Source organism: Phoenix dactylifera, chromosome 16 (genome assembly GCF_051530095.1).
Source record: "Phoenix dactylifera cultivar Ajwa chromosome 16, Ajwa_hap1_PhDact_Kaust_v1.1, whole genome shotgun sequence".
Classification (NCBI taxonomy): domain Eukaryota; kingdom Viridiplantae; phylum Streptophyta; class Magnoliopsida; order Arecales; family Arecaceae; genus Phoenix; species Phoenix dactylifera.
Genome location: NC_143205.1, coordinates 13,744,127 through 13,887,012, shown reverse-complemented (window position 1 = coordinate 13,887,012; position 142,886 = coordinate 13,744,127). Strand labels below are relative to the sequence as shown.

The 142,886-nt window shown below is 38.5% G+C and overlaps 9 protein-coding genes, 1 long non-coding RNA gene and 1 pseudogene across 62 annotated transcripts; 8 read left to right on the top strand and 3 right to left on the bottom strand.

The window, feature by feature from the left end:
- Nucleotides 1-4,180: 4,180 nt before the first annotated feature.
- Nucleotides 4,181-5,644, bottom strand: LOC149751131 (uncharacterized). The gene has a single exon (XM_089927679.1). It carries the CDS (start codon nucleotides 5,642-5,644, stop codon nucleotides 4,181-4,183), a length of 1,464 nt encoding a protein of 487 aa, XP_089783805.1.
- Nucleotides 5,645-8,460: 2,816 nt separating this feature from the next.
- Nucleotides 8,461-12,103, top strand: LOC103724149 (receptor kinase-like protein Xa21). Its single transcript, XM_039121618.3, has 2 exons — nucleotides 8,461-11,395; nucleotides 11,666-12,103. The coding sequence occupies exons 1-2, from the start codon at nucleotides 9,535-9,537 to the stop codon at nucleotides 12,037-12,039; spliced, it is 2,235 nt and encodes a 744-aa protein (XP_038977546.2). The 5' UTR covers nucleotides 8,461-9,534; the 3' UTR covers nucleotides 12,040-12,103.
- A 15,217-nt stretch (nucleotides 12,104-27,320) lies between these two features.
- Nucleotides 27,321-28,687, bottom strand: LOC120108070 (RING-H2 finger protein ATL79 pseudogene; annotated as a pseudogene).
- Nucleotides 28,688-29,963: 1,276 nt separating this feature from the next.
- On the top strand, nucleotides 29,964-42,494 carry LOC113461075 (uncharacterized). 20 transcript variants are annotated; one of them, XR_016398739.1, is made up of 7 exons: nucleotides 30,105-30,341; nucleotides 31,825-36,309; nucleotides 36,388-36,513; nucleotides 37,536-37,647; nucleotides 38,517-38,630; nucleotides 41,368-41,521; nucleotides 41,644-42,218. It is a non-coding gene; the product is annotated as an uncharacterized LOC113461075 (long non-coding RNA). The 20 variants fall into 20 exon arrangements; XR_016398735.1 differs by having other exon boundaries at nucleotides 37,897-38,630; XR_016398736.1 differs by adding an exon at nucleotides 42,354-42,491 and having other exon boundaries at nucleotides 36,388-38,630; nucleotides 41,644-41,668.
- Nucleotides 36,736-45,691, bottom strand: LOC103724160 (ABC transporter B family member 19-like). Its single transcript, XM_026800391.4, has 10 exons — nucleotides 45,193-45,691; nucleotides 45,022-45,076; nucleotides 42,648-42,823; nucleotides 42,274-42,474; nucleotides 41,790-42,049; nucleotides 41,380-41,693; nucleotides 40,810-41,033; nucleotides 39,672-40,024; nucleotides 38,925-39,361; nucleotides 36,736-38,198 (listed from the first exon to the last, which is right to left on the bottom strand). Exons 1-10 carry the CDS (start codon nucleotides 45,487-45,489, stop codon nucleotides 36,736-36,738), a joined length of 3,780 nt encoding a protein of 1,259 aa, XP_026656192.4. The 5' UTR covers nucleotides 45,490-45,691.
- A 5,186-nt stretch (nucleotides 45,692-50,877) lies between these two features.
- On the top strand, nucleotides 50,878-81,766 carry LOC103724153 (ARM repeat superfamily protein). Of its 5 annotated transcripts, none has more exons than XM_088712976.2 (28): nucleotides 50,878-51,088; nucleotides 51,195-51,287; nucleotides 56,348-56,523; nucleotides 57,035-57,308; nucleotides 57,378-57,445; nucleotides 57,526-57,595; nucleotides 57,703-58,052; nucleotides 59,940-60,019; nucleotides 60,122-60,173; nucleotides 60,560-60,713; nucleotides 63,673-63,760; nucleotides 64,070-64,172; nucleotides 64,246-64,333; nucleotides 66,057-66,148; nucleotides 67,783-67,977; nucleotides 70,123-70,374; nucleotides 71,350-71,445; nucleotides 71,560-71,654; nucleotides 71,765-71,828; nucleotides 71,922-72,009; nucleotides 72,088-72,161; nucleotides 78,033-78,118; nucleotides 78,208-78,301; nucleotides 78,572-78,645; nucleotides 79,418-79,524; nucleotides 80,431-80,549; nucleotides 80,646-80,723; nucleotides 81,132-81,766. In XM_088712976.2, exons 7-28 carry the CDS (start codon nucleotides 57,723-57,725, stop codon nucleotides 81,369-81,371), a joined length of 2,649 nt encoding a protein of 882 aa, XP_088569102.2. In that variant the 5' UTR covers nucleotides 50,878-51,088; nucleotides 51,195-51,287; nucleotides 56,348-56,523; nucleotides 57,035-57,308; nucleotides 57,378-57,445; nucleotides 57,526-57,595; nucleotides 57,703-57,722; the 3' UTR covers nucleotides 81,372-81,766. The 5 variants fall into 5 exon arrangements, with proteins under 5 accessions (XP_088569102.2, XP_088569101.2, XP_088569103.2 ...); XM_008815324.6 differs by having other exon boundaries at nucleotides 50,880-51,088; nucleotides 57,696-58,052; nucleotides 78,211-78,301; XM_026800392.4 differs by having other exon boundaries at nucleotides 50,880-51,088; nucleotides 57,696-58,052.
- A 6,297-nt stretch (nucleotides 81,767-88,063) lies between these two features.
- LOC103724152 (putative methyltransferase PMT17) lies at nucleotides 88,064-99,983 on the top strand. 23 transcript variants are annotated; one of them, XM_088712203.2, is made up of 9 exons: nucleotides 88,073-88,323; nucleotides 88,817-88,875; nucleotides 95,390-96,066; nucleotides 96,164-96,374; nucleotides 96,654-96,951; nucleotides 97,306-97,773; nucleotides 98,539-99,037; nucleotides 99,209-99,502; nucleotides 99,618-99,983. In XM_088712203.2, exons 3-7 carry the CDS (start codon nucleotides 95,395-95,397, stop codon nucleotides 98,762-98,764), a joined length of 1,875 nt encoding a protein of 624 aa, XP_088568329.1. In that variant the 5' UTR covers nucleotides 88,073-88,323; nucleotides 88,817-88,875; nucleotides 95,390-95,394; the 3' UTR covers nucleotides 98,765-99,037; nucleotides 99,209-99,502; nucleotides 99,618-99,983. The 23 variants fall into 23 exon arrangements, with proteins under 23 accessions (XP_038970738.1, XP_088568319.1, XP_088568318.1 ...); XM_088712199.2 differs by lacking the exon at nucleotides 99,209-99,502 and having other exon boundaries at nucleotides 88,069-88,323; nucleotides 88,814-88,875; XM_088712190.2 differs by lacking the exons at nucleotides 88,073-88,323; nucleotides 88,817-88,875 and adding an exon at nucleotides 93,836-94,094.
- A 5,025-nt stretch (nucleotides 99,984-105,008) lies between these two features.
- Nucleotides 105,009-114,935, top strand: LOC103721806 (uncharacterized). 6 transcript variants are annotated; one of them, XM_088712182.2, is made up of 14 exons: nucleotides 105,015-105,351; nucleotides 105,508-105,586; nucleotides 105,715-105,809; nucleotides 109,220-109,285; nucleotides 109,575-109,679; nucleotides 109,766-109,845; nucleotides 110,773-110,863; nucleotides 110,933-111,040; nucleotides 113,287-113,332; nucleotides 113,412-113,722; nucleotides 113,874-113,942; nucleotides 114,090-114,410; nucleotides 114,525-114,559; nucleotides 114,686-114,935. In XM_088712182.2, exons 1-10 carry the CDS (start codon nucleotides 105,127-105,129, stop codon nucleotides 113,459-113,461), a joined length of 945 nt encoding a protein of 314 aa, XP_088568308.2. In that variant the 5' UTR covers nucleotides 105,015-105,126; the 3' UTR covers nucleotides 113,462-113,722; nucleotides 113,874-113,942; nucleotides 114,090-114,410; nucleotides 114,525-114,559; nucleotides 114,686-114,935. The 6 variants fall into 6 exon arrangements, with proteins under 6 accessions (XP_038970736.3, XP_089784037.1, XP_089784036.1 ...); XM_089927909.1 differs by having other exon boundaries at nucleotides 113,287-113,373; nucleotides 113,638-113,722; XM_089927911.1 differs by lacking the exon at nucleotides 109,220-109,285 and having other exon boundaries at nucleotides 105,012-105,351.
- Nucleotides 114,936-119,473: 4,538 nt separating this feature from the next.
- Nucleotides 119,474-122,914, top strand: LOC103721805 (uncharacterized). The gene is made up of 3 exons (XM_089927912.1): nucleotides 119,474-119,745; nucleotides 119,870-120,417; nucleotides 120,498-122,914. Exons 1-3 carry the CDS (start codon nucleotides 119,622-119,624, stop codon nucleotides 120,651-120,653), a joined length of 828 nt encoding a protein of 275 aa, XP_089784038.1. The 5' UTR covers nucleotides 119,474-119,621; the 3' UTR covers nucleotides 120,654-122,914.
- Nucleotides 122,915-123,679: 765 nt separating this feature from the next.
- Nucleotides 123,680-135,203, top strand: LOC103721804 (ENHANCED DISEASE RESISTANCE-like protein (DUF1336)). 2 transcript variants are annotated; one of them, XM_088712185.2, is made up of 4 exons: nucleotides 123,749-123,953; nucleotides 131,170-131,287; nucleotides 132,389-133,368; nucleotides 134,865-135,203. In XM_088712185.2, coding segments are annotated over exons 3-4 (954 nt in total). In that variant the 5' UTR covers nucleotides 123,749-123,953; nucleotides 131,170-131,287; nucleotides 132,389-132,415; the 3' UTR covers nucleotides 134,866-135,203. The 2 variants fall into 2 exon arrangements, with proteins under 2 accessions (XP_008810369.2, XP_088568311.1); XM_008812147.6 differs by lacking the exon at nucleotides 131,170-131,287 and having other exon boundaries at nucleotides 123,680-123,953.
- Nucleotides 135,204-136,339: 1,136 nt separating this feature from the next.
- Nucleotides 136,340-141,977, top strand: LOC103721802 (MEF2BNB-like protein). 2 transcript variants are annotated; one of them, XM_088712186.2, is made up of 5 exons: nucleotides 136,340-136,680; nucleotides 136,813-136,925; nucleotides 138,116-138,285; nucleotides 141,100-141,383; nucleotides 141,829-141,977. In XM_088712186.2, the coding sequence occupies exons 1-5, from the start codon at nucleotides 136,644-136,646 to the stop codon at nucleotides 141,837-141,839; spliced, it is 615 nt and encodes a 204-aa protein (XP_088568312.2). In that variant the 5' UTR covers nucleotides 136,340-136,643; the 3' UTR covers nucleotides 141,840-141,977. The 2 variants fall into 2 exon arrangements, with proteins under 2 accessions (XP_088568312.2, XP_008810366.4); XM_008812144.6 differs by having other exon boundaries at nucleotides 141,100-141,575.
- Nucleotides 141,978-142,886: the final 909 nt, after the last annotated feature.

The window sequence follows — 142,886 nt, the reverse complement described above, 5'->3', positions numbered from 1 at the left end:
ATTATCAGGCAAAATAATCAAGCAATCCATAAACAAGAGACAATACAATTTATTATATAGAAAACCCTTCGATATGAAGGAAAAAAATTACGGAACCTAGTCCAGCTAAAATCTTCCACTATTTAGAATAATAGGATTACAATAGGTCTTCTCTAGACATCAATAAGATTTAATTTTGGCTTTCATAACAAGAATGAATTTTAGCAATAAATAATAAAATAGAGAATAAACCTCACCAAGTGTTAATATTTGAAATAATCAATAGAGAAAACTTTTCAAAGATCCATACCATTCAATCTGTAACTCTAATACCGAAAACAATATACTAAAATTTTAGCTAAATATAGATAAAATCAACTATCGGACCATCCGACAAAGTAGTATTTTTTTTTCTCTCTTCTTCTCCTCAATTTTCTTCTTGATTTTTTTTCATCGTTTCTACAGACCCGTTTCTCGGTTTTTGGTGATTACCGCACTCCCAAGCCAGGCCGTTTGAAACTACCATCTTTTTTTTATTATTATTTTTAAATGATGCGGGTCCCACGTGACAAGGGACCACACCAAACGCATATAGATTGTGAGAATGATCAATTCAGTGATAGGTGGTCTGTTGATTCAGTGTTAGAAATAAAATGCCACTATAAATATGTATTTGAGTGTTAGAAATAAATATGTAACTACAAAGGCATCATGATTTCATGGTATAAAATGTCCAAATGTTATCATGAAACGTTCCAAGTGCCTAGGTATATATTTGAGACATCAAAAAAAATTCAAAATTGAAAGAATTGATGCAATTCAACTACAGGACAAGACTGTGCATTGAAAATGGTGCTTGACCAGGCAAGGGTACTGCTTCTTCCTTTAGTTCTTTAATAATTCATGCCCAATTATTGTGCATACATGTGCTGCAATAACAGGTTTACAGGTAGGAGTGACCGCCCTGGTCACAATTTAGTGGGCCATATGTTTGAAATGGATCCTAGCATTCTTGAACTCTTTATTTTCCTCAGCAAATAGGAAAGATCATTTTCTACGTTTGCTTTGATGGAAGATTTCTTGGCTGAAACTTATTTTCAGATCTCTTGTTCTGATGCTCTTTATCTTTTAATCCACGAGCTATGCAGAGAACAAGGCACAAGCATGTATTAGATGAGAAAGTGTGATTAATGAAGGTTATTAGGCTTAATAAAAGTAATCAGGCTTCGCCTAAACTTTCTTAAGTTGTAGTTAAGCCCATAATCGGAAAAAAGGGGGTAGGAGTTATTTATCTTTTCTGCTACGAGGTCCTCGGTGTAAAGCATGCATATCTTAATCAAAAAGATTAACGTCCCTTCACCTCCCATGCAACAGAGATTTGCGCTCGTGTTGCCGCCTGCAAACGGTGGTCCAAGAATGTTCACGCGATGCGTCCAGGAAGAGAAGTACCAAGTCTTGTTTTTTTTTTTTTTTTTTTTTTTTTTTTTTTTTTTTTTTTTTTTTTTTTTTTTTTTCTTTGCTTAAAACGGGTTCTTCAAACAACGCGTGTCCGAATACACCCAAGAACATCAAAATACAAAATCTCGCGTAGCGCCGATGGCAGCTCCCGCTCTCCTGACCATAGGGCGTAACCCGAATGGTGTGCTACATATGTAGCTACCCAGTCAGCCGCCCCGTTGGCCTCCCTGTATACATGCTTAGCCTCAAAGGCCACAACATCCCTCACCATCAACCTAATATCCCGGATCAAAGGATGGTCAATGCTCTCCCGCCGAATCCACCCAATGACAGTGGATGAGTCGCCCTCCAAGATGATCGAGCTAGCCCGCAATACCCGCCGCGCATGGCAAAGGCCGGCCCAGGCAGCTCGCAACTCCGCCGCTGGCACTGATATGTCAAATAGCCGGCAACCGCCCGCTGCCAGTACCCTAGAATGAGGGTCACGTATGACAAAGCCGGCACCGCCTCGTGTACCACTGTCTAGTACTGAACCATCAAAATTGACCTTGAGGAAACTCGGGGGTGGGGGCTCCCAGGTGAAGAACACCGTCCGAAGAACTGCCGGAGCAGAGAAAGAACCCCAGGTGTCCCGAGCTATCAAGGTCGTATCTGAATGGCTGGTAGGTCTGGACTCCATCGCCAATACTCGAGCGGACTCCGCAACAAACCTCGGCGACATCCTACGCTCGCCAAAGGTGCGAGCGTTCCGTGCCAACCAAATCTGGTGGGCGGTGCAAATCGCTCGGGTAGCCTCCAGACATGTCCGGGGGCTAGCCAGCCACTGACGAATCATCTGTAGAAACAATCTCCTCTCCCGCCAGACCTCCTCTGGGATCCCCGACCACTGCCATGTCTGCCTCGCCCAAAAGCATGCAAATAGTGCATGGTCAACTGACTCATCCGCACCGCAGGCCCCACACTCCGCAGGGATCCCCAAACCGCGTCGGCTCAGCACAGCTCTCGTCGGAAGGCGGTCCCACATCACCTTCCATAGAAAAAGTGCTGCTCTCGGATGGAGCCTAGACCTCCAAATCCAGGCACCATCCCATCCACTCTCATGCTCGCACTGAATCACCCAGGCCAGATCACCCAGCCCAACACTAGCCCTGCATGAAGTGCTCCAAACCCTGACATCTGGGCCCTCGCATCCTGGTACTGGGAGAGAAAGGATCCTCTCTGCTAGGTGTGCTCCGAACAACTGATGGAGTCTGTCCACGTCCCACTCTGCCCTCCCTGGTACTAAGAGGTCGCACACCCGGAGCCCCACTGCTGCCTCGAAATCCACCGTCGTCGGCCAATATCTCAAGGGAATGGTATCTACCCACGGGTCATCAGTCACCACAATGGTCCGGCCGTCGCCCATCAGCCACCTGGTATGAGCTAACACGGTCGGCAGGTACCTCCCAATCTCACGCCACATGAAAGAAATGCGGCGACCACGCCGTGCCACCTCAGGGCTCCCCCGGCCATATCTAGCTGCCATCACCCGACTCCAAAGCCCATGTGGCTCCAACAAAAAACGAGCTGCATGCCGTGCAATGAGTGTCTCCCGCCGCTCCAGGAGGGACTGAACTCCCAAACCACCCTCACTGGTGGGCCGGCATACCCGCTCCCAGGCCACCAAATGTACCCCATGACCCCCACCATGGGACCCCCAGAGGAAGCTCCGAAGAAGACGTTCAATCTTCGACAGAGTCGTCTTAGGGACCACAGTGTTGGCCATGAGATATACCGGCATGGACCCGAGCACTGATCTGACAAGTGTCAGCCTCCCCATCATGGATAGAGATGATGCCCTCCATCCCTCCAGCCTACTCTCGACCCGCTGCACCAACCCCGAGCACTCCGCCACTCGTAGCCTCCGGCCTGTGATGGGAACTCCCAGGTAAACCAGAGTCCCCTCCTGCTCGGGCATCTGCAAAATACTCCTGATCTCCTGTCTGACTCTGCTCTCTGTGCTAGGGCTGAACTGGATGGCTGACTTCGTGAAATTTATTCTCTGACCGGATGCCGCACAGTAATCTGCCAACACTCTGCGAAGTACACGTGCCTCGGAAACCCGCGCCCTGGACAAGAGAAGACAATCGTCAGCAAAAAGTAGGTGAGAGACAGGTCCCGCCCCCGGTGCTGGAACGTAGGTCTCCAGCTCCCGGCTTGCACACGCCCTTTGGAGGGCACGGGACAGTATATCAGAGCAAATGATAAATAAGTAAGGGGATAAGGGACATCCCTGCCGCAGCCCCATAGTAGACTCAAAAAACACCGAAGGTGTGCCGTTGACCAAGATTGAGAACTTTGGCCCCTGGACACACCCTAAGACCCATCCAATCCATCGCCTATGGAAGCCATAAGCCTCCAATGCCCTCCGGAGAAAGCTCCATCTGATCCTGTCATAAGCCCTCTCCATATCCAGTTTGACTGCCATCAAACTACCCCGCTTCGATGCTTGCTGGAGATCCCACATCATCTCCTGAGCCAACAAAACATTGTGGGAAATGTTCCTTCCCGCAATGAAAGCCCCCTGCTCTTGGCTAATGATGCCCGGCAGTAGGGGCTTTATCCTGCCCACCATAATCCTCGCCACAACCTTGTACAAGGTTGTGCACAAACTGATGGGCCTAAAGTGACCCGGCTCTACTGCCTCTCGGCGCTTCGGAATGAGCGTAATGAAGGTGGCTTTCCAATCCTCGGGCATGGCTGCCTAAGTGAAGAAACACTGAACAGCCTCGATCACAGCTCCCCGAATGATACCCCAATATCTACGAAAGAAGAAAGGAGGAAAACCATCCGGGCCTGGAGCTTTGTCCGCTGCCAGCGCCCAGACTGCCTCCTGCACCTCCTCCGCCGACACCGGCCGAACCAGGGTCGTATTCTCATCATGTGCAATACCTACATCAACCCGTGGAAAGTGGTCATCAGCACCAGGGCCTACATCCTCAGTCCATCTGGCGCGGAAAAAGTCAAGTAGAACCTGTCCAACGGCAGGCTCACCCTCCACTCGGCGGCCAGACCCATCACGCAGTGAGTGGATCATACTCCGCTGACGCCGAATAACAGTCGTCCGATGAAAAAACCTGGTGTTGCGGTCACCCTCATTAACCCATTGGACTCGAGACTTCTGTCGCCAGAAAGTCTCATGCTGCCGTAGCAGTGAGTGGTGCGTCGCAAGAAGCCCCCGGAGATGAGTCATGTCATTCTCCGGGAGAGCACCCCGTAGGTCTTCACTCCTCTGTAGTGCCGTAATCTCCTCCTCCACCCCCTCCAATCTCCGGAAGATATCGCCCACTACCTCGCGATTCCAACGGCGAAGCCGCCGTTTGGTCAGCTCGAGTTTGCGTGAGACTCGCCGCATCGCATCCCCCCGCACCGGAACACGCCACGCATCACGAACTATGTCCCAGGACTGGGGGTACGAAAGCCAAATCTTCTCGAAGCGAAAAGGACTATGGTGACCCGATACCGATGAGGTCGAAATCAGCAAGGGGCAGTGATCTGATGCAATCCGGGGTAAGTGGCTAACTCGGCAGGTTGGGAAGCGAAGGATCCAGTCCGAGGAAGCAAAAGCCCTATCTAGCCGCTCCCAGACCCTAGCACCGCCAGGTTGATTGTTGCACCAGGTGAACCGCGGTCCCGAAAAACCTAAGTCCACCAAGCCATTTAGCTGCACAAAGTCGCGAAACTCCCTCCTGTCAATCCTATCAGTGAAAGGCGCACCACCCCTTTTTTTATCCGCACTTTGGATACAATTAAAATCACCAACCGCCACCGTTGGGATACCCTGGGCTAGCAGGTTGGTAATCTCTCGCCAGAGGGTTCTCCTGACCCTGTAATCCGTGCTCGCATACACACCACACAACACCCAAGGGTCCGCCTCAGGTTCCGATACAACCATCACTACCTGTTGAGAACAGTTGTGGAAGACATCAATCCTCGCCACCCCCCGTCTCCACAGGATCAAGAGGCCACCAGACAGCCCCTGGGACTCGACTGCGTAGGTCTCCCAGTCCCTCCCCAGGCGTCGCCTCAGTCGACCAAGCCCATCACCAGACAAACGTGTCTCGCAGAGATAACAAATCTCAGGGCAGTGGAGCTGTACTAGCCGTTTAAAGGAGGACATGAAGGCCGGCTTGGCCGCCCCCCTGCAATTCCAGGCTAGAATCCTCATGGATCAACAACTGCTCGATCGGCCTCAGGTACCTCCTCCCCCTGGGCCTCGGGAGCTATCTCAAGCTGACGGCCTAAATCCCCCAGCTGCTCAGCCTCACCAGATACCTCGCACATGACTGCCGCCCTGATGAGTCGCACGACAGCTGGGTGGACCCCCTCTGCCGTAGGTAAACCCGTAGGGCAGTCACCACAGGCATCTGCATCCGGGAGACCCTCATGTGGCACCTCTCCGAGCGGCACCCCTGTCGCCTCATCTCGTGGCGTCAGAGGCTCTACCAGACCTAACTCCAGTGGCATCCCTGGGCTAGCCACGTGCTGCTCGCCCAGAGCTTGGGACAGGGTGCCAAAACGGTAGACACCATCAGGCCCTCTCCCAGGGCCCTCAAGTGAGTACCAAGTCTTGTTTACCGGGGGAACAATTCAACAAAAAAAAAAATCTTCCACACGCTTGTTCCGGGTGCTGCAACTTGCCGGTCAGTACCAGCCAGCCTGATGTTGATACCGGAGGGTCAGTGTATACCATGATTGATCAGTCAGATAACGAGTCTTGAAGACCAGCTTCGATCGAGAGGCTGGTATCAGCTCTCGGAGATTACTCCACAGCAAGTCTAAAGATTTTAATGGCACAAGTGGAAACAGCGGTGCAACGCAGCTTTCTTTCTCGAAGCGATATGGACTTGAATATCTTGCGTCATCTCTTACGATTTTCAGGGCCCAAATAATTGAGCATGAAAAAGTAAATTACGCATCAGATTATCATATTTAATAAAAAATAGAGGAGAGATAATAAAATAAATAGTTGATCTCATATCTATTTTTAAAGGAGAAGGTAAAATACATACCACTCAGAGGTGGTATTTACTTTTCCACGTTGGATTACCGAATAAAGGTAATATGGAATATCATTTATTGATAGCAATGCCCTCACTTATATTATATTGATATTATATTAATTACATCAATATAATTAATATTAACTATATTAATATATTATAAATATATTAAAAATTTATAAATATTAATATATTTATTAATAAATAATTAGCAAATATTTATTAATTATCAATAATCTAATTTATGATTTATGAATAATTAATATATTCATGTATATACCAAAATATACTAAATTTTCTTTATAATAGAAAATATATTTTCTAATAAATGTATAATTAATTTAAAATATTTATCAACTCATGTAAATATATTTTAATATTTGAAATAGCAAATATTGATAATGTTTATGCATGTGGGCTATAAATGGCCTAAAAATTGACTGAGAAAAAATGTTATTACCTGAATTGTTTATTTAAAAGCATCGTTGGTAATTTGGCAATATTCTTATATAAAATTTACCCTCAACCAAACAAAGTAATCTTTTTGCAATACTATTTTTATAGTAATTTTTCTGCTAACCAAATATAGTGAAATTTATTTTTCTCTGTAATTATTTTTTTAGATAAATAATTTTCAAAAATCATTAGATTACTTTGTAATACAAGTCAACCTAATGTTGATATTGGAGGGCCAGTCTACCATGATTGATGAGTCGACAACAAGTCTTGAGGACCAGCTTCGATCTCTCATGGCTAGTACTAGCTCTTACAGATTATTCCACAGCAAGCTAAAAACTTTTCTACATTGCATTTAAGGCAAAAGTGGGAATAGTTGTGCATCACAGCTTTTTTCTTCAAGCGACATAGGACTAAAATATCTTGCACATCCTTTACGTTTCTTAGAGCCTGTTTGGTTGGGGGTAATCTGGTATAACAAAAAATAATTGTATGTCAAATTACCATATTTGGTACAAAATATGGATGAGAAAGATAGTAAGATAAATGGTGGGTCATATATCTATTTTTTAAAAGAGAATGTAAAATAAATACCACCAAGAGGTGGTATTTGCTTTTCCATATTAGATTACCAAACGGGGATAATCTGATAATGTCATTTCTTGATGAAACTACTCTCACTTATATTATATTAATATTATATTAATTTCATTAATATCATTAATATTAATTATTAATAAATAATTATTATTATTAAATAATTAATAGATATTTATTAATCATCAATAAATATACTTAGAATTTATTAATAATTAAATGTTTATTTACATACTAAAATATACTATAATTTATTTATAATAAGAAATATATTTTTAATATATGTATAATTAATTTAAAAATATTTATCAACTCATGTAAATATATTTTAATATTATAAATAAGCAATATTGATAATATTTATGTAAGTGGGCTATAAATGGTCAACAAATGGATTTAGAAAAAAAAATATTACTACTTGAGTTGTTTATTTAAAGGCATCATTAGAAATTTAGCAATATTCTTATATAAAACCAAATATAGTAATCTTTTCCCAATTATTTCTTAGAATATTATTTTTACTAACCAAATATGATAAAATTTATTTTCCTCCGTAATTATTTTTTTGATAAATAATTTTTAAAAATTGCCAGATTCTCCTGTAATATAAGTAAACCTGATGTTGATACCGTAGGGCCAGTCTAACATGATTGATAAGTCGATGACAAGTCCTGGTGACCAGCTTCGATCTCCCATCGATCGCTGGTGTCAGCTCTCGTAAATTATTCCCCAGCAAGTCTAAAGACTTTTCAACAGCTGCTCAATGCAGCTTCTTTCTCGAAGCGACGTGGGACTAAAATATCTGGTGTGGTCCCTTGCCCTTCCCAGTTGCTTTGCTAGAGGGCCGCCACCCAAGCCAAGTCCGTCCAAATAGAGACTCCTCCAGATTTTTTTTTTTTTTGGGTAAAACGGCAATTCCTCCAGATATTCACCGGCCCATAAATCCTACTATAAAGTTTGCATGCATTTAGAAGGTTTCATCCACAGCCTCCACCAAGCTATATTGTTCATTGTTTTCCTCTTGACATCCTAGGAGCGCCCATGGGATATCTCCCCAACTCACAGAGGGCATGCTCTTGGTGGTCTTCTCTCATGCGTGCAACTTTTCTGCTCTTGTGTCCTTTTGTGCTCTCATCTCCCCAGTCTCCTGCTATCACCACCAGCACTGCAACCTCCTTGGCGGGGAACAACAGCAAAAGCGTAAGCGACCACTCAGCTCTCATTTCATTCAAGTCCAATATATATCATGATCCATATGGGGCTCTGTCCTCCTGGGACAACAAGTCGCTTCATTTCTGCCAGTGGCAAGGCGTCACATGTGGTAGTCGGCACCCTGAGAGGGTAATTGCTCTGGATTTACCCTCCCATGGCCTGTCCGGCACCATATCACCATCCACAGCCAACCTCACCTTCCTCAGAAGACTGAATCTCCAAGAGAACAAACTCGACGGATCCATCCCACAAGATCTTGGCCATTTGCACCAGCTGCAACATCTCAACCTAAGCATGAATTCTTTACAAGGACAAATTCCATCCAGTCTTGGCAACTGCAGACATCTGAGTTGGATTCACTTAGGCGACAACCATCTCAACGGACAAGTGCCCCATGAGTTGGGATCACTTCCTCAGCTCATCGGCTTGATCCTCCGATCGAATAATCTTAAGGGAACTGTCCCAACATCTTTGGCCAACCTCTCCTCTTTGGTCTACCTCGACTTGTCGCACAACATGATTGCAGGCAGCATCCCACCTTGGCTGGGGAACCTGACCTCCATCACCATTTTTGTTCTTTCAAGGAACGCTCTGTCAGGGGGCATTCCATCTTCATTGTGCCGTCTAACCTCTCTTGCTAGCCTCGATGTATCACAAAACCAATTATCAGGCATGATTCCTCCCTGTCTCTACAATCTCTCAAGCATCCGTGTCTTGAGTGTGATATCCAACAGTCTCAGTGGGACCATCCCATCTGACATAGGTTCTTCCCCACTTAACAAATCTCGACATGGCCGTCAATCACTTCACCGGACATATCCCTTCTTCATTATCCAATGCTTCTGGACTGCTTGACATACAGTTCCAAGTGAACAATCTCCATGGAAAAATCCCTCGTAACCTTGGAACCTTACAGAACCTGTCACTCCTGTTCCTTTTCGGGAACCAACTAGTAGCCAAGGAGGCCGACGATTGGAGCTTCCTTGCTGCTCTAACCAACTGCAGCAAATTGAGAGCACTACATATCAGCAACAACAACCTCTCTGGTGTCTTACCCAGTTCCATTTCAAAACTCTCCACAGATATTATGATCCTTGTTTTTTCGCATAACCAGATATCTGGAAGCCTGCCTTCAAATATGGGGAACCTGAAAAACCTGATAGCACTTGCCATGGATTCAAACCTTCTCAGGGGTAATATCCCTGCATCTCTTGGAAATATTAATGCACTGCATAAGCTGGATATGTCTGACAATAATTTCTCCGACCAAATTCCACCTTCACTCGGAAACATCAGTCAATTGAATTGGCTCTCTCTGAAAGGAAACATATTAAGCGGAAGCATTCCAACCCACCTTGGAAACTGCAAGAACTTGCAGTATTTAGAACTCTCCTACAATCAGCTTACAGGCCCAATACCCATGGAGATTCTTAGCCTGTCTTCTCTATCCCAACTCCTAGACGTATCACACAACGCATTACAAGGGTTCTTACCTTCAGAAATTGGCAACATGATAAATGTCAATAGCCTCGATGTTTCTGAGAACAGATTGCATGGTGAAATCCCTGATAACATTGGCGAATGCGTGGTCCTCGTAAACCTTAATATGAGCGGTAATTTTTTTGATGGGGTAATCCCGAAATCACTGGCCAATCTAAAGGGCCTTCAATTTCTGGACCTCTCAAGCAACAACTTGTCCGGGTATGTACCAGAATATCTCCAAATATTTCACTCGCTCCAGTTTCTGAATCTCTCTTTCAACGACCTTGAAGGTGAGGTTCCGCTAGGTGGGGTCTTTGCAAATATGAGCGCATTTTCGCTTATTGGAAATCGAAAGATCTGTGGTGGAATTCATGAACTGCACCTGCCACCCTGCCCCTCTACCCAACCCCATGGGAAAAAACACAAAGCTGCTATCTTGTCAGTGATCATCTCAGTTGCCAGTGGAGTTCTAGGCTTAACTATGATTCTCTTCTTCATGGTACTTTATCGGACTCGAAAGACAAGAATGAGACGTCCGTCCATGGCTACCATGAGAATAGAACATGTTAGAGTCTCTTACGCCGAATTGGTCACAGCAACTGATGGGTTCTCTTCAGCAAATCTGATTGGTGTTGGGAGTTTCGGTTCTGTATATAAAGGGATCATGGATTGGGATGATATAAAGGTGGTTGCTGTAAAGATACTGAACCTTCAGCAGCAGGGGGCTTCAAGGAGTTTCATAGCTGAATGTGAGGCCATGAGAAGCATCCGACACCGGAACCTGGTCAAAATCATAACTGCATGCTCTAGTGTTGATTTTAGAGGTAATGATTTCAAAGCATTGGTTCTTGAATTTATGGAGAATGGAAGCCTGGAACGATGGCTGCATCCGGAAGTGAATGAGCAATGCCCGATGAGGAATTTGAATTTAGAACAGAGAGTAAGCATAGCCATTGATGTGGCTTCTGCACTGGATTACCTTCATCATCACAGCCCGGTGCCAATCGTGCATTGTGATCTCAAGCCGAGCAACATTCTTCTGGACGGTGACATGACTGCCCGTGTGAGCGACTTCGGGCTAGCGAAGTTTCTCTTTGAATCTACTAACTCATTCTCCATATCTACTAGCTTGGCGGCGATAAAAGGATCGGTTGGATACATCGCTCCAGGTGAGACTTCATGTTCAAATTTTTCTACTTCTCATTTTCTTCCTACGTAGGCTAATATAGACTAATAATGAGCAGCTAAAGACAGATGGGCCAATCTGGCTCATTCATTATAGTACAACATATTTCTACCTTCTGATTTGAATTTATGCTTCTAATATAATCTTTCGGTGGCATAGAGAAATGATCTACTTCTTTGTTTTGTTTGTGGAGCGATTTATCTTGAATGTTTAACTATGTTTTTGTCGTTGTCTTTGTGCAAACATTTATCAGAGTACGGTCTGGGAAGCCAAGTATCGACCCGAGGAGATGTGTACAGCTATGGAATACTTCTCTTGGAGATATTTACTGGAAAGAGACCCACTGATGCAACCTTCAATGAAAGCCTAGATCTTCATCGATTTGTGGAGATGGCTTTTCCTACTCAAATTATGAACATCGTAGATCCGCAGTTGATACGAGAGGACTACGAAATTATCAATGGCATACAACAGAGGTGCGCTAAACAACACAGGATACAAGAGTGCTTAATTTCAGTGATGAGCATTGGTCTTCAATGTTCCAACAAACTACCCAAAGAACGAATGCATACGAGAGAAATTGTAAAAAAAATGACTGCGGCGAGAGAGATACTTGGTGGCGTCTAAAGTCATAGAGAATGATCCACAAATATTAGTAAGATATTATGAAGGCTTACGCAAACATACGTTATATGGCTGCTGTTACTTCCCTAAGCCACTTGTCGTTGCTGTCGCATTCTGTGCTCATCCCCTTGGACCTGTTTTCATTTTCCGGTTTGTCTTTTGTCTTTGCCTGCTATTGTTTGAGGGGGGCCTCTTTGGATGCTCTACTATCACTAGGCCAAGAGATATCGGGATAAAATGATCCATAGATTTGAAATGAGCCTTGTCATAATTGAACCAAGTCTTGTGTTTTCCTTGACATATCGGAGAGGTCACTTTCTACCTTCATCTTGCTTGCGATTTGTATATTTCTACCTCTTATTAATTATGATGCTTTTTATCTTTTAATCCTTCGACTAGGTGGATAAAAAGAAACATGTGGGTATAAAATGTGCTGTGATTAATGAAAGTGATTACAGTTAATCAAAGTGATTAGTTTTGTCTAATCTTTCTCAATAATATAAAGTGTGCTAACTGTGTACAAAATGAATATAAGTATGTATAAAATAAGGCATTCGTATAATGAAATATGAGAGACTGAAAGATGAGATTAAGTATGACTACATTATTAAGTCAAGTCCAACCCATAATCAAAAATAAAAGAAAGAAAGAAAGAAAGAAAGAAAGAAAGAAAGAAAGAAAAGAAAAGAAAAGATTGTTGGAGTTACCCTCATGTAAGGTGTTCTGAATGCCGGCCCGGTGGTATTGGCATGCTGCATCCCTGCTGAACTGTGACGCAATTATGTTTGTCATCGTTGTAAAACCGCATGATCCTATGTAGGAGGGCTTTCCAATGCCCAGGACATCAAGAACAAGCAGCCGGAGAACACTTGCAGGAAAATTTATGCAGGAGAGAATAGAAAAACTTTATTAAATAATAAAAGCATCGCAACTTGCTTTTAAAGCATACTTCTCTCTTTAAAGACAATTAACCCTAAGAGGCAGTAATCGATGGCAACCATGGTGCAAACGGTGGGCCGAGATTTATGATTCGGATGCCATATGCATGATATTATGGTTCCTTATGGATATGAGGGTAGCCTAAGAAGGCTTGGTTTATGGAGTCATACATCCAATGTAATTCGTTCGGACGGTTATCAGCCAGTTAGCTGATCATTTCAGATTTCCATCCGATCCTAGGAGATATGATGAGGATCATTAGTATCCTACAGTCTTTATAGATTATCGATGTTTACAGGCCGGGAAGACAAACAGTGGAACAAAATGAATGACCTTCTATATTGCTAGATATTCAAATTCAGTTAGTTGGGATATGACCTATACAGTATCTACCTAGTTGCGTGATATATTGATAGCAAACACTCAGAGCCGGCCCAATCCTTGGCACCTAAGGCACCAGGGCAAAAAAGGCCTCACAGCCCCACCAACCATGGAGGTAATTGACCCAACGCTAGGATTCCCAGAAACAAGTAATTGATGCTCGCGGCTTCCTTACAAGAACGCCCCACCAAATAGACATTAATCCAGCACCTCATGTCACTATTTAATTTAGAAGGGCACAAATTAAACTACTTGACAGTAATTGATGTCTCAGTTTGTCTTTTCCCTCTCAAGCACAAATTCCAATTTCCAAAAAAGGTCTAAATAAAATATATAACTACTTCACTGCCTACCACCAACTTGCCTCTGGCCCAAGCCAGCCAAATTTAGAAGGGCAGGTGGGTTGAGTCAGACCGAGTCATATATGATCTCAACCTAATTTAATTTTTTGTTTAGATTTTAATATTGGGCTCAGACTCAACCCAATAAAAAATTGGATCAGATTGAATTGGGTCCACGGCTACAATTTTTGACCCAATAGATTATTCGGATCGGATCGGATCCATGCATAACTCGGTCCCAACCCAGGCCCACTCGACTTTCAAAAATTTTGCATGCTTGTTTCAGCTGCGTGGAGTATCAACTAGCGAGTACGATCACCAGCATAAAACTATCAAATTGCAGCTGGCAGCTGTGAGAGGTAACGCAATATAACCTTTTATTTTTTGCCTTCTGGTCTTTTTTTTTTCTTATAGTTTCCACCAAGCCTTCCTATCTAACTTTATAGCCTTCTCTTCAAATGTCTCCAACTTCTTTTTTTTAAATTTTTTGCGTCTCATCCTTTTTCTTCTTTTCTTCCTCTTTTTGGTTTTGGTGGGCCTGTGTTTCTGTTGGGTTTCCCAGTGCCCTAGGGCGCAGCGGAAGATACGGGATTATAAAATTTTCTTATAAAACCCATTATATGAAATCCTAATAAGCCAAGATCGCCTTAATAGTATAACCAAATAATGTAGAAAATATAATCTTGGTATAGAAGAATACCTATCACGCTATATCCAATATGTCTGAAGACGTCCTAAGGTGCCCAAATGTTCACCCTCCGATGTTGATCCACACAGGAATGGGTTCAAGACTCTAGCTCCACCAAAACTTGATTCTAATTGTTCAATCCTTCCAAAGGATTTAATTGGCTAATTTTCCTTCACTTCCTTCTTCCTTTCTACCTCTAAAACATTCACTAGCCTTTTTGTCCTAAAGAAGACCCTCTTGTCTTGGGTTAGGACAAAAGAGAGAGGCTTGTAAGAAAGAAGGGATAAGGGAGAGAGAAGGAGAAGCTTTTTCTTGGATGATCTTTAGAACCCCAAGGCACCTCCTTATTTATAAGAGATGGAGGGATGCATCATAAAGGGATGCATCCCATCCACACACCTCATCATGATGAGGCATGTGCCAAGAGAGGCATCCCATCATGATGGGGTGCTAAGGAGAAGGGTATATCAACTTCTTTCTCATGTCTCCCTCTTAAATCCTGATGATCCAAGGGCCCAAATGCAGGAAACCAAAGCCAATGGTCCAGATCTAGGCACCATCTAATGGTCCAGATCAAGGCATCATCATCCAGGGTGCCATCCAATGGTCCAGAAGCAAGATGCCATCACCGATGGTCCAGATTCAGGCGCTGAGCAACGGTCCAGATCTTCCATCCAGAGAGCCATCCAGTGGTCCAGATTCAGGCGCTGACCAATGGTCCAGATCCTTCATCCAGAAATCCATCCAATGGTCCAGATGAAGGCGCCAACCAGTGGACCAGATCCTTCATCCAGGAAACCATCCAATGGTCCAGATGAAGGCGCCAACCAGTGGACCAGATCCTTCATCCAGGGAGTGATCCAATGGTCCAGAAGTGAAGGCCCTATCAAACCCAATCCAATTGGGTTTAACCAACTTAAAGAAAACATTAAACCTAATCAAATCAGGTCTAATTAAAGCCAAATGGGTTCCAACTCTTGGCTAACCCATATTAGGTCATGATCTAATCATATTAGATCAACCTAACCTAAGAATCAGATTCGAATTTAATTTGAATCAGGAGCTAGGGTTTGCAACACGTGCTAGCATGTTCATCTTGCAAACATGATCTAATCCAATTAGACCCTTGATCAATTCTCTTGTGTGTGACCCATTGGGTTCCTTATCTTAGCCAGCAGTAGGTGCAGGTGCAAGTTGACCTAACCTGATTAGAATACCTCTAATCCAATTTAGGTTCAATTTAGTGCTAAACCTGACTTAGCAATCAGAACCTTTCTGATGCTTTGATCTAATCAAACTCTTTGATCCGATCAACCCACAAGACATGATTGATGTCGAGCAACGTATCATGTCTACCCGGAAGATGAGGAATGTATTGGACAAATCCAAACATACCCTTCAGTGGCAAGTTACTGTGCAATTCAATCCCTCAGTCATACTACATCCTGAATAAGTGCATGAGTATGGATCAATATCAAACTCAATCACTTATTCATGTCTCTCTCAATCTTTTATATGATAATTCAAACAATGAAACATTAGAAACTCTTTCTAATATTCATTTTGCTTTGATCAAAGGCTTCTTGAATCATCATAAGATTAGAGTAAGTAGGATGTTACCTTCTCTTACTAGAAGTGACTGATTCCTTGTTGACCTACTCACAACCTTTGTACAAAATTCACCATATCCAGAATACCCCGTACACAACGCAATATCGTGAATGAGGGTAAACGAAAACATAGCTTCAAGTGCACAAGGTACCATGGTGATCTCAGGTCTAAGGATCACTTGCACAACTCCCACTATGAGAACCATCTTTTGATAATTAAGTAAGAATCCATAAGATGTTCTCATGGCTAGTCATTTCAGTGAACTCATTCCTCTAATGAGCACCCACATCTTTGTATTAGTGTCTCACACAAGTGATTGTGAGATCAATCACCCTCTATATTGAGCATACATAAGATATGCCAGTCTTTCCGGTAATATTGATCCCCGACTCAATATACCAATTTGACTGGGAATATTCTAAATTAGGATTTTAGGATTTTAGGTCTCACTGATATGATCTCATCATAACCCTAAAACCAATGTCCTAATTTATGGGGTTCATCATCCAATAATAAAATAGATAAGCAGCAAATGATGAAACACAATGCCTTTATTGATATATATCGAGTGTCAAAGTACATGATTTGGAGGATTACAAAGAGAAACCTATCAAATGATTGGCTTATAGGGCATCTACTCTTTCAGTTTCCATCCTTCAGAAGAAGTAGAAATGCCACCATGTGGGTTTATACTACACCCAGAATCTCAAATGTCTCAAATCCCAATATTTAAATCTAGTGTATAGCAGTTCTTGCGATCATCAAAATGCAAGGTCCATAAAATTTTTAAAGATTTTTTATTAATCAAAACGAAGTTCAATCATTCTAGTTTTGCATCACAAAGAGCACCTCACCTCTCTAGTCTCGGTAGATAAACATGATCAGAAAATACTGTATACAATGGCTTATCAAACAATGTAATACGTACCCACACGTCCTCCCTTCATGCTCCAGCATTTGCAGTACATTAGCGAATTATGGTTACGAAGAAATGGCAAGAAGGCAGTGTATTTACCATGCTTTTCCCGTCCAAAGGAACAGGACATGTATTTACTATCAAACTGCCACCCATGCTTTTCCGAGTTCGAGTCGGATCAAGTCGGATCGTAGGATTAGAAACTTAAAATTTTTCTGAAAATCAAACGGATCGGATCGGGTCGGGTCTAAATATAGTAAATCCAGATCCGATCCGGAAAATGAAATGGGTCCAATCTTAAAACTCGACCCAACCCCACAGATTTTTTAACATGGGTCAGCTCGGATCTAAGCAGGTTTGGTCGGATCAAATCATGGGTCAACCCGACCCATTTGCAGTCATAAGAGCCCAAACTATTGCAGCTCATGTTGTACTCTCTGAGACTTCGGTTGCTATTATTCTTCTGTCTCAAACGCTTCTAGAAGGATTCCGGTGGTTCATGGTGCAAAAATTTAAACTAAACGACTTCAAACTAAAACTTAAATTCTAGTAGAACAAGGAGTCACGACGAATATTTTCAACAACAGTCATAAGAGCCCAAACTATTGCAGCTCATGTTGTACTCTCTGAGACTTCGGTTGCTATTATTCTTCTGTCTCAAACGCTTCTAGAAGGATTCCGGTGGTTCATGGTGCAAAAATTTAAACTAAACGACTTCAAACTAAAACTTAAATTCTAGTAGAACAAGGAGTCACGACGAATATTTTCAACAACAGTGAGGGTAACTTCTATCCCCTCCATGCAACATAGACCGCACTCGTGTTGCACTGCCAATACTTCTTTTGCATTGCTCTCGTGAAACAAGACTGAAAATGAAAGCCGCAACCCACTTATGCTCAGGAAAATATGAAACGTACAGCCCACCCATGCTTAATGAAGAGGCCACAATTTCCAACTCCCAGGAACCGACGAAGCTCCATACATGCAGTTGATGTCAGAAGACATTATGATGAGAGATTTCTTTCTAATTCAAATGACTGTAAATTGGTAGTCACCCTCCTACTCAAGTTGTTGGTGTTAAACCAAATTTAGTAATGATCAGTTCAGCCAAACTATATGGTATCCTACAAGGCATCCTATGGGGCATGGTTAAAGAGTCAACATATCAATAGTCTAAGTCAAATATCATGGCAAGTAAAGAGTTACAGGAGTTGAGTCATTTATTTGATGAAGTGAATATTTATGAATGCCTCGAGTTTCTACATAGTCATTCATATCGCTAGAGTTTTTATATGCGATGGGGGGCAAAATGGATCATCCTGCTCACAACATAGAACCAACCAATTTTAGCCAAATAGATATCAGCACCGAGCAGGTCAGACCTCGGTCCCGCTGAGCACCAGTTTGACCCTGGACCTTACAAAAGGCCGAGCCGACCTCGGCCAGACATCTCCGCTCAGGGCGCCCTGCAGGATTGACCAAGAGCCGAAGAGGCCCCGTCGACCACAGATATCTACAATGATCCCCTCGAGCCGTACATTACAGCCTCACAATGCCATGCTTTGCTTGCTGGCCACTCTACGACATGACGACCAAGGGCCATACCCTGTTAACGCCTGAACGCCATACCGTGCACAGGAACAGCTCAAAACCTGTGCCCCAAGCAAGCCGTGGCCTGCCACCTGGGCACCTCTGCGGGACTATAAATAGCCCCATCAGGTAACGCCTAAAGACTTTTTGGGCTGAGCCACCTACGATCCATTCTAACTTAATCATCGGAGGGCTCTCACCGGAATTCCACCGATGAGACTTTGTGCAGGTCCACCGGCACGCAGATGGCGGTTTTCCCACTCCATCCCGACCGGTAGCTTCCTCGACTCCTCAGGCGTGGTCACCCTCGGGCCGAATTTGAACCACAATAATATGTTCCAATATATTTATGTGAAAGGTACGTCTAGAGTCATTATGTAACTATATAAAGCCATATCGCATGGAGTAGATTGCAATTACTTATCATCATTTTCTCTAGAGTATTATATACTAAAACAAGTCAATAGTGTAGAGTATTGTATACTAGTATTATATACTAGAGTATTATATTGCATTACTTGAGTCAAGCTATGTGGCATCCTACAAGGCATCCTACCTGGCATGGTTAAAGAGTCCAGAAGTCAATAGTCTAAGCCAAGTTTAATGCGAAGTAAAGAGTCACACACTACAGAAAAAGTGGTCTTGTCCGGCGTTTTTTACATCCTTTACCGATACTTATAAGCATCGGTAAAGGTCCGCCTGATGCTATCCAAAGCATTGCCGAAGCATCGGTGATACCTGAGTGAAAAATTTTTTTTCCGACGCTTTTGAAAAGCATCGTAAAATGTCAGTTTTTAGCAATACTTAAAAGCGTCACTAAAAGGCTCACAGCCGACACTTATAAGCGTTGGCTTTAGCCTTCAATTTTTTTTAAAAAAGTTAAAAGTAAAAAGCCAACGATTTAGCCTTCAATGCATATGGATGTGATTATGGCCACAAAAAATGCAGCAAGCGCACAGCAAGAAGCTATAATCTAGCCAATCACAAGCACTACATGAAAAATGATGCCTTGCAACAAGAGGAAAAAAGCGACAGAATACACCAAAAGCTACTTGCTCGATCACTTAAGAACAGAACGAAATAGAAGAAGATCGCTTGATCAGAAGAAAAGAACAAGAAAAAGCTTAACTTGGCAAAATCATGGAATCACAAAAGCACAAAACAAACTCCAAACATGCATATGAAGAGGAAAAGAAAAGAAACTGCACTCCATCAAGGACCAGAAATGTGGACAGCGACAGAAGAAAACAAAAAAAAAACGAAAAAGAAAGAAGAAATTTTACAAAGATTTCATGAAAGAAGAGCCAATACAAATAGAATCCATCAAGTGGGAATCAGTAACAATCTAAAGGAACCATAAAACAACAACCTTTCAATCATCAATCAGAATGATAGTTTAGGAGAAATATATATATCCATCAAAGATGAACCTAGGAACAGTCGATTGATGAGGATGAGAGAGAGGGGAACCAGGGCATGGCGCTCGCCGGCCGGGAAGGAGAGCTTCTGATGGTTCATGGCCTGGGTGTAGAACTGAGAGAGCGAGTTGGCCGTGCTGCAGAAGGTGGAGTAGAGCGTCCGATCCACCTTGTCGAGGTGCATCGCATCCGATTTCCGCTTCCTTGCCATAGATTCGATTTCGAGGAGAAGAAATAGAAACGATCGCGAACGATCGGTAATGGAGGAGGAAGAATTATAGAAGAAGAGCTCCTCTCTCTCCTCTCTAAATCCCTAAGCCGCTTCAGAAATGAGAAAGGAAGTGCCTATAATTTTTAAAGCCCGAAAGCACCTGCAATCACCAAGAAAGGAAAGGGATCGACAAACCCCCCCAAAAAAATCAACAGAAAATACTAGCCCTCGCCAAGAGCAGAAAATTCAAGAAACGAAGAAGAAGAAAGGCACCGAAAGAGGGTGAGGTCGATGGCGGCGGAAAAGCAGAACGGAGTACGCCGATTAGGGCTCGGGAAGCGAGATGGGAAGCCGGTGGATTGATGTCGGCGTCGGACGCTTTTGAATAAGAGATTGATGAAGGAGAGGAGAGGAGAGATTTTTAAGGCAGCTAGGGCATCGATCGAGAGGGGGGCGAGGGGTTGGGAAGCGATTTGGCCTCCAATGACGCTTATAAGTGCCGTCTTAGGTCCAGCTTACGGCGACGCTTTTTAAACATCGTCGATTCTGAAGATTTACCGACGCTTTTTAGAAGCGTCGGTAAAGTTTGGCGCTGAACCAAAATTTTCCGACGCTTCCCCCTAACGTCGGAAAAAAAGCGTCGGAAAATCTCGTTTTTTCTCTTGCAACGTGTGTTGAGTCATTTAATGAAGTGGATATTATTGAATGTCTTAAGTTTCTAAATAGTCATATCTCTAGAGTTTTTATATGTTATGGTAGATTTATGTAAAAAATATGTCAAGAGTCATTATGGAACTATACAAGAGCATGACAACCGCCACATACTCACAAGGATTTGCCTTATAAGCATTCAAAGCATTCCACCTATCAATGAATTCAACATAATCTAGAAACTATATAATTTATAAACATGCAATAGTGATTAAGAAAACAACTAAACTATATATATATATATATATATATATATATATATATATATATATATATATATATATATATATATATATATATATATATATATATATATATATATATTCATACACTTCACCATCATAGGATTGGCAATTGTCCTGGGAGTTATAGTTAGCTTTATTGCAATAAATATCTCAAACATGATTAGATGAAATACTTTTATGATACAAAAAAGGTTGAGAAAATTGGAGGACTTATTTTGGCTGTATATTTGGGCTATTTTGTCTTCTAAAGGCTTATTTAGATGTTCCTGCAACCGGACCTATTGACCTGCCTAGTCTGCATCTTGTAAGGGCCAACAAAGTTCTAATCTAAATCCTAGTCTATGGGCTTATTAATCTGTAGAAGAAAGAAAAAGAGCCATGGAGATCTCTTTTTTCTCTCTCTCTCTTCCATAGAATCCAAGCTGGGCGCATTTGGTTGATATGGACGATGCTTAAATGAACTTCCTAGTCCATGAATCTAGCAGAAATTTAGCCTAAATCCTGCTAAATTATCCAAATAGACCCTAAATCTGTATGTAGATATACATAATTTGGAATTATTGATTGTTCTATCGTCTAGATGCTTAGGTCAATGACAACCTCTAGTGTTGCTATAAGATGATACGTTTGTAGGTATATGTCTTAGTTACAAATGTTTTGACTTTCCTGTAATTAATTATATATGTATTTGTTATGTATTAGTTTTTTGAGGGAAACTTTTATATGCATTTGCAAACATGGGCTTCTGAGATACAAATTTAAACAGTGGGGAAGCACAATTTTTCCAACTAAATATTGTGTTTTATCAAAGATGCATTCCTCTTCAAAAAGAAAGAGAAAAAAAAACGTTCATTATATGCCTCTGAGAAATATTTCCACTGTGTTCTGTTTCCTTGCATTATTTTCCCAATCTCTTATATGTTTTTGCCGTACCAATACTACCCGTCCAATGCAAATGGACAGCTAGGATGGCTCCTCATGAGTTTGACCAGCAACCCCTTATTTGACAAGTTTTCAATGTCAAGGAAAAGAAAATAAATTCTAATTTAAATTTAAGCCAACAATAATTAATTAGCACCATAATTACTAATTAAATGTACTTAATATGGTACTTCATTGGTCTTTACAAATATCCATGGAGAGGGAGGGAGGGCGAAAGTCTCTCCACCACGTACATGGTAAAAGCTAGTGGAATCATTACTACGGTAGCCAAAAGTCATCACGGGGATATGAATAGAATGCAAAGCTCCCCTAAAGACAAATTACAAAGAAACAAAGAAAGAACATAACGGTCCTTATGTTCTTCAGAGAAAAAGAAAAAAAAAAGAAAAAAAATTAAAATTGTAGCTACTGAAACATAGCTCTTACATCCAATTCCATCGCCCAAAATCATATGCTGATTAAAATTCTAATAGAGATAAGTGAAGCTACCATCACTGCAACTTCTTTGAGAGCTAGAGAACTGAGAAGAAGAGATCATCTCTAGCAAATCCATATCTCTCTTGACATCGTCGGCAAGCACCTCTGAGGTATCACTCTCAGCCACACTAAGAGAAGTTAAAGGGGGACCATTTAGAAGGTAGGAAAGGTAAGTGTCTGCATGTAGAGAACTGCCACCACTCATAGGAGTATCATGCGAGCCAGTAGGAGGAGGACTAGCTTTTTCATATAAGAAGTTAGGCGCTGGTGGAGTAGCCAAGAATGTATGACCATCCATACCCATGAACTCATCATCATCTCCATCCATGCCCATGAACTCGAGTGATTCAAGCATACGAGGCTCTTGGATATCCTTGACATGAAGTCCGTTCTCCAGTACACTCTCGCTAGCTGGTTGTTGGCTACAGGAAGTGTCAATATAATTTTGCATGGCTAGCATTTCACCTGCCATATTTCTAGTAGTTGATGCAGAGAAATTGCAAGCAAACATAGGTTCTGATGGATTTGGGAATGTGATTTTGAGTTGGTTTGGTGGGGTTGTGGAAGGTGTGGTCATTGTGGTGCTAGTCTCCTTGGAGGTGTTGCTTCTGATGTATTCAAGTAGAATGGAAGGCTGAGATGTTTCCGCCTGACTTGCCTTTTTCTTGGTCTTTCTTTTTGAGTTCTGCCTTCTCTTGGTGGCATTCCAATGATTTTTAATGGAGTTCTCGGTTCTACCAGGGATTTGCTTGGCAATCTCTGCCCATCGGTTTCCAACCTTCTTGTGCGCTTCCACTAGTAGCCTCTCTTCCTCTTCACTCCACGGATTCTTCTGAAGAGAGATCAGTTGTGTGTCAAATGAATGAACATAGAGGAAGAGAACAAGTTAAATACAGTATATGAAGTCCAGGTAGCACTTCTGAAGGAATGATAACGCATGCAACGCAGGAGAAAGAATGTAAAACTTAATGAAAAGCAAAGAAGAAGAAGAAATGAAAAGTGCCCATGCATAAAGAAATCATTCAAAGCACTGGAAGAATGATGTTTCATGAATAAAAACAAACACTATAAAATCAAGATTAAAAAAGAAAAGTTAGAAGCAAGATGAAAAGAATAACACCTTAATATCAGGGCGTAGATGATTATGCCATCTTTCTCGACACTGCTTCCCAATCCTACCGACCAACTTCTTTGCAATCTGAGACCATTTTCCAACACCATGTTGTTCCACTAATCTAATCAGCAAACTGCAATAGAAGAGAAACTAGTTTCAAAAGCCAATAACCTAGACAAAATCAAAGTCCTTTTCTTTAAGTCCTCTTATCAACATGCCCAACTAACATAAATACTAAGTCATCACACCTCTCTCTTCTTACCTGTCCTCCTCTGCTGTCCACTGCCCTTTCACCAACTTAATATCCGCAGCATAAGATCTTGAAGAACTCGAGATGCTCGTCCTTCTTTTCGCTTCTGTACACTTAAGTCCTTCCTCTACCTCCTCATCATTGCCACCAACAAAACCTTCACAAAATCCGGACTCATCTAATAGAACACCTGTTGGAAAAACACCGGTTGGAAGAACACCTATTGCACCAAGGGGATCCCCGCAATGCGCATTTGCATCGCTTGATAACACCACCTTGTTTGCTTCCCTCGGTGTTGGTTTCTTTGAAACATGCAGCTCCCTTTCACCGAACAAAAACCTTTCCAATGGCGTTAATGGCCAGAGATAATATGGAGCCTTCTCTGAAATCTCATCGCTTATTTTATCCACTACTTCCGCCATGAGGACCTAAAGAGATAAAGAGAGAGTCAGGTGAGCGCGAGGGAAAGAAACGGTGAGGAGAGAAGGAAAGACGAGAATAGAAGAGGAGAGAGAGGACATCACACGTAGAACGTATATTAAGGCATATTAAATGTAATATCCGGGCCCAGGGTCCGGGGCGTGACATTAAACACTCATCTTGCAACGTTAGCTGATTCATAGCGCCCATTAATAGCCTAATGCTGTCCATGAGAGTGTTTATAAGGAAAATCATAAAAACGCGAAGAACAGTAAACTTGTCTCCCTCTCCTGGCCTCTCCCTCTCTCGATTTAGAATACCAACGGACTATAGACTTTTGTATTTCTGATCCTAGAATGTGTTTCCCGCGGCAATTTGTAAGAGCCATTTAATAGGGCAGGCGTAAGGAGTTGCTAGATTATAGCTATATTTGTTACTTGTTATTTCCCCAGTTTTCTGGTAGAACTGATGGGACGGAGTTGATAATTCCACGTGACAAGCGAAATAAGAGCCCACTGATCATAAGGGGCTTTATAATTTTCCTGAACTGACGAAAAGTGATGCACGCATTGGGTCAGCCTGAGCTGGGTGAGTCAGGTGACCCTCCAAGTGAAGGTCTAGAAGGGTTGGTCAACCCAAAACTAGCCCGGTCCCGACTCACATTCTAGGTTTGATCTGGCCAACATAAATCTTTACTTGGACTGGGCAGGTGATTAAAAAGATCAGGCCATTCTATATCGGGCTCAGGCTGGGTTCGAAATTGACTGATCCCATCAAGCTTAAATATATAGGACAAGGCTATCAACCCTATGTAGTACCTTTATTTCTAGAATAAACTCCCAATTAAAACCTAGGTCAAAATGCATGGACTTGTGATTAACTACGATGCAGCCTGATCCAATCTAACCTGTCCTAACCTGATGCAACTCATATGGTACTTCAGATCAAAAAATATATGCCAGGTTTTTTTTGGATTTAGGTTGATCAGGCTCATTCTTATCTCAGATGATTAGAGATAGGATATATATTCTATGCGCTAAGGTCCTATTCCAAGCTATCTATCTTAATTTTAGGTCAAATAGGCGGGCCTCTCTAAGTCATCAGGCTTAGGGTTCGAGTGAGCCAAAGTTTATCAATTTTGTAACTCCCGAAGGATGCTCACAGCAAGCCACCAAGGTGGTAGCATGGTTGGAATGGGGCTAAGATTCCACCAGAGTAGCTCAGGTTCAAAATGCGCGAGCGTCCATTAAATGTGAGGACCGGATGTCCCGCGCTTGGTCTGCTCGGTGGAGTCGTCATCTAGTCTGCCAGTACTGAGGTGGAGCTGGGGTGACATACTCACACATGGGGCAACTCATGGATCGGGGAGAATATGAATAAAGGATAGCCATCATGTCTATCTACATCGAACATTCTCTAATAGAAGGGGGGCCAGTGGGAGCTGCTACGCGGGCGGGGTTTCACCTCTCCCCCCTCCTATTCTTTAGCAAAAAAAAAAAAATGAAGATGCTCACAACATTAGGCCCAAGAAACAATGGCATTTAGGCCTAAGCCTGTCTTGACCCGAACCAACCAGCACAGATTTTGAACCCAAGCTCAAAAAATTGAGACCTGGATGGGTTTATTAAGGTGGTTGGGTTGGGTTTAATAGCAGTCTTTGGGTCTCGAATGGGCCTGCATTGATCCTTGACCTAACCCAACCTGTCATATTTCCACCCCTAAACATGGATCAACTAATAGACTATAGGTGTTGCCCAACGTTTGAATAAAAGGGAAAAAATTAAGAAATGCACCTATCTTCTTAATCCAAAATGCTCCAACTTTTTTATATAATATCAACCAAATTAGCCTAGAAAAAATCATCTTGGCTAAAATATCTATATATATTTTAAAATATTTAGACCAAATCAATGGTTTGGGATTGCAAAATATATAGCTTATACTATGTTTAGTTTCCTAACCATATTGCTATTATTAATTTTTTTACTGGCTTAATACATCAACATGAGAGTTTCAAAATAGATGATCTTTAGTTTCCAAATATTTTATACAATTTAGATAAATGATACTGATTTTTAGTTTGAGAGATCCTTTATTGATTTTGATTAGAAAGTACTTAGAACCAAATACTCTTATAAGCATTTTAGTCTAATAATTTTAACATAATTAACATAGTAATTTAAAAAATATTTCAATTCTTCCATTATGCACATGTATTATATATGTTTTAGTACACAATTAGGTTTTGGTACAGACAATGTATGGTTCTAGAGAAAGGAACCTCTATTTTTTTTCCCAACCCCCTGCCAAAAAAAAAATCTCTGATCTATGTCTTTAGAGACCCCCCTAAAAAAAATTCTTTGACTCGTACTCTCATACGGTCATTCTAGCTTATATCGTGGCTTTCTAGTTTCTACATGGGTTTGTAAGTGCCTTACAGATGCGGCTTCTGAGAGGGCTCACTTCTCAGTGAGTGAGATTTATTCCCCTACAAGAGACCAAAAAAAAAACTCATAGACTTTAGGTATTACATATCCCAATACTCATTTGCAAGGTGCACCCAATTGCTCATTGACCAAGTTTCTCACCAAATTTCTTAAATCCAAACTCTCCAAAATTTTCAAAATATGTGCATGGTATTCCTAAACCATAAAAAGCAAAGTTGGTATTTTAGCACATAATTAACAACCCTTCCTATCCACTATATTTGTGTAAACTTTGAATGCTTGTTTGCTGCTGCTTTCGGACCGAGTTGCTCCCCTATTTTTTTAATCCAAAATGCTTCAACTTTTTTCAGTAAATCGGATAAATTAGACCAACCAAGTGTAAATACATTCATGAGAGCAGGCAAACATATTTCAATGGATCAAAAAGATTTATCGTAGATTTGTTATTAAATGCTCCAAATTTTTGAAGCCCATGTATTATTAAATTATTCAAATCTTCCCAAAGTATGCTCATTATCCATTAAAAGCGAATTAAGTTGGCATTTTAACGCATAATTAACAACCAATGCACGCACGCCAGAACTGAAAAAAATTGTACAATACACGAATACCAAAGCTGGGCTTCCAACATGAAACAGAACTTAAAAAATAAAAAATAAAAATTGTACAGTACATCATGCCAATACAGCCAGACCTTAAGATTCGCACTACAACCTCAGTACCGTCAGATTTGCTGATACTTCTCCTAAGATCCTCAATCTGCGGTAACTTGTCCGGTACAAAACGCGCACATATATCACATGACCTAACCTGCTCCGCCTTCTTCCATCGCTGGGCTCTTCCTCTCGGGTCCCACTGCCACGTGGCAGCTGGAGCGGCATGTCGGACAGGTGCTCCGTGCGGCCAGCCACCGCTCGATGCAGCGGACATGGAACCCGTGGTTACACGGCGCCAAGACCCTCAGTCCGTCCCCCTCGACGAACTCGGCGAGGCAGATGGCGCACTCCGCCTCCGCCCTGGCCAGCCTCGTGCCCGCCGAGAACACCAGCGTCGTCCCCTCCGCCTCCGCTGCGGGAGGCCGCGCCACCTGCTTCTCGGGGTCCGCCGGCGAAGGGCGGCGGCGGGCGGCGGCGCAGAAGAGGAAGCGGATGGCGGCGGCGAGGGTGGCGGCGAGGAAGAGGGCAACGAAGAGAGCGGCGAGGATGATGAGCATGCTGGTCCCGAAATCGCCCGCACCGGAGTAGGGGCCCCACTTGTTGGACGGGGGTGCGGCGGCCGCGGCGGAGGGCGGCGGCGGAGGGGAGGAGAGGGACGCCTCGTGGTAAGGGGCCGCCATGGCTGCTCTATTGTTGTTAATTTTGAGAGAAATATAGAGGGAAAGAGAGAGAGAGGAATTGAGCACATCGAATTGAATTGGGGTGAGAGGTGGAGTTGAGTACATAGAATTGAATTGGGGGGAGAATGATGGGATTTGCAAATACGTGGGCGATGGTGCGGCTGGAAAGTGGAAAGGCGTCACTTTTCCGGTAGGGACTTCTTTGCTTTGCAGTTATCTGTTGGGGCAAGAACTGCAGATGTTAGGTGCTGGTGTGGGCATAAAAGGTTTCTATGCGGGAAACATATCCACATCCACTGCCGCTTATCCTTTGCGTGCTGGATCGTATCCCTCCATGTGACCAAGGCAGAAAGGCAGGAGAAACAAAAGAAAACGCAGTCTTCTAAAAGATCCAACTTTGACGACAGTGTCTTCAACGAAGGTACGAAAGATAGTGCCGGGTTTGCGATTCATGACCAGAGAATTATGCTGGTGGCAAAGGTGAAAGATGCTTGGGAGGTGAAAGATTCAACGAAGGAGAGTCTCATCTCTAAAATATTACCTTCTCTTTGGTAGAGATGAAAGATGCTTGGGAGGGTTTGATGTATGCAGCCATCGTGCTTCAAGCTCCTAACATAATTTTAGAAGGAGATTCTTCATAAGTAAAATTTTTTAAAGTATTGGTAACCAAAAATAAAAAATAATTTTAGTATGATAAAATAATAATAAAAAATATTGCATAGTATTAAATAGTAAAATATAGTACAATATAATATTATATATTATTATATCTTAAAATATAATTATTCTATATAATATTATAGCATAACAATATAACATAATATAATATGATACAATATGATATGATACGATATAATAATGTATTATTAATAGTACAATATTACTATAATGTAATATAATGTGATATAATATTATTATAATTATGACATATAATATAGTATTATATAATAATATTGTAATGTAATATAACAATATAATATAATGGATTAGAATCTATTCTAATAATATATTATATTTTATTATAGTATAATATAAATTACTATTAAATATTATTATATTAGATTGCATTATTGTAATATTATATTATATTATATTATATATTATAATAATATAACATTATTATAATATAATCATATAATGGAATATAGTATAATGTAATATAATATCTCGTTATATTATTAATAGTATATTATAATAATATTATAAATTATCGTAATATAACTATTATTATAATAATATAATATTATGATTGTGTTAAAATGTTATATTATGCTTATATTATAATTATTTATTACTGCAATAATATAATATATTATTATATTATAATATAATAATTACTAATTTATTATTATATTATATTTATAGTATAATAGTATATTCTGATATGATATAATATAGGATGTAATTATGAGATTTATTGGTGGGCGTTTTGGTCATCAGAAAATTTTATTAAAACCAAAACAGCTTTCCTACATTGGTGAGAAAGCACTTTTGGAAAGAAGCTCCAAAATAGAGCTTTTTCCAAATAGTCATTTTCAGTTTTCTAACAAAGCCAAAACAACTTTTCAATTTTTTACCAAACATCACCATACTATCCAAAAGTACTTTGGACCAAAAGTGCTTTCTAACCTACCAAAAATTTTGCCAAATAGGGCCTAGATGGTCTCTATTTTGGTTAATCCATTTGGATTCATCTTCTAACCTAATCAGCACTGCTTCAGCTTTGCGATATTTTTCGTATGGATGCTAGCGATTCTTACCCAAAAAAAAATTAAGAGTTTTAAATCTATAATTTTTTTTCTAAGGTAACGCTAAACATGTGCTGGGCATGTGAGTCCACGTTCGAAGGGCTATGAATATCAATAGAGCTGTGAGAAACTGCAGTAGAAAAAAGAAAAGAATTATGTGGGAAATTAAACAGAGAAAAAACCATCTGCACTGTCAGGGAAAAGGAGCAAAGTTGTGTGGGGAAGCCGAAGTATAGACATATGAAAGAATAGTATTTATATGCATGCATGGGTTTATGTCATTAAATCAAACTCCGAACCCCTATTCAAATCGGGCGAAAGGATAAACTTTATTTTCCAGACGTGGCTTCCACAAACAACTATTTCAGATTGTCCAAACCTGTTACCCGACCGAAGCGCCAAGATTTGGGCATGGGTCTACAAGCCTATTAAAATCCCAACCGCGATCAAAAAGCTCTCCTTTATTTTTTCAGGCGACGCCTCTCCTCGCCCCCACTCGCCTCCTTTTTCCTGCAATCAGGTATGCATACTGGTGACGCCCCCGTCATAATTTTATTTTTTTTAAATAAAATGTTCAGGAAGGGAGAAGTTACTTTACGTTAATTCTTGTGATTTTCAATCCTGCCATGATGATGAAACTTATTGTGCCACGACGGTTCTTTTGTTGTTGTAACTAGCAATTGATATATTGGATTTAGGGCTTGAAGATTTGCCGTTTTGAGAGAAAAATCATGCATGTATCTTAGTGTTAGATGAAATTTGTTTGATAGAATTATGCTTCCTTTTTCTTTCTTTCTTTCTTTTTTTCCCCATTTTTTCCCAATCCCACGTCGATCCATTACGTGAATATGATAGAGTTGCACTGTTGTTATTTGGTAGAGAACACTTGATTTTTTTTTTCTTTTTTGATTGTAAAGGAGGGATTGAATTACCCACCATTTATTTGAAAAAAATGGAGGAATACAGGAGAGACACCTAGCCAGGTGCTAGGTCAAGGAAACATTACATGATTGAAGTCTACTAATCACAACGTAAAGTTCCCATTACTACAAACTAAGACATTTCCGGGGTCTCACCAAGGCTGAAACCTTTTGCAAAACAGCGACCAGCAAGGATTGTCTCGCCCGAAAAATTCTCCCATTCCTTTCAATCCAGATCGCCAACATAAAGCGATAACAACTTGATTACAGCCTGCCCTGATCTCCTTCTTTGCATAAGTTATATGCTTAGTCGGTGCAACCTTCCATGGACATAAATGATAATAAGAAAGAGCTTTCTATAGGGAAAGAAAGCTTTGATCAAGAAAATTTTAATGGGAAAGTAACCCCTGCTGTTGCTCATCTGTGATGCATGTTAAGTCAATGCATGCAATGCTTTTCTTAAGGAATAAAAATAAGCTGGCCAGAAAAAAAGGGATCATGTTATGCTTCCAAGCGTAGCAATGACATGTACCTATCCCCTTTTTCTTCTTCCTCACTATTTCTTTGCATGAAGCCCCATTCTGGGGTTTGAAATATCTTTTAAAGAACAGTATGCTGATTGCTTTGTGTCAATCCCTCTCCCTTGTTAAGAATTTGTCCTCGAGTTCTCTCTTAGGCCATCTTAGCTTAAATGGTATTTGTACAAATGTGCAATATTTGGAAGTCTTTAAACTTTTTTGCAAATTAATAATAGAGCAATAGGTTTATATAGGCATCCCGAAACGCTAATAATGCAAACTCTAGACTAATCAGGAAATTAAAAAAGAAAAACTACAAAATAAGATAAATGAAGTCCATATAAAATAAAGGGTAAAAAAAATAACCCTCTGCATTTTGCATGAATTTGCAAATATCCTCTGTATGTCCAATTGCTGTAATATCCGCACTCCATTTTCCAGATTGTCACAATGTTACCTAGCGACCTCCCAATTGGGGCCAGAGCTTGCCTCTGATGCTTATGTTGCAAGTTATTTGGGGTATTTGTCTGATGTGGTTCTTTTCTTGTATTTTGTTTTAATGGAGATGGAAGCTGACGTGGATGAACTATGGCGGAAAAAATACTTGCCACCAAGAGAGCTGCACATGTCGATCCCCTTCAGTCGAAGGACGTCCTTCCGTTCCCTTCTCAACTTCACTCTAGCATTTTCACCATCCCTTTTGATCAAATTTGTCCCTACAGTATATGATTGGTATGAGATTTGCTTTGGAGAGGTAGAAATAGAGGTTTCGATCCAATCTCCAAACCCGATTTGCTTCAAAGATTATTCCAATTCATCAGGGATAGCAAGCATTCGAATTATTAAAATTCTAACGATAGGCCACAATAATCCGACCTTTTCTTGATGTTTGATTTGTATTTTACATGCATTTCCATGAATCACAGCAAAATACTATTCTTCATGATTTATGTTAGTGATTTTTCCAAATTATGGTTTCTAAAATTGGGATTTTTTTATCCTCATGTTTCTACTATGTTCACGGCGCTCCATGAGTTATGTATGTGTTGATTTTACTTATTTTGCATGCAATTTGATTGCCATTGCCAAGTGTTTATTGCATTAAAGGAGTTGTAGAATGTTGAATTAGCAAGCACTGTGGGCACTGTGGGTTCTGCGGGCGCTGTTAATTCATATAATATTGATTTAATGTTTTGCCCACACACAAAAACAATTGTTTATCCCATTCCTTGGCATATGATTCACAAGGGCTGTTTGATTGCCTCTCCGTAATGCTACTTATGTCCAAACCATCTCAAATAGTTCTACATATCTATCAGAACTATTTTACAGCGGATTCAATCACCTGGCTAAAACCAACACAAATCTAATCAGGTCTTCTTGTCCTAAATCTCTTTTATAGGGGATGCAATCACCTAGCTCTCCATTTATTAGAACATTTGTCTTGCAGTTTGAAGGCATGATCAAATCCAAGTCACCCATCTTTCACTCAATTTGTTAGAAGGTCTAGCAAATAGTCCAACTCACCATATTGAATCTTTCTCAAACTCCAACATGAACACAAAGGTCTCAACCCTTAAAAGCATTAAGAGCTGATCTTTCTCAAGATCAACATCATCTTTAAAAACATGCCGGTTTCCCAGAAAAACCAGTAGAGAGAAACTGTCAGGGCCAGGGTCCTTCTGCCCTAGCAACCCCATTATGGCATCTTTAACCTTCCCTCTAACATATGTAATTGTTGAGGTGAGACAAGAAGCTCATGAGAGTTTTTTTCTGGAATTCTTGTTGAACTATTTTTCTAGCACTTGATTTTTATTGCACCAATATCTTCTAACTTCTCTTGTTATTTTGCAAGGTTTGAAAGAGGCTTTTGATAGTATGATTCCTGCAGCAGAACAGAGAATATGCATGCGGCATGTGTATACCAACTTCAGGGATAAGAGGTGTCACGCCTCGAACCCCGCACTCGGGTCCGGTACTCGACCAACCGCATGAGCCCTAGAGCAATATCCTAAAGATCATACAAGGCCTAAGACGAACAAAAATCCGATAATTCCATAATTAATTAATTAATTCAAATAGATAAATCCAACATATTCAAATAATCAAATTGCTTCGATTACAAGAGCATTCAATGTTCATCGGTATCAACATAAACTAACTAACTAGCTGATGACTCTGTCACTCGCTCTCTGCACCCATTCCATCCATGTCTATACATCCTGTAGCTCTGAAAAAGAGAGAAAAGAGGTGGTGAGCTTTACAGCCCAGTAAGAATTTTCACACATCCACACCAACTCAATAATAATAAAAGCTTGAAAATGTTGCATACATTATAAAATCGCAAATCGATTAGCAATAATACTCGAATGCAAAGCAAGTAATGATATCCAACTTGCCATCTACAGTTGCTCTGGCTTTCTTCCTGTGACTAAATTTGGAAATCAGAATGGAAACCCAGAACTCAAATTGGTCACCAGTGTATTAATGCAGAATAAAAATTCCTGAAGTGCGAACATAATATATTATTTAGCATTTTAAATCTAAAGATGGACTGCACTAACTAGTGTTGTGTCCTTGCTTTTGCAAGTGCATAGCATAACAGACTCAGCAATGAAAGGTGAGCAGTGAAACTGAGACCATATTCCATGAATCCTGAAGTTAGATGTTCAAATCTTCTTGTCTTTATTTTTTATCTTTATTAATTTTTGTTATAAAATTTTGACATTATTCTTCCACATGTGGCATCTTTAGTAACCAAATTCGTTATGAAGTCTTCAGAGCTAAAACTAGAATGGATCTGGTGGACTACATATTGTAATTGTTTATTTCACTTCAGAGTGTTTTGGATGCAACTTGCTTTTCGGATGATGTTATGCACTCATTCCACAATCCACCATCATTTGCCCATCAAAGCTGTATTAGTGACTTTAGTATTAAGACCCTTCTAACCTCTGTTTTGCATTATCTATCCCAGCACTCCCTTCAACTGACATTTCCTTCTATTTTTGATCAGTTCTACTTACCGCCAATTTAGTTAAAAGAAAGAGAGCCATTTATTGGTTGAAACAGCAGATAAACCTGAACCATGAAACAGAGTAAACCTTCTCAACTATAGCAATCTGCCTTCCAAAGTACTAAATTCAATACGTTGCATCAGTAAGAGAAAACCTGTTTCATCAAGACAACTTCGACAAACATGTCTGCTCCTTAAATTGGTAAATTATGTGGTGATTACTTCCAATAATTCTTCAGATACAAAAGGGTGTCTCCAAAGGACCAAATCAATATAGAACTAAGTAATGATAAGGACTGGTGCCCCAGCTCTTTCATTCCTTTCTCAACTGATATTCTTTCTTGAGTTTGAGGCTTTGAATTAAATAAAAATGCCTATACCTTTAGATAAACAATTTCCGGTTTGTTAAGCTTGAATAGTTGTTTATTGAGTGCTACTAAGTAAGCCATCACTTCTTAAGTGATTTCTTCATGTTGATTGTAACCCTTGGCTGCCTTAAAGCATGCTTTTAATGATAAGAGTCAATTTAGTGCTTGTAAACCCACTTACATATGTTACTGCTTTTATTAGGTGATGCTCAAAATAGCATCATTTGATATCAGCACTTCACGTGAAAGTTTGTTGCTATTTTCTTGCTGTATTTTAAATATATATTTAAATAAAAAACTAAATAGAGTCATTATTTTGCTGTTACAAGAGCCAATAAGAACCATCACAGAAAGAATTAAGTGATTCAATGAAATGGTTGGTTATGCATTCTCACTGTTATTCTCAACAAAAAATGTAATTCATAAAGTAGGCTTCCAAAACTTCTTTCTTTGCTTTGTAACTGCTTGTTACAACATTGTAACCACAGATATTGCATTTTGGTCATAGCATTTGATGGTCATAATGTTTCACTGTGATCATGCTTCTAACTTATCTGTAGACTTCATCCACCATAAATTTGGACATGTTGGTTAAGAAATTTGTAGCAGGTAGCAGTACGTGACTAGCAAGCAGATGATTAGTTGAAAAGCCAACATGCAAACAAGTACTTGAGTTATGAGGCAAGCACATTAAGTTCTTCTGGCTACTTTTGAACCAACAAGTAACCTTTTATGATATTTGGTTGACAGGTAATAGTTTTGCTTCTACTGCAAACAAAAGTTTAGGAAACATCAAGAGTTAACTATGCAGAAGAGCGAAGTCATTTGCATACCATTGTCATATTTCATTATTTTGGACTTCAAATGATTACAGATAATTAACATATTCCCATGGATATATAGGTTCGAGATTATACCTAACTCTTTAAAAAAGAGAATATGCATCAATAGTAGAACTCTTGGTGTTATAAATCTGATAATATGGTGAACCATTTTTTTTCTAACTAATGAGGTTATGTTACAATTTTATGTAAGAAAAAGCTACTTAAAGACTAATTTAAATTGAAATTAAATAAGATCAACAGTGATGGCAGCCCTTGGTTTAAGATAATGTGACACAAAGCCATTATTTAGCATATATTGCTGATGGTGAAAGGCAAGTTCTGTCAATTGTTTTAGGTAAATTCTGAAGTAGAGCATGAATTGTACGTGTTACTATCCCGACTAAATATATTTCTATGCATCTCTGCATGGTACAAGGGTGGTTGGGTGTACTCATATAAGTACTTGCAGAGAAGCAAGAGCTCAGTTTAAGAATTTTTTTTATTCTTTTGTGCACTTGGACTCATATTTTACTAGAAGACATGCCTTTCAGTCATGATCGAACTTTCCTTCCAGTAGCTTGTTTTACCCATGATGAATATTCTTACTGAGGCACTTGGCTAAAGAGAATTCATGAGCATTTGTCACCAACTTAAGATAGCAGTTTCATTAATTGTTCTTTCTATGTTATTTAGGCGGTTCTTGTATTGTTGCTTCTCAAAATTTACATTATGGTGTTGATGCTTACAGAGAACAGCAGCTTTAGTACGATCTCTTAGTCAGAAATGATTGGCAGAAGCTGATAAAAAGAGGGGTAAACACACTGAATGAGCCCCGGTATCAGGTCCTATGGATATATAGTATTCCCACATCAATCCTAGTTTATCCTGTAAACGATCTAAAATATGTTCTATGGTTTTAGTTGTGCTATGTTGATCCTGGGGTTGCCCATGGAGAAGAGATGGAGCAGCTCAAGACTGTGGATAGCATATTAATTAAGTTCTACAAGAAAGATTTCAGAGAAGATGAATCTAGGAATCCATCTAAGGTAATTATCATATGAAGATGAGCACTATATCAATTACTATTTTCTTGGCTCATGATTCTGTTATGTAATTTCATAGTCATTATGTTGAAAGTTGAAACTATGTCACATATCTCTTTCTTTATTGTAGTGCCCATCTAGGAATGTACCAAATACATGCGATATCCCTATCATGTATACTGAAAACCACTCGATGAACTTCAAACTGACTATTTTGCAACTCAATTAACCTTCCATCTGGTTTTGCAGCTGGAACATCTTTAAATAAATGCCATGAGTTGCTGCAATTAATGTTGCATGCTTTCCCATCTCAACCACCTTACCCTTGTCCATTACCACGATCACATCTGAAGTAATCACTGTAGAAAGCCTATGAGCAACTGTAATTTGAGTGGTTCTGAACAATGGCCCACTTTTTGATCCTAAGGCACTTATGACTTTTCTTTCAGATTGTCCATCCAGTGCACTGGTAGCTTCATCTAGCAGCAATACTGCAGGCCTCTTCAGTAGAGTTCGTGCAATTGCTATTCGCTGCTTTTGTCCGCCAGAAAGCTGGCAACCCTTTTCGCCGACGACAGTGTCATATCCATCTGGCAAGCTGCTTATGAATTCATGAATGTTTGCCTCAATTGCAGCCTCAATTATTTCAGTTTCTGAAGCACCCTCATTTCCATAGCAGATGTTGTCTCTGATTGAGGAACTAAAAAGTAGTGGCTCTTGCTGCACCAACCCTATTTGCTTTCTTAACCATCGTAGATTGTATTCTCTTATTTCCTTCCTATCAATTAAAATCCTTCCTTTATGAGGATCATAGAACCTCAGCAGAAGGGCCAAAACAGAGGACTTTCCTGCACCACTAGGCCCAACAAGGGCCACCTTCTGTCCAGATTCAATAATTAAGCTGAAATTATCTAGTATAACAACTTCTGGCCTTGATGGATATTTGAAACTAATCTCTTCAAATTCTATTCTGCCTAAAATTCTTTCTGGGCTCTTGATTTCTGGTGAATCTGGTACAATTTCAGTTTCCCTATCAAGGATCTGGAATGCAGGTGTTAGTATGCTGATGGCAGAGATGACTGTGGGTATCAAAGTCCATAGCTCAGTGATTGAAGGGACCGTGAGTGAAAAAATCTGGTATGATCTTATTCCATTCACAAAAGTCGCTTGTCTCTTATCAACCAACACTGTAGTATACCACAAGGCAACAGCATGTGCAATATTCCACAAGCAAAGTGATACCCCTTGAATCAATCCATACTTAATACTCTCTATCCTGCTGATCCGCATCGGTTCTCTTAACGAGAGCTTGGCTTTCTTGAGTATCTGCTCTTCATGTACAAAGGAGGCCACAGTTCTGATGTTGCTTGCTGATTCTGATGTAAGGGCAACAAGTTCTCGGTGAGAAACAGCGAAGTCACCTGAGAATCCTTTGGCTGATTTGGCTTGAATAAGACCACCAATGAAATGGCAAGGCATGACGGCCCAAGCTACCAGACCCATTCGCCAGTCAACAATCATACTTACAATGGTTGCTATTAGAATTGAAGAGATGCATTGGACAATAACAGACATTCGATCAGATATAATGGTCTTGATCATGGATGTGTCACCAACAACGTGTGAAGTGAGGAAGCCCACACTATTCTCAGGTTTTTCAAACCATGCTATCTCGTTGCGAAGAACAGCTGCATAATTAACAGGAAATATTTTAAACTGCACTTGCACAAGGAGTGAACAAACCATTTCAATTGCCTAGAAAGGCATTACATATTCTAAAAAAAATGAACTTTAAGCATGTATGCATCATCTGTAAGCTTCTTTTGTGTGGAATCCTTTTAAAATTATGCTATCAAGGAGTTGATATTATCACAACAGTCTGCGAGATATTTATTGGTATGCTTGACTGGAGCTTAGTTATTGCTTTTGGAAAGAATTACTATTTCTTATGTTTCTTATGTGAATTTGAGCATGACGATTTGAAAAATAAAATCTTATGATGCCAGGTCTAACACTGTATCTGTACCTTTGCTGGGCATGAGTTTATAGATCAAAATTCTCTGAGAGCATATAGTGCCTTATTGGGGAAAAAGCTAAGGATGTTGTAGAGATGTTTCCAGGTGAATGACATATTTTTCCGCCTTAAATTATGTTAAGTTTTAGTTGCTAGATCTGTAATTGTCTTTTAATGATGCTCAGCCCTATGGTGATTTGCAATTTTAGCCAGTTGCCAAAAGATGCATTTTGAAACACTTGTGGAAACTTTGGAAGTGAGGCTTTGATAATCAAACAACAAGTTGATGTGGTTTTCTAAAATCAAATTGCAATTTAATTGGAATACTTAAACAGAGTTTTGTGATATGGGTGTACGGTGACTGTAGCATAGGCAGCATGGTAAAGGTGAGATAAAGTACCTGAAAACAGAGTCTCCCTGAGGTTTCTCATGGCTGTTTCCCCAACCACACCATATAAAAAATGTTGCAAAGTGTGAGTAATTAATGTGAGAAGTCCAACAAGACAAAATATTACCGAATACCACCCTACTTTCCTCCTGGCATCTGGCTTGTAGTATGCTACTCCAATTGTCATGATGAAATATCCAAACATTGGCTTAGAAATACCAGAGACTGCTGCTGCAAAAGAACCTGCAACAGTCTTTGCAAGCTCAAGCTTGTTCAATCCAAACCAGATTCTGAAGAAGGGAACTGCTTTTCCTTTGATTTTTTGTATTTCTGGCTCTGGAGGATCACTCAACTGATCTTGTTGTTCTTTAGGTGCTTCAAGGAGTTCAGAATCTTGTGTATGACTATTCTGAAGAGTCTCTGGTGCTTCTTCTATATGATCTATATCCCTGGTTTAAACAATTAAAAGAAAATCATAATGCTGCCTATGTACATTTGTGTCAATGCTTTTATTTAAATTCAAATTCTTTTATTTCTTTAACTTCCTGAATCTATTACCTTGTCCCAGGGAAAATTATCAAGGCCAGGTCTAGTTTGTTTATCCAACCACGTTAAAAAATATTTCTGCATGCAACATGTCTTTTATTGCCTAAATCTTTTCAGCTTCGATGACAAAAAAGTAAAGTAAATTTTACTTGTTCTTGTGATGTTAACCCAGACAGGTTTTCTCCTTATTTATCTATTTATGATACCACCTACCTCGATCCATTGTCTCCGGTGTCTGTCTTCAGATTCTGCATGCCAAATAAGTTGCAATAGAACTTGCTGCCTTCTAGCAATTCTTGGTGGGTTCCGGTGTGTGTCGCTTTTCCATTCTCAACCACAACTATGATATCTGAGTTGATGACTGTTGACATTCTGTGCGCTATCAAAATCACAGTTCTTCCTTGCATAGCTCTCTCAAGGGCATCTTGAACCAGCTTTTCAGACTCTGAATCAAGTGCACTTGTGGCCTCATCAAGCAGAAGAATTGGAGGATCTTTGAGAATAGCTCTTGCTATAGCTATTCTCTGTTTTTGCCCACCTGATAATTGTACTCCTCTCTCACCAACCTGAACTCATCAAATCAAACATTAGTTGCCTAGAAATATAAATAAGATGAATAGCAAGGAAAGCTAGTTGTGTGCATGCCGCTAAATAGTTGTTTGCCATGTCAAAGATTATGTGATTCAACTAGGCGGATGAGGGAATTTTTATGGAGGATTAGTGCAGGATGCATATTTTCTTTGTGAGGGACCTACTGTTGATATTTGCTTCCTCTCCAACTTCGTTAAATAATAAATAGACTTAGGGCATGGCATAGGCCATCTGTAGTATATTCATGTTTAGCTGTCTTATCTCCTTTGCCCTATCAACAGTTTCGGAGGATTTCTACTTTCCGAGTTTCTGTAAGGACAATAATCACTACCAAGTAAAATGAAGGATCAATTTGCCCATATTGAACTCTGCTTCTCTCCATTATCCTGATCCAGTGGTCTCAACCAAAGACCCCCTCCTTAGTCCTTGTTGGAGCTTTCTGCGGCTCATGCTACATAAAATTAGACCATCTCCAACCATTTTCCTCAATTTTTAAAGATACTTGCTCTAGAGGAATCACCACGCTACTAGTAAAATGCATACTATCAACCATATGTTGCCATGCTTAACTCTGTATATCTATCCACTTTGTGAATTTTAATTGTCAAAATTTGTTATCATGACTTTCACTCGTAATTTGATACTGAAGTTACAGTGTACATGGAAGTAATTTTCAGGTGTCAATCAGTTTTCTTCATTTCAAATCCTGATATTGCTCAGAAGAGCTTAGCCTTCTTCATGGCAGTGTCTAGAATCTTACCTCTGTTGAGTATTTATCTGGAAGTTGGGATATGAATGAGTGTGCATTTGCTGTTGATGCGGCTCTCTCAATCTGTTCATCAGTTGCATCCAGGTTTCCGATTCTCAGATTATCTTCGATGGTGCCCGAAAAGAGTGATGGCTCTTGTGGAACTGCTGCTATGTTCCTCCTAAGGAATTTCAGATCCAGATCCTTGATGTTGTGACCATCTATGAGAATCTCACCTGCAACCATAGCTGACTGTTTTAGTTCTTGCAGAAGACATACAATCCCCATAGCATATATCAAAATTGTCCACTTAAAATGAGTGCATTCATTTTTTATTCACAGAGTTTATACTCTTTGTACCAAGTCATTTACATGTATACATGTTTTTATGTCTCTGTTTTACTTGTTGCACATTCAATCAAGGGTGCACTTATATTCCTTTTATAAAGAATATGGATTTCTTTGTGAGTATAAAGAACACGGCTTATCTCTTAACTTAGGAATAAGGCCTCTGTCCATGGAAACTATGCTTGCCTTATCTCTGAAGTACTGAATTTAAAGATTATGTAGGTTGCAGCAAACCTTTGATTGGATCATAGAACCGTTGAATTAAGGAAATCACAGTGCTTTTCCCACATCCGCTGGTACCCACTAAAGCGACCACTCTGCCTGCTGGTATGGACAGTGAAAAGCCTTGAAGGATAAGCTTATCCTCGCGCGACGGGTAAGAAAAATGCACCCCTTGTATGTCTATTTCTCCAACAATCTTCTCTAGTGTTTTTCCTTTATTTTCATAACTTATGCCTGGCTTCCTCTCAATCACCTTGAAAACTTCATGTCCTGCAGCTTTTGCCCGATTAAAGATCTCAAGGTCAGGTGCAGCATAAGTGATTGATCTGCATTTCAATAAGAAAACCAAAGCTCTTAGTTTTTGGAAACTACATAGTCATGATTATGTCAAAGATGGAAAAATAATCTTTTAGAATATTTACATTGCTCCAAAGAGAATGCTCATTACAGCTGCTAGTGTCTCTCCTCCATTAGCTTTTTTTGCGGTTACTGCTACTGCTCCCACCCAAACAACCAAGGCCCATGAGCCGAATGTTACTGCTTGGAATGATCCCAGTCCCAGTCCTTTTATTAGTGCTTCTTTCTTGCTCAAGATGTGTTGCTTCTCCATGCACTGAGTGAAGGACTTTATTGCTTCCATCTCCCCAACAAAGGAAAAGACAGTTTTGATATGGGATACAGTCTGCAGATAAATACACAGTGCATTGTATTAGAAAAGTTCATGATTGTTGCAAAACTGATTTTACCTATCATCTTTTCTCTGTGATCTAAAACATATGCTATCATTTTTTTTCCATCATGTAGGCTTTGAATTTCTTTTGAGAAAAATAAATAAGTTTCGGATCTCTTTCCTCTCCTTTAAAAGCATCTTTTATGTTCAAAATTAGGTTGTAGCCAAAGTACTACCTGCTCTACAACTGAAGTTGCTTCAGACAAGTATGTCATTCTTAGTGCTGAGATAGTATTCATCTTGTTGGTATATGTAGCTCCAATGATCAGAATAAGTGGCAGCACCAACAGAGTGAGCAGGGCAACTTGCCAGCAGCATGCAAAGGCAATGATGACACCAACAAAGAAAGTGGAGAAGCTTGAAACGAAATGGCCCAACTGCAAAAAGATCTATCAATTAATAACCAGTCTTTATTATGTAAAAGAGATGATCAAGTGTTGGTGAGAGTTCCCCATATTTGCATTGCTTTGTTACTGTCTTTGGAGGCCAATGCAACATATTTCTAGCGATATGTTTCTGGTAATAAATCGGTCTAAGGTATGCATACTACCTTCTCGCCAATTGCATCTTGTATGATACTCATGTGGTTTGTCATTCCGGTGATTATCTTCGCGGTTGTTAAATCAGTGTCGAAAGCTCCAATATCTTGATTGAGAACTGCTTTTAGAAACTCCAATCTGAAGCGTGCCATTTGTCTTTCGCTAGCGTACATGAAACATGAGATTTCTGCGATCCATATGTTACGAATTAAAAAAAGAACATCTTGATATGGTAACATAAAAGATGCAAGTGAGACGGTTACGTGTTGCTGGTATTTTGTTTGGCATGGTTGGAATAACCGAGGTAAACTAGGCACCTGCTATATATTCGTAAAGACCTAGGCACCTGCTATATATTCATAAAGATGGATGGTTATTTTTGTATTAGTGCGCACAACACCTGAGCCTAAACTGAAACTACCACAAGCCTCTGGTAACAACCTAAGACCTCACCCAAAATGGCTAGCTGGAAGATATTATTTGGTTTTCTTGATCTTATATAAGTATTCAAGATCTACCCAACAAATAACAAATGTGGAACTAAACACACGCCCGCATGAGTATAATCACAAACACCACGATCAACCCTCGGTCAGTCCCAATGGATCTGTGTTGCAGTGTCCCCTAGTTCACATGGATTATGGGCCGGGTCCGCTCTGATACCATTTGTAACAACCTAGGTCCTCATCCAAAATAGCTAGTTGGAAGATATTATTTGGATTCCTTGATTCTATATAAGTACCCAAGATCTACCTAGCAAATAATCGATGTAGGACTAAATACATACCCGCACTGGTCCTCACACCTTCCAAGTTTGAATAACTCGTTTAAACCAAAGTGGACATGAGACAAGTTGTGGGTAGGGGTGGCAAAATATGACCCGGCCCGTGTTCGACCCGCCATAAACAGGTTTGAGTTTGGCCGAAACAGATTCGGATCATAAACAGATTGACCCGTTCGGATCATAATTGGGTCGGATACATATTTTAGATGTCTGACCCATTTAACCCGTTTATTAATTAGGTCGGATACATATTTTAGATGTCTGACCCATTTAACCCGTTTAACCCGCTTAATATATAGGTCGGGTTGGATCAGATAACCGTTTAAACAGGTCGGGTCAGGATGGATTGGGCTAAATAGGTTAAACAGGTCGGGTTGGATTGGGCAAACAAATTAAACAGGTCGGGTCAGGATGGGTTAGCTAAACAGGTTAAATAGGTCGGGTCGGGTTGGGCAAATAAGTTATATGTTTATTAAACAGATTAAACAAGTTGAGTCGGGTTATCTATTTATTAAACATGACAGGTTCAGATTGTAATTCCTGACCTGTTTAATAAACAGGTCGAGTTCAGGTTTATGATTTTCTGATCCGACCTGCATCTGACCCGATCCGTTTATGTCCGACCCGACCCGATTGCCACCCCTAGTTGTAGGGACTGAGGTTGCAATAGTGGCCTTTCAGCTGTGATATATAGGTGTCGTTTTGAGCCAGTTAACTAACAAAACACTAGATATTGAGCTGCATGAACACATGGCATACAAAACAAACAGTTACTCTATGACTAAAAATGTTGTGAATTATTCTATCTATAATTTTGGTTACATGAAAATAGCAACTACTTTGCAACCAAGGAGGACCTTCAGGATTAAAATTTGTTGACCAGAAATCTTGCTGTTGGCTTTTAATTTTGGAAGTACCGAAAGATCAATCATCAAATGGCGGTGAAACTAGCGCTGGAATCCAATTTGCCAAATGCTATGTTCAGCTGTATTTGATGCCCTGCTTTAATTGTAACTCATAGCAAGCTCAAGCCCTTTGACCTGTATGGGAACTCTCGCTCTGTATATCAAGCTATTTTAAACTGAAATATATTGTTGACCCTTTCTCTATTTGCTTAAGCTTTTAGAATCTAATAGTAAATTAACATACTATGAGGGCTCTGGTTTGCTAGAAATCATGAGTTCAAGTACTTACCACAAGTTTACAACAGATTGTGAATTCAAATTTTTCCTCCATGTTAGTTACTTATTTATGTGTTGTTGGCCGCACATGAAGGTGAGGGGAGGTTTCACCAAAAAAAAAAGGTGAGGGGAGGTCAAGTTTGATATATTGTTGACCTTCTTCCTTACATCTTAAACTTTTAGCGTCAATTGGTTGGTTTCTCTCTCTCTCTCTCTCTCTCTCTCTCTCTCTCTCTCTCTCTCTTCTCCCCTATATTTACAGTTTAAGTGTAAATTTGCCGTGTGCATGATAAACATTTCTGCTAAGAAGAGTGATCCTTTATTAATCATATGCTCATTTACCCTCTACATAATCTTAATTCACCAAAAATATTATTTGAAAGATAGAACAACATAAAGACGAGGAAACAGTTTATTCACCTAGAATTCCAGCCGGAAATGTAGCAATGGCCATATACCACACAAATGGAACCACCTGCAACCACACCAAACAATTATTATAGGAGCATATCCAAAAGCAAAAAGAAAGTTACAAAACCATTAAAATTCACTATTCCAATTGCAGTACCTTGATCTAAGATATACAGTTACCTTATCGAGCGCTCTAACCATGGCATCCTCATCGTTTATGTTGTTACCGAACGCCTCGAGAGCTTTTCCAAGTAAGAGATACCCGATGGGCACCGCCATGCCATGCACTACAGACCCACAGGTTCCCAACGCCATTAACAACCAATCGATGGCATCAGCATAGCTAAGAAGCCTACGAAATGGCAACGGCTTCGTCTTAGATTTTGGCGATGACGAGGAAGCAGTCTTTCCAGTATTGGTCACATCTTCGGCCTCGGTTTCAGGCTTGACCGGGGGTTTGCGATGAAACGGAGGCATAATGGTGGTGGTGGTGGTGGTGGTGGTAGCGGCGGACTGGGCCGGTTGCAGATGGAGTTGGATGGGGACGTAAGGAGGGGGTGGTGGGGTTTATATGGGGTTTATGAGACCGAGATAGGTGTGGGAATATGTGAGGGAATATGCTGGTGAGGTTGTTTGCATGGGACGTGGGAAGTCGCCCTCGCCTTTGGAAGCAACTGAAAAACTTGGTCTGAAGTGCAGGCTTCTGCCGGGAATTATTAATTCAAGCTATGAGCTGTAAGTGAATGCCCTTAGGGATAATATGAAGCATAACGCTCTTTTGATGACCTCATGCCTTCTATAATTTATTTACGTGGTGTGGTTCAGTATGATTCACAGTATCATTTCAAAAGAAGAAGAGTGCAATTTTTCTTTGTGGTCCATGCAAATGATTGAAGGAAAGTTCTCTCCGTGTCTTGAGAGAGAGAGAGAGAGAGAGAGAGAGATGACACCAATAGCCAGTTAATGCGGCCTCAGATTTTTCAGCTAAGATGGTGAAGCTGGATTGTGGGCGTCCAAACGATCTTAGTTAAGCCGACAGGCAGGCGATGACCTCGTCGTGCATGTATGCTCATAGCTGACACTGAAGGCAAAGTGCTGCAGAGCATTGTAGTCCCCATGACATTATAGATTTTCTTTATTTCTTTCTCTTTTTGCTTGAGCAAAATTATTGATTATAACTTTCAGTCAATCTCAAGTTATTGTGTTGATGAATTCTTCTAAAACACTAGGACAACTAAGAACCTTATATTATATTTTCTCTACCATTAATATAGTGCGAATGTCGGGAGAAGTGGCTCCTTGCTCAAGCCACAACTACAATTTTATAAAAAATTATCATTATGAAAAATCTCTTGTTTACACCATATCCTAATATCCGAAGATCACCGTATATGTGGCAGCTCAGAAGTCGGATTAGATAGGACCCCAAAGTCTTGAACCAAAACTTAAAACTAGTGTGGTTACCCATATAGTTGGTTAAAGGAATATCTGATCTAATAGACCAAGCTGACCAAGTACTGCACAAAGAGAGTTGACCAAATCGGTCTAAGAATATTTCTAAATGCAAAAGACCATATTAGAGATGAATATACAAAAAATGATCAAGAGTAGATTCATACAAGATAGGCTGAATGGAGATGCAGCAACAAGATTTGGATCAATTGAGCACAACCATTGGTGGTACAGAATCTGACTATTCTAACGAATGTGAATTGGAAGACAGCTGGTATCAATTGCTGAAACTCCCAGAAATAGAAGCTGGACATGGACCATCATCATTAGAGTTGATAATTATTATGTTTCCTAGTATAAATAAGTAGAATCATAATCTAAGAGGGACGTTCAACACATTAATCAATCCTATTTTATCTTTAATCTGAACGAGTGTGATAGTAACAAAAATACCTGAGAGTATGAAGATAAGATTTGCTTATGTTAATACACGGCAAAAAGAAGTTAGACTCAAGCCCACCCCCCATGCACAATGATCGAGCGCGACGCACCCAGTTAACACGTTTTTGGATCAAATCTGCCAATTTTGGCTTGGACCACCATTGGGCTCGTGCGTGCGTGGGCTACTTATTTTCTTTGCTTCACCAGGTTAAAAGGTTAAGACTATATAAAGACCTTTTGAGTTTCATCTATTTCCAATGTAGGACTAAAGAAAGTACACAACAAAAGACAAAAAACAAAGAAAGGGTAGACTTGAAATTTTGAAATACTTCAACACCTATAACCTCCATGGAGCTCGCAACCTGAAAAAAATGGAATACATAATTCAGTCCGAGAAGTGATTTTTCTTATTCCAATATTTCTTCATCTCTTATGATCTTAAGTTCCTAAGATGAAGGATATTCTTCCTTTCCACTATTATCTCATTCCCAACGGCAACCTCAAATGGAAAAAGTCCAAAAATATTTCATACCTAAATCCAAATAGCCCCAACATGCTAAGATTAGATTATCTTGTGTTACTACCAAAACATTCTTCTCCAACCATATGCCCCAACAAACACTAGCAACTACTATATCCAAGGCCTCTTCCTCACTTTCTTTTGGCCTGAGCACGTCTACGCGCAATCTATGAAGCTCCATAACATTTCTTGGATAACATCTAAATCTTAGTAAGTGGCCAAAGTGTCTTCCACTTTTGTCCCTAATAGGTTAATACTCAATTTGAAGCTTTCATCGTGTTCAACCACTGAAAGCATCATAAATATTTTTTGACTGTCATATGTACTCAATTCTAGCCCTAAACAATGAGGTGCTTTATCAACTTTTTAAGATCTAATCTTGAATATTATTATTTAAAACTAGACAAGACAAGTTAACTTGCTTCGCTTTATACTCCAATATCCGGACCCTAAATATATAAATTTGAATTTTCAAAAACATTGTGGTCATAGAATACTAAATGCAGTGGATAGTGTGTTTGTTTCCCCAAGAGCCTTTTTCACCACCTAGGTATTGGTATGCTAAAAAGTTTGTTTGACAAGTCTAACAGCTCGGAGTGTGATAGATTCCAGCCGAAAAGAGGATAATCGAAAGAAGAATTATGAGAGTAGCATAGTCCAAATGCCTTGATCTTTAAGAATTTTTGCTATGGTCACACTGCCGTTCGGAAGATGAATAGGGTTAGATTAGGGGTAACCAAGATTATGGTAGAAGAAAACTACGTTACAGCAACTCCTACGATAGAATTCTACTAATGATCTAAGTACAAGATAAGGTAAAGGTAAGGCAAAGATAATTAAGATGAAACCGGATTGATTGATGTATCAAAGGTCTCTATTTTAACATTATAATACGATATTCATAGGTGACTTTCATTAACTATCTTAGCACTTATCCTTGCCATTATGTGTCATATGGGTCACTGTTGTCTAGAGTGGTAGGTAATACTACCACTCAACTCATGTCTTAAGTAGAGTTAAGATAAGTGCCATTAATTTGTTTTGCCACTTGTCCTTGTTAGTATGCCACATGGTCTACTATTTTCATGCGTGATAGATAGTGCCATCACAATTTCATAGTTTGACTACTACTCCTTTCGCGTTATGGATATGGAAACCACCATTCTCAGACTTCGCTCCACTAAAATCCTCATCATAGCTAGGCTGATAGCTCTTGTTCCATTCGATCTATACCATAGTTACTCAGCCTACATCCTTAATTTAATGTTTCAGCCTGTATCTTTGATCTATACAACCCACTTAAAAACTTACTACTGGATTTATTCTAGAGGGCCTTCTAAGACTTACTATTTGATTTGCTTTTGGAACACTTTAGCTTGGATGTAGTGTAAATAGGATCATAGGATGGTCAGATAGAAAAAAAAGCTCTTTTTCTTCACTTATCCATTTAACTCATCCAACATTGATGGAGAGACCATTTTAAACTACTCCATCATATAAGGAGTAGTTTATTCCAACATAGAGTAGGTTATGTTATTAAAAAAATAGATGGAAAGAAAAAAGAGCTTATTGGTTGAGGCGTGATTTTACTGTCCTTAAGAATAGATCACACCCCTCGGAGAATGAATCTCGGTATAGCAGGTAATGACGGCCTATCCTCGCAAATGCAGTGACAATATCGAACAACCCAGAACCACTCAGGAACACAGAAAATAGAGAGAGTATAAAGAGGAGGAAGATTTCCTCCCTATGCGCGATGATCGAGCGCAACGCACCCGGTTAACACGTTTTCGGATTGGATCCACCAATTTTGCCTTGGACCTCCATTGGGCTCGTGCACGTATGGGCTACTTATTTTCTTTACTTCACCAAGTTAAAAAGGTTGAAGACTACATAAAGCCCTTTTGAGTTTTATCTCTTTCCAATGTGGGACTAAAGAAAATACACTAGACAAAAGACAAAAAACAAAAAAGGGCAGACTTGAAATTTTGAAATCCAATAAATTAGAAATAATTAATCTATTATTATTGAATTAACTTATTCTATAAATATAGGCTTAGGTGGTTCCAGGCTACACACACATACCGAAAGGCAAATTTTGTTACTTGCTAACTGAGGTTCTAAAATTCAAACCAGCGATGAGCAGGTTGGAGATTTCCCCTCTAATGTAATATTGAGAGCTCAAGCCCATATGGTCAGAAAACTTTCTTTGTTTTTAGGATTGAGTTTGCCCTCAATTGCTAAGAACTTCTCACTCTATACAAAACAGTGCATGCTTAGATCTCTTGCATTGTCGCAAAGTTGTACACGAACTAATCTCAAGATTTTAATGTCTCTATATGCCCAAAAATTGTAATGTATGTTTTCTACTCACAAATCACACCTAATCTTTCATACCATCCTATGTTTTGATTATCAAATGCATCGTACCGTGAGATAGTTTAGTTGTTTCTATGATGTTTGGAAATCATATATGAGCCCTTTAGAGAAAAAGTCTTTGTTCAAAGCACCATCCAACCTTTTTGGGGTTCACAATGTTGTTTCTATCGTCACACCTTTCACCTCAACTCTCTTGATAGCACTTGTGTTGTTTTTACCAATACTAATTATTTGTTGGGATTACTATTACTCTTTGATAATTTTTTTCCTAATTCGGCCAAAAATTTCCCAAATATCCCAAAATTTTCTTTGTCCTATACCGATAATTTTGGAAGAGAAAGCTAAAAACTTGGTAAATTATTCTAGGTTTGAATTTTCAATCAAGTACATAAAAATTCTTCATCTTTTATTAGGCTAATTTTACTCACTTCATTAGGCCGTCAGGTCATTATTTTCTTAAGGGCTCGTTTGGTTCGCGGGAAAAGGAGGAAAAGTGTGGTCAACGGAAAAGTAATGAGATGCCTCTTGTTTGATTGAAGTTTTCAAAGGAGAGAGAAGGAAAAATTGTATTCCCATAGGAATATGATTCCCACATTTCATGCGAAAGTCTTTTCCATGAGAAACATGGGAAAATTACTTTCCCATGAGGCGGAAATCACTCCATTTTTACTTTTTCTCAAAAAGTCCCTTCAGCATTAAAGAAGCATTAAAAACCTAATTTTTATTAAGGGCATAATAGAAATTATACATAACTTTCCTATAAAAGTGGATGAGCAACCAAACATAAGTACTTTGAAAATTTGTCACTTTCCCGTGATCAACCAAACATGCCAAAAATACTTTCCTAGGCATCCTCTTCTTAGGAATTTGTTTTTCAGGAATCATATTCCTAAAAGGAAAAATGCTTCCCGCGAACCAAACGAGCCCTAATAGTCACACTCGGTGATCTTGTACAAGTTTCTTTGCTGCTGAAAAATAAAAACCTAAACACATACATGTCGTTCCGCCCGGTGGGCCGGGCCGGGCCCTCCGCCCAGCCCGACTAAAGCAACACCCATGTTAAAACCGCCACCAATGTCCCCAGCCCCTGGAAACCCGAGCGTTCCGGCGATGGCCTCGTCCTCGTCCGGCGTCCGTTCATGGCGGACGGCGTTCCTCACTCTCAGAGACGAAACCCTAACCTCGCCCCCTCCCCACACCCTCTTCGCTCTCCTCCGCGACCTCGTCCTCTCCCTGCCCTCCGATTCCTTGGTCGCCGCCGCCTCCGATCTGCCCCCTCACGAGGTACCAGAAATCCCTAATTTCTTATCCGGATTTGGTTTCCGTTCTTCTCTTCTGGTAGTTTTTGTGGTGGTTTTCCTCTAAAGGAGGTGTCTTTGGATGGTTTCAGGTCACTTCGGATGTGATGCTTCTGGCCGAATTGGCCTCGGCTGTTTCGGAGTGCCAAGGTGCCGCTGATACCTTGGTTCGTGTTTGTCATTTGGTAATCTTCGTACTTCTTATCTTCTTATGTTCAGCATTGTGCGTGTCTGTGTTTCTTTTTCCTTTCCTTGTTTTTAATTTGAAGATTTGAGTTCTTAATACTGAAATTAGTGCTGCTTTGGATGTAAATATATGTTTGTGCATGAATGGGGCGCACTATAAAGGACTATAATGGGTTCTTTCTAGTGTCATGCGTTTCCAATTCAGGTTTGTAGTGCGAAAAAGGAGGAAACCAACTATGAGAGTCTGGAAGTGTGAAATATGTTTAGATGGTTTGATGTAAAGCCTACCTTTTGAAATATTAGAGGCAAAAAGTGAGAAATATGAGTAAGAGAAGGTGGTTCTTGATGTTGAAGAGGAGTAAACTGGGTAGATGAAGATGAGCAGCCAAAGTGGAGTCTTGTAAAGAGTAGGATCTAGCCAGGAAGAATATGAAATATATTCAGGAAGACAAGGGCCTCTTGGGCTCCGGTTCAAGAAAGATGAGTTCTGATGCTATAGATAAGGTTAAACAGGAAATCTTAGTTAAGCATTGTTGAAATGGGATGGTCTTTATGTATGTTGTAATTGCGGTCATATGGTTATGAACTGTTGATCTGGAGGAGTTTTTCAAGTGCATGGTTTCGTTTTGCTTTGAGAGGTCTCAATGATTCTAACATCAGAAAGAGTTCAATGGAGACAGATGGCTACAAAATTGAATGATTATATCTTAAGTGCATTGACCTTCAGTAATATTATAGTACATCTAAAAGGCTTTGTCATTGAGCATGTAGTGCTGATGTACTGCTTTTAATGCTGGACCTGGCTTTGCCTTCAAGGAGGTGGTGGTGCTACCCTCCATTGTTGGAAGTAAACTGGTTTTTTCTTGTCCAAGGTTTCCTTTTGAAGACTTGATATCTTTAGGCTCTTGTAAGGTGGATTGACATATCTGAGAGGAGGATTGGCATAAGCATAGAGCAGCTACAAGAACAAAAGATTAGCATATGAAGTTGGAATTCTAGTAAAGAAACTACCAATTTTGGATGCCTTTTGCAAGAAGTTGGGAATGTTGTGTTTTGAGGAACCTCTGATGTTGTGTTTTGAGGGACTGGAGGTCTCCTTTTAATTTGCATATAGTTGTAACTCTTGCTGCAAGATTTGCACAAAAAAGTACTTGAGAAGCAAGCATGAGTGATGAGGAAGACAATCAAGTCACTTGAATAGTCTTTATTAGTTGCCTCACATGGATTAGTTGGATTCACGATTGGCCTGATTGGGGGTGTGATCACATGTCATATGTCATTGGTTTTAAATGGAGGTGTTGATGGATTATTGTTAAAAGGGCTTGGAAGAAAGGGGTACTTGATTGCTAGTTGTAGTTTATAACATTGGTTAAATTATAGGTAACAAAATTATTCAGGATGGTTTTTTGTTGATAAAAAGATGGACATGCTAATTTGGATGATAAGAATTCGGCCATTAGGTTATATGGAACAATTAGTAAGGTTAAACTTCAAAGGTTATGTTGCATAAAGATACATGGGGATGCTTAGGACTAACTGTAAGGCTCAGGTTTCAATTAGTACACCATTATCTATTTGAATTCTGAAAGGTGCTAAGTTGAGGACGGTTGGGTGATGTAATAGGTCCAACAAGGTAATGAATATTATTATTATTTTTTTAATAACAATTTACCTAAGATGCCATTTTTGTGTGAATGTCCATTTTTCATGTTCCCTTATGCATTTGGTCTCTGTATGTGTTGGAGGAGATTATTTGTCCCTTATGCATCTCCACACACATATCTTGATTTGAGGGGTAGTGTGATTGTGAGCATTAACTCTTGGAAATGTCGGCGGGGTGTATAATGCCATGTACATGTTCTGCTTTTGCATGAAAGCTTGGGACACCTACAGCTTTAACTTGTGTCTTGAAAAACAAAATTTTTTTTTTGAGAGATTTTGACCATCTCCTTAGACTGATTTGGTTGGACCGACCTCTGCATGCAACAACGGTGCTCGCAACAATCCCCATCTCCAAGAACACCGCCACTATCTTTGCCACCTTGTTTTCCACATTCTATACACCATCATCCACTCCTTGCTACTCTTCATGTCCTTTCCCGCCCCATCATATCAATCATCACTATTTTTCATATAAAATGCCCCTTATCCATCACACCATTCACCTCTCCTCGTCTTCTGTTACCCACCCGCTCCCCGCTTGGTGCGGCCTCAACCCGTCCATTGGTCTTCTTGGTCTCTCTTAGGTGGATTGGCAGGGAGGTGGATGATGGCATAAAGAAGAGGAAGAAGGAAGAGATTTGCAGTAAGGAGGAGAGAGGTGGAGACACTACTGGGGTGGGAGGATATAGTGGAAGAGGAGAATGGGGGAGGATTGGATACATAGCTCGCCCAACCGGATTGGTTGGTTAAGGAGAGTTTCTGAGAAAGGAGGTAAAGGAGGTTGGATCTCTTTGAAAATTTTTTCCTTCCTTTTCCTCATTTTCTAGGACACTTATAGTATTTGTAGGTATCCTGAGCTTTCCTTTGGAAGCTGGGTAGAATAAAACACTAGGGATGGGATCAATGAAATTTTTCTTTCTATACATGGTGGCATATGCCTTGCTGACATCTCCGTAAGGCAATGCTCACATTGCTGCTCATCTCAGGATATGGGCAAGGTGACAATGTGATTCTAGGCGAAGGGGCAAAATGATCTCCTTGACGTGTGTGGTGATCAAACGCTTAGGGACAAGCAAAAAATGGCCATTTATGCAAAATGGCATTTTTAGGTATATGTAAAATACCTATTATTATTTTTGATGCTCATGTTGTCACTCATCTTGTGATACGTACTTGGAGATGGTGTGATATTAAACAAAGGGCCAAAATGGTCTCTCAATGTGCTGCAGTCCGAATGCATGGGGGAAAAAATGGAAAGTGCGATTCATGCAAAATGACATCATCAGCATCATCGTCGTCATCATCATGTTTATCTTCATGAAAAAATAGTTTACCAGTTAAAAGATGTTTGAACTTTAACTATATGTTCCTTTAGAAGTTCGAAAATGTTAGAGAAAGATAAATGAGATCTAACCTTGATCCATGCTTGAGGTGCAAACATTACAATTTTAGTTAGTAAGTTTACATATTTATTTGGTCTTACCTACTTTGCCGGCTAAGAGAAGGTTATTAATGTTTCTAATAAATTTGATCTAGTTTTTTTACTATGATATTAAGCATGCCAATGTTGGCTACTATGACAGTGGGCAAGCCCATGTAGGTTAGGTGTTAGTGCACCCAATCTAGGGTGTTTCACCCAAATCTAGAGAGAGGTGGGGGGAGATATGGGGATTTCATCCTATTGGTGGCTGGAGGGTGGACATAGTGGAGTAGCCCATGGGGACGAAGGGTGATGAGGGCGACCAATGATGGTGGAGGTGTGCTCGATAATGTTGGTGTCAAGGCCAAGGCAGTCGACGACAATCGACAGGGGTGTATAAGAGGGGGAGGGAGGGGGATTGGGGATTTTAGTAGCTTACTGGTGGCTGGCAAAGAAGATGGGGGCGGTGGACATGGTAGAGGGGCATGTGGAAATCGAGAGCGTCGAGGTTGATTAGTGATGGTGGAGGTGTGCTTGGCGAGGTTGGCTTCAAGGCTGAGGCGATCGAGAGTGATAAGTGGGGGTTGATAAGAGAGAGACGGAGAGACAAGGAGATAAGAAAGTTGGGATGAAGATTGAGGTTGGGATGGAGGATGGGTCTTAGGGGTTGGTTTGGCTCGGATGAGCCGAGTTAGTACGTCCAAAACCGGGCAGAATCAATTGGTTTGGCCTGATTCAATCATGTGCACCCTTGCCTTGTTTGGAAAGCCCAAATCATCCCAATTTTGGGCTGGTTCGGTACGGTATACCCTAAATTGCCTGGTTTAGGGACAGTTCGACAATCCTTTCTTCATGCATTTGAATGAAAAGTGGCTCATGAATTTGGGGAACAATTGTGAATGATTGTTCCTATGGCACTCTAATGAGTTGTTAGATGAGATAAATCATACAATTGTACAAGTCAAACATCCAAAGTTGTGCAGGATTTGTTGATTAAATCTACCTTCTCCTCAAGATTTAAAAATCAAAAGCTGAGCTGTCTTTCGACCTCGGCAATAGCTCCAAATGAATCCGAAACTTCTAAGGGGTAGCTTTTGTAATAGTATTCAAATCAAAACATAGTCTATCTTTACTTTCTTTTTTTAGCAATATCAAAACGTAGTTTTCTCTAAAAAATATCAAAACATAAATCACAACATAAAATCTCAAGGACCACTGTTTAGTAAGAAAATTGATCTATATACATATCTTTTCTATTTTCTCCCTAAAATCCCACCTTCACTTAATAACCTCTGAGATTGAATGTATTTTTTCTTTGTCATAGTTATCGTTTTCCTAGTAACTATATATGTAGCCCATGGCTGGTATCCTGTAATGATATTCAACAATTGCTATTAATGTGCAATATATAATATGTATGATCCCCTTTTGTGATTTATTATCACTGCTCCTATAGGCATTATCCTGTTTTCTCAAGTGTTTGGTATATTTATTTATTAATTTATTCATATGCATTTATATGTTTTTTATATTAGAATGATGGAGACTCTGCTAACCATTTCATAGAAATGATGGAAGGGTTATGCATGTCAAACACTTGGGAAGGCACTTCCCAAACTTTGAGTAATAACTTCCTTCCAACTGAAAGAGTGATGCAACCACTGGGCTATTGTGCTGTCTGTTGTTCTGACATTGTTTATTGTGATATACTGCTGCTTTTTGCGATAAGTTCTCTTTTAACTTTTTCTGTTGCAAACTCTGGTTGGCCCAAAATCTTCTGTTACTTACTTTCTTTATTGCATGTTTCTGCCTTCTGATGTTCATTCTTCAATTTTTTCCTGCTCAAGTTTTGTTCTTTATTATCAAGAAAAGATAGATGGTTCATTGTTCATACACTGAATCTTTTCAATGTTTTCAGGGAGTTACTTTTTATATTACCTGCTAACTGTATTCCATTTCTGTTGGTATTATCTGCAGATACATGATGTTAGCTGCAGAATCCTCCGGGAGATTGATTCTGCGTCCTGTACTGTTATGCTGAGCTTTCTTCAAAAGACTGTGGAATGCTCACTAGGCATCTCTAGTACTCAGAGCATCATTTTGGAGAGCACTGCTAGAATGAAAGCCGTAACAGAGATTTTAGATGTTCTCAGGTAGCTAATTTTCATGATTTCGTGAATAGGTATTGGCCTTTTCATGTTTGGTGAGTGCTGCCTCGACAAATGCCTTAATTTCTGTAGGGAGTTGTAAACAATCACGACTTTTTCTAGCATATGATATATCTGATTTTGTTAGCTGAAGTGTGCAAAGCTTGGAGAACAAGGTTATTGATGCTACAGACAAAAATCCTTCTACCATGCTTCGAATAAAAATCTTCATGAAAGAAACTTCTGGAAGTCTAAGTTCTTTCTGTTAAGTTGTATGAGAAACTGCTAATGTTCAAACTTTAATTAGAATTACTGCAGCTGGGATTGATAAGAAAACACTGATTAAAACAGTTATGTGCTAATACTTCGAATTGTCACTGTATGGCATGCATAGCTTTTGCACTAGGAGTATACCTGCTAAATCATCTATTGAATGCATTAATTCTAGGTATGGATGGTATTCACATTTTTTTTCCTGAAATTACATGTGAATGACCCATTATCATTTTTTTTTCAGGTTTACTGTGAAGGCATGTGGAAGAAATAATTCATTATCACAAAGCACACAGTTAATCAGACTCCTTCTCAGTGTCATTGCATGCTTGCATTTTGAGCTAAATAATCTATTTCATTCAAATGGAACCAATACTCCTGCTGCCAATTCTGGAATTGGAGATTCAAAATGGAATGGCTTATGGGATATGCAAACCATTGCATTTTCCATGATAGGAGATGCTTTATCTCGAACAGGATCTTCCATGGAGGCGAATTTATGGCAGTCCGTGGTTGAAGTGAGTATATTTCTCTGTTTAAATTTGGTATCTATGTTAATCATTTTCTCACTTTTTTCCTCTAACCAGGTTTTAAGAAAACTGATGGATTTCTTGGCATCAAAGAACTTGATTGTTGAAAACAATGCCATGTCCAGGTACTTGTTTTTCGATTTTTTATGCTAATGTTCTTATAATAACTGTCAACCAGAAAGAGTTTTATTGTGTCGTTTTGCAGGTTTTACACCACTCTTTTTAATTGTCTGCATTTGGTTCTTTCAGAGCCAAAAGGTTCCCTTTCAGAGCATGTATGTCTATAGCTTCAGCTATATGAATTGACTTTAGAATCATACTTAAAATTTTGCTTTCTGAATATCTGATAATCAACATTCTTTATGAACATGGAAGGTGGCAGGTTTTGTGGCAACACTGCAGATGTTTTTTATGTATGGTCTTCCTAGTAGGTCTTCTTTGCCGCCTGCAACCACTGGTTCAAAGGACAAATCATTTAGTTCTCCAGATATGAAGTCTGGACAATTGGATTGCAGACAAAGTGAACATGGTCGTTATAGACCCCCTCACCTACGCAAAAGGGAGGGGACTAAGATTAATTTAGTGGATGCTCAAAGTTCTTCAGTTAGTGAGCCTTCAAAATACGGATTTGCATCATCTGATTCAGATCATAGTGATAGCGATGGGCTTGTGAAGGACGGTGACCGTTATCGAACCTCCAAAGTTAGATTAGCTGCAATTATTTGTATCCAGGTAATTGTCTTGTTGACATCTTGTCATCTTAATTTTCTGCCATTCTTAACTATATATCAGTAATATGATCTAGTGTTATTTTATAAGTGTGATTATGACTTATACTTAAGGACTTTAAAGCTGTTCATGTGCTCTTAGTTGCTATTTCTTTACCTAAAGGACATATGTAACAGGAAATTTAGCTATATTTTTGCTGTTTTAGTTGCTCAACATCAAGGCCAGTTAGCACCTCTATGAAACTTAGACCTTAGACCGAACTCTTTTGGTGTCTGGTTCATGGATCAAAGTTTCAACTGCAATTCGGCTTATTGACCCGTTATGCCATAAATCAATAAAATAAATAAATTACCATGTCGGCGAACTTATATGAGGAGGCTGTGCAAATGGACATCATGTCATTCTTTTTTGAATGTAATGATTATCATTCTTATCTGTTTTTTCCCCTTTTATTTGATGTTGTACAGGGGTGTAAAATATAACGATCATATGAGAGAGTCCAACTATTTTACAGGATATACATACCTAACAAAATCTTGCATTTGGTATCTTTTCTTTTTTGTCCATGTAAGTGTAAAATGTATCAGCACACACATTCAGAGAGCAAGAATGCCTCACTTTGAATGGGCTATATGTCCTCACAACCTTCATACAGATGCAATGATGTAAGAATTCTATCAGTGATGTGCTATAGGCATATGCATCTGCTTAAAATAATTTCTTGTATACACACACCAAACACAAAAAAAAATATGTACACATACTGTAGATATCCTAGCTTCCAACAAATGCAAATTTGATATTTGGAATAAGCTCTTATGGCCCTTGGCATGACCTGTTCATAACTTCACATTCAGCACTCTTTATTCTTACTTTTTCTGAATCGTAAGTATCAATGATCATGTTTTTAAAACATCATTGAGTAATGTTTTAGTGCCAGCTATCCTTTATTTATATTGCTTCGCTCCTCTACACCATTTTTTTCCCCTTCTTCACTTTTGCAACCATAGGTGCTAGCTAATTGAGGTAGGCTACAGTACACCAGAGCATAGTGGACTAGGTGCTGTTGCAGTGACACCTGAGGAGGTACAGGAGAGGCAAGCTGCAGGCACAACCTATGAGTTTTTTTTCCTTTCCAATCAAGATTTATAAGATATCCTAAACTTCTACATGTGTTCTGGGAATTTGATGCCCTAATTTCTTTGGTATCCTAATATTTGCTTCGTTTCAAAATTTGTCCATCTGAGTGTCATTAAAGAAGTGTATAATCTTAAACCAAGTTTTGTTATATGTTTAATGACAGAGAGGGGCATAAACTAGTTGATGACTGCTTTCTGACTTCTATCTCTGAGACAACCTTTACTGACTAAAATATTTCTTGAAGTTGTTAGCATTTCTTGCATTACATCAAAGTAATCTCAGTGAAATTTCTTGTTCTAAAATTACACGGTGGCTCATAATACATAATGAAGGTAAAAGTTCTTTGATTCACAAAATCTTTCAGCATATTGGAGATAATGAGTTCTAAATGTCTGTGAGTTAATTTATTCGCAAATAAGTCATGCTTGTGGGAATTGATGATGTAATTTTACTTATGGGTTCACTGGTTTTAGGTTTTAAGCAGATGCAGTCGTTTGTTTTAATATGAAGACCAGTTTGAAGGCTGTGAAATATCTAATGAATTGTACACCATTTGTGCTTAAATCTTTAGTATTGCCTACCTCATGTTGCACAAAAAAAGTCAGTAATGCAATTTAGATTTCATTGATCAAATGCTATCTATATCAACAATTAGCAAGCTTTGTGAGTTTACTTGTGGAAATTTTATATACAGTAATTATTGTGGAGAATGGTTGTGATTAACTTGTTTAACTGATTGCATCTGTGAAGGATCTGTGTCACGCTGATCCAAAGTGGCTCACTTCTCTCTGGACGCTACTTTTGCCTGAAAATGATGTACTACAGCAAAGGTAACTTTTGATTGTATCTCTGATATTGCTAGCTTTTTTTCCTGTGGCTTTTCATTTTAGTGACCATCTCCTAAATCGTAAGGTATTTGTTACTTCAAACAGGAAGTATCAAGCTACTCTCATGACATGCTTGATCTTTGATCCTGTAATAAAGGTAAGTTTTCTAGAATTTGAGTGCTTGTGGTTTCAATTATCCTTGATTTTGCTTTCTAGTGCTTCACATCTTCAACAGCTAAACCATGTTGTAGTTTGCATTTTTGTCCTGCAATATCAACAATTTGCTGGAAGCCAAGCCCAATTTTCTTTCTTAAGAATTCCATTTTGCAATAGCACAATAAATGCCTCCGTTTGGAGGCCTGCATCAGTTACCTTCTTTTGCTGATCTTGCCACTATATGTATGGTACATGAGCTGCCTAATATCACAAGACTTGGTGTTCATCATGCTTGTAATGCATTGATAATTCAATTCTCATCTTCTAATGTTTGGATTTTTTATCTTTATTCTGCATTTTTTGCTAACATATCTTCCTTCTATGCAGATACGGATAGAATCAGCGACAACAATAGCTGCTATGCTGGATAAACATTCATCAATATTGTTGCAAGTAGCAGAATATAGAGATTCTTCTAAATGTGGATCTTTTACTACACTATCTAGCTCCCTCGGTCAAAAGTTAATGCAATTACATACAGGTACTACATACTGACCTTTTGCTTTTTCCTGGATTAAGGAAATCTTTGAAATATTTTTCTGGATTATTTGTGGAAGTTTTTTCAAAGGAGAGCTAAGATGAGCTCGGGATTTTTAATATTCTCGAAACACTAAAGTGCTAGGTAGCTTCCAGTGTGGTAGCATTATAGTGGTTTCACGTGCAAATTAATACACACACACACATACATATAACCATGTATGTATAAAACCATAGCAATCAAGCATTATCTCTGGGGATGCCTTGAAAAGTCCTTATTCTCCAATCATACCAATTAAGACTTTGGCATTATTGCATCGTTTTTCAGATACTTCCATCCCAAATCCGTCCTATGCTAACTGTTGTCCTTTCCCTTCCTCAAACTTTATATATACATTCAAGCACCTTTCCTTGTCAAAGAGACCTCATGTAATTTGTTGCGCATGCGTGTGTAGTATACCAAATTGGTTCTCCATCAGTTCATCCTCGATGTAATTTTTACACTGCCTCAAATATGTCATCCCTTAGATGATCATTCTTATACCATGCATCCATCTCAACATTCTTATTTGTGCTTTGTTTATTTTGTTTGTTGGCCAAATATTACAAAGATTACGGCACTGGAGGCCTTATTACGATTTTAAAATGTCTTCCTTAACCTGCAGGGGAATGCATCGGTCGAAAAAGACCTAGAAGCACCTCTGCATTTCTTTTACCCAATTCCTATTAGATGTTTCCTCATTGATCTCTTTGTTAAGTTCCTTGATAACAACACAAATTACAATGTGATTTATCTTACATATCAATATTGACTTGGATTTCATTTTCATTTCCATTTTAATTAAAACTGTGTTCCATATTTTCTGTTTCACTCTACTAAGTTTATGCCCATGTATTTTAAGGCTTTCCTTTGTACCTTTACCTTAGCATTAAATTGTCTTCTTCTTGTGGACTGGTGCAGAATAATTGGTAGATAGTATGCACAATAGTGCGACTTCTAGGTGATAGGCAGTAAGTTCATTTATAACCAATGCGAAGTGATATGGGTTTAGTGCTGGTCCTTGGTTTAAGGACATGCATAACTGTAAATTTATGTCTCGTAAGACCTACTTCATGTCCTTGTCAATGGTCTGGTTACTCTGGTATGCATGTCCTTAACCTTTCAATGTGCCATTTTCTTCACACCTTCTGTCCTGATATATCATATGCTTTCTTAATATCTTTCCAGCTACCTAAGAAGACAGTCTCCATTGTGTACCTTATATACAATGATAAAACCAAATTAGTTATTGGGGATTGTCATCACTTTTCTTTTTTTTTTTAAACACCCTCCCCATAATCAACGTGTTTAAGTCATGACAGCTGGTGCAGTTTTATATGTTCCTTTTTTTCTTTTGGATGCGTATCATCTAACTCTCCTCAAGTCAGTAAACATTTTTTGCTCGTACATATCACTGTTTATGCAATCAACAAAATCAGCGTGCTTTCTCCCATTGTTTCCCAGATATAAGTGGTATTTCATTCTGTTCTACTGTTGTACTTTTGCATAGTCGTGGAGCTTTATTTGTCAATTAATTAAAAGAGAGACCAGCCAAATCCCTTTTTATGCTTTTCCAACACAACTTCTCTAGTAGAATTCTTATTTCTGGAAATAGTTTTTCAATCTTTCTTCAATCGCCCTGTCTTCCACCAAAATTCTATCATGACTTTTATTGGATCTAAATCTCGGATTTCCTCTCTTTGTCCTTGTTCAATTATTAATTTCATATATTTCTTCTTTTGTGTACCTAATATATTATATTGATTATCATTAGCTGTACACAAAGCCTTCCTAACTTGTTTCTTTTTTGTATCTTAGTTTTTTCATACTTTTAAATTCTTCCAATATGTCCCATTGCTTAAGTTAAGCCTTATTTCCATAACTGCCGCTTGTTCCTTGCCAAGCCACAACCAACTATTTTTATATGTTGCCTGCTAGCCTCTGACTACACTGCTGTAGCAATTTTTTTTCTGAATACAATAGTCAGACTGTAATCCTACAGCCTACCTGGTTGAATTCTCAAGTAACAATTTCTATTGTTTAACATTATATCTTTAAAGGATGTATAAGTTTTTCCACCATCTATTTTTAAGCATTTAGCTTTTCCATTTCTTTTCTTCATGCACCTAAGTATGCATCTAGAACCTACTATTCTATGTTGTGTAAGTTATGTTTTTTTTTTTCAATTTTTTGGTTTTTCTAATAGTTCCAGAAATGTTGTACAGTTAAAACTTTTTGCTTTATAATCCTGCCGCATATTCTAGTAGACATTTGATTAAAGTTGAATTCAGTGGCTCAGCCTACAGCCACAAGGTTCATGAGCATTTCTATAGTCTGCAGTCAACATAGTCAAAATTCACAGCACCATTTCTTTTAAAATCTTAATGAAATTTTGTTTCCTTTCTTTGGCAAAATTATATTTTATTTGAAGCATAGCTCTCCCAACCTGAGAGAGCAACTAGAGGCTGGTCATTCCAACCAGCAGAAGGTAGATGTTGTGTGGTTAGGCTTCCTCTTGGTATTGGCTTACAGTCTTTGCATGTCTCTCTCTTTCTTCTTCATAGGAAAAAAACAGTTCAAAACTTCAAATGATGAAATATAATTTGCTCTCATAATGCAAACCTCAGCTTCATATCCCATTCCAACATGTTTAACTTTTCCTTAGCAGATGTGCTCCTGGAGTTGTTTATCATTTTACACACACATATCCCCCCCCTTTTCTCTCACCCCAACCCGCCAAAAAAACAAACACACACACACACAACAAAAACTCTTTAACTAATTTAGAATATTGAATTTCATTCTTTAATATAAAATAATTAATGAGCATAGCTGTTCAGCACTGAGTTCTTTATTCCAGCTACAACATCTTTATTTAATTATGCATGCTCCACCACTTGACTTATTCATCTTTATATTGCAGGTTTATTGTGCTTAATGCAGCGTGAAACTCATAGTGGATTGCTTGCTTCACTGTTTAAAGCCCTCATGCTCCTGATATCTGCTACACCGTATGATTCAAACTCTGTATTTGATTTTCAAAATACATGCTCTTCCATTGTAATCACTAATTGTAATATACTCACACTGAATATTTCATATGATACGATGGAACTGTGGTAGCCCCCTTTTTCCCAGTCAGCAGCGTTTATGCTGACAAAGACACAAATTTCTTATACCCTTTGACATTTCTTGAGATCTTCTACCTTCTTCTTTTCTAAGACCTGCTTTTGTTTTTTTGCTGTTAAAATCTAAACTGTCAGTGCTGTTATTTATGGACTTTATTTTCCTTCTCTTTACTGGTTATGTTTAACAAACAGGTATTCTCGAATGCCTGGAGAGCTGTTGCCAACAGTTATTGCATCTCTGCGTGCTAGGATAATGGAGAACCTTGCATTAAAAAATGAAAATATTGGTCTTCTGGTTAGTTATGTTTGATTTTTCTGTCAGAAAATTCTCTATTATGTCACTTACGTATCTCATGCCTTTTTGGCAGCTTAGCGATCTTAGTTGCTTGGGTACAGCACTTTCTAAATCACCTCCTTCATTACATGTCTTAAAATTGCTTGAAGAAGGTGCTTCAGGTTAGCTTACCTTTTGAAATCATTACTGATGAAAATTCTCCATTGCAAAATTATTTTGGTGTTACTGCTGGATAACATTTGGTGCAATTAGACTGTTTAATATCTTTGTCACCAATATATGTTGTAATACTAGCTTTGTAGGCTTGTGATAATTTTAATTGCGTATGTAAGATTTTGCTATCCAATATGTGCCTATGCCATTTGCCTGGTTGTTTTTGCTGGGAGGAAGCTTAATAAAACCTCGACATTACAGTATTTTGTGACAAGTTTTTTGCAGGAACTTCTTCTGTTACATATCCGAAAATTAGATCTCTTTAATGGCCACTTCAGTTACAACGAATATAATATTTTGCTTCTCCAAGTTGCATTTATTTCCTGGATATACTTCTTTTTCCCTTTGAGCAGACTTTTCCCAAGTACATATCCTTCTTCAATAAGGTTTGTTCATAAAGGATTTAGGTGCTGGTGTGTACTTGTGAACCATTTTGTGTCAAGGTAGACATTTTACAAGGGATATTTGCCTCTTGATTTGCATAATTGACCCATTTATGGCTACAAGCCCTAGGACAACCATGCAACTGCCATAACCTGGTATGTTATGCTGCTGTATCATGTCAGTCAGTCCATGACCAGCGCAGGTTCAGCATGCGGTATTTTGGTTATTGTACTCCAAAACACATCAAACGAAAAAAGGGAGTGGGAACAGGAGTGCAGGATCAAGACTCTAGGCATGGTGCTAATGTGCTATTAATTTAGAGCTGCTCACAATTCAGATGGCTAGAGGAACAGGAATGGAAGTGCTTGTTTTGAACAGGCTAGGTACCATACCCTAGATATCACTATGAATTTAAGGGTTATCATTAGAAACTACAGTTTGAAGTTGCATACTTGCATCTGACTTGTTATTGTGGTGATGATGGAAACTGTTGAAATTGACAAACTGGTGGAGTAAGAATTATGGTATTGTTTGTTTCAAGTCTGGTATTGTCAGTTTCTAAAAGGTTCCAAAGGTTCCAAAATGAAAAATGAATTAGAAATGGTTCCCTCTTATATCTAGTCTGATGATTATTCTAACTTTTGTTTGCTTTGGTAGAGCTATTGTAGTTTGTTTACTTAAACGTTTGAAAGTTGCTTTAGTCATAGCCAAAATGACTTAACATGGGAATCTTAGTCATCTGTGGCAGCCTGTTTGCATGTACATATAATATTACTTGTGCAGTTGTCCTAATACAAGCCAATTCGAATACATATTGGTGGACTTCATAATTATACTGAGCATTTGGAATATGGTTTTTGTTACATAGAAGAGCTGAACTGTATGCTCTTTTGGCAACTTCACTGCAACAGCTCCTTTGTCTTTGTATATTTTAGGTATTTTCCATTTTCCAATTTGTTTTTGATAGTGGCTCTTCACTTGAAACATTAAAATTGATTATGCGCTATTTTTATATATTTGAATTTTAACATGATTTCCCGATGTATTTTAGTTATGTATAAATTTCCAATATTCTTGGCAGAGAAAATTCCAGAAGTATCAATTCTTTTTTAAACATGTTCCTGTAATGGTGAAAAGATATAAGCTCTTGATTGCAAAAGGGAAAAGAATTTAAATGAGGAAAATTTAGGATTTCTTACTCTTATTGGGTGCGTTGGTAGGAGTAGGAGAAAAATTATTATGACTTGTAATGAGTAACAGTGGAACCTGATTCTAGTCTTCATTCAGGTCATACTCAACGAGAATCAAGTGTACCTTTGCTTTTATTGCAATTATCGGAGAGGGGGAGGCATCCAGCAATAAGATTTGAGGCTTTCCAGGTATAATATTGTTGTTAATTATGCTCAAGGGTTCTATACAATTTGATTTAAACATAACTAGTAAAAGATGCTTATGATATGCCGTACCGGCCCGAACCAAGCAGTACGGTACCGTACCGGTTTGATACTCAGTACGGATGGCGTACCAACACTCGGTACATCCAAAAATTTTCATACCGTACTATACCGATACTATGCTAGTATGGCACCGGTACAGGATCCGATACCGAGACGGTGAACCTTGCCTGAGATGCATGGTGAATACAATTGTGCTTCTGTACATGAAGTAAAACTAGAAACAACTTTGTATGCTGGTAATTATTTCAAGACATATTTGTAGTAAGGATTACTTAAAAAAAATAATTAGCATTCTACATCTCTTTAAGCATTATGTTTCGTAAAATATTATGTGTGGGATGGCAACTCTATTTAAATGTTTTAGCCACCACTTTTGTTCTACTGCTACGATGCATCTTACACCTTAATTCAACATAGTGGTAATTTATTGGACAACTTTGGTAGACTCATTTTTATTTTTGTGATTTCATATGTTCTAAATCCTCATACTAAAGCTACAATTGAGACACAATCAGAAGTCCTTCAGGATTTCAGTGAGAGTGGGTTGGGTTAAAAACCAAGTGGCAAGTTTGTTATAAGTTCAACACCATTTCCTTTTCATTTAATCTTTTGTTCATAGATTCATTGTAATTGAATGAAATTCTTTGACATAGCCTATCATACCACATCAATGAAACAAACACAAACTTCTTGAATGATGAGAATTGATATTGATGATATAATTCTTAATGGTGTTGAAACTGGATCGTGATCCCAAGAAAAGGAAAGGGGCAAAGAATCATGTGAGGATCTAAAAATCATTAATCTATATCTTGAAGGAGTAAGATTTTGTCCAAACTAAAAAAAGCAAGGTTTTCAAAATAGGTGGTGTTTACTAACTGAGAAGCCAAGGTTTGCCGAACTGGTACTGGAAGGCATACCAGCTGGCAACCGGTTCGATACGGTTCGAGTCCATACCGTATCATTTCGGGGTGTACGAACACAAGGAGAGCCAAAGAGGGAGAAAAGGAGAGAGGAAGAGAGAGGAAGGGGGAGGGTGAGGGAAACCCTAACTCGAGCGCGCGCGAGAGAGAGAGGGCTTACCAGAATGTGGGCGGCAGGGGGCAGACCATTGTGGGCGGTCGGGGGGGGGGAGGGAATGAATCACGAGCAGGCTGTAGGTGGTTTAATAGCCGGAGAGGAGGGGTTAAGCGAATTGGCCCTATCTCGTTTTAATAGCCTGATCGTGCCGGTCACTGACCAGTCCAATTCAATACACCCCAAACTAGCCGGTTCGGTTAGTTTGGCAAAATGTGAGAAACAGATATAGAGATCTAATTATTATAGATTTCTAATTCTATCCCAGTTATGATAGAACTAACATTGATGTCTCCAAAATTACCCTTCTTATATGAGGATGCTACACATTCTAAATTAATGCGGAATATCATGTTAGGACATGTATATTAATAATTCTGCAAAGGGCATTGCATTTCATGTATGGTTTCCTCAACTTCTAGTGAAGTAAGCTTGCATTGACACTTGGTATACATATTATCCTTTTGTTGTGGTTGCAGGCCCTGAGAGCAATATCTCACAATTACCCCAACATAGTCAACAGATTCTGGGAACAAATTTCAGCTACTGTTTATGAATTGCTGCAAATACAAATTCTTGATGATTCTAGCTCTGAAGTTGTTGGTTCGTGTACGGGCGAAATTGGCAAAACCTTAGGGTCAACCATGGAGAGATGCATTATGGCTGGTATCAAGGTATATTGTTTGCTCCAGCTGTGTAGGGTTAATATCTTGCACCTTAATACATAGTATAATATCCTAAGAGTTCGTTTGTTTCGCGACCGGAATTAAAATCGAAATCGGAATGGATTATAATGGAAATTGGAATAGCCATATTCACCAACGTGTTTGGTTCATAACTGGAATCGGAATTGGAATTAGAATGAGATTTGAATACTGGGGGAGAGTCGGGATTGGTGCATTTCCCATTCTCCTTTGGAATCGGAATGGGAATGGGACTCCTCCCCGCACCAAACATGCCCTAAATTCACTGTTGCATCTTACGTCATATCTTTTCTACAAACCATCTATTTTCCTATCAAGCCATTTGGAAACTTTGTGTATATGATCATTAGATATTACATATGGCAGAAATGGGAACTATATGGCTTATATAATAAATTGTAAAAGAAATCATTGGTAATTACATAACCAATGAAATGGTGTACTAATATATCTGGTTTTTTATAAGGTTGCAAATTATTAAGGGTTATGTATCCCAGCCACCGAGTACAGTAGTTCATCTTGCCATCTTGGGAACATATACCACACTTCCAACATATTTATACTCATGAGGATAGGTGTTCTCGAATGTCAAAATATTCTTTTGCATAAGGCTTGTGTATTTATAATTGTTATAATTATTTTTCTTTTTTTTTTGAGGGAATGGGAGGCCAAGCAATCCAGAAAATTAATCAGTATAATAATTTTCAGTGAGTGTTGACAATTCATTGTGGATGCCAATTTCTAATACGCAGACCTTTTTTAAGTGCTCATATGCACACTTGCATGGACACTCAGAAGTCCTGTTTGTTGAGTTTGTCGGGCGAAAAAATCTTAAATTCTGAAATGCTGCTAATAGTTTGTTTCAAGAATCAAAGTGGTACCTATACTTGTATTGTTGTACCTTACTGGTGTGTTGTGGATGGGTATGATACTGTACTGCAACACGGTATTGCCTTGGAATTCCAGCACTAGAAAAATGAACTGTGTGACATGTATTGTTATCGTACTGTACCGAGGGGTGAGCCAGTATGGTACTGTACATCCAATACAGACCAATATGTATCAATTGGCATTGCATCTCTCCCTACTATACATGCGTCAAGTCTGCAAACTCCGGTATACCTTGCTCCTGTTACACTTAGTTATGGTGGATCGCATGTATCTTCACATTTTCCCCAATTTTCCTCTTTCTCCTTGCTGTATGCATATGCTGTAATCCAGTTACTTGTCTTGACTTCCATCATGTTTCCTTCAGAGCATTGAATCTGTATATACATAGTATAAAGTCAAAGCAAAACAAAATTTTCCTCTGGATTACAGCATCTGTGGCCTTAATATCACATAAATTTAGATTAGCAAAAAAACAACCATTTGTCATTATCTTTAAACTCATTTTCAGACATGAACTTTTAGTATTCTCCTTCGGCTAATTTGAATCATCTTGTGCATTTCTTTCTGAGTAAACAAAGCTTAGCTTAGCATACCCTGGACTATTGCAATCAGGTTCTGTCCATATTTCTTCTTAATGTATAGCCATGTAATTCTCACTTGCTATTTACTAGCATATAAAAAAATATTGTCATTTCTATCTGTAGTTTTTATCATGAATTTTGAGCTATTTGTGTTAGCTATATCTAAATATAGTTGTGCAATTTTTGATAAATGAAATTAATAGATGAATGTGTTAAACGGATGATATATGATGATAGATTTTTATGGATTAGGTAAAAGATATTTTGACTTGTTCAAAACATGCTATTCTTAAGTAAGATGCCAGAAACTTCTTTTAAATTGAATCTATTATGTTTTTGCCTATGTCTACAAAATACATGTATCGCAGTGTACCACATCCACTCTTGACATACACTGGCACTGAAGGATATGCAAGTTCCTTAAACTATTTCTGACTGACGTGCTACAGTGCATTTTTATGTAATAGTTTTCACAGTGCATGCTAGTTTATTCTAAATCAAAGAAATCCACAAACTATCTAATGTTTGAATCATGTGCACTAGCTATAGTTATTCTCTGGCAACATAATCTGGAAGGGATGGGTTACTATAATACAAGTTAAGCTAATCAAATCCTATGATATGAAACTGACTTGTGATTTAGGTTTTGGATGAGTGTCTTCGTGCAGCATCTGGATTTAAAGGAGCAGTTGACCTTCTAGAATGCAGACTACAAGACATCCAACAGATATCTGATTCTTCTAGAAGGAAGAGGATTTCGTCTGCCCCTTCATACGAACTTGATGGTCTAGGGGCATCAAGCAATTATACAGCAGATTGTCAGTCTGGGTGTGAGCAGTGGAATGGGATGATTGAGAAGCATCTACCTAAGTGTTTGCCACATGCTTCTCCTATGGTATGTTATAATGTTGCTGACTCATCTTTTTTATTTTTTTTAATTCATCTTTCAAGACATCATATTCTTTAGTTACCACTTCTGTGTTTAGGTTCGAGTCCAACTAAACTAAGTAGCACTCCTATTTGTGGAATGGGCGTCAACCTTCCTTTTACATTCTTGAGCTTGCCCTCATGTCTCTTTGTTGTGCTTGGAGATTATTAGGAATATACTTGAAAGGGCATGGGACAAATTCAATCTTTGTAATATGATGTTCAGTTCTTATTACATAGTGAAGATTATATTCAGATGAGAATGAGTAATACATATAACTCAGTGCAGGCCTATCCTTGTTTTTCGTTCGTGTACTCAAAATACCTGCTAATCTCCACATTGTGTACTGCTGTTGACTGGTACAAATATCTGGAAATATTTACAGTTGTTGGCTGTATGCTGCTTATCTGCTAGTGCCACCGGATATCATGCACCATTAAACCATACCCATGTATGAATTTCTGCTTATGATGGTTTCTGATTTTTTTGATTTATGAATCTAAGCTGCTATACAACTGCTAGCACGATTTTCATGATGGTAGAGAGTGGGGACTAGGGACTCAGAATGACTTGACGAAGTAAGTATTTGTAATTCTGCTAAGTGTTGGGTGCATCTTGAGGAAGTGTTCAAAATAAAATTCAGCAAGTGAGACATTAATCAGGAAAAAGCAGAATATATCTGTGGATGCACATAAGTCAGCTGAATCCAGATTATGTCCAGATTATGGAATTTAATTTAATTATGTAAGAAGCAAATTTATTATTCATCATTTAGTCATTTAAAAATAGTGAAGATGTACGTTAAGTCCAGAGATGAATTGCAACTTAATTTGCACATGGATTTTAAAAAAAAATTCCTCTTAAATCTGACCTCAAATAGTTGTGACATGGCTTGGTGGTTATGGTTATGTTTTTCTTAAAGTTGTGCTTTTATTACTTCAGGTGAGGGCAGCATCAGTTACATGCTTTGCAGGAATGACTTCTGCCGTTTTCTTCTCTCTCACCGAGGACAAACAAGAATTTGTTATTTCTTCAGCTGTATGTTCAGCCAACTTTGTGGCTTAGGTCTAGTGATAGTTGCAATGAGCTGTTTCTTAACAGAAGTTAGACAACAAGAATGTGTCTAAATAGCCAATTATATATCCTGCGTAGGTTACTGCAGCAGTCAAAGATGCAGCTCCATCTGTCAGATCAGCTGCTTGCAGGTCCATTGGTGTAATTGCATGTTTCTCACAAATTGTTTCTCGGTACTTTTTTCAGCTTGTTTTAGATTTTGAGAACACATAAGTCTAAATCTATTAATCAATCTACGGATTCATTTGTGAACAATAATAATCAGAAGAGTTCCTTTTTTCAGCTCAAGGGTGCTTAATGAGATTATTCGTGCTGCTGAGTTCAACACACATGACCCCTTAGCCTCGGTATCTGCACCCTCCCTTAACACTGTTGCTTTTCTATTATTCTTAGATATTAACTTATAGACTTTTTTCATTTTTTTTCGATACTTCATTCAGGTTCGTATTACGGCCTCCTGGGCTTTAGCAAATATATGTGATTCTCTTCGCCACAAAGCAACCGAACTGCGCTTGGAGAACTCAGCAGGTAGTTTTAGCAAGCACTGAACTGGTTTTGCTAGTTTTTATAGTTCAAACTCATATGTCCTTGAATTCTCAATTGCAGGTGAAATTACTGATTCTAAGTGCATATCTCTTTTAGTGGAGAGTGCTTTGCAGTTAACCAAGGATGGTGATAAGGTGAGGAGATTAACATACAACTGTCTCATCTAATGATAAACATGCGCTTACTTGGTCATTGCAATATATAACTAAACAATATAAGGATTCATAAAATGAGAAAACAATGAATGTATAACTACTTTAACTACTAGCCGTTAAAGCCCAGTAGCTGAACTCTTCTATTGAGGTTTCTGTACTTGCTTCAGATTTCAGAATCTTGCCTCCTCTCTTGTTCCTGCATTCACTTCCTTATGCTTTTTGCCCCATCTTCAGGAAAAGATATTTCATCTCTACAGTTTACCAAAATTAAAGATGATGAATAATGCATACTAAGCTCAGGTTCTGTATAACTACTTTCATCTTATATTTCTGCATCGGTATCCATAGCTTGAGAAAAAAATCCACTCAAATGTTTCAACTACTTTCACAAGAAGTTCAAATAAACCTCACCATCCAACAATTTCAGTTTAGATGTTTCACCCCAGAAACTTTTGATGGTGTTTAAGCTTATTTGCAGTCAAATTCTTCTTATCTTTTATTGGTTGTGGCTCTCTCATTATGCAAGGACAAATAGGTTTTCAAATAACCATCATCTTGCATCCCAATCATCTATCATCTTGTTAAGGAACAAAGGTCCACTATGTAATATGATGCTCCACACCATTTCATTGGGACCATTGTAAAGAACATAATGAGAAAAGTTTGTCATAAGACTATTTGTATTTTGTACTATGCTATCAGTCATGGCTTGAGGAGGTTTGCCATCTTCAAGTAAGGTTCATACATCAAATGATGTTGTGATAGTTTCTGATATTCTCCCTAGCTTTCTTTGTCGCTCTGGTGAGAACCATTTCTTGTGAGACAATCTTTACATGTCACATTAGAAATAATGGATGTCTTACTTCTACCACCAAAAATGCCCTGAATATAGCCACCAATGATTGGAGGACCATTGGTAAGCACCTTGGTTTGAGTATTGAAGGTGTGATCTTAATATACTGTAATTTTAGTACAATCTAGTAGTTTCAACAAAATTTCAAGTACTATCAGTGCAATCTTGTATCTCAAGTGCAGTGTTGCTTGATTCCTTTCTTTTGTCTGTGCCCTAGTTTTATTAGGTGGTTCGAGATAGACAACCTTGGAACTCTATACCATGGTAGTCGAACTACTTAGGCGACTCAAAGCAAAAGACATTACTTAAGTGCCGATACACCTAGCTTAATTTAGAAGGACCTTACTTCTTCATTTTGGGTTCGTACTATATTTAATAATGTAATATTTTGACAAGCATCATGTCATTTGTTGTGAACATATTGTATAGATGGTTAACTATAAGAAACACTTCTTAAAATGTACTAAAGTTTGTAAAATCTATTGGGAATATAACATATGCCATTTTGTTAGCTCGTAGAGATTGTTTGGCTTCTTTGGTGGTCAAACGAGCTGGAGATTGGAACATAGATTCAAGATTTCAAATTTAAAAAGTCTGGAATGCTTATAACGTGATATGCATTTGAATGGACCTCAAAAGAAAGTTGTATTGCATTATACACACATGCACACATATATTCTGAATTTATGGTATTTAAATATATTTTTTATTTAAAAATTATTAAAAATATATAAATAACTAATAAATATAAAAAATTAGTACCATGTAATAGATAAATTAGATATATATTTTTGAAGTAGAAAATATTATCTTAATCGTAACGAAATTTTACTATTTTTAAATAATTGATAAATTGACGTACTTAATAAATCTGTAGAAATAGAACCATCAAGAAAAAATGAGCCAGAGTGCAACATTAGTCGGGATCATGGGCAAATGCTCTCAGGTCGGCACCATTAGAAGTGAAACTGGTGCAACACATAGTTCAAGGAAGGAGGGGTAATCAGGTAGAAGCAGCATTTAGCTAGTGGTTATCTCGACATATCTATGTACTGAACATATCCATAGGAGTTTCAACAACTGATGAGAAGCACTTCGCCGATTTCATAGCAGTGAAGGATAGGGCTGCCAAGAAGAAGGCAGAGGTGGGTCGCCGAACAGCAGAGCCCTCTTTCTATCACTTCAGGGAGTTAGAGGAGACGTCCGCTCTAGATGACGAGGAGGTACAGATCCAGGCTACTATTCAGGCAACCCTGCATGATCAGTGGTAGCAGGATGAGGTGGCTAAGCATAAGGCTCGATTTGGACCCTTATACTATGAATCGGGTTTCGGTTCTATGAGCAGCAGGGCAAATCAAGAGTTCAGAAGGACCTACTCAGTTAAGGAGGCCGTCAGTAGAGGCGGTGGTCGTATTGCATCTATACTGAAGACTTTTGGTAGCAAAAAGAAGTTCTTCAGGATGATTCCATCAGAAGGCACCATCCATAATTTAGATCCACATGCCTTTTCAGTAAGAATTCGAAGCAGCAAAGGCTTGACATAATGCTAAAGAAGGATAAGAAGAATATGCGGCGAGCTATTGGATTCTGGTTCCATTTCGGCTATATTCCAACGAATGCGACAAACGATACATACTATAGGTCTGTCTCTTCTGTCTTTTCCTCCATACAGGTTGTTGGCCTCAGTATAGATCCTTCAGGACCAAAAGACATCTACGGTGAGCTTCTTAACAATGATAAGGAGCTTCTTGCCTCATACAAGAGCAAGTGGCCCACATATGGACTAACAGTGATGTGTGATGGTTATTACCATGTCTATCAGGTAAAGCATCATCAACTTGACATATTGTGATATAAAAAAATTTTCTATAAATTGGTTGATGCTTCCAATCAAGTGTACGACGCCATGTACACCCTCAGATTAATAGAGGAGGTGATTGATCAGATAGGAAAGAAGAATGTAGTGCAGGTGATCACTAATAATGGGCCACAATATAAAGTCGCCGAAGAGATCTTGGAGCAGCGGCCCTATATTATCTGGACTCCATGTGCTGCACATTGTATCGACCTCATATTGATAGATATTGCGAAAATTTGTAGGGTGCAGCAGATAGTGGAGACAACCCAAACTATCACCTAATATATTTATAATCATATATAGGTCTTATCACTGATGAGGTATGTAATGGAAGATCTTGAGACCAGGTGTGACATGGTTGGCTACCAACTACATTGCACTTGATAACCTTCTTAAGAGAAAAGCAATCCTATGTCAGATGTTTATCACCCCCAGGTGGGAAGAAAGTAGATTTGCAAGGACCAACATTGAAGGGAGCATTGTTGAGGACTTGGTGACAAGGCAGACATTTTAGTAGTGGGCCGAGAAAATAGTGAAGGCTATCAAGCCATTGTATAAAGTGCTTCGGACCGTGGACAATGAGAGATATATCCCCAGATGGGTTTGTATCATATGATGGATAGGACAAATTCAGATCAGGAAGGCAGATTTGACGTATACCCAGGAGTATATCGATATCATTGAGCAGTGGTGAGACTACCAAATAAGTAGGAACTTACATGTAGCAGATAAGTAAGAATATTGAAAATTAGATTGTTCCTGTATTTGTACAATTTTACTAAAACAATTACGAACTCTATCTGCAGCATACTACACAAACTTGAGGTTTTAATACATTGTATTTGGAATCGATATGGATGACAAACTTCTGGCCGCTCTGCATAATATGATTTATAAGATAGTCTGATCTAGAAGTCGCGGCGCAATGTCTAAAAGAGGTAAGTTAACTCAAGTGGCATGTGTAGTTAATTGACATCGTCAGTTATTAACATATTATAATACGGTTTTTTTTATAAACCAAAATATTTAGAAGGCACTGACAGCTTTGGAGTCTCGGCAATTATCGTAAGTAAGAAAAGTATAAATCCATATATATTATACATCAATAATAATTATTATTTGGCGTTGAATAGTTACTAATATGATATTATCTTATATGTAGTATTCTTCATATTTTTACAGATAAATGGTAGATTCATTTTGGTCCGCGAGAAATCTTAAGCAGCTAACTATTTAGATCCTCTCCCAAGAGAGAAAGTGGAGATAAAGTACATAGATTCGATCTATAATGCTTTTGATGACAATGAGGATGATCTTATGATCAGATGGCTTATGGGCCAGCAACAGAAGTCGGAGCTTGATGAGCGAGGATCATCTCCATGACCGGCCAATTTTGTAGCTAGTAAGGCTAAGATCGATGCAGGACAATGGGCAGATCACAATGTTTCACGCATCCTTCCTGCAGATTAACCACAGCCATAGAGATTACTGGGGAGCCGGTCATCACATGACTCTTTATCCGAGACATCCTCTCAGAGATATGATCGAGAGCTACTTAGACGGGGCCACCACACTATTCGATCAAGAGAGCAACATCCATCCTTCCAGCATAGCCAGGCAGAGAGGGGCACGAAGGATAAGTAGATAGCTGCTCAGCGCACCAAAAAAGAAAAAGAACATGTAGCCCCGTTAGAGAGTGCGGAGGAGTTAGTTTACTCAGATTCAGATATCAGAAACAACAATGACAGTTCTGGTGGTTATGGATCTACTGGCCAGAAAGGGAGTGGAGGACATGAGACCACCATTTATGAGATAGTCGCAGGGTGGTCTTCAATTCACCGATAAGTGTTAGTTTATGCATGCTACACAGAATAGGGATCACGGTGCACGATTTGGTAAAGTCTGCGAGGTTACAACTGCATATAGGAGACCGGATCCTGGAGGTCATTTAAAAGAACACGATATAGTTGCAGATTATCTCGCACGTGGAGAAGGATCCATAAATATATCGGATTCCGAGTCGTATACTGGATCCTATTATCCACAACCATAGATAGCCTATGAGCTATATGGATATGGATATGGTGCGTCCGAGGCATTGTCTTCCGGTGGCTACTATCCTACACAGCTCGAAGCATCTTATGAGTCGGCTTTTGCTGCCGGCATATTTAGATAAGTCTCTACAATTGTATTATCAGCTATAGGACATCTCTCAGAGCCAAAGCTTCAGCGAGAGATCCGAGAGTGCTTATAACCTGGAGCGCGTTTCTTATGGGATGAACATGCAGGACTGCAACGTCGCTTGGTTAGAGGGGTGGGCTGATATGCCTCTTGACTATGCTAATGATCCAGATATCCACGAAAGGCATCGCCACTCAACGAAATTTTAGAGATCAGTATATGTTGTACTTTAAATATATGTAATTGATTGTATTATTTTATATTTTCTATCTTGTTAGTTGATTTTAGGATATTTCATGTTGCTTCTTGTAGCATGTAATATCTCACTAATTATTTTATGTTTTGTATTACTTTAAAACAATAAGATGCATTATTTAGGTATACTGAGATCATAGAAGCATCAAAAAATATCAATTTATACTTAACATCATTGAAAAAATTGAAAAAAAAAATTGATTACCAATTAATCAAACTTGAATAGCTCCAGATAAAAAAAATAGGCATGTCGGTTCCGAACCGGTACACCCAAGCATATCATGTTTTGGTACGATATCGAACTGGTATCGTACCGACCTGCCCGCTGGCTGGTACGGCTCCGGGTACCGGTTCAGCGAACGTTGCTATATGTACTTATTGTTATTGCTTTGACAAATCTTACCTTCTTTGCTGTTGGGGTGTTATACCAACTGGAACAATCATAATCCACTGTAGGAAGGCTATAGAATTCAACCTTCCCTATTAATCCTCTACTGCCAAAAGAATTATCTGAGTTACATCTTCAGCTGTTTAATACTATCCATTCCTTTATTTGTGAAATGATCTAGGTTATTTGTGAATTCCTCGTTTTATCAGGATGAGGACGAGTATTCCATTTTTTGCATGTCCAACAGTTATTACCTCTTCTTTAGAATAAATTTTTAATTAAATTGTAGTTTCTAAAGGTTTACTTTTTTATTAGATTAAATCTAATGCTGTGAGGGCCCTTGGAAATCTTGCAAGATTCATCAGATTTACTCATCATTCTATAACAAACGATAGGCCAAGGTATGGCTTTTTGGAACTCCACTAGGCTCACTGAACTTTCACCAAGCAATGTCTGTAAAACCTGAAATAGCCTTTCTTTTATTGGCCAGCAGCGTGTCATATTCAGCCTTGTCTGGTGATTCCCAGTGGCTTGAGAGAATGGTGCAAGCATTTGTTTCATGTGTGACTACTGGAAATGTAAAGGTACATCGTCCCTGTGTTTATATTCTGACATCAAACAATTCAGAAATTATTTTAGTAAACTTGCAATGCTAGAAGAACTAGCAGTCTTTATATGGGACATATCCTATTAATTATAGATTTTATGGATTATTGATGGTGACAGTTGAGCATCGTATGATTCTTTGGCAAAGTGTAACTATTTGGTTTTGCTACTTAGCTAATTTACTTGGAAAGATTCATTAATATTGCTACTTGTTGTGGATCACCTTGAACTTTTGGGCTTGTGTCCAGGTCCAGTGGAATGTTTGCCATGCTTTGAGCAACTTATTTATGAACGACACATTGAAGCTGCATGATGCGTCTTGGTAAGGAGCCATTTTTCATATGCAATTTTGTTATTAGGCTAGTTTAATAGACAATAGCAATGTGTCCATGTCTTAAATATTCGACTGAAATATTATGATGCTTTTACTTACCACTCTTGTCTGAATTTATGCTCAAAATGCCTGGAAAATAATAATCATGTGCTTTAAAGATCATTTAGAATGCATCAAGCAGCCTACAGGTTTAATGGCTTGACACCCTGTATTGATATTATTTATTGGTTAGAACCATACAAACCTGTTGTGTTTTGGTTCATAGTTCATACGTTTTTTGTTGTGTAAATCAAAATCATGTTGTCGATCGATAATTTATTTGCTATATAATTCATTTTAAAACAACAGCACCATTGGCATTTCTCATTTTGTGTTCAGTTGATGCCTTAAATTGGGGAGTAGCATATCTCATAGACATCCATGCACACAGTTTTCTTTACGGATTAACTTAATATTGAACCTCATTAGTCACAATTTTTGCTCTTTGTACACCAGTAGACTACTAGAATTGCTGTATTCAATATTATAGCTTGATTGCCCTTTCTAACCCCCAACTGACCCCTCGCCCCACCATAACTATGGCTTACCTTTTTTTCTTTTCTTTTTAATCTTTTCCATTGTTATTCTTGTTTATTCATATGATCTATTTCTGACTCGTCAATTTTCATTGATTATGTAAGACTTGCTTGGCCTTACTTTCATGTTGATGGTTTGATGGAAGGAGTTTGTTTCAAAGATTATCTTGTGTGGCATCTGACAGGGCACCTGCTGTTTATAGCATTCTTCTATTGCTCCTTCGTGACTCTACCAATTTTAAGATCAGAATACATGCTGCTGTTGCATTAGCTGTTCCAGCAACAAGGCTTGGTTAGTGATGATCTCTCTCTCTCTCTCTCTCTCTCTCTCTCTCTCTCTCTCTCTCTCTCTCTCTTTATATATATATATATATATATATATCCCCTCCCACCCGCGCGCGCGCGCATACACCAACCAACCCTCCATATTGCACTCTCGGTATAACTTTGTGCTACTGTTACGTTCTGTTTTCAATTGCCATTTAAAACTAGACTTAAAAGATCATCAAAATGTATTTCTCGTGTTGTTATTACATATTCGCTTGTGCAATATGGAGTCTATAAGTTAAACGGCACGCAGCATATTATGTTCTACTTATCAGTTTGGAGTGTTATAAAAATTTCATATGCTTAATTGATCCATTCTATTATTATATTTCATTCTTATTGAAAATTATTGGTTTTTCCAAAGAGATTGTGCTTCAATGATGCTCGTTAGAAACCTCATAACAAGTAGCTGCCGACTATCAATTTTTTGGTCTCTATTATTGTCAAATAGTGCTTCTCCCAGGTTTTGACAAGACATGATACAATGCTAGCAAATTTCACATCATTCCAGCATAATTTTAAGAATACTTGTGGCAATAACTCTAACATGACTAATATTTTTCAACAGATTGGCATGAATAATCAACATTATTTTTACATGGAATCAGTCCAAAATAAAATTGATTTTCTGCATAGTATTATGACATATGATCCTCAGTCAAACAATTTACTTGTGCGTGAAGTCCTTGTAACTCTAGAATTAACAAAAAGAATTGTCAACATGGCATCCCTTGTTACTTTGCTTCCTCATATTTGTTCAATATACAATAGCTTTTCTTAGGCCATCATTCTGTCCATCTACGTGGCTGCTGCTTCAGTGACTAGAGATTTCGATCCTAATAGATATTCGTGTTTCTTTTGTACAATGCAGATTATGGGAGCTCATTTCCCGATGTCGTTCAAGGTCTAGAACACATACTCGAATCATTAGGCTCAGACCACTCCTCAATGCCGTCAAGTTTTAGATATAAGGACAATCTTGAAAAGCAGGTCAGAATAATGGAAGACCAAATAAGTCCTGCACCTCCAAGTAAACTGTATTCTCAATTGTGCTAGCTGGATTAACCTTTTTTTCTTTTTTCCCAGCTTACATCGACCACTTTGCATGTGCTTGGTTTTGTTTCATCTGCAGATGACCAAGCTCTAAAAGACTTTCTCACAAAGGTATGGATGACTCTTGTTGGAAATGTATTTGAGGTTCTTTTACTTCTTATGTTGTGCATATATCTATTTATTTTAAATCTTTGGGTCGAAGTTTGTCACATTTCTGAAAACCATACTTTTAATCTGGGACAAAAATTACTTGGATTTTTTAAAATTGTCTCAGTTATAACCAAGTAACTGTAAGAATGCTATTCTATCAGTTTAATTTATCATCAATTTCTTGGAGGAGAAGATAAAAAACTCCTTTGTTATGAAGTGCTCGAGTGTTATTAACCAGTCTGGAACCATGATCTCCAGAAACTTTTTCTGTTCACTCTCGTTTTTATTTTGTAATCTAGCAGATTGCCTCGACGTGTATTCATTCTCTAGTGATGTTGCACTAATTCCATGATATTGTGCTTGTTCTAGAAAGCCCCTTTCCTAGAGGAGTGGTTCAAGAAGTTGTGCTTAGCATTAAAGGAGGCTGATGATCAGCCCTCGGCAAGCGAGACTGCATCTAGTGAAAACCATGGGGATGGTTCAACATTGTACGTTCCAAATAAAGCAGCGCTATCCAGAGCAATGAAGTCCTTGCTTGATGTCTACAAACACAGCAATCATCAAACAGTTGCTCAAAGATTTGAGAAATTGGCAAATGGTTTAACATAATCTCTTGGTCATCCTTTTTTCTCCCTGCTAGAAAGGACGGCATCCATTATGGAGACATATTAGTTGACTGGGATGCAATCGAATCAAAGCCCAGCAGGTTTTCGCAACTCGCAAATTACAGATAGCACATCCAAAGAGATTCACTGCCGGGAAACCGATCAAAATTTGTTGACCTAATTTCATGGTCCATCAGCCAGGATTTTGGACACCTTATCAGATGCTTGTGCATTTCTGTGCCTCCAAAAACCATCTGTGGGCTGGAACGGAACTTTGCATGATATTGTGTGGAAAGGTTATGGTGTCAATCTATGTAATGCTCAACTGCTTTGTGGTTTACAATGATTGTATATTCTGCCTTCTTTAACTGTATATTGAAAAGCAATTATATTTTATTCCCCAGGCGTTTTACAATGGCCATTAAGATGCTGTGCAGTTGATGAAGCTTGGGTATTGGCTCGGTATATTGTTCATTTGTTTGTGAAACGTGTGGATGAAATCCATCTAAGAAATAATCTTTTAAGATATTCTGAGATCCGCCAAAAATCCTACTTCATTTGGGTGTGTGCAACCGAGGGCGGTCTTTTCTTTCCCCCACCCAACAATAAGAAAAAGAAGGAAAGAGAGATGGCAAAAAAGGGGGAAAAGCTCTCCCACCAAATCCACCCAAAATTTTGCACCCCATCCCAGAGGAAGAAAATGTGTGTGAGAGGGTTGATGGCCTTGCTTTTGGCATACGCTTGATCATTTCTAGCTTTGGAACACTCCATCTTTGGTGCCACCTGACCACTTCCAAGGAACTTTAACTAAATAATTTAAGAGTGCCCCACTCTCTCTCTCTCTCTCTCTCCCCATCTGCGTGAGTGTCTCCTAGCGCGAGTTTTTTCTTTTTCTTTTTCTTTTCCTTTTTTTTTTTTTTTTTTTTTTTTTGGTTACAACGGCTACTTACACATAAACATAATGAGTGTAGACATAGCCGATAAAATTAAAAAAAAAAAATAGTGCAAGAAAGAAGAGACACGTGGTTCTTCCAAATAAAATCTTTCGGAGTGATGAGCCACATAGGATGCCATCCAGATCGCAGCACTGTTCGTCTCTCTGTAGACATGTGTAGTCCGATAGAAAGCGCACGCATCTAAAATATTGCAAATGTCGTGGAGCAGCTGCATTCCATCGATAGCATGCTTTCGACCCTAAATCCACTCGATCATCATGGCTGAATCCCCCTCGAGGAAAATACGGTCTGCATCTAGAACACCTCGCATAGGTGAGCTTGGCACCAATGACGGACTGATCAAAGATCCGCCGACCTCCGGCCGCCACTAATCTAGCCTTCTAATCTCTTATAACAAATTCCGCACCTTTGCTACTCCCTTCCTCACCAGCTTGTCGTCGAAATTCATCTTAAGAAAGTCAGGAGGTGGGGGCTCCCAGAAGACGAGCACAATCCTGGACGCTACAAGAGCAGAATGGAAACCTTATATTTTTCTAACTATTTCAAAGGACAACGATGCAGTAATGCCAATAACTTGCACATGAGGCTTTACCGCCAAATAACTTGCCTGTGGAGTAGTCTCTTTCTTTCTTTTATTTTTCCGGATCCACTGTATATTCTTTTCCTCGTCTCCATAAAGTGTTGGTGGAATAACCATCTTTCCACCAAAAATATTCTATTATCCGTCCATACCTCACCTCCCATTTTTGACTTCTGGGTAGCTTACAAAATAACCATCGCCAGACTGGTCTTCTTTTTAGGAAAACGTTTGATCATGGACACGCCGCAAAAAGCCCCTTTTTTAAGACCAAAAAAAAAAAAAACAAATAGCATCACATTCGATCTTTTGATAGCTCTAAAGTTGGTAATGCCACATAAAATATAGAGCAAAATCATGGGAAAAGGGTAGTTAAGATGGCTAGGTGCTTATCTACTTTCATGACTTTTGATGATTCTAGAGTTGTCCCACCCTACTATTAGATGTAAAGCATCAGCGGACCCCAAAAAAAAACCAGCAACCGAGTAGAATAGACGCTATAAAAATAATAGTGCCAAGATATTTCCTAATGACTTCAAAATGATGATGGATTCACTGAGGACAAAATAGTGGTGCAACTGAGTAGAATAGACGCTATAAAAACAACAGTGCGAAGATATTCCTGATGGCCTAGAGATGGTGCCAGGAGCAGGAGCCACATATTTGTTGATCTTTTCTAATATAGCTTTCATGCACTACTTCCTGCGATGAAGCCCCTCCAAAATTATATCCATGGCAGTTGCATCAAGTATAAGTTCAATTATTTTCTTGGAGAAATACAAATGTTGTTCAATTCGCATGCTAAACATGCTAGATTCTATAGACAGTTCATATGCTAGAAGAACTTTAATACTGCTAATTAGTTGTGTTTCTTTTGTCCATGAATGAAATCGGCTGGCCCACCCGACTTCTAGCTAACCTGTCCCCAAAAGTAGAATCTTGAATCATGAGATGGTTCCAAATCATATCTGGCCAGATTGAATCCAGCTAACTCAATAGGATCCAGCTGGATAGACCAAATCCGACAAAAAAATCTTGCTTGAGAGTGACAAGCTATCCACCATGATCTGAGTGACCCTTAGTGAAATATTGAGAAGAGGTCGCATCTGAGTCGAGCCGGACTTGCACGCAGACTCAACTACCTCATTTGGCCCCAAAGATGGATCCAAGAATGGATAGAGACAGGATGGTTCATCTCTAGTGGAATAAAAGTGAATAAATGTGGAATAAATGTGGAATAAAAGTGAATTCCATGGCTTACATGCTGCCTCCTGTGATCTATGGCCTGAGACCGAGCAGAAACGGCGTATTGGGTGCGAGACTTTCAGCATCCCAACCAGCGACATCCATCCTGCGGTTCAGAAATTCTTACTCTCTCTCTCTCTCTCTCCACAAACGCATGTGGCGTTTTGCTTGGTCCATTCACTGGCATATTGTACACAAGCATTGAAAGCTGGCCATTAGCCAGAGCAATTGAAAGTTGCCAGCTGTGCTTTTTTTTTTAAAGATTTATATGTCACTCAATATTTTTATTTTATATTGTAAAGTTTATTATATAGTATCAATTGATTTTTTTAATAATTTACATGAAGCTTAGATTAGCGGAGATCATGAGTTTGGACGATAAAAATATTTAACTAGTTATCTCCCATATACATTGTCCATCTATTCTCTACTAGTATATTTTTAGAATCAATTGCTCAGTTAATGCATACAAAATATAATTTTATTTACTATAAAAAGTTTACATGATATATAATTAATAATTAAATGTGTATCTTTCGCGCAAAAAAGAAAGAGTCTTTTTCATGCAAAATCACACTTCGATCATCCACAATATGACTTTCAAGGTGCTTCATTCATAAGCTAGTTCAGATCCCAAAATGAGTAGTGGATGATCCAACGATAAATTTGTGCTAAAAAAATTGAATCCTTTCTTCGTACAAAAGATACAATCTCCATCCCTGCATTATAGCTCGGCAACTATTAACTCTACAAGATTGACACTCTTGTAGAGTAGTTTCATTTGTGGGGCATCGCTCAAGTAAAAATGACTCCAAAATATTACATCAAGCATAATTAAATGCTCTTAGAAGAGAACTTTATAAAGTAGTCCACGTAAAGTCTTTTGCCCCCGGCTCTTTCGGCTGTAAACAGACAAACCTTTTTTGATACAAACACTTAATATATATAATTATAAAAGAGAGCAAAGAAAAGCAAAGATTCTGCTCCTCATGCGCTCACCCTTTAAAAAAAATAATTTAAAACATATTTCTTTTGATCAATGTGATCACAACCATATAACAAATAACCATTCTTCTTGAATAAACCATGACCATGTCACGTACAAAAACTAGTCACTCTTAATAGAAATGAATATCTATTTATGCACTGCAAATTTAATACCATCCACTTAATTAATGAGGTAGAGGAGGATAATATATTTGACTACATGGGGACTCACACCCCATCCAAAAATAGCCATACCCATCCCATCTTCTATGTATTTAAAATTATGTACATCCCTTCCACTGCCACTTGGGATGGTGGCAAACAGAATCTACTGTACCGGTATCAGACACTGTACAGGTTGCCCAGTGACACAAGTCGATACGAAGCTATGTCATATTATGCCAAGCCTATACCGACATAGGAGATTATGGGAGAAAAAAAAAGAGAGAAAAATAGCGAAGAAGAGAGGAAGGCCGGCGGAGGATGGCGAAGACTAATAGAGGGCCGGTGAAGGCCGATGCTGGTGCGGGGTGGTGGAGGCTGTAGCCAAACCTCTGTTTTAAATGAAAGAAGGGTTCAACCGTAAAAAAATTTGTAAGTGAGGCGGAAATAGTACCGCCAAGTTTGGTCGCAAGCATAGGAAAACCACCGGGTACTCCTGCTCGGTGCTCGTTGTGCAAATTATATGAAACGGGGCATAGGCATAGACTATGGAGGCATTGGCTATTTGGCTATACCTCCGTCGCCAAAAGTTGGAGGAAGACAATAAATTTATATTTGTATACTGATTAGAGAATAGATAACATAAAAATATTCAACTAACCAACCAGGTAACGCTCAAGAAGGCATGAACACTATTACTCAGTAACAAAGTTATACAACCAGATTAAAATTATTTCATAAAAATAGTGAAATAACCTTAAACATCTCTCCGGTCTCTATTTTCTCCAACCACTTTTATCACTGAATAGTATTTTTTACTATTTCTTTATTTCCATGTCCTCTCTTTAAATGAGATGGTACGAACTAGGTAGTGAGTACCGACAAAATAATAAATAACTTTGTACTCTATTTAGCTGGCCAAGAGTACCATTGCACAAAGTTATGAGAAGCACAAAGTTATGAGAAGGTGGATAACCATCCAACATTCTTACACAATATAAAAAGAGCAGCAGCTGGGCTCCACCATCATTTAAGGGATTGGAGTCCTATCTCCAAGAGTTTCAATTGTAATATTAAAAATAAAACTAATCTTTTTTGATTTACACAATCCTAAGTATCCATCTAGGCATCTCTCTTTTTTTTTTTAACAATTCCAAAGTAAAATATCCTGGCCTCATCCCCTGCATGCAATAGTTATAAACACCATGGAGTAAACAAGGGTTTGTCGCCACCGAGGTGGTAGCTCAGTGGATCTAGACGTTGTCTTCTAACTGTATGGTTCTAAGTTCGTCAATTAAAATACGGTAACACTACTTGAACATGGGGTCTAGAAGCATTTATTGGTTCGTTTGTAGCTTTAGTGGTGCCAAGTGTGACGTACTCACTTTTGAGTAGAGAGGATATGAATAAAACTTGTCTGTTCGTATCAAACATTTTTCTGACAAAGCGGGCGCCCAGTTGCTACGGTGGAACTAATCTGTTGTCTACGTCGGCCATTATCGAGGAGGGTGTGGTTTCCTCCTAAAAGCCAAAAGGAGACAAAGGCTGAGATGGGTGAGTTTTTTTTATCTTTTTTTTTAAAAAAAACGAAGACGGGCAACCTGAAACGGAAGTTATGGTCCCAAAATGTTAACTCCCTGTACATCAGCGTTTCAAATAGGAATCCTTGACATGCATGGGATCTAAGACATTAAACCTTCTTAAAATATTCTTATTAAATAAATAACACCAGACGTGGAGCACCTCAGCGGCGTCAACTTAAATAAAACCTCCAACATGACGAGCTACGAATGAGACCACCTAATCAGCCACACTATTCACCTCTCTGTAGACATGTATAGTTTCCGAAAGTCCACCTGCAGTTAAGAGCTTGCGAATATCACATAGGAATGGACTAAATTTATCACTAGAGCCTGAATCTCGAATCCACTCAGCATTCATCTTGCATATGTGGCTCCTTCCATATTGCGCTAAGCTTAACGGCAATAATAAATATGTTAAATATTTTCTGTCCATCCGCCGCTATCAACCTCGCGCCTCTGGTGCCCGTGCCTCTGATGTTCCGTTGCACCATGGTGCCACGGAACACTCTAGAGCACTCTAGAACGAATTCAAATTCAAAAACCGATGATGCCAACTCAGCCGCATTGGATGGATGAATTAAATTCGCATTCTCACTACGTTTTCCCAAAAAAAAAAAAATTAGAACTTTTTAGAAAATAAATAATAGTTAGAATGCATTAAGGATTCGTTACGTTCACGAAAGAAAGAGAGGGAAAATGGGTCAACTAAAAAAATATTTTATATTTAGTTAGAGTTTTTTAAATAAAAATAATTTTATAAAAAAAGATAAATTCATATAGAATATAGAAAGTCTAATTTCTAAAGACTAAAAATTAGTTTTTTTAAAATTAAAATAATATTTTTTAAGAATATAATAGATATTTTATATAATTTTTTTCAAAAAATAAATGCTCAACTACTGAAATGTGCTTCTAATTTTTAAAAACTACTTTTTCAAATATCACATATGCAAGCAACAGTTTTTTAAAAAAATATATTTTAATAAAAAAAATTTCCCTCCTAGATAAAAAGAGTTTGGAATCCATGCTTCCGGTCACCATTGTTTTCGGAAACAGCCCAGCCGGTTTGATCGGTTTAACCGCACCCAGTTCAAAGAATCTTTTAAAAATGGTCAAACTTTGGTCAAAGAACCGATCCAGTCCGATCTATCTATATATATATATATATATATTAAGGGGAGTGCCCGTTCTGCTTCCGCGTCATCGTCTCCGGCCAGGCCCTTGGCGGCCACAAGTGCTCCCACAACGCTTCTTCCGCCGCCGCCGCCACCATCGCCATCTCCTCGCCGGTGCCGCTCCCTCCGCCGAGTTCATTGCAAACTATCCATTAAACTAAGACTATTTACTCTTTTCCATCTTCATCTACAATCCCCCCATTCGATCACTCTGAACCAGAGAGCAAGCTGATCAAGTGCGGAATGTTGGGAGCCAACTCAAGCTTTCGAGGTAAGACCTATGAAACAAACTAAAGCCAACTAAATAATATCAAAACAAAGTTTAATGTCCAACATTGAACCTAGGAATAATGGTGATTTACTGATTTCTTTGTATCTATCTATTGCTCCTCTTTTTGTGTGTGTGTGTGTGTATTGGAGAATTTGTTCTTGCTTTTAAGCTATAGCTGCTTACTGTAACAGCTTAACAGTAGCTTGAATTAATGAAAATTGAGAATCTTCATTTTAATTTAATTATTCCTTCTCCATTTGCCTTTATTATTGCTAATATTTGATGCCAGTAGCCGCTTTTTCGGCTGCTTTTCGTGACTGTTTCCTCTCCTCCTGTAGGCTGCAGTCCTTGGTATCCATAATCCATATGTACACGCTTCTAAAAAAAATAATCCTTATAAAGAATTATTTATTAAAATTTATTGTAGTTTGATCAAATTAAAATATATAGATGTCGGAGCCTTGATGGGTGTAACATTTCACTTCTTCAGCAGGTTGGTGAGCTCTTCGTTGCTGCTGCTCTCATCTTCAAGGCTCGCCCTGGCACCACCAGGTCTTGTTCGTTTCTTCCACCTTTCCCTTCACTTACACCTCTCTTGTTCGTTTTCCTCTCCATGCTTGGCTTTGGGACCCTACCGTCCCTCCATGCTTCCACGCTTCGCGTCCGATGCCTCTTCGTTTTTTAAGGGGGCATCGTATATTCGTATATCTGCGGTTAGATCTTTCTTAGTGGCTAAGAGACAAAAGTTCCCATTTATTGTTGGAGATTTAATTTATAAAGGTTTTTACATTTTAAAAATAAAATCAACCTCATCTTCTATTTGTTAGTTGTTTCTAAATTTTTATTTTTTATTTTTAATCCCACGTCGGATACAAAACATCACACAGCTTCGGAACATTCTAGTATAATAAAACACTATCCGGTTCCTCACACACTGGTGTTCTCTCTTCCAAGAGAATTCTTCTTCCAAGGTAAATACTATATCTTTCTTCATTTCTATTTTTTGTTTTTTTAGATATTTAAAGGAGTCATTCAAATTAAACCTTCCAGCGGTCATATTTGTTAAAAAGAATCACGCTTCAATCCATGCGAACATTCAACCAATTGATTTTTAAAAGTTTTATTTCAGTCTATTATTTTAAAGCACAACAGCAATTTTTAGGTGTTAAATTTCAACACTTATAACTAGAGAAATAATATTATGCTGATTTATCTTGCCAGAAATTGGATGAGTGAGAATTACTAACTGAATGAGCGATATATATTTTCTTATTTTTTAGAATTTTTAAATAAAATTATAGTTATGACATCATAATAATGTTTGCTGACATCACCAATTGGACTGGCCGATCAAATCGGTCCGCCTGGTCAATCTGGGAACCGATAGGATGTCGGTTTACCATCCAGTTTGGTTTTAAAAATATAGGCAACAATCCAAACTTCGATGTCGAGTCAACAACTTTTCTTGAGAACTTATATTAAACAGTTAGAACTTTAATAAATAGAGAATGATCATCAGCATATATACATATACGCATACATACATACGTACTTATGTACATACACACACACACACATATATATATATATATATATATATATATATATATATATATATATATATATATATATATATATATATATATATATATATATATGCACACGTGTTAAAATAGAGGGGGGGAGAGAGAGCTCATATTAACTAGCAGCTTTTTATCTATGTTAAAATATTTGCAAAAAAAATAATAAAAAAAGAGAAAAAAATTATTTTTTTATTCTATCACAGTCGGTACATGTCAGAAGTTATATACACATATATAGATTCCATATAAAAAAAATAATATAGGCTAATAAAAAAAATATTATAGATGATACGAGTTGTTATATGATTCCTAAAATTTTTCTAACAAAATAATTCTAATAAATAAAAATAATATAGGCTGATACAATATCAGGCTAATAAAAAAAATATTATTGGTGATGCAAATTGTTATGTGATCCCTAAAATTATGAAAATATTCTTAGAAACTTTAGTCAATATTGAACTCATAGTAGAAATAGATTGCAACAGCATGTCGGGTAGCTAAATCTAGCCCATATATATATCCACAAATTCTCATGGTTACACTTATATTGGGAATAATTTATACCTAATATATCGCGATACAAGCTGAAACCTCGAATAACTTTGTTTAAATACCCTTCCTTATTCCCTCTACCCTTAGAGAGAAAAAAGAAGAAGCCCAATTTAAACTTCTCATAGCATTAATGTAATATTCAATATATGCCTAACAATATAATATAATAATATGTATAATATAATATAACTATTATTCCATCGAGGCTACCTCGTTGCCAGCCTGGAGAAGGCGGATTGGATGGCAACAATTAGTTCCATCCTGGAATTAGCACAGGGGTTTCAAAGAAAAGGATTCACGATTGGCGGAGCAAATGAACTAACATGCATTTTTCCAGTAATTACTACACACTAATCTCATTCTGCTCTACGTAATTCAATGGACCATCAAGTGGTTCGATCATGATTGCACCCAACCCAAACTTCATTTTTTGTTAAACCAATATTAGAGGCGGCAATGCTTAAATATTTAATCTATTTAACTCGATTCAATTCATTATAGATCGAACTAAATTATTTATTCAATAAAATAATTATATTTAGGTTTGAATTTTTGATCTGTTTGGTAAATAAATTGAATTTAGATTGATGAATTTTTGATCAATCTTATATCTGATTCGATTGATTCAACCTAATTGCTACCTCGAAATGATATATAGGGTTTGTTCATGCTTATGAGAATAAAAAACCAAAAACTTAAGTCGTTGTCTGGAAGTTTCTGGTTCTCCTATCACACCACAAGAAGTAGATGAGGACCGAAGGTTTGGACCACAAACAGAAGGCACCTGTAGACGCCCAAACCCCACATTTAAATGTCATCTTTTTCACACAACGTCTTTCCTTTCTTTATGCTACAGCCCGTATGTCCACTTGTATTTAGATAAAGGATGTCTTTTTTCATGAATGCCTCGGCTCTGTTGGGTACCTTTTCTTTTAAAAACAAAAAGCTAAGATTTAATACGGAAAATATATTTAATTATTTTATCTTTGTTTCTATTTTGTATAATTTTTATTATTTCTGAAAAAAATAAAGATGAAAAATTTTTACTTTTATTTTTAAAATAGATTTTTATCCTTGTCCCTCCAATCTCTTTTCTTTTGCACCATTTTGTTCTCAGCCTTATCATCTCTATCCAATCATGCTGCTTTCCCAAGCTTCGCTGATTATCTTTCTGCTCAATGCCGAGCTATTTTTTATTTCTGACCATATATATTGGCAACATGCCCCACATCCACCTTGCCCACTTGCCCGCCTTGTTCCTTCTTTTTCTTGACCCATCCTTTTCAAAACAAGGCTCACTACCTTCTCTCCATCATTCTTTTTATTCCTTCTTCTTCATCTAATATGCCAAGGGCAAAGGAAGAAACATTAATTTTGACTCCTTGTCTGACTAAGAGCACATAAGTGCAGGTCCACCCTTTCGGAAATCTATCTATTCTACTATTTTCTCTGTACTCGCGAAGGAGGTTCATTCTTGAAGCCTCTCACCTACATGCATGTGGTGTTTCAATGACCACATGTATAGCATAAGTCGCACTCTAATCATATTCAATTTGGAGCCCTTGTTTGATTTTGAACCTTAGGTATACTTTGTTTCTCACCAAAGCATGCTTGTTTTATACATGCATACATATTTTTTTTTTTATTTTAAAAAAATATTTAGAATTAGTACGAAAGAAATCTCGGTTAAAATATTGACGAAGATATAAGTCAAGCTTAAGTCCTTGGTATTGAGCCATAAAGAAATCGATACTTTCTTTTTTAATTAAAATTAAATCATGATTAAGATAAATAATCAGGTACCGAATTTTCAGTCGAGTTGAATAGCTGATAAACAAGTAAAAATCAAATTTAAATTGCTTGAGACTAGGATAAAATTTAGATACACAGCCGACAATTCAAAATGCTTTAAAATGGGTGCATAAAGTTGACGGGATCATGCACAAGTGATAATCTACCTTCAATGGATCGTAAAGAACCATTAAGAGAGAACTTTTTGTTTTCTAATCTCAGCTAAGAAATACTTCATTTATACTTGGCTTTCCAAAACACCCAGTTCAAAGTTCAAACGGCGTTTGCTGTCACAAGTTTCGAACGCGTGTGTGTTTTTTTTTCGGGGACAAGTCAGCATGGTTTGTGTTTGGGCAAACTGGTATTCCAAGCCTCTAGTGTTTTTGAATGCTCGCCAATCGGGACCATAGGAATTTTATCGGACGGCATCTGATTGGTTAAATCTCTCCATTCGATGTTGATTTAGATCCGTGTCCATTGGGCTCACAGAGACGGAGACTGACACAGTGACACCTCCCACGACCACGTGATACCGTGTCAGGGCCCCAGTTGTGTCCGTCCATTAAATTCTTTACCCTTTTTTTTATGGGAAACGTATTCCTTCCTTATTCCCTTCGGTCTTGTTAAACATATTCCATTTATTTTTCACTCCCAGTAACCATGATTCCTCTCTCAAGTCAGACTCTTACTTGAAATTTGATGCTTGCTGCCGTTCTGAATTTTAATATTTTTTTGAAAAATTTATTTAAATATAAAATAGAATACAGTAGCTTACTTTTCTGTGATAAGTAATATAGAAGAAAAGTATTGTTCTAAATTTTTTTGTAAAATTAATTAAAACTTTCAAATAATAAATGTTTCTTTCATAATTTTTTATTATAGGCATCAATATTTTATGTATTTATTATCAGACACTTGGTTTGATATCATTTAACTTTTTTTTCGCATATGTTGCTTTTTTTTTTTTACAATGTAACTCATTTTTGCCTTTTATCTGTGTTATAAATATAATTAATTTTCAATAAAAACGCAGCGGCTTTTTTTTGCCTCAATTTATATATATATAAAATATGAAAATAATTTCAAGGGAAACGAGCTTGATTTATTATGGTTTTTCCGCATCGTTTCCCGTTTCAATATATGTCCTTTTCCCAGAAGCTACTCGGCCTTTTTCTCTCCCATGACTCTTTATGCTGTCCGCGCGCAATTCTATAACACTTTTAGGTATAATATTATAATTAACAAAGAACGAAATCTTTTACCACTGCTTCCACTTATGGTAGCCAGAAAGAACTCGAGATTCGTCCCCTCGGTTCCCACTCTCAAACGTTAGTCTACTATTGTAGTCAAAAACTAATGCTAATTTAAAAATCATAAATGATAAACCACTAAACCCGACCTCACACTCTGTTACTTAACAATGAAACTAGGTCTGGGCCCTACATAAATCAGTGAGGGCACTAAGTTGGGTTTTCTTTTGGGTGTCGGTGGACGGGTTGAACTAAGTATTTTTCATGGGGAAAATTTAGATGGAGGCCCACCAATTCACGCGCTTTTAAGGCAGGTCAATCTCCTCGCAGTCTCCAAAACCACTGATTGAGATCAAACTCTGGAAGGAAAAAAAAAAAAGAAGAAGAAGAGAGAGAGACTAGAAAAATAGAGGGAGAGAGATCTCCCCTTCCCCGGATCACACAACACAAAGCGGAGGCTTTACGTGACGCCTCCTCCTGCTCCGCTGTGCCGAAAAGACTGGCTTCAGAGAGAGACAGAGAGGTGAGGAGAGTGCTCTGCTAAGATATTGCACTAGAAGGGGGTGGGCAGGCTCCTTTACTCGATACTCAGGTACGGCCTTATGGGAACTTCATGAAACTCTCTCTTTATTGTTTATGGGAAGTCCATGTGGAGGGACTGCTGTTCCTCAGGAGCTCTGAGAGTAGTCTGATTATTGGGTGGTTTGGTGAGCTTCAGTGCTCTTCTTTCTCTCCCTTTTCTGTACCTTCTGTGGTTGTGATGGATCCTTTGATGGCTCCTTAGTTTTGGATAACTTTGAACTGGGGTTTAATATATATATAGGTGGGAGGTGGTGGTGGAGTCTAGCTTTTGTCTTTGCCCTTTTTGATCTGGATGTCTTGAGTGGTAGTTCAGGGTGGTGGCAGTGGTTGGTGTGGTTCTTCTCTTTTTGCTTTTGCTCTATTATTTCTTCTTGAGTATATGTCTTTTAATCTCTGTCATGGAAGAAAAAACGCAATCAATGGCTTCAGCTTTGAATGTTTCTCTTTTTAGGCCTCTGCTTTCTGTGTTCCTCATCATATAGATCATAATATCCGGTTTATGTACTTATTTTTCTTTCCATTTGTATGATCTATCACTCAGGTCCAGTTCAGATTTTTTTCCTATGTCAGATCTGACCCTTCTCCCTACTTTTATTAAATTGATCCATTTGATATCTCCTTGTTGCTGCAAAACCCATTAGTATTAGACCTCTTCTGGCTGGCTGTTACTATAGGAAGCAATACTGCCTTCCAGATGCCTCTTTTGGTTATAGTCTAAACCTCAACTATCTACATCCCCTTACACTCTTCTACTTGTCACTATTACTGACCTTTTAATCAGCTTAATGCTTTTAAAGTCATGAGCAACCTATCTTTAGAAGGTGTAACATTCACTACTACTTCCTCAAAGTACATGTCTTGTATTCATAAGCTTTATTAAGAAAATCTACTACTAACAACACTGAAACCAGTACTGTTTGAAATTGATGCATGCATATGTGATCCTTTATATGTATAGAGCTTAAGAATTGCGTTTCTTCCCTGGAAAAACCCATTAACCAAGTTTAAGCAGTCTTGATTCATCTTCTACCTCTCAGAAAAGGTGAGTGGAACTGAAAAAAGTGCATTTCAGTTTTTGGTGTCACAGGAGTAACATTTCTGTTCTATGGTTGATCTTTAGCTTAAGTTTTACTCCTTCAAGAACTACTTTGAAATATATGAAACCACCTTGTTTGTTAAATGCTTCTCTTGGGGTGTCAAAGGAAGACCTTTTATATTCTATGGTTGATCTTTAGCTCTAAATTTTTGCTCTGTTTTTTTTTTTTTTTTTGAAGTTGTAAGACACCTCTTTAAAAATTTCTTCAGGTCTAATGGGAAAAGAGTACAATGGATCTCCCAAGATGCATCAGTTGGGATCCAGAAGGGAGCGCCTTACTTGGATCTTGGGCTTGAGTGGTCTCTGCGTTCTGTTTTACATGCTTGGTGCTTGGCAGAACACCATCACCCCATCCACATCCAATCCCATTTCCTCCATTGTGTCAAAATGCAATGGCCCCACCACCCAATCATCCTCCTCAGGTTCCAGCCTTGATTTCCAAGCTCACCACCAAGTAGGCTTCAATGAATCCTCACTTTCCACCGAGAAATTCCCCTCTTGTGACTTGAAATACAGTGAGTTCACCCCTTGTCAAGACCCAAGGAGAGCGCGGAAGTTTGTTAAGGCGATGCTGAAGTATCGCGAGCGGCACTGCCCTCAGAAAGAAGAGTTTCTCCGATGCTTAATCCCTGCGCCACCAAAGTACAAGAACCCATTCAAATGGCCGCAGAGTAGAGACTATGCTTGGTATGATAACATTCCTCATAGAGAGCTCAGCATCGAAAAAGCTGTTCAAAACTGGATCCAAGTTGAAGGCAGCCGATTTAGGTTCCCTGGTGGTGGCACAATGTTCCCAAGGGGTGCCGATTCTTACATCGATGATATTAATGCTCTCATCCCATTAACCAATGGAAACATTAGAACTGCAATTGATACTGGATGTGGAGTAAGGCAACATTACCTCTCTCTTTTGTGTTTTGAGCAGTTTGATTCTAAGAGTGTGTGAATATCTGAGATCTTTTAATTTTGTTTGGTGATTGGAGGTTGCGAGCTGGGGGGCTTATCTTCTGAATAGGAACATTCTGGCCATGTCATTTGCTCCGAGAGATTCGCACGAGGCACAGGTGCAGTTTGCATTGGAACGGGGAGTCCCAGCAATGATAGGTGTGATGGCAACAGAACGAATTCCATATCCTGCTAGAGCTTTCGACATGGCTCATTGCTCTCGATGTTTGATCCCTTGGGAAAAATATGGTAGGTTTTCATGACGTTATCCCTGTCAATAACAGACACAACTCATGCATATCTGAATTTCCTTGCTAGAGATTATGCCATTGTTTGCCTTTTGGCTTGCATCCTTTATATTCCAGAAGGAAATCATGGATCCTTTTATTTTCTTCGAATATGTCATAAATATTAGTTTAAGTCAAATTATTCATACATTCAGAAGTTTATCAAGTATAATTACTAGTGTTCCGCCACGAAAGCTTTACACTTTATATCGGTTGAACCTTGTTGATTTTTTTTCATCAGATGGCCTGTATCTAATTGAAGTGGATAGAGTTTTGAGACCGGGAGGCTATTGGATCCTCTCAGGCCCTCCAATAAATTGGAAGAAACACTATCGAGGATGGGAGAGGACCCAAGAGGATCTGAAACATGAACAAGATGCAATTGAGGACTTAGCAAAGCGTCTTTGCTGGAAGAAAGTGATTGAGAAAGGTGATCTTGCAATTTGGCAAAAACCCATCAACCACATACAATGCATTCAAAACCGGAAGGTCTATAAAACACCACATATATGCAGGAATGACAATCCAGACGCTGCCTGGTAAGAGATATATTTCTCTCAGTGTATGTTTTTGCTCTACCTTATGGACTGCCACTAGTTTTGTGAATTTTTTGGCAGTGGACTTAAAAATTTATTTAGCAGCGGGCATGCATTCCAAATAGTTGCATATGTTAGTGATTGATGCCAATGATTAGGTGGCCCATAACCATCTTTCTACAAGAATACCACATTTTAGGCACCCATGTTGATGCATACGTTTGGGCAAAAAGAATTGAGCTCCACTGACAGAGACATGATGAGAAGTGTGTAGCGGAAGTGATATTGTTTTGCTTTCATTTCTTGCTTTATTTTCTATACAACAAACGGCTATGACTGACCGATTATGATACGTAGGTATAAGAAAATGGAGACTTGCATCACCCCATTACCAGAGGTGAGTAGCTCGGAAGAAGTCGCGGGTGGGATGTTGGAGAAATGGCCAGAAAGGGCATTTGCTATTCCACCAAGAATAAGCAGGGGATCCATCCCGGGCATCACTGCTGAGAAATTCCAGGAAGACAACAATATGTGGAAGGAGCGGTTGGCACGCTACAAGAAGATCATTCCACCTCTGACCGAGGGGCGATATCGAAATGTTATGGACATGAATGCCAACTTGGGGGGGTTTGCAGCAGCTCTGGTGAAGTACCCTGTGTGGGTGATGAATGTGGTACCTGCTGACACACAGCAGGACACACTTGGTGTTATCTATGAGCGAGGTTTTATTGGTACCTACCAGGACTGGTGTGAAGCTTTCTCGACATATCCAAGGACTTATGACCTCATCCATGCCGATGGTGTGTTCAGCATTTATCAGGATAGGTAATGGAAGGGCTCCTTTAATGCTTATCTTATTCATAATGCGTTACCAAAAAACTACAATCTAGTTGCATTATCTACAGCTGAGTAGGGAGATCTTGTCAAATTTCACTCAGTTCACTTACTTCACAGGTGTTTTCATCGCTTACCTTTCCAAACTGTTAGATATTCAAAGTTCCTTGAAGTGATGTGCTTGTTATACGATGATGTTTGAGATTAAACTTAAATGTTCTGAAATTATTTTCTTGTAAAAGCTACTTGGAATGTTCTGGCATATTATATATTCAAAGCTACTCGGAATGTTCTTGGGAAATTTCACTCAGTTCGCTTACTTCAAAGGTGTTTTCATCTCTTACGTTTCCTGACTGTTATATAATTCAAAATTTTTGAGTGATGTGCTCGTTGTCCAACAGTGGAAGTGATCAAACTTGAACGTTCTGAATATTATTTGATTTTCTTCTAAAAGCTACTCGGAATGTTCTAACATATTATATATATATATATATATATATATATATATATTATTATTAGACACGGACGAACCAAATCGTTTGACATCTCAGAGATTATTTCATTTGAGTTATATGTTTTCTTTTTTGAGGAAAAATGTTATGATATGTTGTCATATATGATTAATATGATGTACCAAATTGGTGCTATGGGGTGGATTGGATGTGATTCCTCATGATCATAACACCAACTTTAATCTACTGACAAGCATAAGTTTCTTAAGGTATTTGTGATCTTAATTAATGGCGATGGTTGCAGGTGTGACATTACATACATTCTTTTGGAGATGGATAGGATACTGAGGCCAGAAGGAACAGTGATCTTTAGGGATACAGTGGATGTCCTGGTGAAGGTCCAGGCCATAACAAATGGAATGAGATGGAAGAGTCAGATCATGGATCATGAGAGCGGACCCTTCAACCCTGAGAAGATCCTGGTGGCTGTCAAGACTTACTGGACTGGCGGGCCTGCCAACCAGAAGTAAATAATTCTCTTTGCTTCTGCTGCTCTGGTAAGTCCAGGGTTGCGCTAATATTTGAGAGCAAACCTATCAGCAGTCTTAGATGATGTTGATGTATGGAATTCTTTGGAACCCTGTACATAGAAGAAGGGTTTTGTGGGTAATACATGGCAAGAGTTGGCTGGTTGGTGATATCGAAAGACAAGGTTAAGGTGCCTTTCCACAGTGAAATCTTTGTGGAGTGAGATATGCTGTTGTTGAAGTTAGACTCAGACCTGTTGAGCTAATCATTTGAAGGTCAGTTTGCCTGTTACAATATTGCTCTTTATCTCATAATGAGTGGTCTTGTTTAATTTATAACTTAATCAACATAGACCCTAGTTCAAACCTTTTTATTCTTTTCTGTTGTCTTCCCTTATCATTTGAGTGTCTCTATGTTGCTGAAGCTCTTTTTGTATCACTGCCTAGATGATGATATATGTTGGAATGATGCGCCACATGTAAGACTAAATCATGATCTAGGGACTGGCCTTTTTTTGTGAGAAGGGAGGGGAAGAAAGCTTTACAGGAAGTTACTACAAAAAGTTTTGATAGCGGTTTCGCATATGTGTTGTGACATATTAATGTTATAGAGTTATCTTACTGCTTATAACATTTTGTGTTATTTCTGTTTCAAGGCTTACCGAGAGCCGCGATGACAGACGGTATCGTCCATACACCTGACATGCATAAGATGCATATACATGAGTCACATTTAAAATGGTTGAAATTCATGTTTGCTACTCTGTTTATTCCTAGTTTTTATTTTTGAAGGCCATTTAATGAGGGTCTACTGTCAGAATGAATGAACCACTTCTCGGTTGTTTTGTTTGAAAAGATTTAGCGTTGAAATGGGTAGGAAGGAAGGAAGGCCAAATCTGACCAAATAAAAAGCATGAAGTCATCAAGGTGATGTTGGACGAAGAATCATAGGTTGTAGAATGGAAGAATGAGAAGATTTTATAGGGTTGTACATCTCCTACTGTGGCATGCTGTTGTCTACTTCAAGCTGCTAGCCATTAATATATGAATGCTGCTACTGATATCGACTCAATTGTTGCTCGGTTTGTCGGGCTGGTGTGATAGTTGGGGATTAAGAATGTTGTCAGTAATTCTTCGATCCTTAATGAACACTGATTGGCTTTTCGGTGGTGTTTCAAGCCTTGCTTTCTGTTTAACCAATTATCCAATTATCGATTTCAAATGGTGATTTGGTAGGTAATCTTTAGCATTTTCTTTATCGATCTGCAAGCAATGGGCTACAAGGTAGAAGAACTGCCTCCCAAGATACTGCTGCCTTCCAAATATGAATGAATGCTGTATTTGAATTCAAATCTTTGGTACATTTCACAGTGTCTCTTTTTTGACCGACAAGGCAAGTCAGTGGCCTACTGTTTCAACGCAAGCAACTTATTTTCATTCTCAGTTTGATTTTTCCTTGCTAGAAATTGGGAGGGAAGAAGGAGAGTTGAAGCTCAAGATAAACTCGGTTATCTTTCAACCTACATGCAAAAAGAAATTGTATTAAAAGTAATTATAAAATTTGGAGGGGAGTTAAAAGTAATCATCAGACATTTAGGCCTTTTCTTTTGGTACTTTTGCTAGTATCCTTCGGGAAGGATGTTGCTATTACCACCACCAGGGTGGTAACCTGGTGGTAAGGAGGCTTGCACTCCATCTGAGTTGTCCAAATTTGAAACGTGCGGGAGTCGATTAAATCAGATGACCGCATGTTTCATGCTCGGATGGTTTTGTGCGGATATACTTTCCTTCCGAGGTGGCGTGATGTATTCACACATGGATGGCCCAGTGGGAGAGGGTACGCAGAAACTTGCGACTTGCATCGAACATTCTCTGGTGGAAACGGGATCCAGTGGGAGCTGCTATGCGGGTGGGGTTCTGCCCCTCCCCCTCTCTTATTATTTACCAAAAATAAGAAAATAAAAAAAAAAGGGGATGTTGCTATCCCATGGAGTATCTGTGAGGGCAATAGAATGAAACAGAAAGCAGATATAAAATTTCTCTCACAATTTAATATCCATTATCTTTCTCTAACACACTTTTCTGTTTTATCGGCTCAATGAATGACTGCGGCCTCAAATCTTAGAAACTTTTTGCTTTGTTTGCGACATGAACAGTGATTTTGGTAAGATTCTATCTCAGAAGCAGTGTGGTGGCAACACTGTAGGCAATGGACGAGACATGGGACAAACTAGTGAAGAGATTTAGAGAACGCCTGGTTCGCGATCAGAATGCAAACCAAAATGAATTGGAACTGGAATGGAAATAAATTGAAATAGAAATCAAAATAGTAATATCCAATGATGTATTTGGCCTGTGATCGAAATCAAAATAAAATTTAAATATTAAAAAATAAAATCATGATCAAAATTAAAATGAATTTTGAATATAAAAAAAAAATAGGAATCAGATTTTGAAGAATTAAAATATTTTTATTTTTTCTGCAATTGGAATAGATATAGAACTCGTCTTACTAAATGATTGGAAATTGGAATAGGACCAACTCATTTCTCTTACTACCCTGATTCCTGAAGTCAACTCAAAACGGTGATCAAGGCAAGGAAGAAGACTAGTATATAAAAAGCCAAGGATTAAATTGGCCGCAGAGTGGCGGCCTTTCTCCTCTGGCAGTGGAGTGTGATGATTGTCTGGGGGACGTCCGTGCGACATGCTGCATTTCTGGAGAGTGGAAAATTCAAAATTTTGAATTTGGTGGGCCCGAGAAGATAGGAGGTGTGGAGAAACCGTTTGATTTACGTAGTTCTTCGTTGGTCCGGGCTTCGATTTTTCCGCTGAAATTGATCTCCTATCATTTTCTTTTCTTTTTTCTTCTCCTTTTTCTTCTTTTATCTTTCATCTTAAATAATATTTTCCACATTTATCAACAAAATATGAGATAGCTTGCCATGGTTTTGCTAAAAAATAATTCATATTTTTGGAAGAGGTTAAGGTGATGTCGTGCAATCACTTTCATTTTTTTTTTATTTTCAAAAATAAAAATAAAAAATTATGCTTCTACTTTTCTAAATTTTTAAAAATGTATTGATATACTCAATTAATTTTTAAAATATAAACATAGTGATATATAGTGGTAGTGATGGCAAAAGCTGTAAAGATTGTGGTGGAACTAATAGCTCGAAAGGCAACACGAATAGTGGTGGTGGTGGTGGTGGTAAGGGCGTCGACAATATAGCAGAGGAAACAAAGATGGTGGCAATGGTATGATGAAGGAGACAATAATGGTAGCGGAAGCAATAACAATATAGTGGAAGTGGTAATAATAATGGCCGTGGTGGTGTTATGTATCTTGCGGAGCGGGGTTCGCTATGGTAAAAAAAATTAGTTTTTTATTTTTAAAAATATTGAAATAATATTTTTTTAATTTCATTTTTTCGGATAATAATTTTGAAGATAAGATTAAAATAATAACATTACAAAATTTGTGTCCGGGGAAATCAAATCCAGTATCAATTTATGTGGCTGGTAGGAAATGATCAATCAATTAATGTTTGGACCAATCCTTCGATCGCTAATCTTCCCTTGAGTCATCGGCTTTGATTTACAGATGCTTCATTTGATCTTGGTCAATTTCGGGTGGCTGATTTTATTACCGCAAATAATAGCTAGGATTCTATACAATTACCTTGGGTTTTTAATGCTGACACGATGACCTTGATTTTATCTCTGCCTCTGGCGCATGGACAGTGGTCTGCTTGGCTCAGTTGGGCGTTCTCTAGATCTCAATCTATTTATGTTAAGGATCTAGCTAACCTTATTCATAATAGGATTTTTTTTTTTATTATTTTTGATACAACGGCGACTCTGACATGAGTATGGACAATAAAGTCAGAAAAAAAAAATTGACGTAGAGAAAAGAGATTTTTCTTTCGAAGCCAATAATTTCGCATGGATTTGGAAACTACTTGCACCTATACAAATTAAATATTTTTGTTGGAAACTTCAGTGGCTTAGCCTTCAATGCAAAGAGTAGTTATTTCGCAGGGGAATATTGCCTTGTGGATCTTTTGATTGTGATTTAGTCTAGGCTGTGTGGACTGTCATTGTTGAGCTCGACTGGCTGTGGTAGTCATTGATTTTAAGCACACCTTGTCGAGTTTGTTGCATTTCCTTGATAACACTATGCAAGGGAAGGAGGTTAAAGCAGTGACGGCATATATGGCTTCTCTTATTTGGACTGCTCGGAATTTGCGTATTTTCCAGCAAAAGTGTTGTACACCAGAGGACTTGGTTCAGGCTTTGTCTGTGTTTCGACAGGGATACGTTTCCACGGGTACCAGCCTGTTCTTCGCTGAAGAAAGAATGTCTGTGTTAGTCTGCATCTGGGATATAGGTTTTGTTTATTTTTGCTGAGAAAGAATGCTTTACTACATCCTTTTTAAGTTCCCTTCTTTTATGTCAGCTCATCTAATTTGCATCACTTATGTTGTCATTCTCTATAGTACCAGCTGGGGCCTAAGTTTTCAAGTTATTTATTATGAGTATCGTTTTGGGTTTCTTCATGTTAACAGCTACGATCTTGGTTGCTTAAATCAGTGACTTTATAGCAATGTTTTCATCAATCTTTAGATTTCAACTGGTTTCAAGTCATATTGGGCAAGAGGAATCAAGAAATCTATATTTGTTCGGAGTGGAGTGCTCTCAGGTGCACTGTCAGAATTATATGTTCCTGATGCCATTGGAGTTCCTTATGTCAATTCTTTCTTTTCAAACTGGTGGGTTGTTGTGCCAGTTTTTGGGTCTTATATGCAGGTTTTGTTACATTTCTTTCTCTTGGACACTGTAATGAACAGCCCAGGACAATGTAGTTTTTCTTTCGATCCTATTGTTGTTATCCATCTGGGTCTTACATGCAGGATTTGTTACAGTCAACTATCTTGGATATGGTAATGAAGGCTGTGACTGTATTGAAACAGATGCTCATATTGACACCATCCTCTTGGATTAGTATGGGGTTTTGCCACAACAGGTGGTGGTCGGGTAATGATATGTTGTTGCTTAAATTTCTGATAGGATGGGATCCTTCTGTTTCTATATTTTTCAGGTTGCGTTGATTGGTGTTAGGGGGCTCTACATCTCTAGATTTTCTTCAGCCCAGTACTGTTCATCAACTGTTGTTATTGTCACTAGGAGCCACAGACTTATTAATGGGTAATCATCCATGTTCCATAAGTCCATTCAGCTCTCTTTCCTACTTCATCGAAGTATGGGACTTTGCTAGAATCTTTCTTTCTGGAGGCATCTTACTTGGATACATGGTGGCTGGCATGGGGGCATATGGTGTTGGTTTCCTTCTAAGCAGTGCTACTGTTATTTCTTTATCTACTGTGTTTACCTTATCTCCATTGCTCATAGGGTTTGATCAGCGTCAGGTTATGGTTGTTTTTTCCTTCTAGCAGTGCTTCTACATTGGTTGCTTATACCACTGTAGATATCTCTAAATCAAGATGTTTGTACTAGTTTCTTTACCTCTATAAAGTATTTCCTTTTTTTAACCCAAAAAAAAAAAATAGGGGTACAAACTTGCCAAGCCGAACCAAATATCTTGCCGATACTTGATCTTTGCTTGAGCATGACCATGCTGGATACAAGTTGTTTAAGCTCAACTTTATAGGCTCTAGGCCAAATTTTTCTTGAGCCGAGCCATAAACCAGCTTTGTTCAAGCCCGACTGATTTATGAGCTCGACTCGTACCCTAATTAACTCGAGCTCACGAGCTCAAATGACAAGCTAGTAGCAAACCAATCTCAAGTTGCTCATAAGCAGCTCAGATCATTTACAGCCTTACTTATAAGATATAGCTGTAAAACAAAGTCGGAAAATGCTTTTCTAGCAACTGTTGGTATATCATGAAAAATCTCTGTGCAATCCAATACGAGTTTGGCAACTCAGCATTTCATTACCATGATCTACATGACCCATCCCAAAATCCATGTATCATGCATATCAGAAGTTTACTAGCCTAGCTGCTTCTTTCTCCATTTTCCTCCTATGGCAAATTTTTATACTAATCGACATGGGATGGCGGTATCATTTGTTGCTACTAGAATTACATGAAAACCATGCCCGATGCGTCGCACTAGTTCTCACGAATCCCGCCAACCCCTCGTGCCACGTGGTAGAGAACGCTGTGAGCACGAAACAGGCAATCCCCCGTCAAAGGGTGTTTACGCCAGCATAAAGAAGATAAGAGTAGAGAGAGAGAAAGAGCGCGCGCGCGCGCGCGTCACACCACCGCCACCGGACCCTTCCACAAGCGATAAGAGAAGAGAGGAGAGGGTGGAGAGAGAAAGTAGAGAGAGAGAGGGATGGGGGAGGCGGCGCCGCTGGCAGAGGAAGCGGCGCGGCTGGCAGAGGAGGCGAGGGAGCTGCAGGACGCCGCCGCCGCGCTCCTCTCCAAGACCTGGAAGGAGGAGCAGGCCCTCCGGCAGCGCGCCCTCGCCCTCGAGTCCGACCTTAAGCGCCTCCGCTCCTCCTTCGACGCCGCCTCCAAGAAGAACCACGCCGGTCTTGATCCCAAGACCGCTGACAAGGTCCCAGGATCCCCTCTCCTCCCTCGATCCCAATGCGGCGATGCTTATCTTTTCAATTTTGTTTTGTTGCGTGATTCCCTGGTCTTCTTTATGTGTAAAAATCCTTCCTTTTCGTAAAAAAAGAAAATTAATTTTTATCATTTCTTTGGTGCTCAGATCGATGAAGAATTATACAGGGCGAGATGCCTCATCAGTGACGGCGATGTGGCGTCGCTTCTCGCGAGCAAGGATCATGGTTATTTCTTGCTGCTGATGCTTTTTCTTCCACCTTTTTACGAAAAAATGTTTCGTTTTGATGCTATTTTTATTGGATTTATCGGTGAATTTGTTGATGCTTATTGTTTGATTATGTTTTGTGACCAGGGTGGTTCTTGAAGATGTTTCTTGGCCCGGTGAATGTTAGGGCGACGAGGAAAGAGGTTCAGCTCAAAGTGAAGGAGGAGTACAACGGCTATAGAGTATGATGATCCTCTTACTCATTCATGCTATTATAGGAAATCTAAGTTATTTACATCTAGTTTCATATTTTATGGTGTTGATTGGATTTTTGGAGTTTCGAATTGATGCTTTGCTTTAGGTTTTCTTGGCAAATGAAGAGTGGATAGTTGACTATTTACGAGCATTTTCAGAACTGGAACTAGTAGGCTGTAACTATTAATTAATTATTTTTGTTGTCTTAACTGTAAAGAGGAGGCACCAAATGTTCCTTCTATAAAGAATCAATAAAATAGTGGTAGTGAGGAGGTACATAACAGAAAACCCCTTGGAACTTCTTGCTTCTTAGGACTTCTATCCATGGAATGCCGTACCGGCCCGTACCGGCCGGTACGGGCCGGTACGTACCGGTCCGGTCCTAGACCGGTACCGGAACGGATAAAAAACCGGTATTTCCCGGTTTTTTATCCGAACCGGCCGGTACGGGTGCGTACCGGCCGGTTCGGGCCCGTACCGGCCGGTTCGGGGTGCGTACCGGCCGGTACGGGCCTCGTACCGGTGCGAACCTACGATTTTTTTTTTTTTTTTTTTAGAACCACAGCGCCGCGCGCTGTGGTTTTTGAAACCACCGGTACCGGCCGGTACGGACCGGACCGGACCGGTACCGTACCGGTCCGGCCGGCCACCGGTACGCCGACCGGTACCGGTACGGCGGACCTTGCTTCTATCCTCTCCAGTCTCCCTTGGTAAATCTCTCTTCAATGTTCCAATGGAGTATCTAATGTTATTTACACAATGTCTTGGTAGTTGTAGCTAGTAATATGGGCACTGGAATGCTTGGAAGCATATGGGAAAATAGACGAAGGAAGATCCTCGAGTGGATTTGGTACCAATTTTGAGGATTATTGTGGTTATAGTCTCAACATTTTCTATTTGTTGCATGGCCGCCTGCATGATGTGTAAATGACAATGTCGTTCCATTATTGAGATTACTTTGAATCTTTTAAAAGGGTATCTTATATAAACAATAGAGCTCCTCAATTGCTTTGACACTTCCACTTCTTGCATAAGACTCGCGTGAAGAAAATGTATCGAGATCTCTTAAAAACGGTCATCCATTTGGAGGGAAATCACTATTTCAATGATTTCAGGTTTGCGAAAATGTGTCTTTTTTTTCTATCAATTTAAGTATTTATCGTTTCTTTGTAAGAAGACAAGTATGGTTTAGATGGAAGGAAATGCCTAGTAGATATTTATTCACCATTTTGAAGAAAGAGGAACATAATGAAGCGAAGTTAAAGGAAAAACAATTGATTTGTCACCATTGGATCAACATCTCTCTAGGATGATCCTTGGATTTAGGGGTAATCAAGGTCACTATTGAAGCATGGCTGTCACTTCCTGCACAATTGGGAGGTGTTCTTGGTTTGAGCACGAAGTAGAGTGCTAAGAGTAGCAATATAAACACCAGTTTAGATACAAAATGTCATGATATTCTTTAAAGGACACACGTTTTGGTGCAACATCAAATTAAAGTTAAGGCCAAACTTTTCATTTCTTTTTTTGTTTTGCTGTTTTCTTCTATTTCTTCAAGTCATCGACTAAGTTTAAGTAACTTACAAGGTTAACATGCTGGAATTTCTGTAAGAGTTCTTTACTTTGGGTTTTGTTTAATTTATAAATAGACTTCTAAAGATTTAGTAGAATGAAGATAATCTATAGAATCAAGTTAATTGCTTATTCTAAAATGGTGTTGGGTGTGGGATCAATTAGATGGCACCATTGTTTGCAACAATGAATTCTTAATAATAAATCAAATAACCCTCCACACTAAAAGTATAAAATCATTAGGTTTTTAAAATAAAACTTGGCCTCTAGGATAATAATGGCTTTTGAGTGGACCATAATTTATTAGATCTCTAGACCTCTTTGACCTTAACAGCTCCATCACCGATACATTTTTTTTTGTCTTCATGATGTTTGGTGATAGTTGGTTTTGTTATTTCTCTTACAAAGCATGTGTATGCTGGTTAAGAATTCTTAGTAAGCATATTGAGATGCTTATCTTGGTTATCCTATTCTTCGTCTCTTTATATTTATCTTATGTGCTAATTAACCTTATAAAGATGCCTAGGCAAACATGGCAAAATTGTATATCTAGGAGGATGTTTGCACCAATCGGGGACATCACCCAAAAAGGCTAGCTAGAAGGTGTTATTTAGGTTTTTTGGCTCTGTATAAATATCTAAGACCTACCTAGCCATAATCGATGTTGGACTAAGAACATGTCCGAATGGGTCTTCACATACTCTCCATTTAAGCCTTGGTGTCTAATCAAGCTAAGGGTCTAAATTCATTCAAATCTATTCACAAGTATTGTAAATCTAATCACAAACACTACAATCAACTCGTGATCAGTCCAAATGGATTGGTGTTGGTAGTGTCTCCTTGTTCACATAGGCTATAGGCCGGGTCCACTTTAATACCATTTGTAACAATCTAGGATCATACCCAAAAATTCTAGTAGGAAGGTGTTATTTGGATTTCTTGACCATATATAAATATCCAAGATCTATCTAGTGCATAGCTGGCGTAGGACTAAACACATTTCTTTGTGGATTGTCATATGATTATTCTAAAATGGATTTGGGGGTGTGGATAATTGGGATAGCACCATTGTTTGCAACAATGAATTCTTAATAACAGCCCAAAAAGCCCTCCGTACTAAGTAATATAAAATCATTAGTTTTTTAAAATAAAATTTTGCCTGTTGGTTAATAATGGCTTCTGAGTAGGCCACAATTTATTAGATCCCTAGACCTCTTTGACCTTGATCGGCTCAAATGCCTATACTTTTTTTTTTTTAATTTTCATGACGTTTGGTGATAGTTGGTTTTGTTATTTCTCTCACAACGCATGTGAATGCTGGTTAAGAATCCTTAGTCATAAGCATATTGAGATGCTTATCATGGTTATCCTACTTTTCTTCTCTTTATATTTATCTTTATGCTAATTAACCTTGTAAAGATGTCTATGTAGATGTGGAGAACTTAATATCTAGGAGGATGCTAGTGCCAATGATATTGAGGATGACTTCTCCCAGCTTTGCTCTCCTATTTTTGCTTTTGTTGGGTCCAATTTTATTGTCCATTAGATCTTATGCATGCTTTCTGCTAACAAGATAAGTCCAAATATTGAGGAAAAGTGCAATATTAATGTACTGCAAACTGAATGATAAGAGTTTTTTGTTTCTGTTTAATCACCCTTTTCTTATTGATCTTCATCCATTTAAGTCAATGACGGTGCCCTAAAACTAAATTCAATTTGTTTGTCTTTACATGCACCCACTGTCTATTTCATGTTAAAATACATTGTGTCTAATCTACTTGGGTCATCATTTCTCATCTCAAAGTTATTGTTAGTTGGTTTGCAGTGCTGGAAGATGATGCTCATTTGTCACCTCAAGCTTACACATTTTTTCATCATGCTCGAAGTTCTGGTAATAATTGCCATTTGAAGATTGAGTAATTGTGCTTAGAACTGAAACTAAGCAACTACTGTAACTGCCAGACTAGGTGAAATGCACTAGGATAATTTTTTGCTGCGTGTCATGCAACACAACTGTCTTGCTAAGAAGAAAATGGGCATAGTTAGTATTGATTGTCAATAATTTAATGGCAAGAAAATGGAGTTTATATTGTCAGTAATGAGTATGTTGGATTGTTATCATCTATGCTACATGGATAACCACATTATGTTGATCAATGGTATAATTTTATTGTTGACAGGACAGAACGGCCTTTTTATTTCTTCTTTTTCCATGCACTCTACTTCTCTTAAGGTCTTATATCTGGGATGGATGCTTTCCAGCATTGCCTGTTCAGTTGTATCAGGTATAAAATTCTCTCCAGAAGCAACATCATATTTTTGTGCAATAAGACTATTTTGGATCAAACTTCATTAAATTTATTGTTTTCAGGCTTGGCTTTTATTTCTCTACACAAGTCTAGCATTGCGAGAAAATGTGTTGAGAGTAAATGGCAGTGATATTCGTCCTTGGTATGTAAAGCCCTTTTTCATGCTATTGCTTGTATTGACTTTGCAATTATGGAAGCATGCCACGCTCTCTGCTGTTCTAGTTGGGAAAATGATTATCTTACGCCTTCTAAACACTGAAATTCTTAAACTTTATTCATTGAGTGTATTATACAATCTATTCTATTATTCAACAAATTAGTTTCTGTGTAAGAGACATATGAAACCTACATATCCATTTATTTAGTTTGGAACCAAGATCCTGCTTCTCCCTAGTTACACCTCTTTAATTATTTGAATTATTTAATTATGCCTTTTGGATTGCATGCATCTATTTGGTCAACATTCGGTTCAATGCACCGTTTCTTTCATCCTCGATATCGTGGTTGGCTTTCTCCCCACCTTTGTAGTCCTAGGAGATGAGTAATATTCTCTTTGAAAACATGTTTAGAATGATTCAGGATTCTGAAGAATCACACTTTATTAATGAAAACAAAGAAGAAGTTCATGAGTAGTATTACGTTAATGACATTTATGACATTCATTTATGGCATGCTTAGAGGTCTAGGTTACTGAAATAGTTGGTATTCTGCACCAGTCCTGTCTTGAAACTTGTGTTCTGTGAAATGGATGTCTCATATAGATTATCTCATCATGGGAATATTTCCGACAGTCGATCAAAATTTGATTCAAATTAAGAGTCCATCATAAGGTTCCACCATTTAAAGATATGAGTAATTGGGGACCCTTAACTGTTATAATTAGTGATTTGGGTCCATCAACTACAATTACAGTCAAAAGCAGAGATGTTGTTGGCATTGGGCCACCGATGGATGGTCATGATTATTGTTGGAAAGCCTAGAAGAATGTCTGTTGATTTGAGCTATAGTTTTAACTGCATCCCTGGGCATTATTATGATGTTGAAATAAGCCTTGTTTATTCTCATGCAGGTGGATATTCCATCACTATTGCGCCATGTTGATGGCTCTTGTAAGTCTCACATGGGAGATAAAAAGGCAACCTGATTGTGCCAACAAGCAGGTAGTTGCTTATTCATTTCTCAATCATCATATAAGAATTCTTGACCCCAAACTGTAAGGCCTTTTGCAGAAAGGGGTACAATTATTTCTGGTATGGGCTATGATGCAAGGTGTTGCAATGCTTCTACAAAACAGATATCAACGTCAAAGACTGTATACCCGCATTGCTTTGGGAAAGGTAACATCTCACCTTTTCCTGCAATCTTCGTACTTTATGCATGTGCTGTCCAGCTTTTGCGCGGTACTTGCTGCATGTCATGGGCTGGCTTGCCAAGCCATCTTAGTTATGATAATGAAGGTCAAGCATTTGTTGCCTCATAAAGAGACCAAACTAATCTCGGGGAAGGTTTCTCGAGCTTGTTGATATTCCAAGAGATGTTAAAAGCATGGTATGCTAAATGTACTCGTGAAAAAAATTAATTAAATTGGATTTGCATGGCCAAAACTTGTACCTAATATTATTGAAAGCTCACCAAAAATTCACAGTGAACCCATCAAAATGAATAAAAGAACTGAAGAAGTTGAATCTTGGGTCTCGCTTGATGTCCATACATGAAATCGACACCCAAATGATAGTATAGTAAAATTTGGATAGTCTTTGAGCAGATCATGCTTTCAGTTGGCCTGAAAAGCTTCATTGGGAAAAGACCAGAAAGCTGGATTGAGGATTCTGATTGTCCTTCAACCTTCTTCAATAGTTCCCAGCTCATTTTACCTCCCAGATCCTGAAAACAAAACTGTATTTAATGGCTTCCTCTTTTCTTGTTAGACTTGGGCTCTGTTTGGGGGAGCTTTTGGAGGGCCAAAAAATACTTTTTGGCCTTCCAAAAGTACTTTTAGATAAAAAATGGTGTTTGGTAAAATTTTTGGAAAGCTGTTTCAGCTTTTGCGGGAAGCTGAAAACAGCTTTTGGAAAAAGCTCCAATTTGTCGGAAAGCTGTTTTTTGGACCAAAATATCCCCATTTAAATCACACTTTTTTTCTCTAAAACTCTCATCCCGCCTCTTCCTTTCTCACCCATGCTCTCCCTCTTTCCTCTCTATCTTCTTCCTCTCAACGCCGCCGTCTCTGTTCCTTCTTCCTCTTCTTTTTTTTTTGATTTGGAAGCTCGTGGCTGCCCACGGTGGTAGCCACCATGCCGGCCACCACCCATGGCTGGCAACTCCTCTATATTTCAATGAAATAAAATAATAAATAAATAAAATAAAAAGAAAAATAATGAGTGAGTAGCAATTAATCTGATCTAAATAAATAAATAAAAATATTAGTAATTATTTAACTAATTTTATCACCTAGCTAGAAAATTTGTTAGAGAGATAAATGTTCTTTGGAAGGATGAAAAATTAATTTACACTAATAATTATAATATTTTATATAATTATTATTGTATTATACTATAAATATAATATTATATTACATTATATCATAATATATTGATATGTTATGTTAAATAATTTAATATTATATTAAATTATTATTCTATAATACATAATGTTATAGTACTATATTATAATAATATTATATTACATTATATTAATATTATACTATATCATATATTTATGTATTGATACATATTATATTTTGTTATGCTCTTTTATATAATACTGGTAATGTCCTTTATGGTCATTTTGTCACACAAAAGTACTTTCTCAATTTGTTTACCAAACACATGTTAAAGTGCCACAACACTTTAGAAATGTAGTTACCAAACAGCAAATAGCTTTTTATAAAAGCTCTGCTTCAGACAGCTCTACTTCCAACAGTTCTACTTTCAAAAGCTCTACTACTAACAGCTCCCCCAAACAGGGTCTTACTGTATTAACATTTAGAGAGAAATGAATTAGCTGAGTGCTTTTGATGCATTTTTGTGTCAATCCAGTGATAGATTGACGTGCTTTGGCTGGTTCTGGTGAAAGAGTTGTCAGAAGAGGATTCCTAGGCAGTTGGACCCAAAATGGAGATTGACAGATGATAATCTCTTCTATAATTTCTGCACAAAGTTATCATGAAAATGTTTGGGATGCTAGTATAGATACAATAAAGTTTAAATGCTGGAATAATAATCAATGCTGTCAATCAACTAATGGGGACAAAAGGCTACAATATACAAAACTACAGCAGGCAAAATCTACCTATCAAAAGAAAAGAAAAGAAAAAGAAAAACAGACATAACATGTAATTAGCTGATCAAGTAATTTCTATACATGTCTTCAGAATTTTCATGACCATGTCAGGCATTCAGAGCACAAGATGATCTTGTTTCGAAGTTGGCAAGATAGGCCATATGCTAGATGTCATTTATTATTTCTTATTATATGGTTCTTTGTAACTGGCTAGATAGCTAACTCTTTTGTTAATTTTATTTTCTTAAAATACATTGTCAAGTTCATGATTATTTGATATCATTTTATATTTCATTAACAGGCTAAAAGGATGGATGTTGTGTGGGGAGAAACTGCTGGTGTTGAAGGTCAACTGTGGTTATTATGCCCCATTCTCTTCATCTTGCAGGTACAAAGCTGACAACTTATAATTGCATGTTGCTACAGTGAGCAGAGGTTTCCGTGCTCTTGACAAACTTCCAGCACTAGTAAATTGAGCTGCTGATTAGGATCTGTTTGAAGCGAAAGGAAAAGAATTAAAAGGAGAATGTGGGAATTTCTTATATATAATCGAGAGATGATGAGAAATTTGGAGCTACTTGTATATAACTGGAAGATGATCAGGCCTTTAATTCCCAGATATAAGCTTTTATTTTTGTTTCAATGCTCTCAGAAATTGATATAAACAGAGACATAAGTTATGAAAGCTGTAGAATATTGCGAGGAAGCTCCCAGATGAACTAATCTCTTATATGAGGGTGAGAGATTATGTCATGATTCAGAGTTCAAACATCTAAATTATGAGTCAATTTAAGCTTTAAGCAGCAATGCAACACTAAACATGATTTTAGTTTTTGCAACATGAAACTCTTACTGGCAGTTGCCTTTGTCAAAACTGCCTCATTTCAGGGTTTTGAAGCATATGTTGGGATCTTACTGCTTCGCACTGCTTTGGTTGGTGTTATCCATGAGTGGCAGGCAAGACATCTTTTGGCTTTCCTCTCTGATTCTGCTGTATCCCTTTCTTCTCTTCCTGGAGATAGTGAATGGCTGTCTTTGTTTGTCGTTAATGGCAATCTTAAATTCATGCAGATGTCTAAGATCTGTTCTATTCTACTCTTGCAGGTCATAGTTTGTGGGGCTTTGCTGGTTTTGATGGCAGTGGGTAACTTTGCAAACACTGTGCAGATCCTCATGGCAAAATCCAGATTCAAAGCAAAGATGAGGAGAACTAAGAGCAAGCATGATTTTGATCCTAATGCATCACCTCCTGACTCGTCACCAACTTATTTGAGATCATAGAAGGAATCTTGGTCAAGGATCTCTCCTTTGAAGAATGTTTGTGGTCTCTGATGCTAATTGTCTGTGTAAAGCATTATCTTGTTCGCTGTAGCTTCTATCCAGATGTCATCAATATTTCCAGTTGATCTAACCATGTAGGATGAGGTAAGAGGTGGTTTTGGTAGTGACCTTTTGTTGGTAATAGATTCTATTTTTTCTTTACCTTTACTAGTTTGCGCCCTTTTTGTTCTAACACTGTTTCATTGTTGAACCATGTAGCTCGGTTCTGCTAGTGCTTCAACCAAAACTTGAGGGTACGTGAAAGAAGTAAACGGAATTTAAGGGCATACTTAGGAACTCATATAATTAAACAGTAATTGGTAACTCTCAAATTTAGCTCTTCCAATCACATTCATTGTGAGTTCTGTGTTTGAATATAGGTTGAGGATCCTCTAAAGGAAGAGGAAAGAAGGGGAAGAGATCGGGCATATGTGTTTGAGATTGATATCTTGAAATTAACCAGATTGGTTTGTCATAATCTGCAATTATTGGGATTTCAGTAGTTTCAGTAGTTTGATCTTTTTTCTGATACATGATCTGTTTAAATCATGTTTGGATGGGTTTGTAATACTTAAATTTGAGTTCTGCACGAGGAACAATTTGAATTATTTATGTCATTTTTTTTGATAAGTCTGACATTGCCTATTATGATAGATCCAGGAACCATTTCATGGTCGCTACTATGTGCGAACACAAGCTAACCAGGACTTAAAAGGAGCCTATGGAAATTACAGGACATGCCTCAAAACCATTGCTTCAGGAAGCTACAATCTCTTGTATCAACCCTCGTTGATTGGAACGATGGTGCGGTACTTTGAGATCAGTGAGGTTGGCATTGATCCAATCAAACAATGCCTTAGTATTTTGAGACCAGTGAAGTTGGCTTATCACTAGCAGGTGACTTAAGTGAGATACTTTAAGGGGGAAAAGCTTGCTGTTCCAAGTGCATGTCACCTGAGGATGGTCTAACTATGTTCTTTTGATGCATAAGAATAATTATAGAGAGCCGTCCAGCTTTATCTCAACTGGTTGGCATTTCTCACCACTTGGACTGTCAAAACCCAGCTGGTTGGCATCCCTCTCCGCTGGGGGGTGTCTCCAATCCGTTGGAGTTTTGTTCATGGCACGAATCTTAAAGGAGGAAAGAAAGGTACTTCAAAATTTAAATGCTCTCTCATCAGGTATGTCCGCACGTACCATAACTATCCAACTTGTTCCAATTATTTGGGGCGAGCTTCACAAGACTGGCTTGAATTGCCGGTTAAGTTCCTGCTTTGAGCTGGGGCTAGGTGCGGTGCAGAATATTTGGAAGTCGAAGACTTGAATGTGATATATGGTAGGGCTATGAGACTCAAGTTTAGAGCATGATGTCCTTAAGGACTTTGAGATTTGTATTTACTGTATGATGGCTTGTATAGAAGTTGCTTTAAGATTAAGTTTTGGTTGCAGAAATGTGCTATTTGTATCTAGTGGAAAGTTGGAGTTCGCTTGATTTTGAAATGTGCCACGCCATTATACTCCCTATAAGAGAGGATTGGTACAATTTACAGGGGATTAGTGCTATGTATATATGTGAGAGTTGTGCTGCTCTAGGAGACTGAATATGGCCCACTAGGAGTGAGAGAGGAAGAAAGGATGGATAAGGTGGGCAATTGGAGTATTGGATAAGAGATGGCTAGTGGATTCTCCCTTCTCTCCCTAATCTTGCATAGAAATTTGGGCTATACAAGAAGTCTAATTTGGATCATTTTAGGGCTCTCTTGTTTTATATTAACCTAGGTTCGCCGACATCAAGTCTCGACGGTTAAGTCCCACCAGATGTGCAATGCCCATTGAAGTTCTTACCAATCTTGCTTAGAAGTCTGAGTTACATAAGAAGTGCATAATATATATTTTTAAATTATTAACCTGGATCACTTTTGGGCTTGCTTGTTTCATATTAGCCTAGGTTTGGCCAAAATATCCTCATCAATTCTCAAGGTCGAAGCTCCATCAGGTCCATATTATGCAGGAAGCAAACCAGATTGTTGATTTCTTGGCCAATTATGATTGTAGTGAGGTCTTTCACTCTTTTAACAAAAAATTAAATAAATAAATCAAAGCCTTCCCACTTGGGGGTTGGGCAACCTTGACCATCTTTTGCTGGGATTTACTAAGGCTTAGATTGCATATATTGCAATAGCTCTAGGAAGAGCAAGTTTAGTAATGCAGGTGTTAGATATTGTCCAATACAACACCCCTCTCCCAATGTATTGAACCAAATTCTAAAATTACAATAGAGAAATAAGGGGCACTAGGATTTAAAAATTCTCCCATCCCCACCACGTAGCAACCTATTGTGATCATAATAGGTTGCAACCAAAAAGGTTTTTCTTATAACAATTTGTTTAATAAGAATCGAGGTTATGTTTAATTGAGATATATTTTTTGAACTCTAAATGAGTAAATGTGTTTGGGATGAACTACTCTCCCTTTCATATCCTTTAAAACTTGTCTTGAGTGGTCGTGCACAGTGGACCCAATAAATGGCCATGCGCACTTGACGCATAAGTACCAGACTACATTAAAGTGCTTAAGATATCTACCATTAACTCATCTTCTAGCAATTACACATGATTTCATTTATTTTTTAAAAGAAAAGGATGATTACAGGGTAAAATAGAGACCTAGCATGCATATAGGAGAAAAGGGAAAAATCACATCTCTAGCAATTCTTACTTGTCGTCCATAATCATTAGCAAGCACCACAATCAATAATCTATGGCTACCACCATGATCCAAGATATTATTTTTCTGGTTTTTAAAATTATTATATCTCTCCATCTCTAATATTAAAGGTTTCAAGGTCTTTTACTTAAAATCAATAACCAAACAAAGAATTCCACTTCAAGGTTTAAGGAAAAAATAAATAATTTCTTTTATAAATAGAAAATAGTAAGAACACTGAGAAATTTAGCATATAGTCCTTGCCCTAATAAATTTAAAGCAACTAAGAAGAAATATTTGTAGGTATAGAAATACCTTTGTGCCCTTGGATCACCATTGCAACAGATTATGGGCAGTGCTAGAGTAGTTACCTGTGGCTTTGGATGACAAGTGAGGAAGGTTGCTGATAATAGCCCCCTTTTTTCAATTTTTTAACCATGTAATAAATAAGTATTTATTCTCTAACAGAAGGAGATAGAGATAGAGGGAAGCTCCAGTGCTTTAAGATCCTCAAAATTTTATATCCATGTGTCACCCATGCAGGGCTACATACTGGATCAACCATGTGTATCTTTGTGTGTTTATTTTTAACTAGCATAGTAAATAGACAGCACATCGCTCTTTGTTTTATCACTTTCCATCTCTCCCCCCTCTCTCACCATCTCATCGTCATTCTATGTACCTCTCTCTCTCTCCCCCCCACCCCCATCTTCCTTTTCTCATAGTCACTTCCAAATTTTTCTTCTCTTCCTTGCCCTATTCCACTAAATTTTTATAAGTGATATCCAAGTGCTTCTTATAGTATGATTTTCTTTCTCTATCCCTCTAATTTTTAACCTCTCCTTCTCTCTCAAATGTTTTCCTTAGCTTCCATCCTTCCCCCACCTTTCTAATATGGTTTTGTAGTGCCCAATTCCTTCAATTCTCGCCCTTTTGTCATCTTTTGAGAAAGACAAAAGAGGAAGGAATCCATTGATAGTAATAGAGTGAGCACTTGAGAGTGAAAAGTTGAGTAATAGAAATTTGAGAGTATGCATCAAAGTCGATCCCCAAATTCGGTGCCTTCTCTGGAGCTCGTATCGTTCTCTTCACCTAATAATGAAGCACAACCTCAAATAGTTGGAATATCCAGCACTAGCCATCTACAACAGCAATTGATCAAGGCAGCCTCGCCTATTAAAATGATGTCTCCTTCAGTTACTACCAAGAATTTTGAAGAATCCGATTCAACGGTTGCAAAAATATTTCCAAATAAAGAGAGGGCTCTCCTACTTAGGGAAGAAAGCAAGAAAGATCCTGAAATCGAAAGTCGATGGACACAACAGGAGACCCTAGGCCTGCTCAAGATCCGATCTGAGATGGATGCTGGATTCCAAGATGTCACCCTCAAGGGCCCTCTTTGGGAGGTTGTATCTAGGTAAGAAATAAAAGAAAATAATTAGAAAGTTTATGAAATATCTCTATTTTTTTTTGTTAAATACAAATGTAGAGAATATCTCTTTCTATTTATTTTTTTTTCTTTTTTGCTCCTATAGAGATCTCTATTATTTTGTTATTCTAGTAGAGAGTTTTGTAATGTTTTGGTTCGATTTCTATAAGAAGCTTTATTAGACTATTATTTGTTACTACCGTTTCCTAGAATCAGTTCCTCTCTCCCAATACTCTCCTTTTCTTATAGTTTTAGCTCACTCACCTTTTTCTCCGCTCATAAATTTAGCATCTCTTGTTCTTATAAAAAGTATTTCTTGCATCTAAATCCAACACAAAGGACCCCTGGTTTGAAGCATCAATCTCGATCATTTTTCATGATTCGCTTTGAATTTTCTAGAATTCCAAGAATTTCAAAAATAGTAGAATCTATTTTCTTTTTGCGGCCGAATTTCTCTTAGTTTCTTTTTTTACATATAATTTTCATTTTTACTCTGTCCTTTATATTTAGTATGTTTTTATTAGTTGAACTATGTACTATTATATAATTAGAGTAGATGCTTAAGCATGCATTTGTGCAATCATCCGCATGCATTTTCTTTCCTTCTACATCTCAGTTTCAATCTCCTATCCTTCAATTTCTAGATTCTTCGTTTAATTTATGTAAGGTTTATCATGGAATTGGTTGGACAGGAAGCTATCAGAGTTAGGTTACAATCGGAGTGCTAAGAAATGTAAGGAGAAGTTTGAAAATATCCAAAAATACCACAAGCGAGCCAAAGAAGGGCGGGCTGGCAGGCAACATGGCAAGAGTTACTGTTTTTCTGGCCAACTTGAAGCCCTTCACGATATCACTGCCACCTCTACTACATCCACCATTGATCCTGTTGTTGCTCCAACTGAGATCAACACTGTATCTAACCCTGCCACTGCCATTGCCAATACTAGCCTTAGCCGCTCCAACACTACTTTTTCCTCTGGATCAGATGATAGCAAGGTTGAGGGCGCTAGTCGAAAAGGTCAGAAGCGGAAACGAGAGAAAGGATCAAAAACTAGTAAAACGATGATGACCTTCTTTGAAGAGTTGATGAGGCAGGTGGTGGAGCGACAAGATGCGATGGAGCAACAGTTTCTGGAGGCCTTGGAGAACCGGGAGCGAGATCGGATGGTAAGAGAGCAGGCATGGCGGAGACAGGAGATGGTAAGGCTCACTCGCGAGAAGGAGCTTATGGCCCAAGAACGTGCCTCCATTGCATCAAGGGAACAAGCCATCATCACCTTCCTTCGCAAGATCTCAGGCCAAGAAGTACCAATACCTCCCTTGTCTACCACCACCACCACCACCACAACTCCGCAACCATCATCACCCCAACAGCAGCAGCAGAAGCAGTCAAGCAATGATACTGAGCTCATCATTATCCCTATTGCAGGGCACCAGGAAATGTTGACAGGGAACACAACAATGGAGTTGATGTCCTCAAGGTGGCCAAAGATGGAGGTGCATGCGCTGATCAAATTAAGAACTAACCTTGAGCCATTCTATCAGGAAGGTCTCAAGGGTCCGCTGTGGGAGCAGATAGCTATGGGAATGCGCCGGCTTGGCTATAACCGAAGCGCCAAGAAATGCAAGGAGAAGTGGGAGAACATCAACAAGTACTTCAAGAGGGTCAAGGAAAGCAACAAAAACAGGCCACAAAATTCAAGAACTTGCCCTTATTTCCACCAACTGGATGCCTTCTATCGTAGTAAACCTTTGAGTCAAATCAGTCGCATACTGCAACAACCAGAGTCCAGTCCTAATCCTAATCCCACTCTTCAAGTTAGTGGTAGTGCCCTCGTAACTATGTCACCATCACAGCTCCAGCTAGCAGGAGGAGGAACTAGTAATGAAGGTGGTCATGCCAATAATAACAATAGAAATGATGAAAGCTCTGAGGGTGATGTTGGATGTAGCAACACCGGCAAGACATCAGGGAAGGTAATTTATGATCATTTTTACATCTATACTTCAAATGATTTCAGATTTGCCTTCGTGTAACTGGTTTTAATGCCTTGAAGGTGCAGGATGCTGGCAAGGAGCTAGCAGACCCATCCCATCAAGCTACGGGAGATGATCATGACAAACTGGAAGAGCCTAAGGATGAGAACATTGATCAAGAAGATGACAATAAAAATGGAGGTCAGAATGAAGATGAGGAGCACAGAAGGATGTAATGCAGGATATAATTCCAAAAGTAGAACATGAGCAGTGGTGTTGTCCATGGAGGAAGAAAGGCATCAGCAGCTGCAACAATAGTTCTACTCTAGATTATGTGTCCTATATATACCTATTTCACTAGTTTCTTTTACTCTTACCATGTCAACTCCTCTTAATTAGCTAGCTTAAAGACCTATACAATATGCGTTTGTTTCTTTGATCCATATAGGTTAAAAAAGTTGTTGTCGTTTCTTTTTATTTTCTTATTTCTCTTGCAAGTGTTTCTCATTGTTCTAGCTAGTAGCATATATGTACTGCAGTTTAATATATATATTTGTTTTTCTACAGGAATACTTCTTAGTTCATTTTAGTTAGTGCTGTTTTGTTGATTTGGTGGAATAAATATATGCCCTGAGCCAACGGAAGGGATGAATATAAAGGAATACATAGCACTAAGAAAATCCATAATCTTTGCATCAAAAGGAAACAACGCAAACATTCTATGATGCAAGGAAGCATCTGTCTAAAAGGCTAAGTCTCTTCTTTCTCCTTCATGGGATAAGAAAAGGGAAAAAGGGATGAAGATGACATCATTTTCATAGATTGTCACATGCAAAATTATTTTTCTCATTGTACTTCTTTTACATCTTCGAATTGATTACTTATATCGAAGGACTTTGATGTTAATTTTACTTTACCTATTCATGAGATGAGCACATTTAGCATCACTGCTTGAACATAATATTGTAGTAGCAACTTAAGTACTAGTTTGATTGTGGAGTCCTAATTCGTCTCCCTTCAATTACTTCTCTTCCCTTCCTAGATCATTTGGGTTCGAGTCATCATACATCTATCATGCTGCTACTTGCAATATGCAACTAGTGACACGGTTTGCGATTTTCAAGAAGTGCAGCTAATAAGTATCTGACCATTAGTGGTTGCCATTTTAATCATCAAATAAGACTTGTAGCTAGTTTGGTTACTGGATTTTTTTTCAATTTTATTTTGAAAAAAGGAATGTACATCATAGGGGACTATGTACAATGAAGAGAGGAGTAAAAAGTGATTAAGCTAAAAATTCTAAAGTTGTAAAGTTAAAACTTGCCGGCTGAATAGTAGTCAGAACATAATATGCTCTAATTATATTTGACTTCTAAGAGGATATCTTATAGAAGATGATCCATGCCATCCCAGTGCCTTGTTGTTGCACAGAAAGTCTCTTTCTTTCAAAGAGTGATGAATTCAGAAGATAAGAATCTGGCCTTTTGTTGATAATAGACTACACAGTAGAATTACTTCCTCGAAATGAACCAGCCAGTATATAACAGCAGAGCTTTCAGATCATCATTCAGATCCCATCTGCTTAGTTACTGCACCATATACTGCAATGAGCCAAAAGGTACATGAGTTCTGATCCTGCAAAGAATTCCATGAGGTATTTACAAATGCCAGCTAAACACAGTTTCCTCATGGTAATTGCAGAAATCACCCACATCTCTTTGGACTAAGAATTCCCTGCGGACAAGGTTTCAAGGGATTCTTTGCCATCTAACTCTCCACCAAAATATTCCAAAGTTTAAAGGGATTCTTTGCCATTTAACTCTCCACCTAAATATTCTAATTCTCGGGGAAACAGGAGCCTTCCAAATCACAAACCAGTCATGAGAACACTGCCCATTTAGATCTTTAACAGCCAGAGTTTAAGCTTCTTTTAAATTGACTTGCAACTTCTATTACACCAACAACAAAACATTGGCTTGAATATGAGGTAGTATGAGCTTGGACCATAAATTTTGGATTGAATATGAGTTGGACTAACCTTGAGTCAAGTATCTGCAAGCATGAATTGAGTTTGAGACCATCTTAGGCATGGTTTAATCCATCTAAGATGACCTTAGTTCTTACGAGTTGTCGGTGAGTAGAAAAGGTCAACATCCTTTTTATGTATGTATGAGAGTATAGTCTTGACATACATGTCAACTATTAGAACTAAGATATGTTTAGTTGCCAACACTTGCTATGAAATAATATCACCTAAACAAGATTTTAAATAACACATTATGCTGTTAAAGTGGATCCCTGCTCATTATAATGGTTCTAAAGGTAATGACTTGCCTCAAAAGTGGCATCTCAATTTCTTTGACTAAAATAATAATTATCATAGCTATTACAATGGGTAGGCCATTCTGCGCACACAGCGTTCAGGACCGTACTCGTCTCTTGGGTGCCCCCACCTTCTAGTTTTCTCAAGATGAACTTTGACACAAGTGCGGATGATGAGGGGAGATGCAGTGGCGTGAGGTTTGCTATCTGAGATCACGACGTCAGATTAGTTGCGACGGAAGGCCGGTGGACTTTTGACTCGTCTATGGTGTGTGCCGAGCTCAGAGCAGTTTGGAAAGCCATCTTCTATGCGAGGCGGATATTGGATGCGGATCGTATTATTCTTGAGGGCGACTCGACCACAGTAGTTGAGTGGATCCGGGGACGAGGATGCACTGTTGAGGATCGGTTGCTAATTTTTGAGATTCGTAGGTTGATGGAGGAGTGCGACTCCCACTAGGCTTCACACGTGTTCAGAGAGGCCAATAGGACGACCGACTAGGTGGCTTCCTATGCGGCCCACCACTCCGGTGGTTTTGTTTAGATTAGGAGTGGGTCAGTTCTAGAGCCATTACGTAGTGTTTTATTTTCTGATTTTGTTGACCATATTCACACCCGCAGTGTGTGAGCCGCCGTTGCACCAAAAAAAAAAAATCAAATTTGATGGAAAAATTAAATTTTTTGAAAAAATAGCTTTTTGTTTAAAGTAAGGTACAAAACAGCCGTTATCTATGTTATAAAAGACCATTACAAAATTAACTAACGATATGTTATAACAACCATTACGTATTTTTCAACTGTTACAGTTTATAACATAACGGGTAGGCACCAAACCTTTAAAACTACCGTTATTACAGTTATATCACGGTTAATTAAAACCTTGTTGAAATCTAATTATGCTACTTAGATGGCATGTAATTTGCTCCCATCGAGCTAGTGTTTTTAGGTTTAATTTCTTGGGGGTTTTCGGCGGGTGACAGAAAATTGGAAATCCCACACCAACTGCCATGTGGAATCAGAATATTCGTTTCCTCTACCTCGTTTGACGTTTCCGGGTTCGGCAGGCGTCTACGCAATTAAAATCGGCGTTGGTGTCCAAAGGATCTGTCTTGACTTGCCGTCTATCGTTCCCCCGATCTCGCCGGCTCCTTTTCGCTCGAAGTCCGGTGCTTCTCGAAGCCGTCGTCAAACCCGACCGGCGATTCTCTGAAAAGGTTAGGGTTATCTTGGATTAATCTCCGTTTTTTCCCCTCTTCGTCTCATTGTTGATTTCTTTGATGCCTTTTCACTCTAATTTCTGTTTGTATTCTTGTTTTTGCCCCTTTTTAATGGGGACATCTCTGTGTTTGTCTGGAAATTTGGCTTGGGTTGTGGTTTTTAACCTGTGGTATAACCCTTAGCTGGAAGCTTTCTATTGGCTCGTTTTTGATAATATTGATTGGGGGGTGATATGGGTTTGATTTGGTTTTGCTCTAATTGGGGCTTGTCTTTTTGTTTTTCTGAGCTGAAAGCTATTAAAACGTTGTAAAGAGAATTTAATTAAATGTACCTTGCGCAAGAGACATCAAGATCGCATCTTTCGAACTTTGATCATATTAGTGTTGGATGGATATTGGAAATTTGGATGCCTTTGATGTTTTGGGTATCGGACATTGATCTTTTATCTTATCTTTACATGATCGCGATTTAATTTTTACAGCACAAGTTTCATCGGTTTCTTTGCCTTTGTGGACCATTAGATGGTTTTTACAATGCCGAAAAGAAAAGGAGATGCCTATAATTCCAAAGGAGTCATTTGGAAACTGGTGTAGATATATGTGGATTTGAAATAGGGGTTGTTTGTTAAGTTTTAGGATATAGTTTTGAATTGTGCATCGGTTTCGTACAATCGGTCTTGATTGGATTTGTATCCTTGAATTTGATGTGGATCTATGAGGCAATGGAAATTCTTATGAAGTGAACATGGTCACAGTAATCGAGAAAGTATTCAATACGACTGAATGGCAAAGATGGATTGGAACAGCTGATTTCAGGTAGTTGGAATAAGGTTAATGGTTATAAATTTATATTTATGGTAGTTTACATAATCTTCAATAGAAGTATGAGCTTTGGCATTCCTAAGGTTCAACTTTGCGCCAAAGATGAGACAAGCTCCTTGGCTTAGATGGAGGTATGTTAAGATAAGACGAAGCTTCTTCTAGAAGTTTGACACATCTCAGAATGATCTATCAGGCTTCCTAAAGCATCAGAGAGTCTTCAGTACTTGGAATTGTGTGGAAAATGGATTCCGTTGACTTCTTCGACAGAAAATTCTTTCTTTTACTATCTTTCCAGTGATTGTAGGTGTTATGGTGATGTGAGTTTTAGAGATCCTCCCGCTAGAAATCGTTAAATATCTTATTGTTTATGATACAGTTTTAAGCGTTTCATTTGCTCGTTGAGAAACCAGTTGCTGATGGAACTGGATTAGTTCAGTTTGGTGGTGCATTTGAGTTTTCTCTCTGCAATCCATTTAGTGCATTGTATGATTCATTGCTGCACATGAAAAATGTCCCCAGTCTTCTCTCTTTCAGATGATTTGATGTTTACTGAAAAACACCGCTAAACTTTGGAAAATATTTTTCCTCAACATCCTCAATATGTTCCAACTGATAATGTGTTAGTCCATAATATCCATATGTATTTTAAACCTTTTTCTATATCCCATATGAAACCTACTTTATTTCATGGTCATGTTTTATGTATTGCTTCTCCACTTGCTTCCTACTATGGAAACTATATGTGTTCAAACATTTATTATCAACAAGTGATATAATCTATAGCAAAAACCAAAGGGAATACAAGCACAAATAGGATTTTCTCCTCTCAGGATAAGGATTCTGAATATAAGGGTGACTGAAACTTAGTAGAGCCAAAACAAGCAGACAAAAACAATTAATATAATACATACACATATATACATATATATAGCAGTTGTATTGTTTGTTGCTGCACATAAATTAAAAAAAAAAGCGTTCAACCTTTTCTTTGGGAATGATTTATTGTTTATTGGAATACTGTGTCAAACTGCAAAATATGTTTTCCATCCATATGTTCAACTTGTACCGAATTGTTTAGTAATTTCTTGTAATATGATCTTCTCTGAATCCAATAAAATCAACCACAAATTTTCTTGCAATCCCTGCATCCTCGTTATTTGGACTCAGGTGCAAAAAAAAATTCATGTTTCAATCAGGCAATGTGGACGTATAAATGCTAGAGATATGTATTTATTAATTATGTTTGTCTGCCTGTTTTTAGCTCTATGAAGTTTCAGTCACCTTTATACATGAACCTTAATTATGTTCGTGCTAGTATTCTTTATCAGTTTTTTATATAGTTTTTATCACTTATTGGTGAGAAATGTTTGAACACAAATAGTTTCATGGTAGGGAGCAGGTGCAGAGGCACTGCATAAAACATGAGCATGAAACAATTGGCAGAAAGTAGGTTTCATATGGGAAATATAAAAGGTACTGAAATATATATCAGTACTATGTACTAAGATAGTAATAGAAAACTAATGAGTGGTCTCTCATTCTGCCATTTATCCACCATTTCTAATGGTCCTCCCATATTTTTTTTTCTAAGGAATCAATTTGAACTTTCCTTGTATTTCTTTTAGTGAGAAATAATAGAATTCATTGCTACTGTGGTGTTTTCGGAATACCTTAAATTGGAGACATGTAATCATAAATCACAGATTTTTATGCAGTGTGCTATTCTTGTTCTTGAGTTCAATATACCATTCGAGGCAACTTGGTTGAATCTCTTTTTAAGCTTGACAGTAAGTTTTTGAACACTTGCTTATGTGGTATATTTGTGCTATAAGGTGGGAAGTTGATCTTACCATTTTGTATTAATCCATATGTGGAGATCTTAAAGGTCGCGATGTTAGTTTCGCTCATACTGTGAAAATAGGGCAACAATAGTTGACCCTATCTGCTAACATATGCTGGCTTAGTTTAGAGTAAGAATGATTGCCTGAATGGTTATGGGTTGGTTTTAGGTCAACTGCATGACTTGTTTCAAGTCATAACCTTGAATGGACATAATAGAACACTATTCCTTCTCAATGTGTAGTTGGTATGGAACGATGACTTCTTGAGTTGCAAGTGGCTTACTAAGTGTAAGCTCACATCTTATATGACTTGGAGGAAACACTCAAACTTGAAAATCATCTAGATGCGTAGGTAGGCCAGCACAGCTAAATTTAGGGAAATACATTAATTTTTGATGCACTAACTACAAGCTAGAGAGAAATTGAAATAAGTTCCTTATCTGCATCTCAATGTATATGCACTAAAATCTTAGATAGTGATGTCATTGTATATTTATCATTACTAGACCTTGGGTTATCTTGTGATTTATGATCATGCACATGAAAAGATTCATTTGTTTATTTATTTGTTCTTTTCCACCTCTCATGCCTAATCCATCAAATAATAGATTGATACTGTTAATTCTTTGCTTAAGCTCCTTCAACAACAATACATGCTCCCCAGGTTGATTAGCTAGGAAATATAAAAAGGGGCTTTTTTGTTGAGTTACTCAGGTACTAAAATAAAGGTTCTGTCGTAACTTCTAAAGCTTTACCCAGCTAAAAGGAGGAGTTGATAGGAAAAAAAATCCCATTCTTTGTGGCATTAGCAAGAGTATAGCAATGAAATTTCTATGCTTCTATTTATTATTGATCTTATATTTTTGCTAGGGGGATTTCTTTCTTTTTAGTGTCTCTTTTTGGAGCACCAATGACATATTGGTTTCAAGTCTTTTTGCTTCTACCTTCCCATGCTGTTTGAGGTTAAAGGACAGGCTAGAGTTTTTAATTTTTGGATGATGCATTTGTATACATGCTTCTATTGTTTATTGATTTTGTATTTTTGCTAGGGGGATTTTTTTTAATGTCTCTTTTTGGAGTACCAATGACACATTGGTTTCAATTGTTTTTACTTCTACCTTCCCAAGCTCTTTAAGGTTAAATGTTGGGCTAGAGTTTTTAATTTTTGGATGATGCACTTGTATGCATTACTAATGATTTGTTAATAGAATTTATTATTAGGCATCTGCTATTGCCCCTTATTCTTTTTCTTCTCCTTTTCTGCTAATTTCCTCCATCCTTTCCCTTAATGTTCATTTTCAATCTTTTTCAAGTCATTCATGCCTTAAAATGCAGCCTCAAATATATCTGATGCTTATTTTTCCATAAAAACTGAATAAGGACTATAGCAAACTTTAAGATCACGAATTATGATCCTTGAGCAACTAATGTTTTGTCATTTAGTGTATAACAGCCAAGATACGATCTACCAAAGTTTGAGGATTTCTTACACCTAACTCTAATTAGACATCTACCGGCTGATTTGGTGCTGACCTTTGGACAAAAGAGGGCTCTTCATGAAAACTACAAGGCTGTTTGGTAGATTAAGAGACTTAACTCTTTGATTTTGTAGTTTAAGACTCTGCAGATTGTGAGAAAAGCTCCAGAGTGGCCAATAGACTTGTTATGAATGTAGATAGAGAAGGGAGAATGCAATTTTTGAGTCAGGTTGAATGCTGAAGAGCCAAATCAAAGCACAATCCCAGAATTTGACATCACAGAAAACTTTGAGAAGGATTATAATGATAGAAAACACCATTAATATTTTTAGTAAGCTTATTATGATATTTCACACAATTGTCTTGTTGTGTATGGTATGTTTACCCATCATGTCGGACTCTGGTGCCACATGAGGTTGCCATATGACAAGTGTGAAAGAAAAAAAAAAAAACTTTTAGTGGATGACAACTTCTTTCCCTCATCTAAGAATGTTGTAGAGGACATGTCTATGAAGTATAAGGCTAAAGATTTAATAGAAAGCCATATGAGTGAAGCTGATGGTTGGATTCTATTATCTTTCAAGACAAAGAATGGCATGCGGCTGCTACTGCAAAGGTGCAGAGAAAGTTACACCATCTCTTTCCCATCTTATTTTAAGCTCCTCTTGTCCTCTCGATGTCCTTATTTACACTCATGTTGTTTCTGTTTTCTTAGTATGTTCTTTTCCGCTGTTTTTTTTTCTTTCAAACACGTACTCTTTGAATTATCTTGTTTTTCTCTTCATTCCCATAATAAAGTGATTACGTAGACGCCTAATATTTTCTCAAGAAAGTAATTAAGTCTCATTAATATAGTCAGTTATAGAACATGGCTAATGCTAAGAAGCTTACATGGAAGGGTTGAGCAAATCTACAGCTGCCTGCCAATCAGATGCCAACCCCTTAAGTATTGGTGTGTAATTCATGGCCAAAGCAACATCAATCAAGAAAAAAGCTGCCATGAGACCTAGAAAGCCAGTCAGAAATAGGTAAACCTACCTACTTGGTCACAATAAAGGCTCATTCAGTGAAAGATTGACTCTCCAAAATACCTTTATATTTGAGAAGAGTCTGGATGAAGAAGAAAGATGATGAGGTTTGTTATAGGCAAGGATTCATATCTCCGAGGACACCCCCATACCATTCAAATACTGGTTTTGTACAAGACATGGTATGTCCCTGTATCTACTTGTGGTTTGCTGAACCAGATGATACCCCTGAGTCCATGGTATGCTGTACCGATCGGTACCGAACGTATTAGCTTAGCTGCGCTGCTTCGGATGCCAGTGGACTCGTCGATACGCCTATGTCAATATTAATTAATATGCCAATGTCGGTACGTCTGGCGTACCGCATACCGTACCGTACCGACACTCGGTACGCCTATACTAGTGCAGCACCGGTACAGGGTTCGGTACCGGTACGGCGAACCTTGCTGGCTGAGTCCATACAGGTTGATATAGTGTGCAAAATGGATTAATATGGTAAGCTATCGTGGAGATTTGAAACCTCAGGATATGGAATTTCAAAAGCCACTCAGATATCAATACAATATTAATTTGAAATTATGTGAATGAAAAAGAATTATAATCTAACCATTATAATACACAACGTTCGCCGTCTCGGTACCGAACTCTGTACCGGTGCCACACTAGCACAGTGTCAGTATGGTATGGTACGGAGTTTTTTGGCGTACCGAATGTCGGTACACCATCCGTACCGGATACTGATACCGAGCCGGTACGATACGGTACATTTCATACCACCTGGTTCGGATCGGTACGGCATACTATGATAATACATGAATTTTGTCTTGATGGAAATGGCTTAAAGCTATATGAGATGGTTGGGCAACGAGAATTCGATGTAATTGCCAAAATAAGATAACCATGATACTATAAAGGTTATGCTTTAATACGCGTTCATATTGCACGGAGTAAAACTTATTTATGAGTAATGTTTAGATTAGTGCCTATGTTGGCTGTTTGCCTCCTTTCTGGTTGTCTTGGTTATTTGCCACATATATTTTGGAAAAGTTTTTTTCAGAAAAATATATTTGGAAAAAATCATATCTGCTTTCTTAGCCTCCACAAAAATAAAATGCAGCCTGGCCAACACATTTAGGTAATGATATGTTGAACTACTTGGACCTTGCTATGATTGATTGAAGAGCTAAAAATCATTGTTGTGCTCCAACTGATTAGTTGAAGTACTCCATGCTGGTAAGAGTTTTGTCTGGCAGGATGCAACTCAATTTCAGATCCACTGAGATAACAAAAAGCTTTTCTCAAGGCATAAGAAAATGGTAATACATATTTAGGAATGCTGATATTTTGAATAAGTCCTTGTCATAGTGCATTTTAAGTTGATTGAGAGTTAAAATTGGGTCTGAGTTCATCACACTTGGGAATTTCTCTCATATTTTTGATTTTTTTCATTGCCGGAAAAAGGGCTATTTATATTCTTTGGCAGTGGATTCTTCCTTGCAGTTTGTCTTCAAGTTCCTTTATGTTCTTCTCATTACCTTTTTCTTTCCTTCAGCCCATTATGCCTGCTCCATTTATGTTACACATTGCATTTGAACTATTCTCAATGATCCTTAAAATGTGATGCAAGAGTTATAAGGTGAACTTCCTGCTTCCTATAGACTTGTTATTTATAAAAGTTTGAAGGACCGTATGCATATATAAGATGGGGTTGTTCTTAAACATCCATTAACCCTTATCTCTTAAACATAAAATCAATATATTCCTTGTTCTTTTCGATAAAGACCATAAAAAGGTGAACTTCCTGCTTCCTATAGAGTTGTTATTTATAAAAGTTTGAAGGACCTTATGCATATATATAAGATGGGGCTGTTCTTAAACATCCATTAACTGTTATCTCGTAAATATAAAGTCAATATATTGTTTGTTGTTTTCGATAAAGACCATAAAAGCCTGATGCAGTACTTCAGAAGCATTGCATTCATTTTAATGATATTCAATAAATTTATCTCTTTTTCTCTCTCCAAATTTTTTTGGATTTGGTTAGAGCCCTGGCTGAAGTCTGCAAATCTTCTGAAGTCTTCACCTTTGCCCAAAGAAATCTTGCTGTGTTCTCCTGTTGGTTGTCTTTGCACTTGATAGGGCAGGTGTGTGAGGACCATTAGGTATACAAAATACGATCATCATCTTTCTCACTGCATTTTGTTTTTATTTCATTTGTCTATTCCGTTGGATCAAGTTACAGAGTGCATGATGAAGGTTCACAAGAAGAGCACCTATGCGCAGATGGTTGTAAGAGGTGTCTTTGTTCCTACTTTTTTCTTTTGTTCCTGTTTCTCGGGATGGAGAAATTACCGAGTTTGTCTTTTACTTATTTGTACTAGTTGCTTGACATAAATAATGGATTCAGGCATTTAGAGAATTAAATTTTGGAACATTCTTTTTCATACATACCTTCTACATGTTTTAAGATATTAACCATTCTTGGACAGTTTTACTCAACGTCGGCGGAACCGGTACCAGACACTATACTGGTTGCCTGGCAGGACGAGTCGGTATGGGCCGGCGCCGTGCCGTGCCGAGCCCAAACAGACGTAGTAGAAGAGATGGGGGAGAGAGAAAACGAGAGCGGAACGAGGTTGCCCGGCCTCTCTCTTCCTTCCTCTCCCTCTCCCTCCCTTCCCCGCTCTCTCTCTCTCTCTTCTCTTTTTTCTTCTCCTTCTTTCTCTCCGGCAACGGCGAGAGGCGTCTCGGTTTCAATGGCGGAATTGTTCCGGTCCGCTGCCGGGACGCCCCGAATCGGGCGATTCGGAACGGTTCCGCAGACCTTAGCTTTACTAGACAACAGTTTTTCTTTTTAACCTGCCATGTTTTGCTGCTCATACACTTTCTCTGCAAAGAAAATATTATTGTAGTCCATAGGTTTGATTTGATGAACCCATGTCTCATACCACTTTATAAAATCTATAGTAGTGCTTCCACCACTGAGGGAGGGGGAGGAAAATTCAATTGAATTATTACCATTTAAGCAACAAATGCAAAGATATGAGCGAACCGTCATTCTCCTTATTCAAACCTAGCACCAACTCTAATAATTTGTTTGAGTGCTAAGGGCCACTTTATACTGTTAAATCCATGCAGGACTCGATCTTGCATAGACATGCATGTGGGCAAAGATGCATAAGTATTAGGTTTTATATAGACATCCATGAATACATATGCACCTTTTCATGTTACAAATCTCCTCTTTATGGTTATCTTTGTAGGTAGTGTTGAAGGTTTATTTCCTGCACATGGCTGGTCCTGATGGTGAGAGTGACTATAAATGGATAGAGCAGGTGAAGTCTCAAGGGGCAGTTCCGTGTCTTGAACCAGAAAACTGTCTAAATGCTTGGGCTACTCCTCCAGGTGACAAGTTTATGGTTAGAGGCCCTGACTATCTCTCAAACAAGGTAAAAGTACCTGGTGGTGAATACCTTTTAAAGCCACTCGGATTTGATTGGATCAAAGGTCCCACAAAAATTGGTGAGGTGTTAAATCATCCGAATCATCGGGTTAGGAAGGCTATTGATGATGAAATTGCAATTGGCAACAACCCTTTTGTTTGGGCTTTCAATTTGCAACTCCCAAGCAAGGATAACTACAGCGCAATTGCCTATTTTGTAGCACTTGAGCCTATACAAGATGGATCTCTCATGGATCAATTTTTGAAAGGTGATGACACATTTCGTAATTCAAGACTTAAATTGATTGCCAACATAGTCAAGGGACCTTGGATAGTTAGAACAGCTGTGGGTGAGCAGGCTATCTGCATATTGGGGCGAGCTGTTTCTTGCAAGTATGTGTTTGGATCGAATTACATTGAGGTAGATGTGGATATTGGAGCTTCAATGGTTGCCAATGCAATTGTCCACTTGGCATTTGGTTACATCACGACACTAACAGTAGATCTAGCATTTCTTATTGAAAGCCAGACTGAATCAGAGCTCCCAGAACAAATTCTTGGAGCTATAAGGTTTTCGGAACTTAATCCAGCTTCAGCTAGCCTGTATGAGCAGCCATCTGAGGAAAATTCGGGAAATCTTCAGTCATCTCTTCCTACAAGATGGTGGATATCAATTGGGCAGGGTTTTTCTCATTTGCTACACCCAGGCAATCAGGATGGCTCTACCTCCACCCCAGAACAGTCAGAGCATGTTAATGGCACTTCTCATGGAGGAGATGGTGGTGAAAATATCGATAAATAGTAAGTGTAATGGCACAAAATTACATTTCATGCCACCTATATATTTTGCATATGTCAATGTAAATATAAGATGATTAGTTGTTTTATGATTCTTAAATTGTTAATAGAGACCTAACTTACCAGAGTTCCCTAGAACATCCGTGCTTTTTTTCATGTTTTCTTGGTAGGTCATGTACCCAAATAGCATTTACTAAAATGAAAATTGAAAACATATGTGATCCTTGAAATGAAAAGGAGGATCTCCATGATTGTAATTTTTAACTATTACTAGTAACAATTCTGACCTTATTCCATCTGTTGCCTGGTTTTCTATTAAGTTGCTTTCATACACTTGAAACTATGCCTATTCCTTTTTCTCTTTGTCCAACATAAGCAACACCAGATGCCTTTCTACTTCTGCAAATATTCTTTCAAGGCCATACCGTATAACAATTTCAAACAGTCTGACAGGTTCATAAATTGGCAGGAGAAGAGTGGAAGTAATAATTTATCTGAAATGTTTGAAGATAGATGCAGTGTTCCTGGCATCTTCATCTTTTCATGCCAATAAACCCTAGTGGTGTACTAGCCATTTGGAATATAATAACAGAGGAGAATAGTCGCCACCAAAAGAGGAAAGAAAGAGATGAGTTAGCTAATCGTTTTTGTATATTCAAAAAAAGCAAAACCTTTTGTCAGAAAATTTCAAAAATGTTGCAGCTTGGAAGTACTTTACCTATTGTAAAGCTTACCTAGCAGTCCCTCCTGTATTTTCCTTTTAGATTGAAATAGGCACCATTGGGTTGTTGACTCCTTCCTCCACTTCCACTCAATTACATCATTTCCCCTTATCAAATCCTGTACAGAGTCCAAACCTGTTATCCCATTAAATACATGTTCTGAATTATTTACATGTGCTTGTTCTTTTTGTAGTTGTATCTTTTTGTTATTATGACTGGTCCTGTTAAATTATATCTAGATGTCTTGTACAAATAGAATTTTTTACATATTTAGTAGTCTGCTTCTCTATCTAGTCCAGAAGTTATTTCAACTTCAACCATGCATCTCCTTTTCTATTCTGATGCAGCAGGATGCCTCTCTTTCAGCTTGCATTTTCATAAAATCAAATGCTATACTGTCTTGATAGTTCTGAAAAGGAGTCAATTGACAGCCACATTGATTTCTGTAGTTGGTATATATTATAACTTTGTTAATCCTGTCCAATCTCATGTACCTGATGTATTCACAAATCACAATTGGTGGGGTTGATTGTCACACTCAATGTACTTACCAATGATACATGCGCAAGTAGTAAGATCCTCATTACCTGGTGCAAAAATCTGTAGTGAGTCTTAGATTGCTAGTGACACGTTTTATCAATGCATACAAGTTAAACAGTTCTCTTACCACATGTAGGTTACTTTCAAGTGTTTATTAGAAAAAAATCTGAAATTAAGGACTATGACATCCTCTACCATTTTTTTAATATCAGTGGCATGATTCTTTTTCTTCTGCAGATTCATTTATGGCTGGTCCTGAACTTACTGGAGATGGGAAGTGACTTAAATTATTATGCAATTAGAGAAGGGAGAGACCCAATTGTGCAATTTATGATTAAAAGTAGTATTTGCGTTTGATCATGTGAATCATTCATTGCTTTTATCATTTGAGTCATTCATTGCTTTTATTTTTTCAGATCATGTAATTTATGATCAAAAAGCTTAGACAGGTGCTATTTTGCTTTGTGAGCTCCATGTCTTCTTATAGTGCATTACATGAGGTATGTGAGCTGGTTAGTATGTACATAGGATATTGAGATACAAAGTGGTGAAATCAATGATTGCTTTTCTTCATCACTGGCGGCTTTTCCCCCTTTATCGGTCTTTAACAAGGGTGGTTAAATTCAGTGAAGGAAAAATATTAGCTCAGAAAATATTATGAAGATTTCAAGGGAAATTATTGAGCTACTATGGAAGCAAGTGCTTCTCCTTCTTGAATACCATATCTCTAAAAATTATTTCCGCTTGTAATGATATTATTCTAATAAAGCATCTGAGTTATTTAAATATTTGTCCATTAGCATGACAATCTCCTATCAGACAGCTCTGTAATCCTGTGACTTTTGTTGGTGCTGTCTCACCGCGCCAGGCATTTAGCGTTTTGAGGACTCTGCATCAAAACGATATCCTTGCAGAAATAAAGCAATTCTGTCATTACAACTAACTAAACAAATACTAGGTGAAAATGAAGGCTGTTCACTGTCATTACAGATTATTGTTGTTGATACAGAATCCATTGAAGCAATATTTTCCACTCTAATCTTTTTTTTAAAAAAAAATATCATGTATTAATAAGAACCTTTGAATTTATTATATGAATCTAAGAGCAACCAGGTTACTCCAACTTTAGGTTTGTCTAGTTCTACGGTCCATTCAGATGGCCCCCTCAATCTTTTTGGGCAGAGCATGGGTGGCAGGCTGTTAGATGTCACAGATTTGGAGTAACTTTTCAGTTTGAAGTGCTAATATAACACCAAATTCTCCTAGCGCTCGCTTAGAAGTTCCAATTCACCAATCGCTGCTGTCCAGGTACTTGAATTCTTTCCAATTGAAATCTCCATATCAGCTGTGGAACTTTTTCTGTGACTCTACGCCTTACTAAAAACATTTCTAATTTTTAGCTGAAAATGATTTGTTTCAAGTAAAAGTATGGAATATACTTCAAGGATTCTGCTCTTGGTTGATCCCTCCTACAGAAAATAACAAAGCTTTCCACCATTTTACTTTTTAAAAAAAAGAAAAAAGAAAGAAGAAAAACTACAGGGTAACGGGACAGAGCCAGGAGCCACTTTGAGATACGGATATAATTATATCTGATCACGAATCGCGATGGTCTCAGTCAACAATCCCATGGGGGCTCTTGCCCTGTGCCGACAACCATTCTGCTGCCACGTGGTATAACAACCGGATCACGCCACCAGCCCGTTCGGCACGAGCGTGATGTCGGCGAGTCTCGGCGTGCTTGTCCCGTAGCCGTCAGGCTGGTGGGATCCAATGCGAACGCTGCCGCACGGAGCGCTCCCCGCCTCGCCATCGCCCCGATCGCGTGCCTCGAATCATTAGCCGAGTGACGCCCAACTCCAACTCTGTCGCCTTCCACGCTGTCCTCTGCCCTGCCGCCCTCTCCCTCCCTCCTCCTCCTCCTCACGACTTACCTAATCCACCCACCGCCCCATCACACGCCTCATCTTCGCCCGAGTCATCAGTGATGAGCTCCTGTTGCTCTCCGGCAAAAAGATGCACGGATTCTCGACCGTCGACGGCTTCTTGAGCGGTATCCACCTCCCATCCCTATCTCTATTCTCTCACGGAATTGTCATCCACGAGATTAGAGTTTAGAGTCTGATTCTTGTTTTTTTGTTGTTTTTTGTATGATTTCTTGATTTTTATTTGGCGATGGGGGCAGTGAAGGAAGGAGTGGATGAGATGATAAAGTATTTGGCGAACGAACCCTCGGTGGGGCTCTTCTTCGTCCAGCAGCATGCCCAGACCTCCATGCCCTACCTCCTCAACGTCAAGGTTCTCCTGCTCCTCCTACTATTCCTACTTATCCTGCTCTAATTCCCTTGCCTTGTGATTTATAAGATTGTCTTCTTTTATTGATTCGTCTGATGATGTCGGTATCGATGTAAGCCTTGAATTCGACTGGTTGTAATCGAATGCTTAAACAGAAAACCTAGAGCGTTTCTAACCGATGTTTCTTGGTGCAATTATGCGTTCTTGCTTTTGAGAGATCGGGGATGTACGCTCATTTTAAACTACTTGTTGAGCTAATTAAATGATCATCCAATGGCATGAAATTTTTAATTTGATTGATGATTGATCTGGTTAGCGGACTAGGCATTTTATTCTTGTAGTCACTTTGCTCGGTCTGCTGGGTATCTTGGCGTAGTGATTGATGAATTTAAGGAATAAGGATTAACTGTTAGACATGATTGGTCCTGGCAGGGGCGAAAACTGATTATCAATAAAATAATTATCCATTTTAGATTTTTAATTAAGGTTATTGAAAATCCACAACAATTGAAATTAAACTGACCCTATTAGTTGCGGAGAGGGAATGACTATTTAGCAGAAGGAAATTTGGTTGTCACTTGTGTTAAACTTTTTGTTTCCATGTAAAATAATGCATTTGAGGATTTTAATTGATGTCTAGCAAAATGTAATCTCACAACTAATACGTTTTTTTGAGCGATGAATTTCCACTCATGAATGACCTTAGGAGCAGTGCTAACCAAAACAATTTTTCTGGCTATCAATGATCTGGATCTCATGCTAACCAAACTCACAGAGTAGTGCATCTATGAAGCTCCATGGTCCATGGCTTCCCAAAATGCTATAACTTGCATTGCATGTATCATCCACAATGATATATCTTATCATGTGCATTTCACATGTCATATGTTAGTGTTAATAGTAATATAGTATAATATTTTTCTTATTTCCTTTTCTTAAAAAAAATCTTGCTACAACATATTTTGGTTTCTGCTTGGTCAACATGATAAATTCCTATTGTATTTCTTGAAATTTTTTTGTTTGTTGTTCATGTCTGACGAGCTCATTAGTTCATACTGTAACTACCTTTCTGAATGTTCCTTGTATATGTTGATGAACCAATGAATTCTTTACATGATCATATGCTGAGTGCATTAGATTTACATTTTCTAAAATCTATTAGAAATATAAGACAATGCAGTGGTATTCTTTAGGACAAAGTTGTGGAAGAGATTCATGAGGTAACCCTGCAAACTGAAGACATCGAGGATTCTATATATGTGGTGAGGTCAATGACTGAATACGGGCTTCCTATCGCTGATGAGATGATTAAGGACATCAACAAGTCTCTACACATCATGTCAACATCCCAACCAAAGAGGGGGTATGACTCTGCAGCTGTCTTTTGGAAAAGCCTCATTTTGGTTAGTGTTTTTAATCGTTATTTCTTATAATGATAAAGATAGATTATATGTGCAGATTACATGAACTGTCAGTTTTTGACAAAATATCTGAATTCTGAACCTTCAAGTTGGATAGATTTGATCATTTTGAGGCGATAATGTCCTCAACCTCAAAAGCAGTTGCCTTCTATCCTTGGACATGCATTTTTTACCACATTATGATTAGTTGTCCGAAGAATAAATACTAAATAATGAACACTGTAAGCTCGGAGTTAGTTAGGCTGATGAGCACTATTTTATATTGATACTATCTAGTATGGGTTTGGTATGTCTTTGTGAATGCTAGCTGGTTTATGGGAAATATAAGCTGGTACTAGGTTTTGTCAGCTAAAATGGTTTCTGGATATCTATTACTAGCTGATGTGACCCGATATGAAGAGATTATTTGTGTCCTCTAAGGCTCAATCTATTATCCTTCTTAAATCAGAATTTCTCTCCATGATTAGAAAACATTTGGAGCAGTATGTGAATTTCTCATTAGTTTTAACATCCAAATAAGAATATATGAGCAATGATGGCAAAACCACTGCCGACAGATGTGCTGGCTGTCGACCGGTATGGTATGGTACTGATCTGTACCGTATCAAATTGCAGTGTGCCAAAACCAAGGGAGGGAGAGGGAAGGGTTGGAGGAAAAGGAGAGGGAGGAGAGGAAGGAGGGGGGAGAGAGAGAGAGGGAGGACTCACTCGGAGGTGTGGATCGATCCATAAAGAGGTTGGGGAGATGCCTGGAGGCATGGATTCACCGACCTACCAGCACTGGTCAGTCTCCCAGGGCCGACAACTATAGCCGAGGAAGGATGGGGAACGGAAGAAAGGCTAGAAGGAGGAGGAGGCCGTCGGCGGTGGCAAGTGGAGGCGGGAGAGAGGCAAGGGTTTCAAAAGGTCTGTATTAGGGGAGAGGGATGGGGGAGAGAGAGAGATGGGGGCTGGAGGAGGCAGCGAAGGGGCTAGAGGAGGGGGGATCCATGATAGGGCTATGACGGACAACCTACTCGAACCAGAGGGACCTTTTTAACTGGGTTTGGCCTATTTACCGAGCAGATGGGGCAAACCATCCCAATTCGATTCGCTACACCCTGAACTTCCCTTGATATGGCGAACCATGGTGAAGAGAAAAGGAATAATAAGGAAACAAAGGAGAAAATAGAACACTTTAATCTTTAGAAGGTTTGCAATCATGTATACCTTTTCATTTTACTAAAACTCTGGTTTCTAAGCTTGGATATCAGCAACCATGGTTGGCAATTGATACAATGATGAATTGAGATTTGGTTTATTTTTGTCTAGATGGAAAGCCAATGAGTTACGAAGATGAATAATATTTACAGATGTCTTGGTTGATATATTACAACTAAGGTATCAAAATATCGATCAGCATAGTGAGTAGAGGATGGACTATCGCTTTATGCATCAATTTTAATATTATGTGATTAGGGAAAACATAATATGATAGTAACAGGGAATAAAAATCCTATCTACTATATTATATAGTATTGGCTGATGTCACAAGATATATTAGTTTGTACTGGCCAAGCATTTTCATGAGTGCACCAATCTAAGACATACTAGTATCCCAGCCAACTTCATGGCTCAATAAAAACCATGATTAAAAGAACATGAAGTTTTCTTACATTTAGAAAACACAAGATTAGTACTGTGATGATAGAGCTATAAGTTGTTACAAGGTGACTTCCATCAATGTTGAATAAGTTGTACTTAGGTGTATTATAGTGATGGTGATTTTTAAGTAGCTTCTTAGGGTTAAGCAATGATATTAAAATGTGAAGAACATCAGCTTATTCGAACTTAAGGTCTGCTTACAAGTGAAGCTGGCTTGAATCTATAGCATTTTCACTACTTTAAACCGAATAGATGCCTACCAAGGATTTGGGAGCTGGTGGTGCGACATTATTGCACATAGGGAATGGGTAGCATGAGCTTGTCAGGCCAACGAACCTACGGCACAGTGAATTTTTAACTGGCATGGTAGATTTTATTATTATTATTATTTCTTGATTTTCTAAGATCACTTCTAGACAGGTAGGTTACTTTTGATGCATTAAAATGTCTTTTTAATTTTATGTAGCCTCAATCAATTAAAAACATGTGTTAACATAAATGCATGACAAATATTGATAAAATTTCAAGTTAATACTGCTAAAAGACAAGTCGTTGAAACTTCATACATTATTGTAAGGTAAACTTATTATATAGTATCTCACCTCAGTGCCACATCAATTGCCGGTGGGCTTGTAGATGTTTTTATCCGTTACCAGGTTCATCTCGTATATCTAGTAAAGATAACCATGAATCATGATACTGGTGGAGCAACATGTTGTCATGATACCAGTCATGAAACTACCTCATCCACTCAGCTATGCTGTATATAAAGAATTTTGGGTTATTTTGTATTTAAGATGTAATTTTCAGTTTTAAGGTGTTTTGGGGGAAGGGTTTTGATTGCAACCCAAATCCCTCAATTTGGTTGTAGATTCATGCTTGACAGTATGAATCTGCTTTTCTTCTTGCACTGTAAATTACAGAGTAATCAAACAAAATCATGCCCCTTATATTTGAAACCTAATTTGCTAATTGCTAGATCTTTCCTTGTACCAAATATTCTGGCTTGCATTCCTGCACGTTAATATTTAGCTCGTGATTGCTTAGGTAGAAAGTAATGGCATTTTGAAGCATTTACCTTCTTCCAATAGCTGATAAGTAGCTGTTAGCAGGTTAATCCAAAACCCTATATGGGGATTTCAGGCAGGCAGAGCTAGCTCAAGCACACGGTACCCTTTCAATTCTAACATCAGCAGTGGTCGGCAGAGTGGAGGAAGCAGCCGTAATTATCTTTCAGCTGTTTTCAGCTCGGCAAAGCAGAAAGCTGTGGGTTTCAGGTGGGGCCAACCTGGTACAGTGCCAAAAGGCCCCCAGAGCGAGCAACCAGTGTCATCATCAATTCCACCACTGTCAGCAGTTAATATCGGTGCTCTCTCAAGTCTTCCAGACGTAGAAGGTGAGGAATTGCCTTTGTCAAGCCATCTCTCAGATGATCTACTTGATGAAGCAGATGCTGTTGGTGAAAGTCTGTATAGTCATGATATGTCATCCATGAAGGAAATATATGATAAGTTCAAATCTGAACGAGAAGTTAAATTGGAAGAATGGCTTCAAGAGCCTGAGGATTGCCATAGGTTCTCCGGATCTGGTGATTGAATACCATTCTAATTGTCACTGCCTGTCTGGAAATTTCTTCATATATTAATGTTTTCCTCCTGTATTTTCTTTTTATATTCTGATTTAAAAATTTGGCGTATTTTTAATTCCAGTTCAGTGTACAACATATTTGAGCTGTATTTTATTATATTATGTGCACTTTTTTAATAAGAACGTGTTAATTGAAACTTCAATTTTGTGCAACCTTGGCGATGATGTTTCTTGACCTGATTCCGTTTGTGCAGGTTGTGGATGAAGCATCATGGAAGAACGACCAATTTCACTCTGTTAATTTGTGTTTCTAGGATATTTTATTTCGCATAAACTGGCTTGTACTACTTGGCAAAATTCATCAATCAAAAGGTCAAGCATACAAACAAAACCATTTTGAGTATCTCATGGCCAAGCCATTATCTCCTATGTGCATGTCATCATTTGAATTCAGATCGGGTGCTCTCGATACTTTAAATTGTTGCAGGTGTGGAATTAGAAGCACCTCTGTAGCAAAAAGCATGGCGTGGACGGTCGCAGGGCTAGTTTCACCTGGACCTTGTTCCTGGGGATTCTAGGGCGTTCATGGCCTCCTAGAACGGTGGCCACCATTGGGTTTGGGTCTGCCACTCGCAAAGTACAACTTAGGCGGCATTGTCGATATATGAGGGCTTAGATCCATTACCACCGCATTTAACAAACCTTGAGGATAGGCAAAGGACTCTAATAACCTACACCAGGCTACGGTAATGTTGCAAACTGCCACTTTCAAGATGTGGGATAGTAAAGATCCACCCCCGTAGCCTGGCTGCCATTATGATCAATTTCTGTTAAGTTTTATACCTGGTGTTGTGTTTTGTTCATTATTTCATCTTTAGTTTATGATTTTTCTTTTGGTACAACGGCAGCTCACACGCGACGCTTGTGGGCGCAGCCAACTGAATCAGAAAAGATAATACAGTGCAAGAAAACAGGTACCAATGCGGGGTCTGCCCAAGCAAAGCTTCCAAAATGGTGGGCCGCAAAGGAGGCCACCCAATCAGTGGCGCTATTCGCCTCCCTGAAGATGTGCGCAGTCCGTGATAGTCCACACTCGGCTAAAAGTCTACGGATGTCCTGGAGCAGTGGTATAGAATCGATCTCATGTCTCCAACTCTGGATCCACTTGACACCGTGGCCGAATCACTCTCAAGGAAGATGTGGTCCACCCCCAGCCTCCGCCTCGCATAGGTACCACTTTTCCATGCAGCTCTAAGCTCGGCGCAAGCTACGAACGTATTGTAGATCCTCCAACCCCTTGCCGCTACCAATC

Bases quoted from the DNA above. Each gene is read 5' to 3' on its own strand.
- LOC149751131 (XM_089927679.1), bottom strand. From the start codon at position 5,644: ATGAGGATTCTAGCCTGGAATTGCAGGGGGGCGGCCAAGCCGGCCTTC.
- LOC103724149 (XM_039121618.3), top strand. From the start codon at position 9,535: ATGGCCGTCAATCACTTCACCGGACATATCCCTTCTTCATTATCCAAT. The intron at 11,396-11,665 runs GTGAGACTTCAT...AACATTTATCAG, and splicing joins GGTTGGATACATCGCTCCAG to AGTACGGTCTGGGAAGCCAA.
- LOC103724160 (XM_026800391.4), bottom strand. From the start codon at position 45,489: ATGCCTCCGTTTCATCGCAAACCCCCGGTCAAGCCTGAAACCGAGGCC. The intron at 42,050-42,273 runs GTAGTACTTTGG...ATTTATCTGCAG, and splicing joins CAACTTCAGTTGTAGAGCAG to ACTGTATCCCATATCAAAAC. The intron at 41,034-41,379 runs GTTTGCTGCAAC...CTATGGTTGCAG, and splicing joins GTTCTATGATCCAATCAAAG to GTGAGATTCTCATAGATGGT.
- LOC103724153 (XM_026800392.4), top strand. From the start codon at position 50,915: ATGGCCTCGTCCTCGTCCGGCGTCCGTTCATGGCGGACGGCGTTCCTC. The intron at 51,089-51,194 runs GTACCAGAAATC...GGATGGTTTCAG, and splicing joins CCGATCTGCCCCCTCACGAG to GTCACTTCGGATGTGATGCT. The intron at 57,596-57,695 runs GTATGTCTATAG...TGAACATGGAAG, and splicing joins AAGGTTCCCTTTCAGAGCAT to GTGGCAGGTTTTGTGGCAAC.
- LOC103724152 (XM_088712187.2), top strand. From the start codon at position 94,116: ATGAAACTCTCTCTTTATTGTTTATGGGAAGTCCATGTGGAGGGACTG. The intron at 96,952-97,305 runs GTAAGAGATATA...TATGATACGTAG, and splicing joins GACAATCCAGACGCTGCCTG to GTATAAGAAAATGGAGACTT. The intron at 97,774-98,538 runs GTAATGGAAGGG...CGATGGTTGCAG, and splicing joins TTCAGCATTTATCAGGATAG to GTGTGACATTACATACATTC.
- LOC103721806 (XM_026810296.4), top strand. From the start codon at position 105,127: ATGGGGGAGGCGGCGCCGCTGGCAGAGGAAGCGGCGCGGCTGGCAGAG. The intron at 105,352-105,507 runs GTCCCAGGATCC...TTTGGTGCTCAG, and splicing joins ATCCCAAGACCGCTGACAAG to ATCGATGAAGAATTATACAG. The intron at 110,864-110,932 runs GTAGTTGCTTAT...GGCCTTTTGCAG, and splicing joins CTGATTGTGCCAACAAGCAG to AAAGGGGTACAATTATTTCT.
- LOC103721805 (XM_089927912.1), top strand. From the start codon at position 119,622: ATGGCGGAGACAGGAGATGGTAAGGCTCACTCGCGAGAAGGAGCTTAT. The intron at 119,746-119,869 runs GTACCAATACCT...TCCCTATTGCAG, and splicing joins GCAAGATCTCAGGCCAAGAA to GGCACCAGGAAATGTTGACA. The intron at 120,418-120,497 runs GTAATTTATGAT...AATGCCTTGAAG, and splicing joins CCGGCAAGACATCAGGGAAG to GTGCAGGATGCTGGCAAGGA.
- LOC103721804 (XM_008812147.6), top strand. From the start codon at position 132,416: ATGGCTGGTCCTGATGGTGAGAGTGACTATAAATGGATAGAGCAGGTG.
- LOC103721802 (XM_008812144.6), top strand. From the start codon at position 136,644: ATGCACGGATTCTCGACCGTCGACGGCTTCTTGAGCG. The intron at 136,681-136,812 runs GTATCCACCTCC...CGATGGGGGCAG, and splicing joins CGTCGACGGCTTCTTGAGCG to TGAAGGAAGGAGTGGATGAG. The intron at 136,926-138,115 runs GTTCTCCTGCTC...GGTATTCTTTAG, and splicing joins CCTACCTCCTCAACGTCAAG to GACAAAGTTGTGGAAGAGAT.